The following is a 123,354-nucleotide window of genomic DNA, read 5'->3' on the forward strand; positions in this document are numbered from 1 at the left end:
TTTGCAAGCTTTTATCAGCAGTGGGCGTGCCAAGGCATTGCCAGTAACCACCTTGCTGGTTGCATGGTCTGGAGCCCAGAACAAAAGGTGCAGTTTGCAGCTGTGCTCCTGCCTTGCAAAGGGAGAAGATCAACGGAGAAGCAAGAGGGGAAATGACCAAAAAAAGAGAGGACAAGAAGCCACATAGGTGTTGTTTAGGATTTAAATGAAACTGATGAACACAGGCCACTTAGTGATCACTATGGGGCTGGCTTATTTCCTCATATGCACACAACCCTCAGCCTCCTCACAGGATGCCCAATTAGAGATGGTAATTCTCTTTCATTTCTTTAAGAAATCATTACTTCATTTTGATCAAGAGTAAGCCATCAAGGCACAGCTCTGAGCTGGTTAACTATAACCGTTTGATGCCATTTCTGAGATGGTTTTGATCACTGTCATTCCAAGCGGTTACTTTATTTGCAACTGTGAGTGATGCTAGGGCTGATCCAGCCTCTGAATGCCTCCTTGTCTCCAGCTGGTGCCACGAACCACACCTACACTCGGTGGGGGCTGCGGGCAGCAACTCTGAAGCAACAGCCGCTTGGACAAAAAGCAGTTCCGTCATGTTGCTGGCCAAACGGCCACCTGTCCTCCACGCATTTCCAGAGTGCGAGGGTATGCTGGGTGGCTTCCTGGGAGGAGAAATATTTGTGACTTTTCTGACCCAGGAAACCCCATAGTAAAATAATCCCGAAACACTTTTTGTGTGTGCGCTGCTGCTACCCAGGCCGGCCGCACGGCGTGGGGCCGGTGCGGGACTCGAACCGGCGGTACCAGAGTTGAGGGGGACTGGCGCCGGCAGCCGGGCTGGGGCGCTGGAGCGGCTGTGCGTGCTGGGACTCGGTGCCCAGCTTGGCCTTAGCTTTTAGGTTGCCGGGGGTCTCTGGCGGCTTGCGGGGAGGCGCATTTAATGGAAACGCGCGACAGGTTTGGGTGGCCCCGGCCCAGAGCCGCCCAAGCCCCGACCAGTGACACAGCTGCGGCGTTCCGGGCAGCGCAGTGGAGGGCGCTCTGGGTCAGCCCGGAGCCTCTACCTGCACCCTGTGTCAAGGCTGGGGAGCTGTGAGGGAAAAAATAAAAAGGAAGAAATGTTTTGAGCGTTTTCTATAAGGAGGACGAAGCCCGCTGTCCGGGTGGTGAGGGGGAGCCAAGGCCGCTGCCGGAGCGGGGCGCGCCGGGCCGGGCGGGCAGCAGGGAGCGCGAGCAGCCGCAGCCTGTCCCCCCACCCGGCCGGCCGGCTCCCCGCCGCCAGCCGGTGCCTGTGCGGAGGCTCCCTGCAGGGGGCGCTGTGGGCTCGGCCCGCCGCCGGTGGCCTCTCTTGGCTGGGGCGGGCGGTGGCTCGTCGGCAGGGGGCGGGCCGTATGGCGGCGCCGTTGCGCCTGGGCCGCGCTGCACGCCTGTTGCCGGCTGCCGCCACGGCCCGACTGCCAGTGCCGCGGCCGTCTCCGCGCCTCGCCTCGTTCTCTTTATCGTCCGCCATCTCTTCTAACGGCCTCTCTCCGCCGCCGCCCGCCATGCAGGCCTTCCAGTACCCCGAGGTGTACCGCGACGAGACCGCCGTGAGTACGGGGCTCCGCGGGGCAGCTGCCCGGCGTGTGGCGGCCGCCGGGCCCGGCCGCGGGGGCGGCCCCTCGGTGTGGCGGGAGGCCGCCTCCCGGCGGGTCGGTACTTTTTTGGCTTCAGGGCTTCCTTCGGCTTGGGCCGTTAAACGTCTGGCGCGCTGCCGGTAACGGGGTTCGCGTTTTTCGCGCCTGTGGCCCGTGGCGGCAGCTGTGGGTCAATGAGAGCAGGCTCGTCCCGTGTGTGCGGGGCTGGGGCGGGCCGGGACCCGGGGGGAGCTGCTCCCCGGCCGTGCCGCGCCGCCCCGGCAGTGCAAATCCCGGAGCTTTGGCACCGCTGCGGGTTCCAGGGAAAGCCAGGCCTCCGCCCGGGCTGGAACAGCGTGCAGAGGAGCAAGTAGTTATCTTTATGTGATGGCTGATTTGATAATGTGGTAATATTTGGTAATAATAAAAACAATTACCAATATGATGGTGAATTTAGTTAAAATGGGATCAGTTTTCTCCTTCTGCAAAGGACTGTGCTTCAGGCGCCAGCCCAGGAATTACTTGTGTAACTAATATCACTTTTGAACCAAAATGTTTGCCGACGTGAGCCAACACTGGGAAAAAAATAAGTACCTTCATAGTTGACTGAAGGCCTGACCTATGCAACTTCTAAGGGCAGGTATCTAGTTTTATTTTCTATACAGGAGAAAGGAAGCAGATAAATTCAACCATGTAGGTTAGTCTTTTGTGTTTGTCTATTTTGAAAATTATTATATATGTACTTGACTCCTGTGTTTGTGAGCAGCAGTAGTAAGGATGGCTACACCAGACACAGTTGCGTAAACAGCAGCTAAGTTCTGGGTGCATCCAGTTTTGTGGTTTCACTTGAGCACCTGGATATTGGGGAAGTTTTGGCTTTGTTTTTATTAGGGGTTTGGGTTTGTTGTGTTGGGTTTTGATTATTTTTTTTTTTATTACTTCACTAATCTATCTTGTGGAAGGAACTTCCGTTCCTGTTCTGCATTTCTGTGGTGCTCTTGTTTTTTTGTGAGGACAACACTGCTGCTTGGTCCATCACCAAAGGGAATGGTAATATTAGCAACTGACCCGGGAGCAAGGTGTTGCTTTTTTTTTTCCTTTGCTTCTTAGCGTTGTATGTTTTTGTGAATTCCAGATACCCTTCATCTTGATGACTATAATTCCTTGGTGAATCGAGTTTGCTTGTGTGCATGTCTTTTGTTACAGTATTGTGTTTTATAAATTCAGGTGTTGGATTACCATGGATGTAAAATCAGTGACCCATACTGCTGGCTTGAAGATCCCGATAGCGAACAGACAAAGGTAATCTTTCTTTGTACAAGAATTATCTGTTTTGGCATGGTTGTCTTTTATAGACTAGGTACATGAGTAATTTTTTTTTTGGAGGACCTGCCAGTACTTTTTGAAAACTCGCATAGTGAGTGTAGGTGTACTTCATGTGTTATCTTATGGCACCAACAGCAATGCTGTTATTTTGTACCTTTGAGTTAATGAGGGAAAGGCTCGAGCACTTAATATAACATAGATCACGCAATTTGGAAAACTAAGGCCTTCTTTATCTTGCACCCATTTTTCTTAGACAATTGAAATGCTCAAGGTGATGGTGTCACACTGAAGCGAAACACTCCGATTTTAGAGCACTTTATCCACTGTCCTAAGTACATCTAAAATTGCCATAATAAAGCAGTTAAGAAAGGATAGAAAGAAAATTCCTTTGGCTTGCTTGATTCACAGAGTGACAAAGTCGGTGAATATATAATTTAATTTTTTTAAAAAAAACCCCAACAAAACAAAACCAAAAGCATTTTCCTCCTGAAGTTAGGCTTTGTTAGTGGCTTTTATTACAGATTGCAGATGTTGAAGTGTTTACAGCCTGCGGTCTGGTATAGCTAGACTGTGCTGCTAGAACTTGTCTTTCACTCAGACGGAATCCTGAAAAATGATGGCTGTGAGCCAGTTCCTCTGATATCCGTGGCAGAGGGAGTTGCAGGGGCGATGGCCAGAAAACGGTAGATGGCAGTGTGGACGGGGGTGCCTTTGTAATGGCTCGTAACTTTGTGATAACGGTAGTTCCAGACCTAAAACGCTGGCATTTGTCTATTATGCATGATTATATCAGAAAGATGACAGATGGCAGGATCTCCATTTGAAAATATCCTGCAAGGTGGCTTTCCACTAGTGGGATTCCTTTTAGGATTTCTTACATATGTGCTTAATTAATACATCTAGATGAGCTAGAGGCTGGTTGAATAGAACTTACTGTAACTGTCAAGAGCAAGATAAAATGTGTACAGTTAGGATCCTATTCTCTACTTGCAAACCTATCAGCATATATAAAGACTTATCCCGAGTGAACCTTTTTAATGCATATCAGTTTTTGGTGGAAAAGCTCTACCATGGATATTAACATTGAGAATTAGATATTTAGTAAGTTGGGAATATTTTTCAATTTTTTATTATGGCATTCTTAAGAAACAGTATGCATAGGATAATTTTGTGCCAAATTCAGAGGCATATATGTGTGGGGAAGTATGCTTGTCTCTGTCTTTTATAGAGGCCTTTACAGTTACCTATTGAAGTGGGTTTTTTTGGGATCCTATGGAAGGGCTGGGTCTACCTGTTTCCTAGAAGAGGTCAGAAAAAAATAATCTTGGAAGTGCTAAATTCCTTTAATCTGCTTGATCGCTCACTTCTTTGTGCTCTGCAGCAGGGGTTGCTGACAGCCACTCTTTCTTGCTAGCTTTTCTTAATAGTTTTGTCTCCAAGTTCTTGAGATAGTTTGCTGGGCTCCTGCAGAATAGCCATTCTGCACCTACCAGATCAAAGAGTAACCAGACACTGGTCTAGAGGCAATTGAACGACTGCGGGCTTCAGAGAGAATCTGGAGCATGCTTTGTAGACTTTTCAACCCACTGACCTTGAGATGGGTGTCCCTCCCATTCTTCCTCCAAGTCCCTCACTCTCTTTATGCACTCCTTAATATCCCAAACCTCCATTTATTTTTGGGAAAAGTAAAAATATCCTGTGTACACCTCTAACAATAGGCTACCTTTAATTTTCTACATATTAAGTACAGAACTAGAAGAATTCTTTGGGCATCCACGCTCATCTGTACTGGAAGAGCCCCTGTTCAGTTCCTGTTTACAACATGCATGCTTGATTTGAGAACTTAACATTGAAAGTTGTGGTTTATGCCAAGAGCGAAGGCTGAATGTCACTCATTTAATGTTAGGATTTTTTTCTCACATGCAAACAGTCAAACTTATTTGGTGTGTGCTGTCAAATAAATACACAGATATGTTGGAATTCTGCTTTTCTAGACGTAGCAGAAATAGTCATGTCAGGCACTGGTGTGGTCACAGAAAATACATGGGTAGGCCTCACTTTGTTTCTGTGTTGATGTGAGTCAGCAAAACATCAGGTTTACTATTTCTTGAAGTATGGAGAAAGAAGTACAGGCAAGTGAGATTGGTTTTAACTCTTTTTCATGGTAGTTTCACTTGATGTCTACTGCAGGGTTAACAGAACTGAGACTGAAAGAAATTACCTGCAACAGCTATGAATATAAAGAATCATACTAATTTTCACTGTGGCTGGCTAGTCCAGATGATCTTGTGGGCACTGATAGTTAGCAGCTTACAAACAAGTGGACGTAGAAGGGTGGTGGGTTGTTTTTTTTTTTTTGCAATTGGCTTAATCAGGTATTACTGTATATGATTCACTGTAGTTTGCACGTTTCCATTAAGTCAGGTGGTTCTGTGGTTTCTGTCTGCCCCCCCTCCTCCTCTTGCACTGACCTGAATACTTCTGTCCCTCCCTTGCCATGGGTATAGCCATCACAAGGTGATGTTCTGGGGGGAAGCCTTTCGTGGATTAGTTTTCTATTGACACACATGCTTAATCTAGGTCACCCCAAGGCCATGTGATATTTGGATCTAAGATGGTTCAAGAATGGGATCTTTCCTTTTCTAGCAGCCTACAACCTACATTTAATTAGGTGAAAGTCAAATAAGTCTAGAAATTTTTCAGCCAGGTCACCAAGATGATCTTATTCCATGTGTAGTATATATATCTGCTGTAAAAAGGAGGTTACTGAGATCTGCAGGTGGCTGAGCGGGACTGTTTCTTCTCAGATGTGCAGTCATAGAGCTGATTGAGGATGTGGCTTGATGACAGGCTTAATCTCTTGTGGAAAAGCTGTTGTTCAAGAATTATGCACTGTTCATTATCTGTGTGCTTTACTATATTACTTTTTTCCCCCCTGTGTGTGCTTGGTTGGAGTAGTCATGACAGCTGTAAGCAAAGAAAATGCCCTTCTCCAGATACGTAAATAAAAACTGAGTCCCTGGTCAAACGGGGAAGTTCCTACCTCACTTTCAGGAGAGTGAGTGCAGAATGTGGGTTCATGCTCTGCAACTAGTTGGCCATTAACCTTTAAGACAGGCTGAGGAAGCGTTGCTGGCATAGTTGAAATGTTGTGCTACGCTCATAAAACACCTGGTGATGACAAAAGCCACAAAGGTGTGCCAACCCATGCTTTTACTGTTGTTTTGGGTTTGGCTTCGTTGGGCTTTTCAACTTCTTGGTTTGTTTTTACACTTTGTGGACAAGTTTTGGGGTCTTTTTTTTAGACTACGACAAAGTCTTTTGCTGCTATGTAAGTCTTATACAATACCTTAACTCACTGATTGCATAGCCAGTAATGTGTAGCTTGTTTCAGACGTGAGCGATGGACAGGGGATGAAAGAGCAGGGATCATGTAACATACAGGAGTCTGGTCATTCTGAACAGGTCTGTGCTTGGATTAAGACTAGAATTGAAACTCTCAAAACTGCAGTGAAATGGATTTGTAGTTATAAACGATTAGTGTTTCATTCCCATGTTTTGATAAATTTCCAATTGCACTTTGAATTTTTCTATGCTAAATACTAAAGTAAATGCTAAGAGGCAAGCTAGCAGAAGTCTGCTTAGTTTTACTTTGTGATACTTAAAAAAATTTACATGCCCTCTTGTAGGAGTTGCACTGAATTACCTTTTACTGAGAAGATGTATATGAAGATTTTGGGGGTAACTATTAAACCAACTGTAAATACTTTACAGATTAATGCTAAAGATGGGAATGTTAAAAAAATTTATATCCTAAGATTTCTCCTTGGAAAGCATACTGCAAGTGGAGATCATTGTCTTAAGAGAATAGCTTAGTGACGTAGAAAGCTGAGAGTTTGTAACAAAGCATGATTAAAAGATTTTGCGGCATGTGTTTTTTAAATGAAAGTTAGTTACACTTTTTTTTTTTTCCTAAATAACAATTGGCCTGCTGAAGTAACAGCCACACTTTAGCCTCAAGTAGAAACATCCCTGCTCTTAGTACAACACTTAAGAAATTCGTTTGCTTTTCAAATCACTTTATTTTCTGAGATACCCATAAGCACTTGGACCATTACTTTGTCCTCTTTCTGCTAGAAAATTCTGACCTGGTTCAAGGCTTATGATAGATTGTTAGATGCAGATATCTACAGGTAAAATAAGAATCTTTCTCTATAGGTTCATGAAGATGTAGAGTTACTCTTAGCCCTGTAGCCTGGGTGACACCTGTTTAGTTCAGCATGGTGGATGGATTGTTTACTGTGAGAGTTTCTGCTGAGATCTGTTTCTGTACTTTACCGAGAGCAATATTTTAATTATGTATTGCTTTTTGAATGTGGGTGCAACCTTGCACTTGAAAGTGTAAGAATAGAGTTTCCAAACTGGACTGGATTCTCCTTTGTGGAACTCTCTAAAAAACCTGGAATTCTTACCTTCTTTTTCAGATAGCAGTGGCATTCCCTTTTACAAATAGTCTTGGAATCTTTGGTGCATACTAAGGGGAAATGGGAAGAATATGTTAAGTTCCTGTAAAAGCAGATTTGCTAGTGATTAGGTTGTGAATGCAACAGTTAGTATGTAAGCATGCTCCTGTGCAGCAAATACTTGTAAAGAAAAGTGCGTGTCCCCTCTTGGAATACCAGTAATGAAAACAGATGTGGTGAGATGTGACTGTGCAGTTAAAAGTGAGTAATTTTACCATTACAATACCACTGCAGCAATGTTACCATTTTGGTCACGTTATTGGTAGATCAAACAAAGATGTATATCAGTTTCTGTCCACTAAATGCAACTAAAAAGTGCTTTTTTCTATCCAGTACAATGGATGGTTTTATACTTGTTTTTATGAGGCATCTTTTCTCTGAAAATGTCACAGCACTTTGAGTAGTTAGTTTGTGTAGCATGTGCTGTCTAGACTGTTGTGTGTGTAGTCTTTGAAGTTCATGTATTTCCATTTAGAGAAAACAAATTTAGATACACATAATTCTTGAGTAGATTTGATTAAGTTCTTTCATCATCTGAAGGCAGAGGAGATGGGGACCGTTATAGCAGTAAGATGTGGAGGCTGCATGCCATTTTGACATACCATTGGGATGTGCTGTGCTGCCATGCTGGTTGTAAAAGCTATCTGTGACAGTATGATCCTCAAAGGAAGAACAGACGCAAAAATTGGCCTTCCCTTGGCAATGCATTCACCTCTTTCCATTTTCTCAGGAGATAATTTCCTGATTCGATCCTTGCTGATACATAAAGCCTAATTTTGAGTAAAGGTCCAGAAGTCATCATTGTCAGCCTTCTCTATCTGTTCCTTTTCAGTGCTGTAGTGCTTGCTTTCTTGTGTCAACTTTGAGTGGTGAGTTGTGTGTAACTAGCCCATGTGTTCTTAAACTAATGTTTCAGCACTTACCCAAGTGCTCTTAGGGCACCACGAATTCTGCACTCACATTTTTAAAGCTTATCGGTTTCTGTATGCTTTGTTAGGCATGAACAAATACCTCTCAAGTGGAGATTGACCATAATTAATGCACTTCCTCCTTTACCTTTGGGTCTGACAAGTCTCTGAAAACACAGCTTGGCATGTAATGCACCTCTTGGCTATGCACTGCTATGGCAAATGGGAGGGAGAGTGTGTCTGCTTCTGCTCACTTCTTGCCGTGTGAAATGTCTGTAAAATGCTACTGAAATAATTTTATGTTCTATTCTTTCCTCTTTTTCACCTTAAGAATTAATAAATGAGTAAGCATTGATAGTAATTGGTAAATGTGCATCAGGTGCTACTTTCTATAGCAGCTGGATTTCCTGAAGAACTGTGAAACTCAAGTTGTGGAATAGGGATTGTAGTCCTGCTGTTCCTGCTGGTCATGCCTTGCAGTGAAGTCTAGCTCAGATGTTATCATTCGTTGATCTGCTTGCTGTGTGGCAGATTCAGGACAGGTAGAAACAACAGCCTTTTTTCAGAGCAGCTGGGAAGGTGACCTGTTTAAGCAAGAGACAGGTGAACAGGGTTTCAGGCTGGAGGTGAAAGGCTGGGGTCTGAGAGTGGGAGATGGAGCCATCATCGCATGTCTACCTGCGAGTTACAGCCGCTTGCACTCTGTCCTGTCCTCCCTACTGCATGTTAAGAGACAGAAGAGCCCACATGTGTGCTTCTTAGCAGCTGTGGTTCACCTTAAGATGCTTAGGTATTAATTTTACGTTAATGTACTGTGCTGTAAATAAGGGATGGTGCAATGCCAACAGAACACTAGTTTTTTCCATGCATACCATGGGAGTGGCAGCCTCTAACAAACAGCTGGAATGGTAATGGTTTTGGCCACTGTCATTAAGTGTGTGTGACTGGGAGGTGGGGTGTTTTAAAGAAACCAGGCTCCTCAAAGTTCTCAGAGATTAGGTATTCTTGCCTTTTGTAACTTAAGAACTGATCTGTGGATAGTACTTGGTCTTGCCAAGAAATACTGGCTGGGACTGATCTTATGTGTTATGTCAGTAGGATGAACAGATTATACACATGATGTTCATCTTCCAGCCCTTCACAGCCCCTGAAATTATAGTCCTGTCTGGGCAAAAGGGACTCTGTTCTTTATCCATTTCCTAATTTATTTATCATAAAGTATTGGAGTATCATGTATTTGTGATGAAGTGAGGGAAGATGGTATTTCCTAGGTATATACTGTAAGTTAGCTTTTTTGTGCCATTTAGGCAAATGTGAAGAGAGTTTTTGAAAGCATGAGGTTTGGGTTGGTTTGTTTTTTGAAGAGGAATGGCAGGAATCTGTCTTGTCTGTGGCTGAAGGACTGGTTACTCCAGTACATGCCCCAGAGATTTTATTCAAGATAAAAGATCAGTCTTACCACAGTATTGTGGCATAATGTGAATAAGTATGTAAGGCTCTTCAGGTGTGACGCTTCACCACCTGTATGGGGGGGAAGGATGTCTGTGATGCATTGCTTCAGAAGATAGTGTTTCCTGTAGGAATTATGCATTTCTGCTTGAGTTCATGTCTTTTTTTGCGGGATTGTTTTCTTTCAGGCATTTGTGGAGGCTCAGAACAAGCTTACAGTACCCTTTCTCGAGCAGTGTCCCGTCAGAGGACTGTTCAAAGAACGAATGACTGAACTCTACGATTATCCTAAGTACAGCTGCCACTTCAAGAAAGGAAAAAGGTATGTGGGGAGTGTCTTTGCAGTTGGTGACGAATGTAAGGCAAGTCAAAAGCAACTACTAGATAGGAAAAAAAATTATAAATTGTATTTGTATTTATTCCTTTATAGTTGGGAAGTAGGAGGAGTAAGCCAATGTTAATATATATGGTTGCAGGATGCAGAGGACAAGATGCTTGGCTGTCTGCAGTTCGCAGTCATTATCTTCTTGTTCTTTTGTCTTTTCATAGGAGGAATTGTGAGTTTATCAAAACTGTGACAACTTTGTTGGATAACTATTGTAAAAGTAAAACTTTGAGGAGTTCCTTTCAGGGTTGTCACTGTCAATATAGTTAAAGGCACCTCATCCTTAAAACATCATGTCGTATGCATGTTGTTCTAAATATTTACTAAAATACTGCTCTTACATTGGTCGTGTTTTGGGCAGCTGGTGTGACTTTTACTTGGTCATAGCCAGTGAAAAGCAGTGGGAGTTCCCTGTGAAAAATGACTATCCCTGGTATCTGGGGGGGATAGGGGAAAAATCATGTGGAGGACTTAAGGCAACTGATGCAAAAAGATGCGTTTTTTTAAGAAATAATGAAATCCTGCTATATTCCAATACTTAGCCTACTTGTATCCCTGTTTTAATTCTGTTGCTGGGTAAAGAGATGGTGCTTCTGTGGCTTACCCAAGGTCTAGAGACTGCAGCTGCTACTCAGTTAGGTGACCTCTTTCAGAAACACTAGCAATCCCCTAGCAAAAGGGACTAAAGGGATGAAACTGCTGGTTGACTTAGTAACATCTAAGGATTGTTTCTGCAGTTGAAGAAAAGATAGTGCAATAAACCAGCCATTCTTAATCATGGGAAATGCAAATATCTTTTTTAGTGTTTTCAATTTTTTGATCCTTGTTGAGTGGACAGCCAGCTATGCCAGGTATGTTTTCACTGTCATCCATAGGAAAGAGCAGATGTCTCATTGCCTTAAGATTTATGCACAGCTATTGAGGGACATCTGCTGCTCTTTAGTTATCTGTCCTATGCTGTGAGAAGGGTGTGGATACTTCTTACTAAGGGAGCGGAAAGTCTGTACTATGTGGGGTCTTGTAAAATTGTATTGTGGGGAGTGAACCCAAGCTGATGTTGACTTAAATTGCACTGATGTGGCACAGCATATCGGTATATGGAGGTGAGAGGTTTAAGCTCAGAAGCAGTGGAGCTGTGCTGGGCTGTGCTGCATCTGGGGAAGTAAGCTTTGTTAGGTGAGTCAGGCAAAGCTTATTGGCTTTATGTGATGCTCATGCAGATGTAACTATGCTGAATCTGATTCCAGAGCAGGCCTGGTCACTGACTGCTCAGAATTCTGTGATCCATTCTCCCTGTGCAGTGCAAACATGCTTGGGTGTGGTTATCTTCAATGCTGATAAGGCTTGATGTTGCAGAAGTGCTCATGGCAGTGATTAATATAGTCTCCAATAGAATTTGATGTAGCTGACTGTCCTCTAGGAAGAATACTTACCCCAGGAGCTTCATGTGCTTTGACTTATGACACTTTAATTTTAATAGGTATCTTTGTAGTTTTTCTAAGTGTTACCCTATTTCTTGGCATGTGCTGAACTTAAATCACAGTGGTTTAAAAATCATACCAAAACTCCATGTATTACAGTGTTTGAAGAGATCAAGAGGCCACTACCAAGTTAAGTAACAGTTAGTAAGGGGCAGGGGGAGAAACTAGTCTACTTGAAGAACTATCAAAACTTCTCATAAGACTTAGAAATTCTTAAATTTAATTACTCCAGTTTTCTGCTGAAGAATAGCTGCTGAAGGACAGTGTCTGAAGAGCTGTTCTGTAGAATCTGCGGAAGAGTGCCCAGGGAGGTGCTGTGTCTTGTCACATTGTTTGACCTTTGCTTCTCAGCTTATTGCCCAGCATTGCAGAAGTGAAATTGGCTAGAAAATGCATGGTCAAATGGAAAATTACTTACTTTTTCTTCTATTTCTTTGATTTTGTCACTCACTGAACATTATTGTTAGTATTTGAACATATTACTAGTTCAGATTGTTAGCCAGGCCTTTTTGAGTATAGTTACCCCTTTTGAATTTACCAGGTTCCTGTGTTTTTATCCAAGTACTGGACAGTCTTAGGGAGTATGTGAACTTAAGTTTAGGTTTGAACATTATTCCATAAATTCCCCTGTTCCCCCAGGTGAAACTGCTATTTGATGTGTTAAGTCATGGATTTGTGTAGTAAAACTCAGAAGTCCTATGAAGGAAGAAACATATAGTACCTATGAATTAACATAGAATAGTTACCAATTTCTTTGAGCTCTGTAGTGTCTTATGTTGTCAAGAGTACCCTCGCTAAAGAGAATTCTGTAATTCTCTGTTCCTATAATTTTTTCAATATCCCTCGCTAAAGAGAATTCTGTAATTCTCTGTTCCTATAATTTTTTCAAAACACACATAGTTTTAAAGACATGGGGAAATACAGGTGAAACAATTTCAGTTCTGTTTCATTTACACATCTGCATGCCACCTGATACAGATTGAAAGCAGCTATATGAGTGACAAAGCTTAAAACATAGCGGGTGGGAACCTGTGCTAATACTTGGATCAGAAGGATGCTAAGGCTGCCAGAGCTGTTTAACATAGACAGTTACGTAGAGTTTATAGTATACTTGGTGTTGCTTGAAATGTGCTGTGGCAAATGCAGCTTTTGTTTTTAAAAGATGTTTTGGATGCATCGAGCAGTCTCTTCTATATAATCTATATCACATTGGGATGAAACTTCTCTTATTTTTAGAGGCCTAGAAATTGGTGTCTGGGCTTTCTCTGTACTGAAGGGAAAGGTACTTACGGAGGATGGTTAAATCCCTGATGGACACAGAGGAAGCCATGATTTCTTCTCTACTGTGAAACTTGTGTTTCCCTTATATTTATCTGTCTTTTATTCATTTCATGATGATGTCGTACAAGTTTTTTGTGCATGCCTAACGGAAAATCTGAGTTGTTCTTGCTTATTTTTCCCTCTTGTTTTCTTTTAGGTATTTTCACTTCTACAATACAGGACTGCAGAACCAGCGAGTTTTATATGTACAAGACTCCTTGGATGCAGATGCCAAAGTTTTTCTTGATCCAAATAAGCTTTCTGATGATGGCACTGTGGCTTTACGAGGTTAGTGAGACAACAGTTTCTGCTGAATAAGTGTGGGTCTTCAGCAGAAGTTGGAGATGGTTTCCAGCTTATCACCTATGAAAGTATGGTTAGAGTGGCTTGTTTTAATCAAAGTAGTCACAATAGGCATACATGATTCTGTATAGTGTTTCAGAAGAACACTTTTAAATCTACATGGTATTCACAATTAACTTGGTTCAGTTTCTCAGTGGCTTTTTTCATAACTCTGTGACAGGTTTCCACCGAAATATGAATAGATATTGAGGCTGTCCATAGCAAGGAAAAAAGTTTATGTATTTATCTTGACTAATTCTCTTTAAATTGTATTTTGCATCTTTAACGCAAGCCAGCAAGTTACAGTAAGAGACTGTGAAGGAATGTAGTGTTAACTTTTATGTGAATTGCAAAATTACTTGTCTTCACGAGGGCTTTAACGTGTTAGGTGTCTTTTTTTTTTTTTTTCTCACCCCCTATTGACTTACTGTAGAAGCAAGACTCTTGAACCCAGAAGTCCTTTAAGTCTGTTCAAGGCCAGTTAATAAAAACAGAGGACAGAATTAGTGGCTTCTTCTTTAAGTGTGACCTGGTTGAAAAGAATCAATATGGGTTTTTTTTAGTGTTGTCCTTCCTTAGATTGTGGATATAAGGAATTGGATTCATACAGTGTTTCTGTATTTCAAAAAAGCTTATATAGAAAGTCTCTTTCCAGATGCACTTAGAGAAACAACCAAGGAACAGGAGGGAAAACTCCTGGTGTTGATAAATAATTGATTAAAAGGCAGGGAAAGGAATAACTAACATTGGTTGTCAATGGGGAAAGCACCAGTAGAGTTCTGTCAGGGACTATGCCAGGACTTGCACTGTTCAGTGCATTCACATATATTAGGAGTGAGCAGTGAGGTTGCAGGGTTTGGTGACGATACAAAGTTGTTCCAGGTAAAGGCTGAAGAGTGACTGAAGAGCTGCAGGAAGATCTTAGTGATAGTGAGTGGACAATAAATCAACAGGTAAAAGTCTTTGTGTAGATAAATTAAATGATGCACAGGCGACAAACAATCCTAACCTCATTTGCAGAGGAATGGGTGGAATGGACTCTGAACTGACCATGACCGCTTGGTAACAATTCCTGTAATTGATAGTTCCATGAAAATGTCGACCTGGTTCTCAGTAGCAATCAAACAAGCACATCAAATATCGGAAATGATAAAGAAGGAAATAGAGGGCAAAAGAGAAAACACCATCATATTAGGAACCCGGGAGTTTATACAGTAGCATTGAATACTCAGTATAGTTCCAGTCCCCTCTGCTCAAAAGCGGTTCTGAAATACAGTTCAGAGGAGGGCAGTAGGAACAGTCAAGGATATGGAGCAGAGCTCAGAAACAATTGAGTGTGCCTGGATCAGTCAGCTTGGAAAAGGGACAATTTAGCAGGCACATAATACAGGTCTACAGAATCATTTGTGGCATGCAGTTGCAAGGAGAGTGAGCAGGGCTTGGTTAGTCATGATTTTTTTTTCTATTACAAGCATGACGAATTATCAAATGAACGCAGTAGGAGTTGAGCCTAAAGCAAACAAAAGATGGTGATGGTTCATGCCACAGGATGTAGATTTGTAGAACCCCTTACCAATGGATGTTGGTGGTGCAAAAAACTTCCTGTGGGTTTAAAGACAAGGTTAAGGAGGAGGGAGAAGCATTGAGGATTATTAACCAACTACCTCATGGAAGAAGTCTCCCAAGCTAAAAATGGTCAGAGGTTGTAAGAGTATTTGAGGGAAATATTACATGTGTTTGCATTGTTCTTACTCTTGTGGGCATCTCTTGTTACTCCTGAGAACAGCTAGGCGGAATCTTGTTCTGAATCGGAATGGCCACTCTTAAGTGGGAGAATGTGTTAGGTTGGCACAGTGATGCCTCTCAAACCTACAGTTTCTATGAAATGCAACTTTTCTGTAGGGTTTTTTTTCAGTAGTTACTTTTAGATTTGTACAGCCTATGCTAATTCAATCTCTTCACTTGAGTTGATTTGCAAGAGTGATTTTGATCCTTGTCAACTATGATGGAAGCTCTTTGAAGTTTTTTCAGAATCATGTCTTCCTCACAGTTTGGATAGTGACACATGTATCAGAGGTCTTAGCTGAGAGTACTGGTGATTAATTCATTTGCATGCTAGCAGCAGATTTTTCCAGTGACTTTAGTTTTCATGGCTTTACAGGGTCTAGTTTTCCATCACTCAAATATTGAAGTAATATTTGCTTTATTTCAGGATGCATTGCTTGTGTCTCAATTTCTGTTGACTTCTTTGGTGCTGTTTCTCTCCTAAAGTCTCATTTTAAGTACTCTACCTGTGTGCATTTTCAGCCTCCACCTCCTCCTCCCAACCTCAGGGAAGCAGAGATAATTCAGATGTTGGGCACAAGCGATGTTACGGAACATACTTACTGAGTATGCATGCCTAAACTCAGATCTGTGAACTACTTGAGAAGTCCACAGAGAATGGAGAATTGCTGTGAATCCCAAATGATAGCAGATGTAGTTGTTTGCACTCTCTTTTAGAAAATAAACTCTCTTTTCTTAGTGTTCAGGGAGCACAGTTGTTTTAACTACTTGCTCAATTTTGCCTCCCTTTCATAGGGATTTGGCTGGTGTGTAGCAAATAATTTTGCCACACAACATTATTAACAAACGCTTTTTTGAAAATATGAATTCCTCATGCTAGTTCTTAATTTGTCTTGTTCGGTTCCAATTTCCTAGGTTATGCATTCAGTGAAGATGGTGAATACTTCGCGTATGGCCTGAGTTCTAGTGGCTCTGATTGGGTTACTATCAAGTTTATGAAAGTAGAAGGTCCTGAGGATCTTCCAGATACACTGGAGAGAGTTAAATTCAGTTGCATGGCATGGACCCATGATGGGAAAGGCATGTTCTACAACTGCTATCCGAAACAAGATGGGAAAAGTGATGGTAAGTATGGCTGTACTAATTGCGTGCTATGTGGAAGCAAAACTACCTTTTCAGCAAATTGGTGCAACAAATAATTAGCTGTGCTAGTTTATACTGAAATAACTAGCTATGCTAGTTTATACAATTAGATGTTGGATTATATCTTGTATGAACCAAGCCTATACTAGATTAGTGTGAGTATCCTGTTGTCTTCCTCTTAAAAGTTTGCTGCTCCTTTACTTTTTCTCTGTGATGATTTACTTAGCTTTCGTACAGGGTGTTATTCACTGGAATCTGATGTCTGGTGACAGCTCGCTTAGATCTTCTCCCCTTATGTGTGTGTGTGGGCATAGGTGAATTGGCTTGGGAGGTTGACCTGATGAATAGCAATCTAGGGCATAAGGTTTTTGTTATTCAACCAGATTAATTCATCTGTGGTTTACAGTGCAGCAACACAAAATGTTTATGCTAGCAAAACTCAAGGAACAACACACAAAATGGAATAAATTGATGAGGAGAGTCAGTAGGGAGGAAATTTTGCAGCTCTTACAATAAAGCAGTGCTACTGAAAAGTTTCTTCTGGAGCGGCGCTCTTCATTAAACCTTGGAGAGTGCCTGAATTTTGCCTCTGTATTTGCTTTTACAGCCTGTCATTGTGCTGATTTGCAAGTTGGATACCCACCTTGTGTATTTTAAACATGTTTGTAGTTCAGCAGCTGAAGTGTGGGACAATGTTGCAAGAACAAAATTAGAAAAGAGTAAATCAAGAAGCACCTCATACAGTGCTTTAAAACATTTTTTTTTATTTTTAGCAAGTTGAAGTATGAAGGTTTCTAGGAATGTTAATCAGGAATAAATCTGTCCTTAGTTGGCCAGGGTGGAGTGGCAGCACAAACATCATTAGAGGGTAGCAGGGATTGTTGTTTTTCTTTGCTTATTTAGTGTTTCTAGAAAGCAAAGCTTGAAATGATAAATCTTCACATTTGGAGAATGTATTATCAGCAATGAAAGGAAGGGGGTAACTGTTTGAACAGGTTTGCAGTGTGGTTTGAAGTTTTTTTGTTTTGGAGGAGGGGTGTGTGTTTGGAGCGGAATGGTTGTAGACTCAAACCATTACTAGTTCTCTGCTGAATTACTCTTTATATGCAAAGGGATACAGAAATTTCCAAGAGTTTTATTTGGTGGTTGTTGGATTTCTTTGAGAACTAATTGTTTTAAATGTCTGCATTTCACTAGGCACCGAGACCTCTACTAATCTGCACCAAAAACTGCATTATCATGTATTAGGAACTAACCAGTCAGAAGATATCCTATGTGCTGAATTTCCTGATGAACCAAAATGGATGGGTGGAGCTGAGGTATGGTAAACACCTTGAAGCTTGTCATCATTATGTTCAGTTTTTCGGATTCTAACAGCTGATAGTAGGTATAAAGTAGAAAACACTTTGTTAAAACATTTTTATTAGTGTTGCAGAGTTGACCGTTGAACTAGTAAGAATCACTGATTAAGAACTGCTGAAAATAAGACTTTATAGTTTGCTTTAAATCAGTCCTCAGGCTTGTAATGACACAATTGCATACCCTTCTTCTTCGCTGAGGACGTTCTGCCTGATACATATGCCAGGACAGAGAAGGATCATTTGAGGGACAATGTGTCATTGTTCTTGTTTCTTCTTAGTCAATGTTGAGCCCCAGCCTTTACTTCCAGTGCAAAAAGCTTATTCCTATGATCAGCATTTCTGGATACTTCCTGCCATGTATTTATTGTATTTCTATGTATTTTTGTGATGTCTTTCCTGAAAATGAAATATGTCCATTCTACTTACTTGAAGAAGGGTGACATACAGGTTAGAATCTGTTAATACTGTGCGCACAGTTGGAGAGTTTTAAGTTTCCCTAGAAGTTTTATCGGCACAAATATGGTGTAGACTGTGTTACTGGAGATGGAACAAGTGACTGCTAGAATTGATTTATTTGGCTTGCTTTGTTGAACTGCTACTCTATTGTGCAAAGTCCCAGTGAACCAAAGTGATAGGTAACCATGCTCTGTTCTTTACATGAATGGTTCAAAAGACCCTGAGTTTTGTAATTGGTGTGTGGTTTATTCTTCACATTAGATTTAACAGTGCTTGATTGAGTGCACTGTTTTAAGTGCTGTTGGAATGTAATGGTGGTCATTCTGTTTATCAGGGAACTGATGTTTTTCCAGTGGATAGAAACCTGTTGTAATTCGTAGTCTCCTAGCCACTATGTTTAGTCAGTACATTTTGTTTCTATGCAGGGTGTCTTTTGGTCTGACACTTTGGATAAATATGAAACATTTTTTAATCTGATTTGGGGTATTCTGTTCATAGAACTACTTTTCCCTGAGTCATTCCATGCTTTTCCCTTTTCTCTCTCACTTCCAGCACATCAGCCCATGAAAATGTTGGGGGTTTCTTCTCTGAGGGCTGCCAGAAAAGAAAGGTTCTTTCAAAGAATTTGAACAGTAGGATCAAAAATGAGACAGTGAGTGAGAATGTGAAGGGCTCCCCAGCAAAGTGACCACACTGAGCTTTCTCTATACAAATCAGACCAACTGTAGGTTCTGTGAGTAAACAGAACTTCTACATAATCTCATCTACTCATGAAACATAACTTTTAACAACTGACCTGAATTTCAGTGTAAACTTGCAAATGGGCTTTGGATTTTTTTTTTTCCTGTCCAAAAACTCAACAGTTCTGTTGAGTTTAACTGGCAATAAAATGGAATTTGGGAATTGTTATCTTTATTTTTACCTAGTTCTGTAAATAAATGGGCTTTCTGTTGGTGACAGATGTCTTGTAGTGATGTATCCACTGATTCACATGAGTGATGCATATTATTATTATTGCTTTGCAGTTTCACGAGCTCATGTACACATGTTGTGAAGGCAAATTCCTTTTCCGTGGGGGAGAGCTGTTGCAGTCTGATTTGTTAGACTATACAGCTTTTTAAGGTAGTGAGAGTTTGCAGTCTTGGATGGTATTAAATCCTGTGGAAATGCAGTCTTCTGTGTTAGGTGTAGAGGTACGCTTGTGTTATAGGTAGCAAAACCTTCTTTGAGATGATAGCACACTAATAGAGCTTTATTTAACCTGAAGAAGCAGGGTTGGAGCATTTAAAGATCAGAAGTGCAGAACCAAGTATGAAGAGGACCATGGAAGAGAATTCATAATACAGTGCTTGCAGTGAGTTAACAAAGAGTTTGCTGGGCCAGGGTGCACAGAAACAGCCATCCTGCATCTCCTCGCTCTTCAGTTGTGAAAGAAAAGCTTGAGACAGCCTTAACTGCAAAAGAAGTATCTTTTTTCTGATACTAAATGCCTTGGATAATTTTTGTGATTAATGAGGATATATAGCCCTTATATTAAATGATGAAAAGATTTTTGGGGTGGGAAGAAGAGACTGATAGTAGTTAACTCTAGCTGTAGAATGGGAAAGTAATAGAATGTTAGCATTGCTGTCATTTCTAAAGTCACTGGAATTGAAACAGCCCCATAAGCATTGGGAAGGTGGGGAGGCTTGTGAGTAGGAAACACCTCACTACTCTTCTGTTCTTGTTGAATAAGTTTACATGGCTGCCCATAACTCTTTTCTTGAACTGTAGGAGGCGTAAACTTCCAGAGATGTTGGTATTTAAGAAGAAATGCTATTCTAAGAAGGAGTGGTAAAGCAGAGATCAACCTCGGTACATAATCGCGAGCTTATCTAAGTGAAAGTACTTTGAAACAGGTTGTGCTGTGAGCTCTAGCTGTAAAATGTGGTGCTGTCATCCTGATACTAATGAAAAATGATTTTTAATGGTTAGGAAAAAACATGTTCTGCAATTAAAAAAAAGCCAAAACAATGCAATTGCAGAATGTGGTTTCATCCTTGTGCCGTAGGCAGAAATCTCATTTTCAGGCCATTCAAACAAGTTTTCTGGTCAATTTCCTTGAAGTATGTGTTTGAGAAAGTGTAAGGCCCCAAAGGAATGGGGGGAAAAATGAAATATCATTAGTAAAAAATCAAATTATATGGCTTATTGGCACTGTCCTGAATATTTTTACTTGGGGCTAATATGCTGCCACAGCTATTTTAAAATACAGCTTTGCACAGCTCAACATTTTATGGAAGTCCACTTCCATGCATTCCTGTCAGATTAATAAACGAATGCTTTTATCTTCCAGGGCCTTGTTGGGCCAAATAGGTAGAGATATTTGGGTTCTCTTACGTTTTACATAAGCTCTAGGGAAGACAGTTGAATTATGGTGTGGGTGGTCTAGTCTCAACTACCAAACCTTTCTCTATAGTGGGACCAGAGCTTGAACTTCCATACTTGGATTTAGAGCAGAATTTGCAGGTCTCACAACTGTTGGGTTGAGGGAGAAAAATGCCTTGCTTGCAAGGCAAAAGGAGATCCTTCAGAGACTGCAAAACTAATAAAGTTGCTATAATATGTCAAAAAAACAAGCAATCATAGGTGTGCTGTAGGGAGTTGGTGTGGTGTGTATTTTCAATGGAGAGAAGAAACTACGTCACTGATTAGGACAGAAGAGGGTTGTGTAAAATTTTGTCAGCTTAATACATTTACAAGACAACATGCAAGAAAACAGCTTCAGGTTTTTTTCCTTATTACACATTCAACACCAGCCTCAAGTATGCTTGATTTAAACAAAATCTGTGGTGCTGAAAATGGTGTTGGCATAAAAATGTAGATACATTTCCAACTCTTCAATTGAATGAATTGCTTGTGAGGGAGAAAAATCTGTTTATTTTTAGGTAGATATATAAGTTTTGAAAAAGAGGCTATCAAATCTTTTCATTAGTCTAGACAAAACATACATATTTCTGGTACAGATTTTAGGGTGGTGGGGGAGTTCGGAAGAGCAGGGATGGAGTTTTTTTGAATAACATCCCAGTAGAGGGCAGTCTGGTATGAAGATTTTTAAAACCTTGGCAGTGTTGTAGCTACTCTGAGAAAAGAGTTTTCCACGCTTCTCTCTTTAAGTGGCATGTTCTTGCTGCTTCTCCATACTGACAGAGCATATCTTTCTTTCGCAGCCAGACTGATATTCTAAAAGTTAATAAGTTATGTAAGAGCTGTTCACAGTTGGTAGTCTTAAAAGTCCCTATGGTACTGTCAGGAATGCAAAGAGGAGAGGACGGAGAGGGTAAGGGGAGCCCTCCCATCCCAATTCTGCCAGCAGTAAAACAAGTACAATTTTTCATGTTACTGTTTTACAAATACTGTGCACAGTCCCTGAATTGACAATTTTATTAATTTTTTTTATGTTTAGAGCTGTCAGTTAACATCAGTGGTTTTCAGCCAGTGAGATGGCCTTGCGAATGAAATTCAGAGCACAGAGTAAGCTGTGCCAGATGTGTGCTGTCTATGGTGTGTTTTCACTTCAGGAACATGGAAGTGGAGCATCCACAGGGGAAGAGTGAGCAGCATGAACGGGAAGGGCTCAAAACATTGTCAGTTTGCTCAAGTGAGACACACTGGAGGATAAAAAAAGGGCTGCGGGAATTTTTCTAAAGCCTTACACTATCTTTGTGAAGGCTGAATCTGGAGTAGAAGCCTACTGTGAATGTCTTCCTACAGCTCTGGCGGTAGTCTGGAGAATTTTACTATTAAGAGACAGGCAGGCAAACTTCCTGGCTGCACATGGGGCTATGGTAGATGGTAATCTCTTACATAGCCAGGTTCCTGATGCTTTGGTACTTTGCAATTAAAAGCAAGCTGAAAGCCACAGGCAAAATAGTGTGTGATGTCTGTCACCTCAGAAGGCTACTGATTTTACTCTGTGCTAGATTTAAGAAAGAGAATGCATATAAATATGTGTGTACATGTTGCTGTGTTCCTCTTGTGATCAAGGCTGTCTCATGTCCTGTTGCAGTTGAAAGAGTCATAAGCACAATAATCTAGGGTCCAAGTCCCAGTTCTCTGGCTTTGGTAGTTCTCCTTCAACTCCAAGCTTTAGCAGAGGCTCAGAAGGATATGGTCAGAATAGAAATGAGCTTTATACCAGCACATTGTATCTGAAATCCAAGTATAAAAAGCCACCTGGAAAAAGGAAGTTGAGTTAATGCTCAGAGCAATTTTTCTGACTTCAGGAATGGATGGATCAGCATGTTATTTACATATAACCAGTTCTGCTTAGAGTCTGTCAGGCCTGCTCCTCAAAAAGTAGTAAGTGGTTTCGGTTAGACCTGATCCTGAAATTATGCATTCATGTGATCACCAATCATTAGGGCTTCTGAATCTAGTTGATTAAACCAGTATGATGCATAGAAAACAAAAGCAAGCATTTGTGGCCTTAAAGTACCAGCTTCAGGGCCCTTGGACTGTGCAGACAGTCCCAAGAGGTCGCTTAGCGAAAGGGAGTTCTTGCTCCAATCCTCATCTTCTCAAAAGACTGCTAGAACATAAAATGTGATAGGAGCTATATGCAAGCTTCAGTGACTTTCTGGCACCGCTGCAAAGACAATGTCAGAACATAGCTTTATGTTCCGTTTATTACAAAAAAATCCCACCCCCCTAAAAAAAATGGTGCTTCTTGATCATTTTATTTAATGAAAAAACTGTTTACTCTTCTAGGAAAGGAAATAGCTTTGCTTTTTCTAATAGTTAATAAAAGTTGAATTTGAAAGGCTGGGAGTTTGCAGTGGGTTGTCTTTGTTGTGCAAGCAGAACTGTGTGACATGGGAGCATGTGCACACCTGTGATGTTAGAACACTTGAGGCTTTTCGCATGGCATAATTGCTGTCATCTTTACTAATTAAATCTTTCAGTAAATTCTACACGAATTTTTACTTTTTCCTCTGTAGAAGCCATGTGCATTGTGGTTTTTATGTTCAGTATTGTACTTGTCTGATAGGAAGCTTTAAAATACTGATTAATGCAAGGCAGGTAATGTCTGCATCAATCTGAAATTCCTTGCGTGTAGATTCTTCTTAGTCAAGTCATGTTCAAGTTCAGTAGTGCTAATGCCAAAGTCTTCGTACGGCATGTACCTAAAGTCTAGGAAGTAACTGCTGTCATCAGTCTGTTTTATTGTGGGCACTGGGTACATTCCTAAATGAATATTAAAAAAAATATTAAAAAATTACTCAGTCACTCTGAGTGGTTTTAAACTGTTACATATGTAGCATATACTGAAAAAAGAAGTAGCACTGTTCAAGTGTAGCTTATTGATGCTGTGAGTTTTTAATTCCTGGTTATTGATGCTATACATTTCATGGTTGCATCTTTATTGCCACCCATCTTGCCTTCTCAGGATAGTTTCATGTTCCCATGACTAGGTATACAGTGTCCAGTTAGTGATTTGACCATTTGGCTTTGAGTCTGTCTGTGATTTTTGTGAGCTTTGTTTTTAATTTTTTTTTGTATGTGATTAATTTACTCTGTTTGATTGTTCCATATGCAAAGGGCACTAGTACATGAGAATCAGTACTTTGACCTGCATGTGCAGTTATTTTACAGGTTGTAAGTTATAATGGTGTTAACATCTGCAGTTGAAGGAGAAGTCAGTTTCTTTTCCTCAACACAGGTATATTAATAGCTGAATTTTACTTGTTTAATTTTTTGATATCTTGGTATGCAGAAACAAATTATACAACGATCAGGTTTTTTCTACCTTTATAATAAAAAGGGTAAAGGTAGTAAAACTTCTAATTCGCTAGCTTAAAAAGGAGTGATGTGTGTATATATAGTTGCCTTAATGTAATGTGCACTCAAAGGGTTCCTATTTGTGAATTAAAAATAGAGAGCTCTTCCTTATCCTGAATTTTGCAGTGGCGACTACCCAGGTAGTATTCAAAGAACTAGCATTAATGTTCGCTGGGATTACTGTCATGCACTTTACTTGGAAGCAAAGCACTTTAATGTCTCTCCTATTGAAGTTTTAGTTGAGGAGTAATACATAAAGTCAGGAAGTCTGAAAACCTGACAACCTTCTGCTATTCATTCTCTTTTTTTTGTTGTTGTTGTTTAATTATGTATGAATTTTTGGTCTGAAATGTGCTGCTAGTAGACAAAAATATTTAATTTCACTTTTGCTGTGGATTCTACTAGATGGTTATTGCTGTTATAAATGCAGAACTCATAACCCTTTGGTGCTCCTTATATGGCTTGTATCATGAATTAACTATATTTTGTAATGAAAGAAAAAAATCTTAAGTATTTAGAAAACTCCTGTTACTTATTAGGCTTTAGATAGTTTTTCTTTTGCTATTCATTGATTTATTGAATTTACATGTAAACCACTTCATCTCTTAATGTTTTTCTAAGCAGTGGTTACTTTTCATCAAAATGGAGAGAACATGTAACATTGAAAGAAAATTGCTAGTAAAAGCCAAAAAATACTCCACTATAAACCAAGACTTCTCTATAAAGATTTTACCTTGAAGAGTTTGATCCTTGAAAGACTAAACAGACTAGTACTTGGGAGCACAGCTATTGTAATAATATTTCTGTATGTTTGTATGGTGTGAAGATGGTCACAGCAAGTATTTCAGAAATAACAGATCAAACAGATTCAAAATTGCCAAGTGACTGCACGGCAGCAGTGAAACTGCAAACTGTATACCAGCATCAGCTCTTGGAAATAATGCTTCCTTTACTAGTGCTGAGTTAGGGATTAGTCCTGTGCTATGCCAATAAAGTCATTGTTATGCTAAAGGTTTCTAAAAGCTCCAGCTGAAAGGCTACAGGATTTCTTCTGTCCTATTTTGACAGGACCAAAACTTCATTTTAAGATGTTCAGTTGCTTTATAACCTCCCTATCTTTTACTTGTGGGTTTGTTTGAAATGGTAGAAGTTATTTTAATGAGAGAAATGTGCACTCACTAGAATATTACAGATCTCTCAGAAATTCTTGAGATGCGTTTCCTTTTCAGCTTGGATGTGGAAAACCAGGATAATTTACTTATGATCCAGGCTGTCAGTTCTGAATTACAGCTGTCTCCCTTATGCTGAACCATTCTAAAATTTGAGTGAAACGCTGGTATGAAATTTCAGTTCATAAGTTTGTGGGCCAAAAGCAAGGACTGTAGTTCAGCTCGTGAAGAAGATGTAGCAGCATAAGAATAACCCAGATGATAGTTGGGAAATCCTGTTTCCTTTTGCCATTCTGAAACCCAGACTGTTGTCTGTTTACAGTATAGAAGAGTCAGTGGTGTTCAGGCCGTGATCACACATTCGTCACTACTGCCATCTGAGCTGCCTTAAGCAATCTCTGTTCCTATTATATATGTTTCCAGCTGCCTGGTGCAGTGTGTTAGCTCAGCCATTTGTGCAACTGCACAGTGAACTGACTGAGATACTAAGCTGGCAGAGGGACAACTTCATTCTTTTTCTTTTTTATTGGGTTTTTCTTTCTTTTTTTCTTCTTCCCTTCTTGGACTCTTCATTGTGGGTTTTTTTCCTGGATTCTTCCCCCCCCCCCCCCCTTTTTTTTTTTTAAAAAAAACACATTATTTTTTTCAGCTGGATAAGCTCCCCAGTCTGGTTTACCTCGCAAATGGTAAATGCTTGTACTGACATGACTAGGGGAATGAACTTCCATGGATACAAGCAACCATAGTAGTAGGAAGAGGTAGAGATTGAGACCACATAAGCAGGTACTGCTGCCAATATTTTCTCATCAAACTGCAACTTTGCAATGTGAATGTCTAAATCTGCACTATAATACTAAACATTTTAGCATGCTGCAGTCAGCAGTTTCTTGTCCTGTTTCTGTCAAGTTCCTTTGGGTTGTAGAACTCATGGACGCAAGAACAACTTTAGTGATAACTAGAGACAGACCTAATTGGCATCCTACCAACAATAAAATATGCTTTGGTAGTTCTTACTTCAAATTAAACATAAACTGCTATCAACTCTTCACTAGTTTAGCTGGGAATATGGAGGACTCACGAGATGTACTCAGATTTGCTGTGATCAGAGGTTCTGAATTGCCTTTGCAACAACTTCATCAGAAATTTGTGAATAAGTTCTTTCTTGGGTAAAGCAAGCAGTCTTCTGTTAACTGTTAACTCACAGCACCAAAAAACAAGTTTATGTGGGTTCTGACTATGACTGAAATAATTTTGTGTATCATACTCTTGAGTTTAACTGAAATTTATATTTGTATATATCACTTTCAATAATTTAACACGTTTGAGGAATTGGCAAGGTAAGGAAGGAAACTTGGTGCTTCTACAAGTATGAGCACTTGTTTAAGCAGCATATTGTAGTTACTAGTTTAATTAAAACTGACACCTGCAGTTAGTGTTTGTCTAAAAATACTGAAGATGCTTCTTTCAAAAAAGATCACCTCATCTTCGTTTCCATTTCTGAATATACTCCCATCTTGGAAAGAGGTGGCAAAATGTCTCAATTTTGCAGGCTGCCCTGTTAAAGCTATTTAGCTGTTTCATATATTTTTTTATTAATTTTTTTTGTCCAGTAGGAATATTAGGTGTTCTGTTTGCCTTGTGAACTTTCAGCTGTATGGACTTTTTCTAGTAATATAATTAGTTGTATTTTTGTACAGGCATTTTTTCAACAACTTGGAAACACTCATTTGGGTTTGTGGATTATTTTTTTGTTGTTGTTGAGGGGTCTTTGGTTGTTGGGGTTTTTTTGTTAGTGTTCACATACTGAGATTTTGCTCTGTATTCTACAAAATTCCCTTCTTGTGTCTTCAGGACTGTGGCTCTGAGTAGCAGCACAGTTAGGATGCAATTCTTCTGAAATTTATTTTGCATAACTAATTCTACAGATATTTTGCACAATTAATGTTACAAATATTAACCAAAGTAAATCTAAGTAGTAAATAGAACATACAAATTTTTTTTTGAAGACATGTTTAGAGCTAAATGAAAAGTTTCCAGAACTCAAGATTCGTATTTTGCGACTAGGGGTTTAAATTCTAGGAAACAGCCTTCTGTATCAGGTGTTAATAAAACATCAAAATCTGGTTATTTTGGAATATGCTGAAAACACCTCAGTCAAGAGAGGAAAACTTCAAGTTAATGACTTCTTGTTACTTCCTGCCTTTCTTTGATAGACTTGCACTTTCAAAAGCTTTGCCAGGAAACAGTGTATTTGCAAAGCCTGAGTAGAAAGAAGGATTCATTGATGACTTTATGAACCAGCAGATGCCATTTTGGAAATTTTAGTGTGTGTATTTATAAATGTGCAAAAGCAAACCATGAAGCTTGATCAGAAAACGTATAATGTGCTTGTAGCTTTTAATGTTAATTTAACAGTAGCATTAGATTTTTGTGTGTGTAAACCTAATGAAAATGGCAAAAATGAAAACTCCATAAGCATCATTTAGTTTGCCACAATAAGCAAAAGTACCCTTAAAATGACTGGCTTGGTTGGTTTCTAAGAAATTTCATACTGCTTAGTCTCAGAAAACACACCTTATTAGTTCCATCACTTGAGAACTTGAGGGAAAATCTGTTGTGAATTAAGTGACCGTCATTCAGATGGACTAAACTTGCCAGCCTTTTTCCACCTCTGAGATGGACTTCTGGCAGATGCCTTAAGGTAGCCAGAAATCCAGAGCTAACCTCTACAACTTGGGTAGCTTTTTCCATTTTGTGTTGTACTGTGAATAACAGTATTAAGTAGGTGAATATTCAGCTTTTGCTTTTAAAAAATAGGTTGACAGAGCAGCTGTGCAGAGCAAGCATGTGTGCCATATATCAAGTGCTGACATGGTGGTTTTTGCTTTCCTGATATTGTGAGCAACTAAATCTTGGTTTTCCCATTCAAACAACAGGTATTGCTCTGATTAAACTCTACTGCTCTCTACATAGTACTGTGATGGCATGTATTAGAGATGCGCATGTGTCAGCAAAATGATCCTACAGGGCTTAATTCACCAAGAGCGTGAATCTAGAGTCATTTGATAAACCTGGATTTCAGCATGTCTAGGATACTCACTGGCTCGAACACTGACCGTATTGGAGTTGTTAGAGAGAGGAAGCATGGCGGGGAGACCTCCTCATGTAGAGGAGGCAACAGTCTGTTTATGTAGACCTGTCAGATGTACTGAGGGCCCATTTTATGAAGCTGGTGACAAACTCTTCTGTAGTTTCAGTTTAGCTGACAGGTTACACAGTAATAAAAGAGTGCTTACATAGGGATCAAGCCCTGGCTGAGATAAATGCCTTTTCCATTTAGGTATTAGCAGTTTCAGCAGCACAGTTTTTTCTCTGATGAGCAAGGACAGTCCTAGTACATCTCTGCATCTCTTAAAATACGTGGATTGATATGTATATCCCAAATTACTGATTTTCAATGAGATACACGTCACTGTCTTTCTCATGTCACTGCTAGGCTCCATTTATTTCCACAGGATTTGGGGGAGGGGAGGTAAACTTCCTTTTGCATGGAATTGACACCTTGATAAAGAAGTTTGGAAAGTTAGGATTTTTGATGTCTTCACAAGCAACTCAAGGATTTTTTGGACAGAAGCCACTGGTCGCTCTGTTGTGTCTTTACCAAGATGGATGACTTAGCAAATGCTCTTGCACAATTTAACATTGGGTTTGAATGCTGACATTATAGTCAGTGACTAGAGAGAAACTGGACACCTACATCACCAGATGTGACTGCCTCACAGCTTTCTGAGAAACTTCTATTGAGGTGCAAAAAGTTGTGTTTTAATTGATGTAGGAGAGTTCACAGAATCACAGAATGGTCATGGTTGGAAAGGGCCTCTTGAGAGCATCTTGTCCAACCCCCTGCTAAAGCAGGTTCACCTAGAGCAGGTTACACAGAGTCGCATCCAGGTGGGTTTTGAATGTTTCCAGAGAAGGAGACTCCACAGCCTCTCTGGGCAGCCAGTTACAGGGCTGTCACCCTCAAAGCAAAGACGTTTTTCCTCATATTCAGAAGGAATTTTTTGTGTTGCAGTTTGTGCCTGTTGCGCCTTGTCCTGTCCCTGGGCACCACTGAAAAGAACCTGGCCTCGTCCTCTTGACACTCGCCCTTCAGATATTTGTAGACATGGATAAGATCCCCTCTCAGTCTTCTCCAGGCTAAACCACCCTAGCTCTCACAGCCTTTCCTCATCAGGGAGATGTTCCAGTCCCCTCACCATCTTCGTACTCCACTGCTTGACCCTCTCCAGTGGTTCCCTGACTCTCTTGAACTGGGGAGCCCAGAGCTGGACACAGCACTGCAGATGCGGCCTCACCAGGGCACAGCAGAGGGGAAGAATCACCTCCCTCAACCTGCTGGCTATGCTTCTCCTATGTACCCTAGGATGATCCCACTGGCCTTCTCGGCCACCAGGACACAGTGCTGGCTCACGGGCAGCTTGCTGTCCACCAGAACTCCCAGGTCCTTCTCCACAGAGCTGCCTTCCAGCAGGTCAGCCCCAGCCTGTACTGGTGCGTGGGGTTATTCCTCCCCAGGTGCAGGACCCTACACTTGCCTTGGCTGAACTTCATTGGGTTCCTCTCTGTCCAACTCTCCAACCTGTCCAGGTCTGGCTGGATGGCAGTGCTGCCTTCTGAGGAGTGGCTGACACCCAGTTCTGTATCACCAGTGAGCTTGCTGAGGGCACACTCTGTCCCTTCATCCAGGTCATTGCTGAGTAAGTTGAACAGAACTAGTCCCAGTACTGACCCTGGGGCACACCGCTGGCTACAGGCCTCCAGCCAGGCTGTGCTGCTGATCAGAACCCTCTGAGCTCTGCCATTCAGCCAGTTCTCAGCCCGCCTCACTGTCCACCCATCTAACCCACGCTTCCTAAACTTGCATATGAGGATATTACATGAGACAGTCTCAAAAGCCTTACCGAAGTCAAAGTGGACAACAGCCACCACATTCCATCACAGAAGGCTATTAGGTTGGTCAGGCATGACTTTCCCATGCTGAATCCATGTTGTCTGTTCCTGATGACCTTCTTTTCCTCCACATCCTTAGAGATGACCAGGGGTGGAGGTGAGGTGACTGGCCTGTAGTTTCCTGGGTCCTCTTTCTTGTCCTTTTTGAAGCCTGGAGTGACATTGGCTTTCCTCCAGTCCTCAGGCACCTTTCCTGTTCTCCATGACTTTCCAAAGATGATGGAGAGTGGCTTAGCAGTAACATCTGCCAGCTCCCCTGGCACTTGGGGCTGCATCCCATCAGGGTCCATGGATTTGCGGGTGTCAGGTTTGCCTAAATGATCTCTAACATGACCCTCCTCAACCAAGGGAAAGTCTTCTTTCTCTGGGCTTTCTCTGTTGCCTCAGGGATTCCTGAAGGGTACCCTTAGCAGTAAAGACTGAAGGAAAAGGAGGCTCAGGGGACGTTACTGCTCTCTACAACTTCCTGAAAGGAGGTTTTAGATAGGTGTCAGTCTCCCAGGTTACAAGCAACAGGACAAGAGGAAATGGCCTCAAGTTGCACGAGGGGAGGTTTAAATTGGACATTTGGAAAAATTTCTTTACTGGAAGGGTGATGAGGCACTGTAACAAGCTAACCAGGGAGGGAGTGGAATCACCATCCCTGGAAGTGTTCAAACAAATGTGTAGATATGCTGCTTAGAGGCATGGTTTAGTGGTGGACTTGGCAGTCTTGTGTTAACAGTTGGACTTGATGATCTGAAAGGTCTTTTCCAACCTAAATGATTCTATGATTCTATGAAAGAAGTCACTCAGTAACTCTGCCTTCTCTATAGAGCAGAGATTCCCTGCAGCCCATGGTGAAGACCATGGTGGAAGCGGGTTTTGCCCCTGCAGCACATGGATGTCCACAGTGGAGCAGATAGCCACCCTGACTCATTAGACACATTTTCAGCTGGAATGCATTTAATAATCATAATTTTTTTTTTAATTCACAGTGGAATAAACATATAATCCTGTTTGATTTTCATCTTTGATTTTTCTGTAACTTGTTGCAGGTATCGGACGATGGTCGATATGTCCTGCTGTCTATCAGAGAAGGCTGTGATCCAGTGAACAGACTGTGGTACTGTGATCTACAGACAGAGTCTCAGGGTATATCAGGTATGCGCTTTCTTGCTTTGGAAGTTTTGCTTCGTTTTAAGACAACGTAAGACTTGAAATACTCTATGTTTACATATATATATTTAAATATGCATATTGCTTAACCTGGTTTCTTCTAATGCAGAAATTACAAGAAAATATACACTGCTTCTGCTAGCGTTCCATTTTCTGTTATGTATCAGTAGATGGAAAACTCCATTCTTAGTTCTGTAGTTTGTTTAAAAGGTCACAAGGAAAAATTGAGATAATCTAAGGAACCTTGCCAGTGTGTGTTCCATTTCTTTCTACACCACTAGTACTTTTCCATGTTTAAGTTGTTTGGTTTTGTTTTTTTACTTTTTAAAAGTTCATGTGTCTCCCTTCAAGTACTGCTCTTCCTTTTTTGAAGACAGGACCTGGTGTATACGTAACATTATGGTTTCTCCTTACAGTACTAGGAAACAAACAAAAATCCTGTAATATTTTAGTAATATAAATTTGTTCTGTAGCATCACTATTATTACAGTAGAAGTATCTGCTTCTACTTCAAACACACATCCATGAGGTGCTCCTTTCTTGCCTTCTAGTCAGATTAGACTTTGGCTTTTGTGTATTTATCATCTTAGCCTCAGTGGTATGGGCTGAAATGATGGTACTTTTCTCCATATGGCTATTGTTAATGATGGGTGTAGTTGTTTTACTGATCGGTGGGTTTGTATTTCCAGAATATTGGATTATTGAAATTTTTTTGTCAATATGCATAGAACACAATTTAGCTCTTCTTGATTCTTTGTGGCTTCTGTCTTCAAAAACTTCAGAAACAGAATAAATACTTGTTGTGGTTTAACCCCAACCAGTAACTAAGTGCCACTTGCTTGTTCCCCCCTCACCCAGTGGGGTGGGGAGGAGAATCGGAAATGAATGTAGAACTTGAGGGTTGAAGTAAGAGTAGTTTAACAATTGAGGTAAAATAAAAACCAAAGAACAATAATAATAACAACAATAACGGTTATAGTAAGAGGGAGAAGGGGAGAGGAATGAAATCCAAAGGGAAGGGAGGAAAGAAAACTAGTGACACACAATACAACTGCTCACCACCTGCTGATCGATGCCCAGCCAGTCCCTGAGCAATGATTTGCAGGCCCTGGCCAAGACAGACAGACACACAAGTTATATACCACGCATGAAACCCCATCATGGTATGGAATACCTCTTTGGCTAGTTCAGGTCAGCTGGCCTGGCTGCCTGTGAAACCAAAAAGTCCCTGAGCACTCTGTTCCCTCACCAAGAAGAAAATTAACTTTATCCCAGCTGAAACCAAGACAATACTGCAAGAGGTCCTTGTTAAATATTTGATCCCAAGAAGATTGTTCTCATGCCCATAAACATTTGAGGTTTATGAGCATGGTTAGAACTGATAGTGTCTCTGCAATACAGGGAGTATAGCTCTCTTTTCTCCCTGTCTTTATTATGCTGTGTGGTTGTGTGGTCTTCCCTTAGTTCATCAACAAGTCTTAATACAATATTTTAAATTTTGGTTAGTGATGATAGGTAACAGTTTTATACTCCTTTCTGGAGGATTGTTAATTATTTTTTTTGTGTGGACATGTCACTATCTCTTTTTATAAAGGATATTTCTTAATTACTTCTAAACTTGTCTTAGACAAGTAAGTAGTTGTTTAATGTCCTCTTGAACGTAGGAAATGGAAAGCCTGATCAAAATTATTACAAATGCTTTCCATGCAACAGTATTACAAACGTAAAACTGTGTAGATAAAACAGTTCAGTACAGTGAAACATTTTCATGCATGATAAGTTGCATTGTCGTTCAAGTTGACGCTTTCCAGCTAGAGATAGAATATATAAAAAGCATAGCTCTCCTCCCATAATTCACCCTCCCATTTATAGATACACGGGACAACCTTGAAGAGAATACTAGCATCAAGCCTTGAAAGATCATGGATGAGATAATGAAGCTTCTATTTTGTACTACCTGGTATAAGGTAAACCTAAAGTTTAACCTTTTCCGGGCTTGGAAATGCTTCTTTAGAAAAGTTTTTTTTCTCTGAAGGAGTCTTTGACATGCCTTCTTATTTGTTTGTTGTTGGGTGGGAGTTGTTCTATCCCTCCAAATTCTCCCTTTTTGCCTATAAAAGGAAAGATTTAGCTGTAACCATTTGCTTGCACAAATTTTCTATTTTTATAAACTTAGGAACTCTCCATATCTGTCTCACTAAGTTGTCAATTGCATTTTCAATACAAAGGTTGATCTTTACCTGTGTCTTTCTACCTCTATGTTGGTAAGCACAGGCCTAACAGTATAAACATCTAGGGTGTTTCCTAGAGTTGATACTCCATACAAATGCAAACACCCTGAACCACTGGTCCTTCAGCCTTTGGTGGCCAGAGGCAGTAAATTGAGCAAGCAGTAATTTATGTAAGCTTAATTCATGGCTTTATCAATCTAGGCCACAAGAGATGTAATTTCAGTTCAACTTGTAATTTGCTGGGACAGCAGGCGTAGAAGAGGTTTCTTGTGAAATTCAGAGGAATGAATACCTAATTTCATTATTTAAGCTGCTTTGTCTAAAATCAAATAAATTAAATAAAAATTTTAAAAAATAAAATTTGTCTAAAAGTAAATAAGCAGCTCTAGAATAGCAGAGTTTAATGGCAAGTCTATTTTGTGACTTAAGACTTGCATTCAACTGCCAATTTATACAGACTGTTCAGTAATATCTCGAAGTATGTTCAGATGGGTTAAGATTAAGTGATGCTTAGAGAATTATGGATAACAGAAGCACATTCTTAGCTAAACTATGAGATACATGTTACGCTGTCTATAGAATGCAGCATTCAGTACAAGGGTCTATGCAAGTATCAAACCATACCATATGGTACAAAGTGTTAAGAGAGTCAAGTATCTTGGGAAGGTATCTGTGCTTTTAAAACATATTCTTCTATCTTTTAGAACGGATTATTTATGAATAGACCTCATACCTTTGATGACATCTAAGATACGTCTTGCCATTTTCCTCCTTCAGAATTATTGAATGTTTAATCTGAGTCTTTTTGCTTGACCTGTTTACAATGATCTGTTTGTTCAAAATATCCATTCTGGTGTTCATAATACCTCATCTTAGTTTTGAAAAAATATAAAAGGAAAGAAAAATAGGATAGCTAGTGTTTTTCCAGTGTCCCAGATGGTACCTGATATAGATAAATAATTAGATTTTCAGGCACTTCTTTTTTCTTCCCTGCTCTTTTAATCCAGGTTGTCCAAGAATACACCAGTTCTTAAATTTTTTTCTTTTTATGCTTTAGATCTTTCAGATCTTAAACTTCTTTAGACTTATTCAGTGGGCATGAAATACAAAAGGCAATGAAACCTTTTTGAATGGTAGCAGGCAGTTATATTTTAACATGGCATCCATTACTTATACCACGTATTTGTGAGGAAGTAAAAGCAACTGCTAAGCAAAAAAATACCTAATATTTATGAAGTTTGTGACAAAGCCCTAAATACAGAATGACATGTTTCAACAGCTTCTCTGTAGCATATATTGTTTATAAAATGTTTATATGTGTATATTACAATTCAATCATGTAATCGTGAACTCCTCTTTTTTTAAAATACTTTCTGTCCCAAGGAAAACATACCATTGCATAGTTTGAAATGCTACATGTAAAACCGAATTAAGGAATTTTCTGTTACTTAAAATTGCACAAAAATGCGAAGAACTGATTCTCATCTGTGACTTACTACTACAAAACCCTATTTCAAAATGTCATGTTAACTAACTTAGGGGCACCTTTCTTGATTTTTGATTGCTAGAGTGATTGCTAGTAGTACATTCTTTTCTGTTGACAGGAGGAAATAAAATTTCTTAGTTGTTTAAACAATTTTCATTAAAAAGAACATGTTCTCATAGTCAACATGTGACCACTGAGGAGTGAGTTTCTTTTCCTCCTGGTGTATTGAGACCATGTGGAGTTAACTGTAGTTCTGTTACTGTTTCTTAGAGACAATGGTTGCATTGATAAAGGCTGCCTGTTTGGCCCCCTTGCTGTGAGGAAGTTGTGAAGTTCGGTGTTGCAACCTCAGTGCTGACTGCCAAAGTGCCAGGTGGTTGTCTGTAGGAAAACTGCAGGGATGTCTGTGAGATGCAGTTCTTTATGGTTATAGATCAATAGTTTATTCCCAAGATAGAGAAACATGTATTTTTACTGAGACATAAATATCTGTATTTCACGATTTAAGAAAAGTAGTGTGGGATAATTTCAGTTTTTCAAAAATTAGTGCAATTACTTGTTTATGTTTGTGTATGTTTCGGTGGTTCAAAAGCAAACAAAATGAATTCTGAAAACTGAAAGCATATGCTGTTATTAACACTTCCTGCTTCTGAAAAAGCAGAAGGAATTTCTTGGAGATAGGAGGTGTGAAAATGTCTTGTCTTTCATGTTAAAAACTGTAATAGGCAAAAACTAGAAGAGGAGAAAGTCCCCTGTATCTGTAGATTAGATGTAAATTTGTACAGGAGGGGGTAAAAATAGCAGGGTACACTGAAAGACTGTGTGTATCCATATTCCCTAAACAACTTTATCTTCTTTTATACCTGTGGCAAAGTTTGCATTAGAAAATTCTGCGTAATATCTGTTTCAGTAGGAGGGATGTCTGGACAAGATACAAAATATAACCAAAAAGTTACACCAGACCTAATAACCAAACTGTTGCATCAAACCTAGGTCCAAGTGTGTCCTGATTTGCTATATTGAGAAATTGGTGGTTTATTTCATGCTTAAGATGCATTAGATCTTTTAATTATTGAATCCTATTGCAGTGATGATAGTAACTTCTGTGTTAGTTTCCTTCAGAATAATGTTATTGAAACCACAAATGGCTAACTTCATGCCTTTTATTAATGTGAGATATGTTTCACAGCTTTAAAGTTGATTTTTTTTTAGTGTCACACTTCAGCATTTAACTGTTACTGTACTGATGATAGTCTTAATTTCTACACAGAGTTAATGTGGCAGTAATAGTTGTTTGTTTGTTTTTTTTTAACTTTTCTTGTCTTGGGACTCAGTCCTCAAGGTTAAAACTTGCTTTAAAGGTACTAAATAAATACTCCAGACAGTTCACAATCCAGGGTCTGCTGAAACCTTGTGTCAATAGGCATGTGACAAATTGAAGAATGTGGCTTCTTGAAAACAATCCAGCCTTACCCAAAAAGAAGCACTGAGTTGCTCTTTTCAAAGCTGTGCAAAACAACGTGTCATCAACACCATTCCCTGAAGGAAAGAGATTTTTCTTCCTTCTTCTAAATCTGAATTATTATTTATTCTGTAGAGCAGATGAGTATCTTAAATTGATCTTGTCCAGGTTGAGTTTGATTAGTTAAGAGATGTCTTCATTGCATAGTGTGTGCAGTGTTATAATTTATTAACAGTTTTTTGTTTCCTACTTTATCTAATACTCTGGTTCATTAAAACAGTGAAAAAACAGTAATTACAGTCCCTTCCAAAGTTAGACCCAAATGATCTGGTTTTTCAGTATTTAGTGTTTTGAAAGTTCATAATTATCATTTGGTCTTGTCCAGTCCCAAAATGTCTTCATTCTTGTTTTATAGAAAGTTAAAATACAGGCTGAAAACCACCACGTGTTAGGGAACAGTGAGAGAACAGAAGAAAGTATATTTTGCCTCACCAAAGAGAAGTGTGATACATTTTCATGGCATGCCTCTTAATCAGTAGTGATCTCCAAATCTAACAAATATCTGGTGCAGGGCAGTTGGGTTCTAGTTATCCTAATAACACTTCTAAATGCAATTAAAAAACAGATTATATCTCAATATAAGTCTTCCAGACAAGCTGCGTAATTAATTACTGCTGTCCTCACAGGTTAATAAATGAACTGAAAGCAGCAAAAAGGCAGCTTCCATCTCACATCAGTGTGTAATCTGTACCTTTGATATTGTATTTCCTGAAAAGGAGTTTGAAATACTTGGCACCTCTCTGTGAAGGTCCTAGTCAAGATACCCTCTACTCCCTTTTTGCTGTTGCTGAAACAGAGACCTGACACAGTATTCACAACCAAAAGTGAGGGAAGGAGCAGTGTAGCCATAGGTTTGTATTTGTGGTGTTCTCAGTACCATCATCCTGCTGGAAGTCCTGAGCCCTTCAGATCTTCTGGCTGATGGAAGCATGTGTTGAGGCTTCCCACAGCTTCATCACAGGGGTGGGGTACGCTGCCCATGTAACTCAGCAGCAGGCTGGCCACAGTCTGTGCTTCGACACTGAAGCCAAGAGGTACGTGCCAGCTCACCTCTGTGTGTCAAAGCTCTCTCCCTCCAACATACTGTAACTATGTTCAGGTTGCCTGTTGGGAATGATACTGTCCCCCAGACTGGGACCACATACTGTCTGCTAATTAGCCAGACTAAAAATATGATGGGGGATGTGCTAGCAAGTTGATAGCACAGATGTCATGAACAGTGCTTCAGAGCTCTGCCCCACCTCTCTTTAATAAATAAATAAATACATAAATGCATAAACAGGTTGATTTCATACAGCAGCCTGGTTTGTGTTAATTTCTTCTACAGCCAGGGATGTGAATTACCTGGTATCGGGTATAGGCTTCTTATGACGTGTTTCCAGCTGAACTATTCAAGAGCTGAAGAGATGGTGATGTTGGGTGATGGACAGAAGTGAGGAAAGGAAGCAGTACAGTTGCAATTCACCTGAATGAAAGTTATGTTCTTTTAAGAAGCAGTAGTCACAAAACAGGAATGGTAGAAATATTAGTATGATGGTAATGGCTGATAATTTCTATGAAAAAGTTGTGTTAAGGAAAGAGGTAAACATAAAAGATGGTCTTCCTTTCTCCTTCTTTCTCTATGTGCATGTCTGCTATCTTTCACCAAGCACAAATTTGTGAGGTACAGAATTGTTTAGTTTGGAATGGACCTCTTGTGATTATCTAGTCCACCATCCCCTTTGCTCAAGCAGGGTCAGCTACAATGGGTTGCCTAAGACTGTGTCTGGTTGGGGTTTGAATATCTCTGCAGATATTTATAACCGCTCTGAGCAACCTGGTGCCAGTATTTGACCAAACCACATTAAAAAGTGTTTTCTTGTGTTCCGATTGAATTTCCTTGTTTTTTGTGCCCATTGCCTCTTGTCCTGTCAGTGTGCACTACAGAGAAGAGTCTGGCTCCCCCTTCTCTATTCCCTTCTAATAGTTATTTATACACATTGCTAAGATCCCCCTGAGCCGCCTTGTGTTCAGACTGAAAAGTTGGACCTTCTTCAGCCTCTTCTCATATATGCTGTAGTCCCTTAATCATGTTTGTGGTCCTGTGCTGGCCTTGCTCCAGTGAGTCCAAACCTTTCGTGTACTGGGGAGACTGGAACTGGATACAGCACTCAAGATATGACCTCATATGTGCTGAGTAGAGAGGAGGAATCACCTCCCTTGACCTGTTGATAACTTTCTTTTTAATACAGCAAAAGGTGCTGTTGGCCTTTGACACAAGGGCATATGGTCAGCTTGTTGTCCAGCAGGACTCCAAGATCCTTGGAGCTGCTTTTCAGCCACTCATCACCCAGCGTGTACTTGTGCCTGGGGTTATTCTTCCCTAGATGCAAGACTTCGTTTTTCTTCCTTTTGAACTGCATGAGATTCCTTTCAGCCCAATTCACCACCTGGCCTGATCACTCTGAATGCCACCACAACAGTCTAGTTTATCAGCTGCTCTCCCCAGTTTTGTATCATCAGTAAACCTGGTGAGGGCTCACACTTTCCCAGCATCCAGGTCGTTAATGAATATCTTCAAGAGTTTTGGCCCCAGTATCGACCCCTGGAGTACACCACTAGTAACTTGTCTCCAACCAAACTTCAGCCAAGGCTGCCTGCAGCTTCCACAAGCACAACCAGTTCTTCTTTGTAAGTATCGAGTCAAGCAGAGCACCTTTCATTGGCTTCTTGATCACCTTGGGAAGTTATTGTCAAGGCATTAAAAATTCTTCTAAGTTGCTTGAGCCCTGCTGAATTGTCCTTCCAGCAGATAGCACAGTGGTTAAAATTTCCACCATAAGGAGCAGGGCCTGTGAACATGAGGTTTCTTCTAGTTGTCTGAAGAATGCATCCTTTACTACTTCTTGCTGATCAGGAAGTCTGTAGCATATTCCCACTACAGTAGTACCGATATTGGTCTGCCGGCCAGTCTTGATGCATAAGCTCTTGACTGGCTCCTGACCTGTCCCAAGGCAGAGCTCCATAATTCCAGCTGCCCTTTCACATAAAGGGCAACTCTCCTTCTTGCCTTCCAAGCCTGTCTTCCTAAAAAGCCTTTGAGCTATCCCACCATGTCGCTGTGATCCTAACGAGGTCATAGCCTGGAAACTACACACAGGCTTCTAACTCCTGCTGTTTGTTCCTGGTGTTGTGTGCATCCGTGTAGAGGCAGTCCGGGCAGGCACCCAAGCATGCTGATTCCGCAGTACAGGTTTGAGAGCTTTCTCCATTAGGCTGTTCTGCAGGCAGTTCCTTCTTTACATGCCTATGCTTGGAGAGATTCCACTTCAGCTCTGTTCTGTCAGTTGCCGTATCCCTTCTGTTCCTATCACCCAGACTCCTAGTTTGCCTGTCACATCCACAGCTTCCTCCTTTGATGAAGAATCTCTTTCTCTGCTGTTGTTTCTAGTTTAAAGCTCTGCTTACTAGGTTGGTCAGCCTGCAAGCATCCTTTTGTCCTGCGTAGTCAGGCGGATGACGTTACAGCAGGAGTACAGGATGAGATAATCTAGAACAGCTGCTGAATGGTTGGATTCTTTAATGGATGTGAACAGGCGGATGTCATCTGTTCCTTATTTTCAGCCCGTTTTCTATGGAAATAATTAATCCCACTTTGCTTTTTGAACCATTGGCAGCCCCCAAATTCAATCAGTTGTGAAAGGAAAGTCCTAATGGTGCAACCCTCACAAGAATGCTGGAAGGCTAGGGAGAAGGGAGAACCTGTTAAGTAAGGGATGTGGCATAAATCTGATCTTGTTATACATTGAAGGTTCAGTCAGGTGAGCAACATTATGGATGCTTGAGGTGTGGGGAAGGCTTCAGAAGAATTTTTTGCCTTATTAGGACAATTTCAGTCAAGGTTCTTTCTACTGCAGATTATCAGAGACATGAATGTCAATGGAAATTTGTCCTTCAGCTGTGCCATTCATAACAGCTCTCTCCTGTGTGAATTCCATGTGAAGATGACACTCTGCTTATGCTGAATCTTAATATAAATTGAGTTAAAATGTCAGCTGACTATGCAAATCTGTACACCAGGTTCCATTGGTTCCAGTGTTCGAAGACTTAGTGTCTTTTCATTGCATACCAGATTCTGTTTATGCTTTGTAGTCTTTTAACAGGACGTTTAAGAGGCACCCTTCCTCTGCACTTGTTTACTCGGATTGTTGTGGTGTTCAGCAGGGCTTTGTCATTGCAGAGGATTGTGGTGACCTGATTTGGCATGGTTTCAGAACTGGTACATGGATTAGAAGGAGCAGTAATAAGCACAGTTATGTTTCCAGAGAGCTCCTTAAAGAACCGGTTTTCTATTCTGAATTTTTTCAGAGGTGACAACTGTAAGTCATAGATCAATTCGTAGTGTGTTAGACAAGTGTGTTCTCAGACTTGAAATAAAGTCTTAACTGCTGTAACTGGGAAAATACACTAAGATATCTTAGGAAAGGAATATTATCTATGTGGTGATGGGTGATTTAAAGGATTGCAGAGTGGACAAATAGGGTAGATCTGTTTGGTTTAAAATTAGCATGACTTTTCTTGAATGCACTATTAACTGAGGTGTAGGTTGGGTATGTAAGTTGCTCTAAGCTACGTGTTCATGAAGCTCATCACACAGCTAGTTGTGTCATTGACTGCTGTGAGATCCAAAGCATGAATGAGACGTGTAACGAATTTTCTGTACTGCAGGAATTTGGTCTCTGCCAAATTCTGTGCTGGAGATAAAGTCAGAATCATTTCCAGATCCTAGATGTGTTAGAGGTGATGATGGACTCAATTTACCTGTTTGGACCATTGGCTGCTGAGGCTCCTTATGGTCCTGTAGTGAGTGTGCAGAAAGACTGTGTGTGAAATGAGAGTCCTCAGGATGATTCAGTTCATGTGGAATACAGGTAGACCTCTTGGACAGGTCTGGGCCTCTGTGCTGACTGCAAAGGGTGCCCATGGCTGTTAGCTCACATGTTGCTAATATTAAAGGGAGGGAAAAAAAAGGGAAAGACCACACAACTGAAAGCCACTTTCAAAGATTAAAACAGGAACATTCCTCCCATGGCATTTAAAAAAAGTACTGAGCTGAGGTGAGAGAGAAAGAAAATGATCTGATTAAGACATAGGTGTTAATATTTAAGTGAGTATTAGTTATTTCAGAAATTGTGTTGACTGGCAAAGAGGAAATAAGGGAAATTTGAAAAATGAAAGAAAATGTTAGGATAGTATATATTATAGGTAGCTTAGAATCTAGCAGATAACATATCTGATATAGAAGATTCTTGTATCTTTTAAGGGCAAAGTGCTTTGACAGTGAAACTTCAATTTAGTGACCTTGAAGAGGTGAAATAGCATTAGATTAGAAATAGGAGAGGCTCTCATTATTTTAGTCAAAATGGGTTTACATCCTAGAGACGCTTGCTGAGGGAAGACACTTGCAAATAGTATTGAATTTGCAGCTGAAGGCTGAGATGACAACCACTGTATTTTTATTTATTTATTTTTAACACCATGTTAAGGTGATATTGATGAAACTAGTTACTGGATTGTCAAAGTTGATTGACCAAAGAAGACTTCTGTCAAATATGCCAGAGATAGGACTGTGGTTTTGTAATGAGGAGGGAAAAAATAACAAGAGCTGGTAATTAAGGGAAAGGACCTAATACATGGAATGCATCTCAAAGTTCAAGGGGCACTGCTGTTTTTCTGGTATTATAAATGATCTTGTAGTAATTCTGAACTGAGGTTGTCTCCCCCCGCCTCTAGTCCTTACACCCCACACCCCCCCTTCAGTAATAGACCCTGACACCACTGTTCCTTATGACACTTCCAGTGCTTGGACCTGTCCTTTATAATATCACAGAGGCCGGTTACAGGAGTATCTTTTATCCTGTTAAATTTCTTTAAGTTACATCAGAATTTAAATACTGTTTGAGCATAGGGTCAAAATAAGTGGATGTGCATATACTTAAGGACTAAAGCCACACTACCACTGTAGAAACTCCTACGCTCAATATACTATGTCCTACTATACCAGCAAGGATGAATAGGCAGATGTGACTTCTCATATCTAGATGGGGCAAAACAAAATGTAGGGCTTCCCTTAACTACGAAGGGATCAGGATAATAAACTGTCCCTATCCCACACGTTTTATAGGCATGTTACATGCTAGCTCTTCTTGTATTGAGGAGTAGTGTTCTGGTTTCTAGGTTGAGACTCTTGTATTAAGTGAAAGACATTTGTGTTTCCATGAAATTATTCGGTTTATATCCCTTCAATGATGTGCTGTACAGCTTATTTAGAAATAGTAGTTGCTTTTATAATTCTTTTTGTTTTAAGGAGGCCTTAAGAAAAAAAGTAATCAGAAAATTCCATGCAATCACAATACTACACTGGATGTGCTTATAGTTAAAGAGGTGGCAGATTTCATATGAGCACGTACAACTGTCTTCTCTGTCATGTGGAGCTTATTATATAGGTTTTCATTATTATATTCATCGTTGGGTGTTTGATTTAACTGAACTGGTCTAATTCAGCACACAGATATATAGGAGGGCGTTGCAATCTTGTGGAATATTTCAAGTCTGGTATCAACTGATTTCCCATAGCTCTAATAGTTTAGAAAATTATATTGCAGTTTCTCATTGCAGAAGAACAAATATGCTCTACTTAGGGTTGGCTAGCTCATTTGTGGGATTTGTTTCTAACAGTGTATATTAGAAACGTGGTACAATTCTTCTGAATTTTTTTCTTTTTACCTGTATGTTAGAGACCTGCTTGCTCAGAGTAAAGTTTTATTTCATTGGCCTGAAAGACCAAAACAAAACAAAATAATCTTATTCCCTCAAACAACACAGTATCCATTAGAATTATTTTGCTTAAATTTACAGGATAGAGTGGAGAAGCAGGGTGGAGATGGGGATCCATCTTGGGAAATGATGGAAAATGAAACAGTATGTTTCATGTGTGGAAATGAAAAACACTTATCAAATATCTGCCTGACAGAACTCAGAAGATGACTGTGAATTCAGGGATGAGTCAGCTGCTGTGGGAATTACTAAGCAACGTGATAGAGCCCATAACAGACTTACAGGAGTTCAGATATTTCTTTCCTCAGGAGATTAATGGAATATGTCGTCTTCCCTTTTTACTGTTATGTGCATATAGCATGTTTTTATAGCAGTAAAAAAGATTTCTTTTTTATTTTTAAATTAAATTCAACAGTTTCTGGCTGTTTTGAAGAGGTTTTAATGCTGCAGGATAAGCAATTATGATCTGGACATGATAATTGTAAACATTTCAATATTTATCTTTCAGATTCTTTGCTATCCCACGAAACTGGCAGTTCTGAGCTACGTTTCAATTCTATAAAATTCAGACAGGGACCACAATAGGCAGTGTTGAGGTGAGAGGAACAAAGTTGAAACTACATGGGATGTAGGTACTCCGTGTTCAATAGGTAGCTGCCTCTCTGTGGTATCATGAAGTGTGTAAGGAGGTGGTGTTTTTCCCGTAATGGTATAGCATGGAGAACACATACTGTGTCTGCTTTCTGCATACTGTGGATGTTGTCTCTTGGGATGAGACTCTGTATTCACTCCATACTTTGCCTTCAGCTGAGCTTCTTAGCTTAGATATTATATATATTTTAATCAAATCAGAGTCTAAAAATGACATTTTAAGTACTTGGGGAAAACATGTTCCTTCTGGAAATCTGCTGGGACCTCTGTCACTTTTGTGCATTTCAGTACAGTATTCTAGGTGTCCGCTGATCCAAAGTAAATGGCTTTGGTGTAGAGGGAACCTCTGGCATAACTTTCTCACAAATTCTCTTTTTATGAAACATGGTTTGCCCAGTATTTGCTACTTCATTATTGCTTTAGTAGTCTTGAGTTAATGCATTCCATTAACTTCTTGCATCACATGAGTTGTGGCTTCTCTTTGCATGTACTCCCTTTAAATAATAAGTGAAACCATAATAAAATCATTAAAGACTCTGTAGAAGCATGACATTTTTATTAGTTCTGCTGTACTGAGGGCAGTTGTGTCTTGTGCATTCATTGATTTTTTGATATGTTTCAGTGGCTATGGACCAGTGGAAGTTAACTCGCTCTGTGCTGGGCAGGAAATTATCTTTACTCTGAGTGGAGGTCACATCTAATAAATGAGATTAGGCTATTGGTTTAAGAAACTTAAAAATTTGCTTATTTCTACATTTGAAACAGCCTCAGGTTGCACCAGGGGAGGTTTAGATTAGGTATTAGGAAAAATTTATTTGCCAAAAGGGTGGTCAAGCATTGGAACAGGCTGCCCAGGGAAGTGGTTGAGTCACTGTCCCTGGAGGTATTTAAAAGACGTAGATGTGGCGCTTAGGGACACTGTTTAGTGGTGGACTTGGCAGTGCCAGGTTAATGGTTGGACTGGATGATCTTAAAGGTCTTTTCCAACCTAAATAAATCTATGATTCTATAGCCATTTCCCCTTTACTATATGCAATTACTCATGACATTTTGTCAACGGCTATAGGTTAATTGAATTTGCACTGCAGTCTTCTGTAATAATCCTTGTCAGTTTGGTTTCCCTGGAATATAATCTACACAGCACTTTCCACAACACAGTTGCTTTCCATGAACGTTACAGGAAGCATCTGAGCATTTTTTCTGCTTCCCAGATTAGCTAAAATGTTCTTCATGCTTCCCGTCCCCCTCTTCACGATCTTTCTGCTGTATACAGACTGAGTCATTTTCCTCTTCAAATATTCAGGTTGTTTGCTAGGTTTTTAAGTGGGCCATTGTGAGCTATTTGTGCCAAGACTGCTCCTTTTTAGAATAGAAAATCACTGTGTTAAGTAACTTATGACAAATACATAGCTATTTTTTATGAGAATTTTAAATTAGTCTGAAAAGATAAGAGATTTGGGTGATATTGTTTCCCCTACTCCCCTGCATGTGTCTTGTGAACCCCACCAGGTTAACTTGGTTTGCAGCTTAGTTTTTACCACAAAACTCAGTTAGAAATAACCAAGTTAACCAGTTGGAATTTTATGTTTACAACTAACCTAACGAAATACACTTTTTAAATAAGTGCCTTTATTATCTCATATCAAAATGTTTTGCAAATACTCAGTTCCTCGATGAGATACCTGTGGTCATAATTCACAGTATTGTGGCAAGACAGTAATGGGAGAAAACACCACTGGGAGAAGACAGCTGAGCTGTTCTTTAAGGTTTTGGGGGAGCTCCATTGCTGTACTCTGCTTCAAGTAGCTGTGGATATGGATGGGGGCTTTTCCCTTCACGCGTGCCTCTTTGGTTGCTTATGGGGTGGGTTTTAGAAAGATCAGGGAAAATTAAAATTATAGGATTTCACCACTCTTTGTCAGCCACTGAACCAACTCATGCAGTTTGATTTTTGATTTGCAGAATTTCAGTAGCAGAGGTGCAACAGTTGTATATTATGTCAGGAAGGGCAGCACTGTGTGTTCACATCCAAAACATTATCCCTCATTCAAGACTTCAGATTTCCCTACTTATCTTGGCAAACTGCAAGTAGGATTTTCAAGTCTTGACTCTTAAACATTCGAAAGTGATCTAATGCGAAGTATTTCTTTAGAAAAACACTCAGTATCCCAGTAGCTGAGCATTGTAAGGCTCAATTTTTAGTAGCTATTTTATCAAGCTTGTCTTCCAGAATACAGACAGCTCACAAGTTTGCTTGTATGTCAAGCCAGTCAAACAAGAAAAGTTCTCTCATTAATTGCTTCAACTGTTGTTTCTGGTATACCTGAAAATCCCTCATACTAGCTAAACAGCTGGATACACAGTAATCAAGCGATTATATATTAGCAAACTTTGTTGTGCACCTTACAAAATAAACCCACAAAAAACTCCCAAACCAAACAAAAAAACAGCAGTGCTTTTTCTGTGGCATGTCTCTTACTGTTTCTGTGCCTAGTAATAATTTTTATTTTCCCTTTCTTGAGAAATTGTTTCTTTTTGATTAGATTGTCAGCCTTGACTATTTATTCTTTCGATTGTGTGGTTTGGTGCAGTGAAGAGGGCATTTAGCACAAACCTGTTGGTGTGCAACAAGAAATAAATGAAAGCTCTTTAATCAGTCTTGGCTATGAACTTAAACCAACATGACATGACCAATCGGTCTTGCTGAAATTGTTCTTAATTTTGACATTTTTCTTTATTTTGTATTATGGTAGCGCTAGGAAGCCTGATGAAAAAATCAGGATCCTCTTGTAAACACCATAGAGCTGATTTATGAGCCACTGACTCAGTGCTCCGAGCAGAGCCCCACATGCCTCTTCCTAGGAGAGCTGAAGCGTGAGAACAGAGGGTGAAAAGCAGGGATATAAGGTAGCATGGGGAACAGGAGAGGTAGCTCTTGTTATAACCTCCAGAGAGATACAAAACTGTGAAAGGCTGCTGTGACATCTGGAATGCAAAAAGTTGAGAGAGACCGCTAGTTGGAAAGCACAGCCTGGATTGTTGGATTGGAAGGGATTGCACTGGCTAGAAGCTAAACACAGATTTGTGTAGACTGGAAGTACAAGGAGTTTGGGGAGAGAGGACAGTGGTACGGGCTTTCATGCTTGGGTACTGGGCTGCTTGGAGACGGACAGTTTGTGTCTAGCGTGAACAGTGGGATGTGGTGGGAGGGCACATACATGAGAAGAGGAGGTAGTGTAAAATATTTGAGAACCACTGTAAAGGTGCAACAAAAATTGAGCAAACCCTGAAGTTCACTGCTTGCTGGTTGCTTAGTCATTGCCAGCTGGAACTGCTTTGTACTAGACTGGCAGAGACAGGTTATGAGAATGAATTGAAGAACAGGGTTACCAGCCAAAAGAATTTTTATCTTGTTCCTTTGTTTAGATGGTCGTTCTTTTTTTCTCCATGCTGAAGAAAGCATGTATGTGGCTTGAGGGCATGTAGAAAAACAAAGGTTATGTTTGTACACTTCCTGTTGAAAACAGGATTATCTGGCCTTTTGTATTTTAGTTTAGTCTTGCAATTTATAAGGCGCTCTTAAAAAAAAAAAAGGGGGGGGGGAATGAACAGTCCTATATACAGTAACATCAAAGGGGCGAGTCAGTATATGCGTAAACTGAAAAAGTGGATCAAAACCTTTGTAATGAAAATGAACAAGAGAAAAATGATAGTGAGGAGACAGACATCAGCTAGAAGGTGGGATGTGATTGGAAGAGTACTCTTTTTTTTGAAAGACTTTTCTGTGATTGAAATAACTTTTTTAAAAAAAAGCCTTTAAAAAAATCAATATTGAAACAAGGCCATTATGTCCTTCCCTAACAAACAGGGAGAAAAATACCAGTTGAGTCTTGGAAAATAGGAAGCCTCAACAACAGAGACTTTACTTAAAGAAAACAGCTTCTTGTCTCTTAAATGGCAATTCCAAAGAGTTTTGCTTTCCATGTAGTTTTTTTTTAAGTGGAGGCAAATCATTAGCAATGAAATTAAATAGCTTGCTATTAATTTGATCAAGGAGATCTTCATGCTACTACTGTGTTGACTGGACATTAACATTTATAAATAGTATTGACGATGAAGTTATTTTTTAAAGATTTGTGTATATTATTTTTTATATATATAATGTTTAAAACTTTGTGTATATTAAAGAAAGTGTGCCATGAGAGAGAGGAACCTTTGGTTCCTGTTTTTCTTTTGCTGTGTTATGCTGCACGAGGACATAAGATATCTCTCAAAACAAAGTATTCTCCCTGCCTTTTGAGGGATCATCCAGATGGAAGTAAAATAGAAGCCTTGAAACGGATTGAGAAATCTCTGCTCATAAAAGTGCTTGATTTCTTTTTTCTGGGCTAATCTTTGATTTATCTTGACATGTCTGAACTTTTAACTTGAATAAATATTGCCTCCTTCCATTTATTTATTTTTTTTAATTGCATATGCATTAACTTTCCATAATTGTTGAGTAGCTGTCATCCATCATCTGCAGGGTGAGTGGTACTGAGAGAACCCTCTCAGTACAAACACAACAACATTGCGTTCCTTTCAGGGATATGTTAATATCTCCTCTCCAGTATTCCCTCCCTCAGAGGTTTGTAAGTGAAGTCAGGTCTCAGAAGGAGTAAACTTTATAGAATGGGGTAGCTGACTCATAAATTCAAGTTATTTCTGAAGAAAAGTCTTCAGCAGTTGGAAGGTGCAAGTCAAGTGAAGATGTGCGGTTAATGCAGCTGCTGACAGGGGAAGTAGGAAGCAAGATTAACATCAGTGCAGTGGCTTGAGGTTTGCAGGTGAAGTAAAACTGTTGCAGTCAGAGAAACTCTTAACTGGTAGAAATCTCCTAAACACTGACGTTCTTGGGTATGTTTGTGCTTTCAGGATAGAGCTGCTGAGACGGACTGGAGGGCTGGACACAATGCATCTGTGTACAGCCATGATCTGCTCTGCTCTCATTTCACATAGGAAGGTGCTATACACCACTATGTGAAAGCTGTGTACTGTAGCTATCCTAAAGCAAACTCAGATTATTCTGACATATTCTGAAAGATGACAGCAGCCTAATGCTGGATTCTCTGTTATATATAAATATCCAGCAGTCACCACTGTGAGAGATACAGGATGCTCTCTGATATGATGAAAAATATGCTGTGGATATGTTCAGTAAGCACTTGTAGTGAATTATGGCCTTGTGACATGCAGTAGTTGAATGTTGCCTGTTACAGTGTATAGGGTAAATCCAAGAAAGGAAAGGAGAAAATATAAATGGGAGAATACTAAAAGGAGATGTAACTACTAGACAAAATTTAAATTGCATAGTGAGATTTGCATTGTGTTTTTTTCCCCTTGTGATGAAAGGCATTGTGTATCCTGTGATTAAGGTTTGCAGAGATGGAATAGATGTTGCCAGGTACCTCCAGCAAGTGAAACAAATTTTCCATTAAGTGATCCCCAGTCCAAGGGCAAAAGATAATTCGCTGCTCTAGCAAAGGTGTTCAAAACTTGAGTGTATATATCTATTTATGTATAATGTAGGTACACACAGGTATTACACATTTTAAGCCAGTTTAAATATACTACAGGCTATGTAGATAAGTTAACACCAGAAAATGGAATCTATAATGGATGCATGTGGTTCTTTAAGAAAATAAAATTTGGAGAGTAAAAGCTTTCTGTTCAGTGAGAAACATAAAAAGCAGAAATTATGAGGGAATGAGTGGTTTTAATCCATTTTCCTGAGAATGGGGGGGAAAAAAGTAGTACTCCACTAGCAGAGTCCTAAACTGTAGTGTTTAACTATTGATTGTGCGAGTAGGGTCCTTTGGTCTGCTATCTCAGTGGAGGCAGAGGATGGAGTTCCATACAGCAGCAAAGGTGCAAGAGTTATTGATGTGTTAGGAACCATAGAAGCTCCTGAGAATGGTCACGTAGGAATTAGAGCTTCTCCCACACACACAAAAGGTGGCAGGATCAATAGCCCAACTGAAGTGCGGCTACACCAATGCACACAGCATGGGCAACAAACAGGAGGAGCTGGAAACCATTAAGCAGCTGGAAAACGGACATAGTTGCCATCATGAAAACATGGTCGGATGACTCGCACAACTGGAGCGCTGCAGTGGATGGCTATGAACTCTTCAGAAGGGATAGGCAAAGGAGAGGGGCTGGGATAGCCCTGTATGTTAGGAAGTGTTTTGATTGTCTAGAGGTTAATGATGGTGATGATAGGGTTGAGTGTTTATGGGTAAGAATCAGGGGAAAGGCCAATGAGGCAGATATCATGGTAGGAGTCTGTTACAGACCACCCAACCAGGATGAAGAAGCTGACAAAACATTCTATAAGCAGCTGGGAGAAGTCTCACAATTGGTAGCCCACGTTCTCTCAGAGGACTTGAACTTACCAGGTGTCTGCTGGAAATACAGTACAGCGAAAACAGTCTAGAAAGTTCCTGGCGTGTGTGGAAGTTAACTTTTTGACACAGCTAGTGAGTGAGCCAACTAGGAAAGGGGCCCCCTGGACCTTTTTGCAAACAGAGAAGGACTTGTGGGTGATGAGATGGTTGGAGGCCATCTGAGGCATAGCAATTATGAAATGATAGTTTTCAGGATTTGGAGGAATAAGGAAGGGGGTCAGCAGAACTGACACCTTGAACTTCTGGAGGGCAGACATTAGCCTGTTTAGGAGCCTGCTTGACTGGGTCCCTTGGGAGCAGTCCTGAAGTGCAGAGGAGTCCAGGAAGTCTTGGTTCACTTCCTGAACCAAGTGAATTGCCATTTCCAGAAAAACTGTCTTACAAAAAAACCCCCAACTGACAAGTTGGAACAGAATATAAATTTATGGAGACGTAACATTTAGATCTTCACCTCACAATTTGGACTGCTAGAACACATGAAAAAAACCATATGAGAGCATTTACCTTGTGATTTTTTTTTTTTTACATCAGATAACCCCCTTATCATTAGTTGATCACTAAGCCCTGTCTCTCCAGCCAGCATGGTTGAGAGGTAATTTGCAAGAAAATGGATCGTTTGGCCTTTCCATGCAACATGAAATATGGAAGGAAGTATTGAGAACATTTTGTGAACTGATGAACAGTGACTCTCGGCCACTCTATACTTTCTGTTTGAAAGGGGGTTGGTAACAGGCTTTCTGTGATCATTCTTGCTGTTATAATTAGTTTGTTGAAATTAGCTTTTCCTTCCGTAGTTGTCATCATTCACCTACAAACCTGCTTCATCACACAGTGCTCTCAGCAGTCCAGTGAATGTTTTGGTATGTTCAGAAGCCAGTACAAGATTGAGGGGCTTAATCTGTGATGCTTACTGATTATAATTCCTCTTTTGATCTTCTATGGATCCAAAAATTGTGTTTAAAAATTCTGTCTGTACTCTCTGTGTTGCTTTTGTCCTAAATATTGCAGAAGAAGGGCTAGCTTTGTAGGATTATGATCTTTTGTTGTGTGGCATAGCCATCGAATAAAGGTTATAAATCCTCTACCTGCAGGTCCTATTGTAGTGCAATTATTTTGTGATAAATGGCTAATATAAAATATATAGGCAAAAGCATCTATAGCTCTTCAGGAATGTGTTTTGCTGGAAGGACTGGAAGAGTAAGAGATTAGGATATAGCAGCAGTATACAGTAAACTGTCAAGATATTCAGCCTCATGCTTTTCCCATGTATAGTAAATCTGTCTCATTGTATGCTTATGTGGATTAAACTGAAGTCTTCATGGGCTCTGGTGTTAAGGATAAGGGAGACTAGACTACAGATGCCACTTGTCAGTGGCTCTCCTCAAAGACAGATATTCTCAGAGGGCTGCTGGTTAAACCTGCAAATCTTTGTCGTGACCGAGTTCTTCACCTCTCTCCTCCCCTCCTTTCTTCTAAAGAATGAATTGAGTGCCCATCCTTGACCTGTTTTTGGAGGACATTAAAAAGTCGTAATGTACAGATGTACTGTTCTGTTTGTTACTGAGAGGCTGTTTGTTCTGGGTTTTAGACTGGAGCAAGAATCCATCACCTGCCTCTAGAATCATGGTAACAAACAATTTATGGGCCTTGGTGCCCTTTTTGCTGGAGTGCTTCAGAGGTGAGGAGGAGCTGGCTTGTGTGAACTGTTTGGGGCCAACACACCATTCTTTGTTTCTGAGACTGTAGTCCCTCCCGTGTTTTGACAACTGTATAGATACATACATGCCACATGACATCATGAACACATTCATTTTTGGTCAGGTATGTAACTAGCAAGTGAGTATCCATCCAGTTGTATGACAAGATGTGTGCATATACCTCAGGCCGTCTGGTAGGAATGGATGTGCTGATCATGTGAATTTTCAGTCATATGACGGAGAACTGACTGTGGTCTAGGACCCATCTAGGACCATCATCCTGGGTCTAACAGAAGGTCTGGGCATCACAGCTCCCAGTCACTCATTGTTTTATATACTTTATCCAGCTCTTGTGTATTCGTCATTATGTAAGGCATATGGTATTTTCACAGGTCATTTTATATGAAAACTATGGTTTAGGCCTTTTGTCATTACTTCTGGTCTATTCTGAGCCTCTGTTTCCTGCATCTTGTATAGCTTCTGGGAAGACTGTCAGTCATCCACCCCTGCAGAGCCCTTTCCAGATGTCTGTTGTCTTAGTCAAACCATGTAGTTCATCTCTGTATTTCCTTAGCTGTATGCACTTAAGACGTCTGCTTTTGTGACTATGGCTGTATATTTGTTGATACCTTCACTGACTTTCTCAGGTCCCTCGGGAACTGGTACATGTGACTTAGTGCTGCAAGAAGTTACTTGGGAATGTTTGTATTGTCCCATCTAGATTGTGTGTAGATATTTTTATTATTCTTCCAGAAGTTAGAGTGTGGGTCCTCCATGGTCAAACATGCTTTCCCATACCTGCACTGCATGCTGAACTGCTTTTTTTGCAGTTTTTTCTCTTCTGATGCTTAGATAACCACGCTCAGCCCAGCTCATTCTGCTGCTATAAGTGTGCTCTGTTACACATGTATAGAGAATACACTGTAAGTGGGTGCTGGTTGAGTCCCTCAGTACCTAGTTTGCCATGCTTTTGAATTTTTAGCCAGTTACTGCAGAATCATCCATCCTAAATTCAGGCCAGGTGAAGGCTGCACGCATAGTACTCAGTAGTCACACATATAAACAGAAGACAAATAGGAAGGAACAGAGGAGTTATGCATCGTCTGTTGGCACAGAATTTGAATTGGAAATGCATGTCAGACATGGACAGACTTGCAGGTGTATTCCTGATGTTTCCAGGAAGACAGAATCTTTGACGAGGTATGCTTTAGATTTAAAAGCGTGCACATTCAAGCAAACTGTTCTCCTGGTGCAATGTGCTGTCTTAAATAAGAATCTGCTGTGTTCATACCCCTGGATGTTTTGGGTACTGGGGGAGCAGTTTGATGAGAGTAGAGCCAGACTAAGCACTTGCTGCCCTGGAAAGGAGAGATGTCCCATCTATTTCCTCACGCTCCCATATTACATGAGACTGTTCTCCTGTTGAGTCAGTCAGCATCTTCACTCATCTGACCCTGTGGTTAGGTGATTGTACTTAGTAAGAAGCTGTGAAATAAGAGTTTTCTTCTAGGTTAGCTAATTTGATCAGCTTTTCTAGTCACTTGGGCAAATGCCAAACCAAGCATGATGGTGGAGACACAGTGATAGAGGAGGGAAAAATGAGAGTGCAAGTTTGCTGCAGTCAAGCTTATCTCATGGCTCATTGCTAATGATAATAAATAATCATGATAATGATAATAAATGCTGTTACTCCTCTTCAGCCTCGGCCACTGCCTTGCACGTACTGGCTGCCTTGCATGTAGCGACACTCCTCTGCCCAAGCCGTGAGCTGCTTCACACAGTGGAAGAGAAAAGTTTATTTTGCAGCACAGTTGGTTTTTTTAAGTCATTTAACATGTTGAACAAGCACGCTACTCAGGCAAATAAGCAAAACAGAAGCACCAGTCTAATGTGATGAAGGGCAAACTCCTCTTTGGCAGTGATTAAGTGTTGGCTCCGCTCAGCAGCAAGGCCAGAGTGCCTGACAGGACTCAGTGCCACGCTAGTAAGCTGCATGGGCCTGCCTCTCCCTTGTGCTGCCACTGGTGTGACCGGCAGATAAATGGTTCCCACACCCCTCAATGAGTTTTCAGCCGTATTGGTGCTCAGTGAACTGGCCGTGTTGGTCACCAGGTTGTTATTCCTAGCCCAAAGGAGACACCTAAGCAGGGAGATCTAAACCAGTGCTAGACCAGCCCTTTCAGTCATGAGCCGCAAGCGGACCACCTGCAACCAGCTGTAAAGCTGCATCCTGTAGTTCAGGTGTCTGTCTCATCGCAAAGAGTGTCTTCCTGTCACAGGAAAACTAGAGCACATACTTTGTACAGTAGCAAATGTATCTGATGTAACAGTCTCTTGCAGCTGCCTGTAATTACCTCATTACTGCCTCCTAACTTAGACTAGGTATTGGCATATTTAACTACTTCAGTGAGACAGTGGTTTAGAGGTGATTCATCTACAATGTTTTTCTTCTAAGGACTATGTAACATCCACTTTAACATGATGAATGCTCTTGATTTTGTAATAAGAACTTAGTGTATCCCTGTAGAATATAAACCCTCTTGCTTTTTGACTAGCTGTTCATTTGGGACTAGATGAATGAGTTGCAAGGAAGCAAAGTAAATCCCTAATGTCACATAATTGTCCTTTTTCTTCATGGAATCCAACTTCTGTTGCAATCTTGGGGACTACAGTTATCGTGCACATATACCATTAAAAAAGTGGGGGTTTTCAACAGTCTGGAGATTTCTTTTTATGAAGCCTTGTTCTTGTTTAGTAGGATGGTTTCATTCTGTCAGATACTAAAATGCAAATGTTCCAATATTGTTATGGTGTTATACTGCAGTTAAGTTTTTATTTACTAAAATGCTTGTGCATGTGATTTGGGATCTTAAAACAGTTTCACTGGTATGTATCAGAGTTCACTGAAGGCTGATTTTCTTTGTTTTACTGGACATTAAAGCAGGTTTTCTCTACAGAACTCTGAGCAACTCGAGGGACTTAGCAGGATTTTTCTTCAACATGAAACCTCTTGAGAAGGGCAAAACTTTGGACCTCAGCGAAAAGATTTAACATGCATTTGGTTCACTCAGAGGCAGGATACTAAGTTGACTGGATTGTCTGGGAAGCTTACTGCAGCAGTATGACAAGTAGAATGTAATTGGCTAATCTATCACTTTGCATGAAGAGACAGAGAAGTTTTCCTTAAACCGAAACAGCAATTAAGAGATAGAGCTTTATGAATGTACTAAGCCTGGCTACACTCTCTTATTACATTTAATGGGTTTAAAATTACTTTAGCCATCTCACTGCTTCCTCAATTATTCTTTTCTTTTTTAAAACTTACAGTAATTACAGCTCAGCTATGATCTACTTCCACTATTCTGCTCAGTTTTTAATATTATAAAACAGCTGATATGCTGTTTTATTGATGCAAACACTCTATTTGTAGTTTCATGAACAGATTTATGCACAGTTTATTTGTTTATACTTAAAAGCAAAGACCTAGCCTTTAGTTTTAAGAAAGAGGCAGAGAGTGCACCAAATGTTATTTTAAGAAACAGAATTTTTAATTTCACATATAAATAAGGATTCTGATTCTTTAGCATAGCTAATGTATGATGCTTATAATAGTAAGTTTGGTTGATAGGTTGGACTGTAGATATAACAATCATATTACATATCTGATCTGGCCTTGCTACTTTTTCTTTCTACTAAGCCTATTGCAAAGCAGTAGAATGTGAATAAAATGTAGTGGAGTCTTTCAGTCCCACCTCCAAGTTAAGTCAATACTAAGACTGTGGTACAGAGTGAGTAAGCTAAGGCGATTCATGTTTGAGAGAAGTGTGCTTCTATTAGTGAGTGTGATATTCCAGAAGGTTGGTAGGAAAAATGCAGTTTCATTCTTTGCAAACCCAGAAATTAACATTTTAGCTAACTTTGTGTAGTTGTCCTTTGGTGGTGACAAGCTTCTGCAGAAAACACTTCAGAATGTTTTTTCTGAATTGGCAGGGAAATTCCTGGTATTGAAGTTTATTGTACTCATGCAAATAGCATGAGAAGCTTGGGGCTTAATAAGGAGGATGAAAAACTTTCCACTTTAAGAAAAAGTAACTTTTTTGCAGAAAGAAAAAAATAATTTATAATTAAATAGTAGTTTTAAAAAAGCTATTGAAAATAAAATTGAGCTTGAAAGCTTAATGCAGAGTCTTTTGACGCAGCTGCCACTCCTCGTTCCAAGAAGTCTGTAGAAGTGGGGACTTATGAACTCTCTTGGCAAGAACCTGATGTGCTTGGTGGTGTTAGCTCCATGACAGCCAGTGTGGTAGAAGCCCCTCTGTAGCACATATCTGAGCTGTCCATCAGGGCTTTAGGAAAGCTGATGAAACACTAGCCATAATTTTTTCAGTATTCTATGTGTATTTTGCTAGAAATTCCTCAAAACCAGTATGTTAACATGTCCATGAACTAGCATTTTCCCACTGCAGCCCACTAATATGGAGAATTCTTTGCAAGTTCTCAGTACGTATTAGGCCCTTTGCATAGTTGTACCTCTTCTGGTCACTGCCGTGGTTCAAAGAGGAGCCTACAGCAATTGTCAGGCAGACCTTGCCCTCAGGTATTGAAAGGTTTTGTTTCAGGAGGTTAAGAAATTCATTATATGTTTGATCTTGCAGGAATTCTTCAGTGGGTGAAGCTGATAGATAACTTTGAGGCTGAGTATGAGTATGTCACCAATGAAGGAACAGTGTTCACTTTCAAGACAAATCGCCACTCTCCAAATTACCGGTTAATCAACATTGACTTCAGTGACCCTGAGGAATCCAAATGGAAAGTTCTCGTCCCTGAACATGAAAGAGATGTTCTAGGTAAGAGTTCATGTCAAGTACAAGACTTTCTGTTCAGCTTTTTTCAAATTAATTCAGTAATTAGTCTATTGAATTATCTTGTACAGACCTTCTTTCTTTTTTCCTGTGTTTAAACTTTGTTTAGGATTTGCGATTAGAAGACATGGTGATGAATAGGTCCAGGATGTGTTTCTTTCTCTAACATCTTGTGTGACCATAGTGAAGTTGCTTCATCTGTCCTTGTTTTAATTGTGTTTGTAGGAAATGGGGGCAAGTATTTTCCAGTTTCCCATCAGTGTAGTAAACATTTACTAAACTGTTGGGGATTACAGCAAGAAGGACTTTGTAAGCAGAGAGAAGGGAAAGATCAAACCTGGGAGTAGTGCAGCACACTATGAAGTGACCAAACTTGGTCAGAATTTGAGACAGGATTTACTGTTGTTCCTGGGATAAGGGGAGTAGACAACACTTGAAAAAAAGCCTCAGGAAAGCTGAAGCACATGGAATTCTCTAAGTATAAAAGTGAGTTCAAAACATAAATCTTAGGTTTTGATATAATTGAAATAAATGTGTACATTTTTTTTATCCCATAATTTTGGGGACATTTCTATGAAAACTTAGAATCAGTTTCAGATAATACAGAAAAACCTCCGAGCTGTTTTTTGGCAGATACTTTGTGTACGTTTATGTAGTTTGTTCTGCATACAGTACAAGATACAATTATGATTTATCTGACTAGCTCAATTATAGCTATTCAAAAAGACTCTGCTTTTTTTTTTTTATTAATCCATCTTTATACAAATTCATTCATGTTTGCTACTTTTCTGGTGCAGAGCTGCTTTGTAGAATGAGTAGAATTCTGTGTGTGTGATTTGGTATGTGTATATACAGTAACTTCTGTCTTCTTGCTGAGACAGATCTATTTGACTACTGTTTCAAATTCCTCTTAAGATCTTGCTTTATAGGACACTTTAAAAAAATATTTCTGTCTGAATTTCACAATGTGTTCTGTGTGATTTCTGCCACAGCCTAGACAAGGTATGTGTGTGACATAAATGGTGACTGGGCACATCCAAAATTGTAGTGATGTTCCAAACGACTGGGGTCTAGAATATTGCAAGAATTTTGGTAATCACAAAAGTAGCAGATTAGAGCTTGGTGAGACATGAATCTTGAAATTGTGCTCTTTGAATCATTTTCATTTTAAATGTACCTTTGAAGTCCTAAGCAGAAAATAAATAATAGGTGTAAGTGAAAAATTGCTTCCAATCTTAATTTCTGATTGTGTGTGTATTTGCTGACAGTCTGTGAAGGCATGCTTAAGTTATAAGGAACAGCAATTTATAAAGTGGAACCAAGTCGAAGAATTGACTTGGAGATGGGGAGTGTCCAAATAGAATGGGACAGAAATGTGATTGAAATTAAATGTGGTTACTGTGTGTGGATTTACCTGAGAAGTGGTCTAGGCACCCAAAGGAGCTTTGACCAATGGCTATATAGACACTGGGTATATATTCCTTCCCGGTAAGATAAAGGCCACATCTGCTCTTCACTACACTGGTATTTAGCTCAGCTCCGTTTTGGTTACATTGTAAAGGTAAAGTCATACTGAGTTCATGTTTGTGCACATGCAAAAAAAAATTTAATGCATGCAACACTTCTTGAATGGATTATACAGGATAGCCTTGACTATACAAACATAATAAGAACTGCATTTGGAAAACTGAAAGTTCAGATAAATGGGTTTGCTGAGGGCACTGACCTTCAGACTGTAAACATTAAAAGGCATTCAGCTCTTAACTTGAAGGCAAGCATAATCTGTCATGTAAAACCTTCAAAGTGACTTTCAGATGCCTGTTGTGTGTCATTAAGCTTCTGCTGTATTTGAATGTGAAGCCAGAGTAGGCAATCATATGTCCACTTCTCTCTAGCTTTTTGGAGTGGTACATGAAGGAATTGGATTAAATTAACAAATGAAAGTGTCTCCATAAGAAGATGAGTTATAAGTAGATCTTAGGCTACAGTAAATTCAGTTTGAATTGTTCAGTTGCTTCTTTGTGGCAGACACTTGCAAATTAGCGTTGTATCCTGACCGCCACGATAAGGAAGTTTTATCATGTTCAGGAGGTTGTAGCGCTGAGTAAATAAAAAATCCTCCTTCACTTGATGAAGTCAGCAAGCAAGCCAGTCTCTATGTCATGTTGTTTTAATCATTCCAACATTTGGTTTAGAAAGACATAATTATAGCAGAAGCCAGTTAATAATTCATTGTCTTGAAAACCTTGCAGTCAAGTGAATTTGATTTTGTGTGATCTGGAGATTACAATGTAATGAAATGCCTTCTGCGAAAGCCAGGACAGCAGTGATTCAGAGGGTAAATTAGTATTGCTACTGGTCCAATTTTTACATATGTGTGGGAGTGACTCTCTATCAAGATGTAACTAGATGTATTATAATTTCTTTATAAATATTACAGTTAGTGGTGCTTTATGTCACAAATAAGTTTTACTGGGATGGACAGATAGATACTTGGCTTGAAAGGCTCCTCCTCTGGTGTGATCTGCCTGGTAGCCATAGCTGCCTTCAATTCTATGTGTTGACTTAGATTCAGTGTCATAGAAGCTCCACCTTGTACATCTAGAAATAGATTTGTTTATGAATAATGAGTTAAAGATTAAGAATTATGAAGCTCTGCCAATGTCCATCAATGGCAAAAAGAGAAATTCCCCAAAGTATAATAATGCAGTCTTAGGGAAGGTGTTACAGGTAATATAATCTAACCAAGAAATAAACACACGTGCCTACAAGGTGGCATGAATGTCATTTGGTTTCTTCAACGTATTCTTCAAGATAGACTTTATTAGCTTTGACCTTTTTGTTTTCAGAACTGCTTATAAATGAGCTAATTTGGGAAATACAGGAAAAAAACCAAACATACTCCTGCAGTGAGGTTGCACACACACTTCATTTTACAACTCTGAGCAGGGATTTCACAGAGGGTTGAGGTAAATTAAGATCTCTGTGAGCTGAGGGGAAGAAATAAATGATTGCTATTTTGAAATTAAATTTAAGGGGGGCCTTGGAACATATTGAAATGTGATGAGACTAGTTTCCTCCCCTTCGGAGTTTGTTTATAAAATATTACTTTTAATTTTCCAGGAGTCTAAAATAGAACCGTAGGAGAGATTCACATCTATTGTTGAACTAGTGCTTTAAATGACCATGTAGCTGCAAGTAGGTGTGCTGGATTAGAAGGCAGCTATGAAACCATAAATGCAGACTAATCATTGCAGATACTGCAACCCTAGTTCTAAGGCATAGGATAAACCTGCTGTCTTTAGGAGATTAAATAATTAATTTTGAGAACTGTGACACACCACACACACACCCCCCTGCCAAAACTGCCCAATACTGGTAGAGCAGGGCAACTTCAGAGTAGCAGTTGTATCGAGCCCTGTACTTGTGACAATGAAAAGAAAAATGGAATAATCTCCTGAATAAGGAAGGCTGAGAAATAAGACATATTCCTGCATCTGTCGTAGATGGGGTGAGTGATCTTTAACAGTTCCTCGAATCTCAGTTGACCACTTAACAAGCAAGGACAAAGCTAGCAACGCTCCTGTACCTCATACACATCTCCATACCTAAACTCAGTGCGTGTAAAACTCTTCCCTTCCCTCTGCTAGAATGTGCACTCCAAATGAAAAATAGTATTTTTCTTCATACCTTTAAACCTGTTAGCTAATTCATAAATGCTTAAGAGTTTGGGGAGGGGAGTTACTGCAACTGAAATGTATCTTTTGACACTGTAGTGAAACCAGGAGGGGAAATCTGGATGAGCACCATGAAATTGTTGATCCTGAATGACAAGGATGTGCATGGGTGTGAGTAATCACAGAATCATAGAACAGTTTGGGTTGGAAAGGACCTTAAAGATCATCTAGTTCCTACTCCCTGCCATGGGCTGGGACACCTTGCACTAGACCAGTTTGCTCACATTCATGTCCTCATGTTCACCTTGGCTGTCAAGAAGCTGGTGGGTTCCATTAGTCTGTGCTAATTTTTCAAGTACCCATAGCTTTACACACTTGGGAGTTTTGCTCATGAAACAGGCACATGAAGGATTATGTGGCTGCTTTGCGGAGCAGTTGTGTGACCTTCTGAGTATATCCCAGAGGAAGCACCCTGCAGAGATTGCTAGTGCAGAAATGTGGTAGAGAGGAGGAAATTGGCTGCAATGCAAATGACCAGGTTGATAAGCCTCTGCTGTGAAATGTGAGGGAAAATACCCAAGAAACCAGCCAGCTGGGATGTGGCTTAGCTCCAGTGTTTCCCAGCAACAAAAGGCACCCCCTAAGATCTGGCCAAGCCAGATACAGTCCCTCAGTCACTGGGGACATGGGAAGAGGATGTGGTCCAGATGCATGTCCCTGACTGAAAGTTGTATTCTGCTCCACTGGTAGGGCTTGTGTGGCTCTGTTTAACTCTGTTTACCATGGAAAACCAGCATCAGCCACAGATGACTAAAACCCGTAGGTTACTTAAGGAAGTGTTACTCCTGATGTTTGCTGCTTCAGAAGAGCTTCTTCCCACCCCGCCCCATCTCTTGTTTGTCTGTCTCATACTGCAAGGATGTGCGGTATAAAATCCTTGTCTTGTTGAAATTGGTTGGAGCTTTGCCATTAACTTAAATATGGCAGGCTGTCACTGAGGATGGCATCTCAGAGGGAAGACATATGCTTTATGTTGTGAGGGCTCATCAACATTTACTCAAATGTTTCAGAATGATTCACGTTTTATTCTATAAATTGCTCATGCTTTGCTTACAAATCTACCCATAAGTAGCCTTAAGTGGTGATTATAGGTCATTTTAAGCGAGATTGGCATGGATACCTGTTAATCTGCAGAGATACTGAAGTTTACAGTTACTGTCTGTGATGACCAAAGAAACCAAAGACCTTCCAGGTCTACTTCCCAGCTACAGCTTTGACAGTCCGTTGAAGTATGTTCACTATTTGTTGGGTGGACAGACAAGCACATTGCACAGCAAGTAACTCATCGGTTTCTGCTGAAGATTTGTGTCTACCTAGCTCTTCTAGCTTGCCATTTTCTTCAGTGTATTTTCATCAGTGTATTTCAGCTTGCATCTGTCAAAGCATGTTTGTATAGTTGAACACTTAACATGCCGTTGGTACTGCTACAGAAATGAAAGATCAGAACTGTCTTAAGTAATTAAGGTTAGTGGCACAGACGTTTGGTGTGAGGATTCAACCTTTGTTTTCATGAAACTGTTTCAAAAGTTCATAGTGTTGCAGGTGCTGTGTTAGTGGCATGCCTTTGCTACTAATGAAAGCTGCCAAAATAAAAGGTTTCTTGGAAGTAGCAATATATGAATTCCTAAAAGGTTGAACTAGAACTTCTAGAGATGGTTGAGCACATTGTCTAGGCCTTCTTAAGAAATAATTCCTCTAGGCCAAATTTAGCTATTGGGGAATTGTGTATAACCTATTGTAATCATCAAGGTGGTCACTATCATCTTCAGAGAGAAGTGCACAGTACCAAGGATAATTCTTCACACCTGCTTTCAGTACCTACAAGAGCCTCAACGTGTCCATCTCTCTCTGATGCCTGACCCACAAGGCTCACATTGGAAAAGGCAGCCTCTACATGTTTATTGTTTAGTAAAATAAATTCTTTGCCTGATGGGTATTGTAAGTAGGTGGATTCTAAGTATGCTGGAGAACAATTGATAAATTTAGGTGTAGCTGTAAGAATTATTGCTCTGTTAATTAGTATTAGCTGCAATAAACTGACCTTATACATTGAAAAGGTCCTGGATGGTTAGCTTTTTTAAAAAACACTTGTGTGAGTGAAAACTGCTCAGCAAGCAATTCACAGTATCCCAGAAAAGGGTATCCAAAATAACTGGGTGAACTACATTCTAAAGGTGCTTATTTCTGCCCATTATCTGTAAAGGGAGCCTACAGCAATGGTGTCAGGCTTAGCTTTTAGACATGTGAGGTTTGCAAGCACACAATCTTAAAACCTTGCAGGAAGTACAGTCACATGCAGGATACATTCTGCAAACCATGAGAGAAACCAAGGAGACTGACAGCTAATGCAACAGACTCAACAGGATCTGCAGTTCTCAGTGCCAAGCATGGGAATAACAGACTCAGCTTGTAGCTTGCAGTCAAAAAATAGCTCTTGTTAATAATTCAGCATTGTTTTAGCTTGCAGTGTAGGTAAGTGTTGGTTCTTAGTGTCTTTTTTTCTTCTGCTCTTTTCAAGTCTGCTTCAATGTTTTGCTCTGTTCTGATTTTTGCATTTTTTGTAGCTTCCATTACTGTTAAGTTTTGGAGGCAGTTAACAATGCACCAAACCCAGTTATAATACAGGTGTTATACATAGAAGCTGTGTTCCTAAATCCCACGGAATGTTTTAAAAACATTTTGTGTTGTCTTCTTATCTTTTATCTTCACCTTGTTGAAGTGTTGACACTTTAAGTGTCAGGAAATTTCAAGAGTAAAACTGGACATTTTAGTTACAGATGTTATTTGACAATATCAGTGACATTCCTGGAATCTCATACTGATTGCAGAGCAGTTCATTCTGCAGGTAAAAATGGTGTGTGACTGCAGGGATGCTATTTTTTAAACTCATTCTGTGTTAATAAAGCAGTTATACATGTGAATGTTGGCAGATTTGTGCAGCGGCAATGTAATAAATATTTAAAATTACTGCACATTCTCCTTGTTCATACAGCCAAAATAATTCTGTATTTCAAAATATGTAATAGGGTATAACAATTAAACTTAGAAAGTTTATTCTGTTCTGCAGCCTCACTTAGGAAATGTAAATCACGTCAGAGCTAAAATTGCACATCAATTACAAATGTATAAATAGTGTTATGTTGTGCTGTATCTTATTATTTCAGATCGTGGATTCATGGTTGAAATTTCAATTACTGTTGTACCCTGGGGCTTTGGTTAGAAAATTCCCAGATTTAAAAAGCTAAGATTCTCATGAGCTAGAAGTTCATGAGGGAGTTAGTATGGGGGTAAAAAATACCAATGGTGATCTATGGGAAGAAGGGAGTAGTAAAGCTTTATTTTGGTGTTTAGGTTACAATAATTCATATGGCTAGAAAGTCAGACTAGTGTTAAATTTCACTGGTCCTTCATCAGCAATCGAGAAGGAAAGTAGACTCTGAGCTATTGGGAATTAAAGATCTTCGAGCTTTAGGGGCTCACAGCAGGCCTGAACCATATATGGAAGCAGGAGCTGTTAAAGAAGCTAGTTGTTACAGGATAATGAATTTTGACCTTCAATTCAGAAAGAGCTTGTTAATCTTAATGGAAGGGGCACAACTTTGAATTTTTGTTCAGGAACCTCAGTGTGCAAAGATACATTTATAAGACTGTCTTCAGTACACCTCTGTGAATTCAAATGGTTTGGTTTTATAGGACTTTGGGGAAACTGGAAAGAACTATTAAAATCTGGATAACATAAAATAGTGTAAAACTGAAATTCAGTCAATTCTGCCTTGCTTCTGTTTTGTGTTTGATGGCTCTTCCTCCGATGTTGGTATCTTAAACTCCCCATCTCACTGTGCTACTTCAACATTACAGCATGCCTCAGCCTTCAGCCCCTACCTGATTTTCCCTGCTTCTTTGATTCCATCTTTTCAGTTTTTTGCTTCCAGCAGATAAGAGAAGGCATTGTCCGATGTTGGTACCCTGCCCATGATTTAGGTTTCTAGTCAGGCTTGTCAGGGAGAGGTTGCACATGCATAGTTGGAAGAGAATCACCACTTCACCTAGTCTTACAAACAAGAAAAATGTCCCTCATTCCCTCCTTGCAGATACTGTTTCTTGACTTTTAACTGTGTTGTGTTTGTATTTTGTCTTATTTGTATTTGATTTTTTAATTAATAAGACGTTGAAATACTTTGTTGCAAAGTAGGGTAACTAGTTCCTTAAACGACAGAGTTACTATTTTTTTCCTGTCTGCATGACTAAATAAATGCATTTCTCACTGAAGATCTAAAGCCAGTGGCACACTGGAGACAGGCGAGAACATATTACATGATATATTTTGGATGAACTGGAGCCCTGAAGAGTTTCTACACTTCACAGGATATAGAGATGGGGATTGAAGTGAGATGGTCAGTAGAACTGCAGGGATTTTCGTAGAAATTGCCAGCCTAGACTTTTTTTTTTTTAAAAAATCAGTTTGGATTTTCCAAAGGGCAGTTAAAAAAATAAGCATTCAATGAAAAAGTTCACATAATTTTTTGTATTTATTCTGAGGACCAAACTCATAATGTGACAGGTTCTGTGAAGCAAAAGCCGTCATTCCTGCACAGCCAAGGTGGGCAGCTCTGCAGGGGTCCAGGACTGCCATGAGGGGCATAAAGGAAACGCCTCTGCCGAGCGCTTTGTTCCGGGGCCCTTTTGCCAGACTGAGTTCACTCTGCTGCATTCTGTTCTACTACCTTAGGGTCTCAAGAATGCTTTTCAACAACATTAGCTTGTTGAATAAACATGCTTTTTTAAAAAATGGCTGTTGAAGATCACCTCAGAATAGCCCTTTTCTCCTACCTGTTAGAGCTTGTTTACAAGAGTAGCCTGAATAAGAACGATGAAGCAATAAAAACAAGATTAATAGTAACCTCTAGGTTCTAGACCTGGGGTCCTCAAACTACAGTCCGTGTGCTGGATAGAGCCCCCCAGGGTCCTCAATCCGGCCCCTGGTATTTACAGACCCCCCGACCCCCCCCCGACCCCCGCCGGGGGTTGGGGGGCGAAACCAAGCAGCCGCAGATGACTGCCTGCCACTGCATCCCTGCTCCGGCCCCCTGGTTAAAAAGTTTTGAGGACCCCTGCTCTAGACTTTAATGTTCAGTACAGGATCACAGGTGGTTTTATTCTTACTAGTTTAGCTTGAGTCTAAATCCTGATTATTATTTTGTTTTTCATGCATTTCCACAAGTATTGCTGGCAAAGATCAATGGTTTGCTTGGGTTTTGCATTGAAGTATGTCATATTCAAGAGCAGTATTGATCTATGAACACCGCAAACGTATAAGCATCTTGGTTAAGCATCTTTATTGCCGTGTCTGTATAAACTAGCTTCAAGCAGGCATGGTTAGTGCATTTCCAAAAAATGTCAGCCTTTACTTTTGGGTTCACTTTTTTGTTTCAGAAGGCAAGTGACTTCTAAAGATTTAAGAGTTAAATTCAATGCATGTCAGAAATTTTGGTGCATGTATTTAGGTATGCTAAAGAATTTTAGAATCAAATTATGTCTGATTTTTTTTCTTTCTTACAATTTTTAACTCTATTTTCTGTGGCTTTGTTTTTCTTTTCCACACTCTGCAGAATGGGTTGCTTGTGTGAGGTCCAACTTCCTGGTTTTGTGCTATCTGCATGACGTGAAGAATATCCTGCAACTTCATGACCTAGCTACTGGTGCACATCTCAAGACTTTCCCCCTCGAGGTTGGCAGTATTGTGGGATATAGTGGCCAAAAGAAGGACACCGAAATATTTTATCAGTTTACTTCCTTTTTATCTCCAGGTAAGTTTGGATTTTTTTTCTTCCTTCATTATTATTCCTTATGCTAAGAGCAGTGTCTATACTGTTTTCTGTTGTTTAGTAGTTATATAAAACTGCTTCCCCTCCTGTAGTAAGCACCAGTCAAATGCACCAAATGCACCAGTCCTGGATCCATGAAGCTTAAATAATATGGCTACTAATATTAGAGAGACCTGCATTGAGAAATTGCTCAAGACTGGCTTGTGCTTGACATGAAACTGTAGTATTCTCACAGTTCTTGCTTCATACAGCAAGGTACAAGTTTACAAATTCTGTTGAAGACAATTGTTAATGTATTGTGACTTTCATCACAATTTTGATGAACATTAATAAAAGTCACAAAAATTCTCTCTCTGACAGCTTTGTGATTCATTTATGCATAGCCTCATTAGAGCATCCTTACTGTCTGTTCTTGCAACACTTGATGTTTGTTGGATTGCTGTACAAATCGTTTGTACAATCCTGCAAAGCCAGAGCCTGTCCAAAGCGTTATGTAATACGTGTGGCACACCAGGAAGGGAGTTTCTTTGCAATTGTCAAGCTAGTATATAAAATAAAATGTATTTTCTATTCTCTTCCCCTGCCCTTCCCCCCTGCCGTTCTCCCTGCCCCAAGCAATCAATAGCTAATGCAGGACAGAATTCAAATATGGAGAGGGGAGATATGCTCCAGACTCTTTGTCTTCTTCCAGGGTTTTGAGTGAACATGAATCAGATGATCAAAAATGTTCTTAAAGCATGTGACGTACATTTTTGCTGTTTCAGTTAGAGCACAGCCACATTGCAAAATGGCTATATAATAGTTTTGATAGGTTTGCTCGTTTTCCTAGAAAGGATTGTGTCAAATTTTCAAAATTATCTTTCAAGCTTAGCAGATCAGTGTGGTGAATTGCCTATTGTTATCTTACTGTTTACATAACCAGAAATAAGATATGTTTCCAGTTCCTCTTTTAAATAAACTTTCAAACAGCATTCACATCATTGCAGCCATTGCATCTGGAGAGGAGTTTGAGGACACTCTTCATCCTAGCTTAATGGTTCAGCTAGTTCATTTGCTCACATCCCACCTTGTAGGCCAGTAGATGCACCATTCATCCCAGCTGAGCCAACAGAGTCTCTGCAGCTGCTAAACATATGGAGGGGAAGAGCCCAGAGATGTATTTTAGCTCGTGGGTTGCCAGCCAGCCAGCAATGGCTGCTCTCACTGCCTGCTGGTTGCTTAGGCAGGGTTTTTTGTCTCCTTTTAATTCATGTGCTCAGCATCTACAGAGGATTCCCCATGGCATAGCTCTGTTAACTGGGGCAGAGCAACCTGGAATCTAGAAGAAAGAAGAAGGGAAGACATGGAGGTAGACTGTATGGGAATAAGGAAAGGGTGAGGAAAGCAGTCCAGAGAGGTAATGTTTAGGAACATGTGTGCATATTTTTTAATTTCCATGCCACCTCCATTTGCCCTATTAGTGGAATAACCAGACAAAAGATACAGGGCTGGTCCTTGATTAACATAGTTCTTCCTACTTAACTATCCAAAATCAATATAATTTGCACTTGCATTAAGTTGCACTATCTTTTTGTAATGAGAAACAAATTAACATAGTGGTGTTTAACACCTAACAAAAGTATTGGTAAACTTACATATGAAATAGTGAATAAAGCAGCTTAAACCAAGACATCATAAAAATATTTTTTGCTATTCCCTGAAAATATGGTTATCCCTACTGTCCAGTCCAGTAAGCACTTACTTGAGCACTCTAGTGTGTTGCATTTATTTAGCACCCAGCAAAAAAGTGCAGGCTCTGACATTACTATGTTTTTGGATATTAACTGCCATGCAGCTAAAAATATAACAAAACAGGAGATGCCGTACCAGGGGTTGAATTGCATATTACTGTAATACGAGGTTGATTGACTCCTGAAATGCAGCCTGTGACTGTGCTTATACTTCATCATGTGGCTTCCTAATATGCAGCTATTCTGCCTGCTCTCTGTGTAATGTTTGCTAATACATTATCTAGCTTGGGCAGCTGTATATATGTCAAATGACTGCTCTGCCTATTACTGCCTGGTGTGCTTTCCTTTGTGCTTTCGCATCACTTTCTGGATCCTAATCTTTAAGGGAAATGGTGCTTTAATGCTTGTTTGTACCTGTCACCCTGCATTAGGCTTGCTAGTCACTTTGTGACAAATGAAGAAAAAAAAAATATCCCAGCAGATTAGAGTAGTTCTACTTTTATTCCCCTATTAATGCACCATTATGGAAAGAGGCTTTATCAGTTATTAGAAGTGTTGATGTTCATCTGTGTTCCTTTGCCAAGCTGTATCTTTTTGATTTTCTACAGTCTATAAAAGTGATTTAATGAGGCAATTCCCTTCTATGAGATATGGTTCCTCATTATCTCATGTCTCAATATAAGTTTTTATGTCTATAACCTCTGCAATAATTACTTCTGGCCTCCTGGAAGTGTCTAAAATATACTTCAGTCAAGTCCTGTCCACCTTGATTAGTTTTATTACGTTGAGGATCCCTGTAGAGGGCTTGTTGCCTTACCTTTTAGCGTTCTTTTCCCTAATATACATTTAAAATCTTATAGAGACCAGCTTGTAAAGCAGAAAATCAAAGAGTAATTAACCCGGAGGTTAGTTTTATGTATCATATGTATCTGTAGTGTATTCATGAATGTTAGGATTTACTAACTAGTGTGCAAACATGAGAGTCATGCTGTATGACAGGTGCTCAAATGTTATTAGGATTGAATGACAGGAAATATGATTTATAGTCTAAAGGCAAACTTCTTCTTGGCTAATTACACATCTGTGTAGTGTCCAGGTTGCTGCAGTCTCTGGTATTCTGCCTCTGCTCCAACCTTAGAGTTTTATAATGCTTATAGACAAACTTTTCTCATGTGCACAGTCCTTTGGAAATCATAGGTGCAACTCAAGCAGTTGAATTTGCCTTGAAACCTGCAGGATCAGGACGTAAAATAAATTATGAGTCCAAATTCTGTTCAGTTTACATAGGTAACCTCTGCTACTCTGCCATAATTTCAAGTGGTTGCTCAGCTCTTTCCCTTATTTGGGGGTCTGTTTGAATTGTAATTTCAAAGTATTTTATCATAAAGAGAAAAGTGTTGACCTGAGTAAAATGCTTGATATATTAATTTTCAGACTGGTAGCTCTAGAAGAGATGTTTTTAAAATGACTTTATACTACTTTCTTCCAACATTATAATTCTCAGTAAGTGCTGTGTAACTTTATGAAAACAATTCTTTTTTTCCATTTTATTTCACCCACTTTGGATACTTGGCTGTGTATGGGCAGTGAGAATTATTCTTTTTGTACAGAAAGCCTTTACACCCTACCTAGATGAAGTGCATCTATGTATGTGTTGAATTATATATTAACTGTAAGAATGTGTCTGGAGCTACTGTTTTTCACCCTGCTGAGTTACCTTTGCCATTCATTACTCCATGACAGTGGCAAAACTGGTATCCTTTTAATGATGGACATACACAAAGCTCACAATCTTGCATTCTGTTTTAGGTATTATATATCACTGTGATCTGACCAAAGAGGAACTGGAGCCAAGAGTTTTCCGGGAGGTGACTGTGAAAGGATTTGATCCTTCAGTTTACCAGACAGTTCAGGTAATAAACGTGAATCCTGTTGTCTTGCTGTCATCACTTATGCAAGAGTTTAACAAAATTCCACTTGGCTAAGGGTGAGAGTGCTTTGATTAACTCCTGGGTTGCAGGTCTGTGTGTGCTCTGAAGGAATTCCACCAAGTCTTGTTAGAGATTGGAAGATGCCACTGCAAGTAACGAGGCCAGACTCAATATTCAGTTGTGTTACGTTATGAGGCAATATTAATTTTTTCCAATGTTACAGTGTCCTTTGATACTTGTTTTTAACATCAAGCTGCTGCTTTTCCATGTTTATGTATTTCTACCACCAGGACAAGTTGGCATGGTTTCCGTAGGAAAGTGTGTGATAGGGCAAGGCTTAAGAGGCAGTGGAGAAATAGAGGAAACTTGGAATAACCACTTATCTTCCCAGGACTTCCACAGTATTCCGGGGCCCGCTGTGGGAAGTGGCAACAATAGATAAAACACTTCTGTCCCCACCACTCTTTTATAAAAATACTGAAGAATCTGCCGCAAGTTCATACTGTGGATCTTTATTAAGACCTCAAGAGGAAACTGGGAGGAAAGAAGTAAATGTGTTGATTCATTTGTAGCTGGCATCAAATGTGAAAGCTGTAGAACTGTGAAAGGTCTTAACCATGTTTATTTGGAAGGAAAGCAGGAAAATATCTAGTGATGTGAACAGAAAAATTATGTTCGTTCATGCTGTATAAGAATATTCCTTCTGTCCACCTTTCCAAGAAGTACCATATTAGATTGCGTTGATCAATGCAGTTACACATGGAGCAACTTACTTCGATTTTTGTAAGAGCAGGATTAGGTCCTTTGCTTGCAGTGCTGGAACAACTAGAACGAGGAGCACATGATAAAAGCAATTTAAAATACATGCATATGTATAATTAACATTTCTAATGTAAAACCCCATGAAGCAATTGTTGTACAGGTCTAACAGCTTTTAGTATTGGATGTTTAAACCATTTGGGGCAGGGAACCTTCCATTCTATTTGTACACTACCCAGTACCATAGGATCTAGGTCCATGGGATATTGCTTCAGTACTTAATAAACAGTAGGTTAGCACTGCGTGGATACTCTTAGCAGCTTCCCAAGGTTCTTAATGATTCATTCGGACTCCATGAATAAAGAATTGAAAGACAAACATATTTATCTTGTGTAGCATGGTTTCATGAAAAACAGGTGTGGTCAGATATTCCTGCTGCCTCTTGGGAGGGCAAGATTGCACAGATGGTTTATAAAGCCATCAAAGGCTCAAATTTCCTAAGAGGCTTTATGCCTTGATAAAACAAATGCCCCTGAGTTTAAAAGTTTGCACAAGTGCAGTGCATGACATTACAGACATGGATGATCTACAGACTGGTTCAATGAGACATAAACATGGAAAGAAATGAGTGAGGTCTCTCCTAGCAAGGTTTAATCCACTCAGTAAATTCCTCAGGAATCTGGAGAATAAAATCTTTGCTGATAAAGTATTTGGAGTCAACAAAGACTGGCAGATAACAAAGAAAGGATAGGAGGTTACTGGTTTATAATGATGTGAACTGCTTGTTAAATGGTCCCATTACGGCAATCTGCATTGCAGTATAGCCAAGTGAAGGTAAGACATGTGGGAACCAGGGAGGAATTTATCCCACTTCAAAATCTGAAATCAGGTGGGTTGTGTCAGCTGGTCTCCCAGAACTCCCTTTGCAGTCCCTGGAAGGCTATACACTGCATCTGCAGTAACAAGCAGTGTGGCTTAATAATCATAGGAGTGTAATGGCTTGTGCTGAGGATCCAGTGTCTGTTCTGAGAGCTTTACTTTGAACTAGCTGTAGTGCTGTCCTGTCCTGTAGACTGAATTTCTATTATTGAAGTACTTTTGATGTGCTCCTGCAGTGTATCTGCTACACGAGTTTCATCCAGAAGGAATCCAGTCTGCAAGCATTGAGACCTCTGCTGTGGGAAGTGAAGGTGGTGAGGACACTTGCTTTAGAACTAAAATGCTATTGTAGGTGCACCAAAGGCTTAGACAGGTATTTCAGTTTAGTAGCATGGAGACTCCTTTGGAGGTGCCTGTTTCTTACACTTAAGTGAAGCCGTGTCAGAATTATCATAAAATTATAGAATGATTTGAGTAGGGACAATAAAGGTCATCTAGTTCCAACCTTCCTGCCACGAGCAAGGACACCTGCCACTAGACCAGGTTGCTCAAAGCCCCATCCAGCCTGGCCTTGAATAGTGCCACGGATGGGGCATCCACAGCTTCTCTAGGCAACCTGTTCTGTCCCTCACCACCCTCACAGTAAAGAATTTCTTCCTAATACCTAATCTAAATCTATCCTCTTTCAGTTTAAAGCCATTCCTCCTTGTCCTTTCACTACATGCCCTTGTAAAAAGTCCCTCTCCAGCTTTCTTCTAGGTCCCCTTTAGGTACTGAAAGGCTGCTATAAGGTCTCTCGGGAGCCGTCTCTTCTCCAGGCTGAACAAGCCCAACTTTCTCAGGCTGTCTTCTCAGGAGAGGTGCTCCAGCCCTCTGATCATCTTTGTGGCCTGCCTCTGGACTTGTTCCAACAAGTCCATGTCCTTTTTAAGTTGGGGACTCCAGAGCTGAACATGGTACTCCAGGTGGGATCTCATGAGAGTGGAGTAGAGGGGAAGAATAACCTCCCTTGACCTGCTGGTCACGCTTCTTTTGATGCAGCCCAGGATTTAGGCTGCAAGTGTACATTACCAGGCCATGTAGAGCTTCCCAACCACCAGCACCCCCAGTCCTTCTCATCAGGGATGTTCTCAGTCCATTCTCTGTCCGGTCTGTATTAGATACTGGGGGTTGCTCCGACCCATGTGCAGGACCTTGCACTTGGCCTTCATGAGTTTCACTTGGGCCCACCTCTCAAGTCTGTCAAGGTCCCTCTGGATGGCATCCCTTCCCTCCAGTGTGTTGGCTGCACTGCACAGCTTGGTGTCATTGGCAAACTTGCTGAGGGTGTACTCAATCCCACTGTCCATGTTGCCAGCAAAGATGTTGAACAGCCCCGGTCTCAGTACTGACCCCTGAGGTACTCCATTCATCACCAGTCTCCACTTGGACGTTGAGCCATTGATCACAACTCTTTGAGTGTGACCATCCAGCCAATTCCTTATCCACTGAGTTGTCCACCTGTCAAATCCATGTCTCCAGTTTAGAGACAAGGATGCTGTGTGGGACGCTGTCAAAAGCTTTGCACAATTAGCTAAGTTTAAGGCTTATAAAGTTGAAGAGAAATTACTCCCATTGACTTAATAACAAGTATTGTGACTAAAAAGATTATGCAAAATATACACTTTTAAGTTGTATGTGATCTTTCCGCTAAACACAGCTTTTGTAAGCCCCTGATAAAATACTGTGCCCTGGTCAGGACTTTAAGAAAGATACAGAACTTCTAGATAGAATTTGTAAAAATTTGCTGAAATCATAGAATCATTTCAGTTGGAAAAGACCTTTAAGATTATCGAGTCCAACCATAAACCCAGCACTGCCAAGTCCACCGCTAAACTATGTTCCTAAGCACCACATCTACGCGCCTTTTAAATACCTTCAGGGATGGTGACTCACCCAAAATAATTGGGGATCTAGAAAAACAGTCATTATATTGTGATGCTTAGTGTATTTAACACCTGCAATTTATAAAAGAAATACAGAAGGGTGGAGGCATTATTTTATATGTAGGATATTGCATCTGTAGAGTAAGAAGAAGAGTGGAATAGAGGATTTTTCATACTGTAGACAAAGGTATAACAAGATCTGATGCCTAAAGTGGAACTTAAATAAGCTTAGCCTGGAAAAAGGTGAAATGACCTAGGAGATAAAAGTTAAGCAACACTATAACAGTAACAGCATGGCTTGGAGTCTTTGAAAGGAGATTAGGTATTTTTCTTTATCTCTTTATTTTTACTTTTGCCTCCAGCACATACACAGGGCATATTCTGTAAAAGCATAAAGACAGTAGTGTGTGTGCATGAGGTGGTTGTAAACAGTCCCATCTGTTTGTCTCTGCATCTCCAGAGAGAAGTAAGAGTGTTGTAGATGACAGTTTGCTAGAAACATTCACACGGAGGATACATTTTTACTGCTTCACTCAAATTCATTAAGGGACTTCCACAAAGTAACTTCAGAGCATAGTGAGCTGAAAAAGAGAAAGAAAACAGCATTCTCTTTAGGAAACAGCTTGGTACAATTATAATACTGCCATCAACCTCAGACGCATAATAATGGAACGCAAATACCCATGTAATTAAAAAGGGTTTAGAAGGGGTTGCCATAAATTAGAAGTAATGTATTTTTCTAGTAAATCAAATTTTATTAAATGAATGTCTGGAAAAACAAAATCTAATTTTACATTTAAATCAATTACATGCTAAATTAAGGTAAAATAGGATAGTAATACAAATAATTTTGAGGAGGAAGCATGCTGTTGCTATGCCTTTGGAATCCTTCACTTCGTACATCACTGGCAGAGCTTCACCACTAGGCTGTAACGGGGTGGAAGTCAGTATTCCTGTTTCTGGTTTTCTCCTTACTCCGGCTCAGTACCAGCTCTAGGGAAATGCAACCTGTGTAGTTGCACTGGGATCAGTGCTTGTAAAGAGCACTCTTTGCTCACCACTCATCATCCAGTTTTGCCTTTTCTCAACAAATGATCTCGGCATGGCAGCATCTTGAAAATTAGTTTCCCATATCATTCAGATCGATGGAGAAATCTCAGCTGAGCTGTGAAAGAGGCTTTTTGTCAGGGCCAGAGCTGGGACTGCCTGGTCGCCTTTGTAGTAACTCAGCCTGCCAGTGCTACACACTCCTGCCAGACTTTAGTCCTCGTTTTCATCTGTGGGGTCCCACTTGGACCCTTGATGATGCTTCTGCTTGGAGGAGGAAAAGGGAGATGGGAGCTTATCAAAGCAGTTTATAAATGGCTGTCAACTAGATTAAAGTCTTGCATAGCCACTGCAAAACTCGGCAGCATTGCAGGGCATTGTGAAAGAAATTCAAAATTAAGAATGCAAGAAATATACTGAGAATAGGCAAAGATTGCTGATTACAGGAGAATAAAAAACACTAAGGGATTTATTTCATCATTTTAATTTCCATCAGAATTACTAAGCAGTAAAGAAAAATATTGCCGGCCCTGTCCTGATCTGTGTCCTTAATGAAAGGCAGGTCTCCTGCCAAGGTTTTTCCTTTATTCTCATATACCTGAAGAAATACCTATTTAGACTAGCAATTTTCCTAGCTTTGTCTGCACAGCATATATGAAACTTTAATGTGTTGTTGTTCTTTAGCAGTCTTTGAACATAACTGAGTTAAGAAGATTTGAACGGGAAGTGTAAGGTGCCATGTATCTGAAACCTGAATAAATGGCAATTGGAAAATGCCACAGCACCTATGTTTGGCTCTTTTGGATCCACTTTACAGGACTTTGTAGATGCTGTGCAGTGCAAGTGTGAACCAGTGATAAAGTTTACTACACTAAGTAAATTTATGGTAGAGCAGCTGCTTTGTAGTACCTGAGGTTAAGTTCTTACCCTTCAGCAGCCCAAAGCAAGAACAAATTAGCCAATTTACCGAAGGGAGAGCTGTCTCAATGTACCTGACATTTACACCAGGGTAAGAGCATGTCTGTAGGTTGTTGGCTCAGTGTGACACCCTGCAAGTACGTAGTCTAACATCCTGTGCATTAACTTGTGCGAATGCCCTTACCTTGAAAGACCGTGACCTTCATGAAGAAGTCAGACTGTTTAAAATGCTTGCCACACATCAAAAATTTATCCTGGCTACTTTTGTTAAATGATATATTAAGTTGTGTTAATAATTTTTCCTCTGCCAAACGCTTCTTGAAATTTGTCTTTGCTTCCCTGCTCACTTCCATCCATCACAATGACAGACTTTTTTCAGGAAATAGCCTGGTGTGGGTTTTACAGGAGGAAAAAACGCTTTTGCAGGAACTTACAAATGGCACTTGCTGTAAGCTGTTTATTGCATCAATAGCTCCACTGTTGCTTTAAATAAAAAGCCTTTATTTTATCTTTACAAAGTTGCCAACTAAGTTCTTACATGCCTCTCCATATTAACACCTAACAGTGACACCTAATCATGGATAAACAGTCTTCTGGCCTGGCTCACAACTCACCTACTTTTTAGCCTGATACGCAGCCTTGTAAGTGTTGAAGTTACAACATTAAAAATATTGTTGGACTCCTTTTGCCATTCTTCAAATATCTTCTGGTAGTGTCCTTGAAATAGTTTGAGATGAACCAAAACAGATGTTGCTATTGACAGATGCACTTTGGATTAGCTCTTGCAGAAGGGTAAAATTCATAACACAACTTAGTTTCACAACTTAGTTTGATTTAAAAGCAGATGTTTTTTAGATACTGCTGCACAGATAAAAGAACAAGAAGTCTTAAAAAGGATATTTCTTTTCTTGCGGCTGGAATTAATTTCCTCTTTTGCAGAGATTTGGTTTTATAGGTGAAGTGATTTTCATGAGAGGTTTATCAGGGTTTTTGTTCAGTCTTTCACCCCATCTTTAAGCCCTTACAGGACTGATTTCAAGTTATTAGTCATTGATAGGGAAAATTTGTCTACAGTCATTCTAATTCCTAGTGGAACTTTACACTGTGCAGTTTGGCACAGTGGTTAATCTCTGTTTCAGGAAAATACACTGAGAGAAGATGAGTCAGGCTTGAGGTTGATTGGCAATGGTGTGGGAGAAACTTGTGCACAGCACCTGCCCACACTATTCCTGGATCTCGCCGTTGCTGGTTGTGTCATTCCATGAGCATTAGATCCCCTCGTTAAAATAAAAAAAATAACAGAGGGCAGCAGAGGAAAGCAGTGTCCTGTGAAAGCTGTAGTAAGCGAGACCTGCTTAGCAATGCAAGAGCTGATAATCATCATTGATTTTTCAGTGTAGTTATAGAAATGGTCTTAATGTTGTTTCTTTCCCTTTTCTATGTACATATGAATAGATTATCTGAGTTTAGAGAGATTCAGTAGCTTTGAATCTATCTCTGTTGAGAAAAAGCACTCGGAGAAGAAAGGCATGTACTTTTTACATTGATTCTGAGCAGAGACAAAGAGCTCTCAACTTTTCTTCAAGGAAGTTTTTTTGGCATCATTTTCTTCCTTCTCTTGAGAATCCAGCACAGCCAAAGGGGGATTGATTTTTGAGGAGCTGGACTTTCTTGCTTCTAATAGTATTTGGGGTTTGAATCCTGCCTCCGTCTCACAGGATGGAAGGGTAGAATTAATACATGGAGGAAACAAGCTGCTTGTTGTTTGTTTCTATTTTATTCCTTTTATTTCCTTGTGGTTCCATATTGTGGTAAGGAAGAAGAAATGTTGGGGGGAGGAGGAAATGTGAACAAATGCACCAGTTTTAGTGCTTGCCATAGCATGGCAGACACCTGCCCTTGCAGGGGGAAAATAAGCTTTGGGCTGCCTCCATTAGAGCTCCTGAAGTTTTCAGCTGTGATCTCTGCCAGTGTTTTGGCAATGGCTGTGATTTTGGCACCAAGACAAGAGTCTTGTTCTGGAGGACATATCACAAAAACAAAATCATAGTGACAATCGTGGCAGCATTGGCTGTTTGCCTATGTGAATTTAGCATCATACACCCTTGGCATGTGGTTGTTACAAAACACCACTTTAATCTGCCATTACCTCTTCTAATTGCAGGTCGATGAAGAAACACTAACTGAAAATGTAGTTCTCTAGTTTTAAGGCCACGTATTTCTTGAAAACCAAGAGACTGCGTATTAAATGTGTTACATGTTTGCAGCCACAGTACACTCCATTTTAAGGCTAGAAATTGTCAGTATGAAGGACTTTATTTCTAAAAAAATATCAAGTAAAGAATTTCCTGTAATGGCCTTAACATGTTCTTGAACTTTGAAATTCTTATGCCTGAGCAGAGGAGTAGCAGTTGGCTCTACACCCATTATATTTAAGCAGTCCCACCCATGCACTTCAGGTAATTCACATGAGTAATTCTCACAGATCATGATATTCCTTAAGTGTCTGGAGTGAGAACCAGATCTCTCTATTCCAAGTAAGAGGATAAAATGATAGAACCTTGCATAGATTTTTTTTTACCGATACAGTTAAAATCCTGTTTTAAGGTTAAAATGGCTGGAGTTGCTTTATCCCCATCTTACATACCACATGGTATTGCTGCACAGTTTAGGGTGTTGGGAGCCTTTGTTCAGCAGAATATAAAACAATGGAAATGTGGTTTGGTATGGAGGAGTACAGAACTCCTCTTAGGAAGAATTAGCACAATACCAGACCACACAGCGTGAAGGATAATACTAAAATACCAGTCTCTGTGTTCATTTGGATTGTCATACAGGCTTTGTGATTCACTAGTTCCAAGCTTTTAGTGTTAGATTGTTTGGTTTTCTGCTAAGTGTGCAGGGAATTGAAGACATTCTTAAAATGTTGCAGTCTATAGAACCTTCATGCTCGACATTATTAAAATGTTCATTTGTTTTAAGCCTACAAGAGAAGTGATTGCTTAATAGCATAAAACTCATTGTGAAATATTATTCTTATGCCTTACCCAGTAGAACTTCTGTTTGAATTCACAGGGGTTTGTTTTCTGCTTTTCTAGTGAATGGACATGTTAGTTGGCATACTTGGTCCTAAGCTACATTTCATGCTTCATTTCTTTCTCAGAATTCCTTAAAACTCAAGGTGAAATAACATGGATTAAAACAGTTATAACCATTGAATATAGTGTAGAGAATCCCTTTTTACACACAGGAGTTTTAAACGAGAGCTTAAGCAATTGTAATGGAGCTTAAAGGATTGCTTTACAGGCTCCCGTGTATTAAATGATTGCATTGTTAATTGTGAATAAAAAATAGTTTTGATTTTTACAACAAATGGCAAAATACATTTTGCCATCAGGAAGAAGATTTTAAAAATCCTTCACTCAGACACCTTAAATGAACATGTGTATTTAAGCCTTCAGGAATCTTAATAGGTAGGTTGTTTGCTGATATAGATAGATTAAAATGTGAATGTTGTTGCAGTGAAAATGCTTGTTTCTTGTCCTATTTCTAAACAAATCACTGAAGATTTCTTCCATTCTCTTTTTTTCTCCAACTTTCATATTCACTCTTTTGATTGATCTCACCTCCAGTAATTAACCATGAACATATTATTATTTTAATTAGCTCCCTTACAAGATAAATAAGAATTCTATGTAATGATTCTCAGTGGGAATCTTCTTTCAACTTTTCTCCTCCCTTTTGTATAAACACATGAATGTTATTTCTCAAAGGTAGTGAATATTAGTAGCTTTGTTCTACAGGAACAGAAGCATTCAGAATTAAATTTGTCCATGGTTGCACATTGATGAGTTGTTGCACTGGGGGTATATTTTGATGGTTTGCTATTCTAATGGTAGTGCTTTGCTACTTCTCTTTTGCTGTTCCTCAGAGCTGAGTCTTCAGATGTGGTTTGAAAACTTAGTCAAGCCAGTTATTAAAGTCTTACACAAATAGCAGTTCACAGAACTTGAGTATCAATGAAAAGCTCCCACTCTTGGTATCTCTAATAGCATTAAATGCAGACAAAACAGTCTTTTGATCAGTATAGTGTTTGTGTGTCTTGTATAGTGCAGACTGAATGGCCAATTCCATCAGTGGTACAGGATCAAAAACACAGGATGCTTCCATGAAAAAACTGATCTGAAGCTCCTTTATGGCTTTTTAATTCTTGCTTAGACCAATCAGCCAAAAAAATGGAAAATTTCAGCATACTAAGGACTGCACGTCTAGTCCTCTACTGAAAGAAAGAAGCAGTAGCTGCCACTTTTCTCTGTCCCTTTTTTGAGGCTAAATGTCAAATTTTGGTGTGCCAGCATTGTTCAGAACAAGAGCACTCCTCTGCAAGTGTGGGAATTTTTCTATCCATCTGCCCACCCATTACTTTGCCTCATGGAGCCTACCCAGAAGAGTGTTAAATTAGATGATGCTGCATTGAGGACAGATCACTCTGGGACTACAACCACTGGTTTTATTCATGCAGCTGGCAAAAGATCATTATGTGATTGCAGTTTCAGGCATCACTGATGTGGGACAGCATTCGAGCCATTGATCTGGCAGGGAAGCACACTGAGTTCCTTTACCAGGCCACCAAAATAACCAGACTTCCCTGGTTGTCTTTTTGAGTACTGTGCTAGCAGTATAATGTGCTAGCATGTAGGTCTGTTGAATAGTTATTAGGTTTCCAAAGAAGGTGGTTTACATTTAGTAAGAGTTTTATATGCAGGTATGTATCTGTTTCTGCCACAGGATGGTTTTTAAATTCAAGCAAAATTGCAGAACAATAGTAATTATAATTGCTTACTTGTTATTGAAGCCCATACTACGCGAGAATAAAGTATTGTGCACCCAGTTGACAGGTGTTTGTTTACACATCTGTAATGTATATATGGGCAAGTTTTAAAAGATTTTGGATTTGACGTTAATATTTAAATATTTCAACCATTTTCTGAAATTTAATACAGATTTTCAGTGCAAATGGTAGTTTTTTGAATGCATCTCTTGTCTCACCAGCTGTTCATGTAGATTATGATCTTGAAGGTCTTTTCCAACCTAAATGATGCTATGGTTTTAGTATGTATGTGTAAACTCCCTGGTGGCCTTCACAAACAATGATAGTTTTGTGAAAGGTAAAAGGTAGCCAGAAGGGAGGCACTTGTTCTCTTTCAGAGTCTTTGTCTTCTCCACTTCTGCTTTTGAAACCTCTCTTCTTGAAATCATATAAAATGTGGATAAAAACAATCTCATAAACTCACCTAATCCATTGCAGTCCAAGAGGTAGGGTACTGGCTTTTTCTGCAAGAAGAGAGGAACCAGCTGCTACTGCCCAGCAGGTGGTTGCAGCTGTGAACAGAAAAACCTGTAGCAGAGCTGCTGTAATAACCCAGGGACAGAAAAACCAGGAAAGGGAATAAACGACAGGACCTGAATGGGGTTGGAGGTGGTGCCAACTTGTGCACCTACCCATGTCCCAGAGCTGGCCATGCACCATTTCTGGCTTGTGCTTAAAAGCCTTCAGTCTCCCTAGGCAATCTGTCCCAGCATCTCACTGTATTTACAGTTAAAAAGCTTTTGCAGGGAGCAGGGTGTCTGCCACAAGGTCTCACCTAAATTCCCTTGCTGCGGTTGAAATGCATTGCTTTGTGTCCTTCTCATACATGCAGGACAGGTAATTCTTTTCTACTTACAGCGAACTTTGGCATGTTTAGAGACTCTCACTATGCGTGCCTGCAATTTTTTTTTCCTTTAGACTAAGAATAAACCAAGCAAAAACCTTCCCTCTGTTCAGTTTTTCTAGCAGGTTGTGTTTTCTGGGCCTCCTATCACTCTTCTTTCTCTCCCTGGAATCTCTTTAGATTCTCAGCATATGGTGTGCAGTGGTTTAAACTGAATACAGCACTCTAGCTGAGGCTTTGCAAATGTTGAATACAGCAGAAAGGGTTGCTGTTGAGGATGAGTGATTTAGGGTCACTGAAAGGATCACCATCAAAGGTATCAGCAAAAGTAGTTTTAATGTGAATTTGTGGAAGTGTGACTTAACAAAGTTCAATGGCAAGGGACAAGGTTCACTCTGCGACTTACTACATGGATGAAACAAGAAGGAAGATCGAGCTGGAATGATCTACACAGAGACTGGAGGTACAAAAGGGTAAGGGAGATCCTCACAACACTCAGAGAGTGCTTGCTTCCTAAACTCCTGATGGAGCTGAACTGCGGCTTGGTCCAACCTTAGTCTCAGACCTGAACAACAGTTTATATCTAAAGGAATTAACTACATGGATTCCATAAGTATTAATTTAGCATGCTATCAGTCACTTACCAAGGATCTGTTGCAAATAAGGAGTTTCTCCATCTTGGGTAAGGAAGGATCTCTTGGTCTCAGGTAAGGAATCTCAAGCCTTGAGAGGCGTCCCGATCAAGGGGAGAGCCACTGGTGTGTGGTCCAGTCGCAATTTAGAGAAAGTTCAAATTGGACTCATCCAAAGATCTGTTGTTGTGAAAAAGTTGTCTCTGCTTCAAGGAGCAACCTCAAGGGGCATCGCAGTCTCCATTTATACCATCACCACCATGCTGCCTGCCTAGCAGGGGAAGCTCAATGAAGGCTCACTTAGGCTGTCATATTTACGGGATAAAGTGGTTGGCTTGTAGTCAGATTGCATACAATGGGAAGGTATGCATGAGAATCCTCGTACCCACAACTTTCTTTGTTCCTTGATAAATGAGTCTTGGAAAAAACACCCGCTATTCATGTGTAAGTCACATGAACGGTGTCCAAACCCATATGTATTGATGCTTAGTGGGTCACTCTGCTGCTTTGTGGGTTTCTTGGAGTTTTTGGCCCAGCTACAGCTCAAGCCTTTACCTCCTTTGGAGTTTGTACCACACTACTGCTAGTTTGGTTAAGGAGGTCGAGTGCATCCATCACAGTTACTTCATGTGTCTTGCAGATGAGACTTTGGCCTGCGTGTCCCAGTATAGGGTTTGCCTTTTCCCCTGACAACTCATTGTTTGTTCAAGTTCAATTTGGCATGTACTATAACTCCAAGATACTTCTCTGAATTATTTTTTTGGTCAGTTGTTCCCCATCCTGTATGTGATTGCACTTGTCAGAGTATAGTATGTTGCATTTCTGGCCTTACTGGATTGAATTTTACGTTTTTCAGGTAGTTTTGCCTTCTGTTTGTTACTCCTTCCAAAAGGCACTCCCTTGTCCCCTCTTTTCTGCAGTGTCTCAGTGTTTCCTGTTAGCAATTAAGCTTCCCCACAGCTCCATATTCCATTTAAATACTTTACAGTGGATGCATCTCTCATTCTGAATGGTGTCCCTGTAGACTACCAGGGAACTGGGGTGTTTTTAGAATAGAAATGGCTCTGGCAGGGCTGGGAGGTTTATGTTTCAGAGCTGCAGGCCTCCAAGCACTCACAAGTTGGTAACTAGTTTATGCAGTCATTTATTAGGCTTGGCACACAACTGATACAAAGAGGTTTAAGGTAGTACAGCAGTCTGCAGAGAACAATATAGAAGGTTGTTGCTCCTTTGTTTACTTGCATTGTCACAGCACTTTGGAGTCTTAGTCATGGATCACATTCGCCAATGTGCTGGTGCTTAAAAGCAGAACAGAGAAATAAATTGTGTTTGGAATAACTGCATTAACTACATACAGGACACACAAAAAAATTAGAATTGGTAATATTTAAAACTAATGAAAAATTTAGAAAACTTCTGAGATAGATACCACTGCAGCTCAGTAAAATTATACTTGCTGTCTTCACCCAGGGCCATTTGTTTGGTGGATTAAGATTTTTGTTGTTGTTGTTTTTGTTAATTAGCATTCATCACCCTGGTGGAAAAGAGATTGATAGAGATGAGAGTGGAAAACAGCAATTTCAAAAGTTGGTGAGATCTTACATAGTCTTGATTCAGACTTGGCGTAACTAAGTTGTTCATAACCCAGGAACATGTGCAAAGTAAATGAGGGTGTGTGGCCACTGGTTGGAGCAGACTGCAATTTAAAGGAAAAAAAGGCAAGCAAATGGTAGCATATCTTGTAAACTAAAGCTACGACTCTTGCTTTCACTGTGAATATGATTCCTTTAGAAAAGAATACATATTAACCAAGATGATCATGTAATAGTTACGAGCAGTTCAGTTTCTACTGAGAAAATAATGTTTACTAAATAGAAATGAGTGGGTTTTGGACAACCTCTCTTATCAGTGTTCTATGGCACAATCACACCTCTTAATAATATGTTGGTGTTGCTGGACACTTTCAACCGCATAGTCTCCATTTATACAAACAGAAAAAATTTGCACTACTAACAGGTAAGGCAGATCTAAAGAAGCTTCGTTAGTCAATAGCTTTTTATCTAGATAGATTTGGTGGATTGTTTTTTTGAAGTTGTCATTCACTGGTGAAGAGATTGGACAAGTTAAACACAAAGTACTTCAATAACTACCTAGAGATGCAGTTGTGAACTTGTCTAAGTGGAACACGTATGAGTGGGATTGATCAGGAGACTTCTTTCTTGTGCCCTCAGTATAAGGTCAGAAGTAGTAAAAATTTTAAAATACAGTATCTTGGGGCATTCTGAAAGAATGTTTTTCCAAGGAAAAGGAAGGTAGCAGTTCACTTTTCTACCAGAAAGGTTCAATCACTAATTATGCAAGGTTTTTTTCTGTGGGCTTTTGTCTGTTTGTTATCCACTACAAATTCATCAGTGTGCAATTTTATTAAGGGTAATCTAGTTTGCATCTTCATTTAGCAGTTGATTTGATTTTATCAAGACTGCCCAGAGGTACTGATAGAATATCATGTTTCCTTAGATCAATTATTTCTGCTCTGTCCTTGAGTCATCTCCCAGGAAATTTATGGGACAAGGGAAGCCTCTTAGAAATACCGTTGTTATTCATAGTAACTAGTTTTTCAACTGTGTAGATAAATGCAATAAAGAAATAGATTATTTTCTTAGTTCTGGCATGCTATTCTCACAGACAGGGAAAAATTGATACATAAATTCCCCCTGATGACTCCCTGAACTGCTTGCTTTTCAGCCAGTTTGTCAATTATTTTTGAAAGTAATAGTGCACAGCAATCACTGCTAATGGCTAAAATATAGACAAGATGCAGAAAAGCTTCAAAGCATAATGGTAGAATGCCTAAAATCAGGGGATCTTTTATCAACAGGAACATCCTTGACTTTTTCCCTCTACTTAGTGGTGTTCTTTGAACTGTTACCGCTCACTGAAGTTGACTTGACATCATTAGACAATTGATCTGTTGATTTATTAGTAGTTGATTCATAGTCGTTGAATTCCTTATGACTGATACAAGTTTTTTTTAATTTTGCTGTCTTGTTCACATTTTGCCCAAGAAAGGAAAGATTGCTGCAAGCTGTCCTTAGTCTTATGCTTTTTAAAAAAAAGGTGTTCCTCTTTTGTTACTCATTTTTCTCCTTGTTCCAACAGTATTACAGGGATACATCAGCATGCTTCTTGGTGTTCCTGTTATGAAGTACCTTAAAGTCTTAGTTATGATGTCTGTCTGGAATTACGCCATCAATTGAAATTTTTGCTGGGTTGCTTCATACGAGTTTTGGTTTAATTTTTTCCTGAAGTATTGTTACAACAGTGTCATGAAAACTCATTCTCATAATTCTCTTCTACTTCTTGCTGCTTGCTGGGTGATTTTTCTTCATTACGCAATGAGTACTGTAAATCTGAAAACAATAGATGAGCCTGAAGTACTGTTTCCACAGAAAGGAGATGGTCAGCAAGACACAACTGTTGGAATCAATAGCATCTGATCCTTAGAATTATTTTCTTCTAAGCTAGCAACCCATATACTTTCTAGGACTTTATCCTTGACCATTCTTGGGGGATTTTTTTTTTCCTTCTGCTGCCATTTTGGTTTTTTAATAATGTAGGGGGAAGATAGGTAACTTTAAATTCAAGCTTAAATCTCAGAAATTAAATTACTTGTAGCTATAATTTGAGTGAAAAACCGCACATGGAAGTGCTTCTAAGTGACCTGTTTATTTCAGTAAGTTCCTCAAAATAAATATTCACAGGACAAGTGATCTGGGACTTTCTGAAATTTGCATTGTCCATTGTAGATTGTCTCTGTTAATATTCAACCCAAAAAGTAAGAATTAAGAGTATTGACTTTTTTTCCAAAATTGTACTAACCACATGCAGAATTTTTGTAGGTGTTTAGTGATTTATAGCACCTCTTGTTCTGGGTAGCAAACTTGACATCTGTAAACATGGTATGATTCTCAAAGGAAGAGAGAGCAGAGTTGCTCTGAAATTAAATTATCCAGCTATTGAAAGTCATAAACAAAATTTCTTGGCAATATAAGTGGAATATATGGATCCTCTTGGGGCTTTGACACAAGCTGAGCTCTTGACATCACCAGTGTCAAGACTGAATTTGTTCTGTGCAAAAATTTTTGGATGCAGGTTTACAGGTCAAGTTTGAGCACCCTGAACTATGTAGATGCCTTTGCATTAGGGAGAACAACCAGCAGTGGTTGTGTCATCTTTTTGAAACTCGTGAAAGCTCAACAGCAGGGCTGTGTTGCGATAACCAAGCAAGTTTTGAGCAAGATGGAGACAGAAACAGAAAAGCTGAATTAGCCAGTTACTGTTTTGAGTGAATATCTCTCTTCCTCAGCATGTTGAATTAGATGCATGCACCTACCTCAGCATAAAACCAAAAATAAGAATAGTTATTGTTGAGTAGCTTGCATAAGTTCTCCCCCTTGCTTACCATGTGGTAAGTTACCTCTACATTTTTATTCTTACGCTGTTTCTCATTACAGCTTGAACTGATTTCTAGCATGTAAAGATGAGTAGTGTTTACTTTCTAGTGCCTATATGCTATTACAGTGAATAGTCTCCTATCAGAGCAGTTTTCTCAATGAAGTATAAAGTTGATTTAATGAAAGAAATTGCAGTAGCCAGCAGCTGTTACAAATGTTTTTATTTATAACAGTATGCTACTTCCATTGAGACAGGCCGTTGCTTACCTCATGCTATACTACTGCTTCGTAATAATATGTTTCTTGAATGCATGAGCACAGAGGTGATTCAGGAAAGAGACTGTAACTTACAAAGCCCCCTGGGACATTTTTCTGTTTAACACGCCTACAGTGTACATTTAACTCAAAAGGTAAATGTTATCTATCTGATATGTCTGTCTACGCTGTACACAAAGTTCTCTTTAAGGCAAATTGATGAAAGAAAATGAATAATTGTATGTGGCAGATGCTAATTATTCTGCTGCAGGAAGCTCTGAGATCCCACTGAAAGGGACAGAGGATAAACATTGAGAGAAAAGGCAAGAAGTCTTTCAGGTTGCAGCAGTGGAGTGGAGGGAGTTCTCGTTGGATCCCATTTACCACTAAGGCTTTATGTAAAGGGGATGCTGCCCTTTAACTAATCTACAAAAGTGTGATTTAAAAGCAATTCCTGCCATGCCAGTCTTGCAGCATTTCTGAACTTTCAACTGTGTTTTTCTCTTGCCTTTTCCTCTCTCCTCCCACCACCCTGTGAGACACCTCCCTGCAGTCATTTGCAGCTCGGCAGCTGCATTTAGTAAGGAGGCATTTGTTCTAAAAGACCATCTCCTGGCACTTTGCCTCTGTCAGCATGAGGCTGCTTTTTGTCCCGGTGGGTGGGTGGTGAAACAATTTCTTCTAAAAGGTTTCTTGATTATTTTCATAGCGCTTTTGAATGTCTGTAGTGGGTATTCTTCTTTCTGAGTTTTACCTGCATGAATTTTTACTGTACTGAGTTACTTTGGCCCCTGTCCAGTTCTGTATTAAGCAAGCTTTGCAACCCAGACAGAATTGCTCTGAAGCTAATTTAAGAGGCTTAAAGAAGATTGATGAGGATTCCCCTTTGAAGAAACGAAACCTCAGATCCCATGGATTTGCTGTGTAGTGGTAATAGTTCTCTATTACTTCTGACTTCTGGTTCCTTTTGTATAGAGGAATACTAAAACTGGTGGTTAGTAAGAGCTGCTCTTACAGGTGGCCAATTGGCCGGCTGCCAGAACTGTCCACGGGGCCACTGGTGGTCTTGTACTTGGGTCCATGCCACTGCTGCAATAAATCAGATGTTTTGCTTGTGATGTGCTATATAGCCTTTAGTCCGAGACTAATATCAGGTTTTCTGTAAGGCCAGAGGCGATGAGGGGATTGAATGAGCTGTGGTGAGGCGGTGCAGAAGGCAGCGCATGATTCTCTTTGCATAGATGAGATTTCTGCCCTGGCATCTCGAGGATTTCCCCCTGCCTGCCAGTGCTGAAGTGTTCAGACTTGCTGGTGTGAAGGCAGGGTCTTTGTGGCTTGCCTTCCTGAAGCACCCAGTGGCAGCTGTTAGGGCTTGTCAGTGGGAGGTGTTGCTGTGTAGCATTGTTCAGCCTCGGGCACCGTTAGCTCTGAACCTAAATACAGGTCTGAACACCCTGATGCCACAGCTTGGGTAGGAAAACCTTCTCCAGGGACTACTCCCTTAAGTTTACTCTTCCAGTCATCTTTCAAAGATAGTTGTGTGGGATTTTTAAAATAGTGAGCCTTTAGCAAAGCGTTCACAATGTTTGGGGAAACATGAGCGACATTATGTAATTTACTATGAATTCCTTATGCTTTTCTATGTAAAAAAAAGTCATCATATGTAAATATGATGAGAAATCTTCATCACACGCTTAATGAAGGAAATAATACTGTATGTGAAACTGGACACTTGAAATGCAGTTTCAGAAAATAAAAGACTTGAAGTAGTGATTCCCTTTGATAGGCTGGCCAACACAGTGGTGCCTGCTTCACTGGTGCCTGTGGGTGCTGGGACCGAGCGGGGTGCTGTGGTTCTCTAGCGCTGCCTGGAACCTTGTAGGGGCAGCTAGTGGAATCACAGCAGCCACGGGTGAGGGCAGACTCTCTTATCCAGAAACAGAAAACAATTGCTAAATCTTATAGGACTGCTACATCCTGTATTTGTTTCAAATGAAAAGGCATGATGTCAGTAAAATGCTACAGAAGACACTGGAACAAAACTCATTTTAAAAGCATTCTCATGATGTTATTAAACCTAAATTATTGAACAAGCATTTTTAATAAGGAGTATTCCAGTATCATGTATATGCCTTTTTAGTTGCTCTTTGTAAAATTCTTTGGCGTTTTGTACAATGGATGTCAATCTAATGACAAGTGTCACTCTTACCTGGTTTTGATCAAGCACACAAAGACATGGAAAGAATTGATATCTCTGGTATGTAGTACCTAATCTTGGAAGAGAGGTTGAGAGAGACATTTTTAGAATCACTGGTGGCTTTCTAAGAATAATTAGCCTACGGTGACTCAGAGAGTGTTTTCAAGTCCCAGAAGTCAAAGTTTCTTTTCATATGTAAAATTGAGGTATTATCTGCAGAAATAATTATTTCTGAAAAGCCAAACTAATCACTTTTTAATTGGATTTTATTTCTTTGCCAGTAATGAGCGAGTCTGAAAAATTATAAAAGGTTTCTAGACATTCAGATATTGTTCACAGTTTTAAAATATTTGCATTAGACCCATTTGCATAAGTTTATTTTTTATTTGGGTTTTACAGTGATATTTCAAAACTTGTGTTGAATCTTGCCATTGTAAGGTTAATTTTAAATATGTACAAGTTTGGGGTTCTTTTTTTTGCTTAGAAGGATTTTGGGGTTTGTAAAACTGAGATGATGTCAGGTGTACATGCACTTTTTTCTCCCAACACAATTTTAATTACATACATCTTTTAATCTCTCCATTATATAAACAGAGAAAACATGTCTGAAAGAAGTGAAATGGAATAATTACAAATTGCTGAGTGTTTTCAGTTTTTAGAATGGAAGTTTCTATTAAATTTCAGTAGGTTTAGGTATTTTTAATTATGTGTCACAGTGTGAGTATTCAGGCAGATTAGTTTTGTTTCTTTATTTGTTGTGATGATTGTATCACTTGCTTTAATATTAAGAGATACTGATTTCATATTTACTCACAAGACAAGTCACAGTGGATGACTGCCAAAATTAGTTTTGGTTCTGTGTGTCTGGCTATATTATCTCTATAGACAAATGACAGAAAAACTTTGTCTTCAACCTCTCTCTTTCAAATCCTCTTAGTTTTTCAAAAGCTACAATACGTAGTTTTGCCTCCTGGTGACTTGAGATGGAGAGGACGCTTCTTGTCACTGCAGAGGCAGAAGTAGGTAAACTTGGAAGTCTTTCTGAATTTAGGTCTGTGTCTACAGCGCTGGCTGATCGCTCCCCTCTTCCCTAAGTGAAGATGCACCTAACATAATACTGCACATGTAAAGCAAATAATGATTAGGAGGACAAAGATGTCCCCAGGAGTGAATGTATAGAACTTTTTTTATACTACTTAACGCCTAAGTATTTACAAACCCTATCACACAGCCATTAACTGTATTTACTTGTAAAACTTACTCTATAAAATGTGTTGGAAGTAAACTTCCATTGTCTTTTTTATGTGAAAATGAAGTGTAAATTGCTTTCAAATGACAAATTTATATAAAAAAACAAACAACAAAACAAACAAAAAAACCCCCCAACAACAGCTCAGAAAACCACAAAACACCACTCTGTAAATGTATATGTATGCACTAAAGAAGAATGACTCAGATTGGGTTTTGTGTGGCTTGTATAGCTTAATTTTCGTGTAGTTCATAGTAATGAGTAATTGTGTGAACAGTGTTGCTTTCTTCCTGGGTCATAAGAAAAAGCAGAGGGGCTACAAATTTATGCCACAGGTTCCAGCATCTGAATTGAAAGTGATTCTGGCACTGAGACCCTGCTGCCATGTGACAGATAGGGACATTAGTGTGAGACAAGTGAGCTACAACTATTTCAGTGCTCCTGTACTGGTCCAGTGGTATGCTCCTAGAATAGCACGAGGGGTTGCCTGCAGCAGGAGTGCCCTGTCAACCACACAGCACTGCTGGTGCATTCCTGGAGGTTGAAAATCTTTATTTTTAGCATGTCCCTCCTTGAATGGTGAGTTTCAGCATTCATAATATGTCTGAAGCATTATTGTTCCAAAATCACTTTGCTAATTTGTCCTCCTCTTATATGCGCTAATGGCTGTAGTGACATGTGTATCTGAAAATACATGAGCAATGAGTAATATAATGTGACCAGTACAAGTGGATCACTTCTATCTGTGATAAAGCAGAAAGCAGTAGTACCCTTTTATGAGCGTTCACTGCTGTAAAAGCCGACAGCTTCTAAAATTAGGCATGAAATACCATCTTGAGAAATCCTTTTTTTTTAGGGCTTGCCCTTTCCAGTTTACCTTAATCTTTGAGATAGAGGCACTGTCCCTTTATTGGTGACATGAATAAACCATTTGACTTGCTTCAGAGATAACACCTAATTTAAAGGTGAGATTGAATCAGTTGTTGAAAATAGTCTATTTGGAGAAGCTTAAATGGCTTCACATATCTTGGTGTCTCACTGAATTGATTTCCACCCCACTCCCATTTGTTCCTCTCAGAGGGAGAGGTAATCATTATTTTAACAAAGATAAGAGCGAAAACTCTTAAATTGCAAATGTCACCTTGACGTGCATCTTTTTTGTTGAGTTTTCATTTAATGGTATGTTACTGATGATGATAAAAGCCCTACTGAAGTCAGTTTTCAGAGGTTTAAAAAAATACCCCCTTTGTTAAAGAAGCAGTAAAATTAGTGGCATCCTTTAATCATTGGGAAAGGACTGGCCAACAGCAGTAAGTTGCTGGAAACACAAGAGGGCCAGGTGCTCACTTCGTGTGAATTGCCAGCAACAACTGGAGTTGATGTATGGCATTTTAGAGGGGAGTCTCTCTGGAGCTCCTCATTGCCAGCCTCAGCAGGTTTTCTGTCCATCAGATATTTTATTTGTTTATAGTGTTTAGCTAAACACTTAAAATGAAAATCCTTTGTATTCTACTGTTGTGAGTTCTGATGAGCACTTGTCAGTAAAGGTACAGTTGCGGCAGTAGTTGGAAACTGATTTCATCTGTGTAAAAATGCCTTCAGGCTTTTGTTCTGGATTTTTCCATCTGCTGCAAACTGTGAAATGCTGAATTTTATCTAGAAAATGTCTAGAGGTTTTGGTGAAGCCTTCAGAGGTAGATGTGGTTTCAGTTGAAATGGCTTACATTTCCTTAGCAATGATTAAACTGAAATTAAATGTGATTATTTTGTTTTCAACGTGCTATGTGGATTTACATGTTTTGCATTACAGGCAATGCTCAGAATAAACGTGTTGCACAGGTTCAAATTACTGTTGATGTTCATGTGTTATAAAAATAGATCCTGTTGATCGTGTGCTTTATAAAGTATGTTAGGTCTGTTTCCCTTAAAAGCACAGAGGTTGTAAACATGCAACAAAATTATAAGAATGTCATTCTTAATGTACTGCTGCTTTGTTCTAATTAGACTAGAAGCTGCAAATAATGATGCTAAAACCAAAGCAATGAAAAGTAGTCAACCAGAACTTTAGGACAAGTAGTAAACTACGTTCAAAACCATGTGTTTTGCTTGACTGGCGAAGTCAGACATGCTCAATCCTAAATTAGAGTTCGCAGGCAGATACATGCATAAGAACAAAAAGATATGGGAACTGTGTTAAGCAATTGCAGTCTATGTTTGTGTACGTGGAATTTAGCTTTTACATTCACACAGTGCTGTGGCAGTAATAGAAAGAGATATGAAAGTATGTGCTGCATGGATACTCGGAGTTTTGGGAGCTGATTTCCTGAGAGGCAGCAGGCAGTTCAGTTTTCTTGCTGGATGGATTTGGGGGCTCTGCAGGGTTAGTGCTCCTGCTGGATGGATTTGGGGGTTCTGCAGGGTTAGTGCTTCTGCTTCTAGCTGCTAGGTAATGCCGAAAAACCCACCAAGTGCCACAAAAGTTTCTGTTATGACTTACGTTACCACCCTGATGAGATGAAGAGGTCACTGAGACAACCTGGAAAGACTGCCCAATGCTTGGTCCACTTTTGCTGGATACAGACTTGCTTTTGGTGAATTCATGCTGCATATGCAGGTGTTGAGCAGTCAGCTTTTTGCTGTTTTCACAAGTCTTAGTAAGAAACAGTGTCTTCAGCTCTTCAGAGTTTAGTCTTTTGGCTTGAATCTGGTATGTGGAGCGACTCCATTGAGTAATGTTGTTAATGCCAATGTATTAATACTAAAACCAAAATACTGTGAGTTTTAAAATATCTTTGGCCTATTGCTTGTGATTGTGTTTTTGCAAGCAAGGACTGCTGCACCAACTGATGTAAAGGAGTTCTCTGTGATTTCAGCAGTAAAGACCAGATCTTCAGAGTTTTCTCTGTTACCCAAACCAATGCAGTGTTTAGTGGGGTCACACTAAATTACCACCCTGCCATGAGTTTGTTTCTTCCCTGTCCACTGTTCTCTAGTGTCTGAAATTCTGAATTTTTAAAAAAGGATAAATTTTTAGAAATTATCATTTTAGATGATTGGAAATCTGGTTTTAGTTTTGTTTGTTCTCCTTGCCAGCTCAGTCTTTGCTGCTTTCACGTATGATGGACCATGCAGGTCTTGTGTTTTCACAATGCTAGTCTTCCCATGCAGAGAATTGTATTGTTTTTGTAGAATTTTCTCAAACCCCCTTGTATGTAGAATTGATGGATAAGATATGTAAAAATGATACTGTCATACCCTCTGTATTGTCTCATTTTGATACATTTTCCAGAGCTATTAAACAACCAAGCGGGTAATGGCCATTGCTGAACCTGACCTAGGCAACTGGTGCAGATTGCTCGGAAAGTTTTACCTGTTGACCACCATGGAAGTGATCACCTCTGATTTTTGTTAACAGCAGTTGTGCAAAGTTACGACAATAACAGCATTTCATATTTCTTTTTCTCTTGTCTTAGGTTTTCTACCCTAGCAAAGATGGTACTAAGATCCCAATGTTTATTATTCACAAGAAAGGAATTAAACTGGATGGTTCTCACCCTGCCTTCTTGTATGGATATGGAGGCTTCAACATATCAATTACACCAAGTTACAGGTATGTGGGGTAATTTATACCTTTTTTTGAAGTGTCTGGTATTAACAACTGTCACAGGCTGAGGCCGGGGTAGACTATGGATCTGACAGAGTAATGCATTTCAGGGCCCTGAGAAGCAAGATGAGGGCCTTAAGGACTGCACACCAGTGTCCAGACATCATTTGTCTGATTCTGAATTCAAGGGTTTTGCCCAGTGTCACAGAGCAGAGAAGTGCTGTGCTCTTCTGAGGTTTACAGCAGGCAACCTGCCCTATACCTTAACCTATTCCTGCTCTGTCACTGAGCTCAACAGAAAAGCATATAGATGTACGTTAAGCAAGTCATTGAGCCTTTTACTGAACTAGTAACATACGAAGTTTTCTTTTTTCCAAGTTACACAGTTACCTATGTCTAAATATTATAGAAAAATCACATATTTGTTTAAATGAATGTAAGTAATTTAAATTTGGCTGTATTTTCATATTATACTTTTGAGATTACATCAGAAGCAAAATCCTACTGTGTTCCCATTTTATCAGGAAAGAGGATATTCTGTCTTGAGATGCATAAGATACGGGCTCTGCATATGCAAAGCAACTAATTGTAAAGCAAAAATGCTGTGTGCAAAATAGGTTTTGTAGCCCTCAAAAGCCATAAGCTTTATTGAGTAGATGATCGCTTTAAAGCAAAAGCTTATTTGTTCAGCAAGGGAGTTTGAATAGACTTACCAAGAGGCAGTGACTGTCTGTAATACTTAAGAAATGCTTCTAGGCAGTCAGGGGAAAACCAAAGTGCAGAGGACTGGATGGAGGGCAGTTTTTCAGATAGCAGAACTGCAGCTCACCAACACAAAAAAAAATCTATTATGAAACAGTCCTATTAAGTTTAGGTGCTATCAGTCTTGCTTTAGAATCGGCACATTTCAAGCAATCCTTTGTAGTGCGTGCTTTTCCAGGTCACTGTGATTGTATTCCTCAATAGCATTTACAGTTTCTTGTCCTTTCTAGTGAATACCTTGTCTAACAGTGGACTTCCTTTCTTGTGTTCTGTGATTATTTGAAAGCTTTTTATCTGCCTTGTAAAGCTATGTTTTTAATTTTCTGTGGTTTTAGAGAGACACAATTATATAACCAGAATCATTTTAAAATTCCTTTTTAGATTAGGTTCAAGCACTGATTTATTACAGTTTATTGTAGATGCTGAAAACTGTGATAGAACTTAACATGTTTCTTTTTTAAAGTAAATATTATGTATCTTGATTTAAGGTAAAATTTCACGTACTGCAGAGCTGACACAAGCTGGCTGCTGGCAGAAGGAGAAGGTATTTCACAGTGCCTCCTTCCACCTCCCATCCATTGGCCCTGGTGCTTACTGGATCCTTTGCTAAGCTGATCTGCTTCGCAAGAATGGCAGAAAACTGTCCCATCAAAACTGAGTGGGTGGTTTTCTGCCATTTTGGCAAGTTAAAATTAACTCTCATGGAAGTCTAGCAAAGAGCAGCAAGAGGGTGCAGCTCAGAAGAGAGACTCAGAAGAGAGGAAGATGGGAGATGGGAACAGTGACGTATGTCTTCCTGAACCCTATGAAACCTTTATTTATTATACAGTTCATAAAATAAGAATATGAATCTGTAACAATCCCTTAAAACTAAATGTACAGAGAACTATCAGTCACTTTCAGATCAAAATACATTATCCCACTGACAATGTAAATAAAACGCAATTGACCACATCTCCCTTATCATTCTCTCCTTGTAATATCAACATGTCCCTTCTCAGCCTTTCTCTCTCTAAAGGAAAAATAAGAGAATCCAAAGCCTTTAAATACATCATTATGGTTAATAACCTGAGAATTGAGTACTCTGTGAGGAATTGTGTTCCAAAAGTAGGCAGGCAAGATCAGAGAAAGAAAATCGTTCCAGAGAACTTATGCCAGGAAGGCAGGATGTCCAGTTCCCCCTTTACCTGGCAGATTCAAGTAATGTTTGACCACATCCCTGTTAGTACATACTGCAGTATTCCCCAAGGAGTTCCCAGGTCCACGTGCTGTTCCAGCCAGTTCCAGTCTTTTTTTTTTGGTTTTTTTTGGGGTTTTTTTGGTTTTTTTGTAGATGACCCACAGGCACAAGTGCTAGAAGGCAGCCACAGGATGGTCAAGGCTGAGGCATCATTCACCTGATCCTGAGCTGAGGCTTAGCTATGGAAGTGCAACTAAGTAGTAGCCTTTAAAAAAGTCAATCAAACAAACAAGTTCCTGAATAAATATTCCTGATATTGTATTTGAACTTGAGGCTCTTGTAACTTTTCACAAAGCACTCATCTTCTCAAACAGTGGTTTGTTTCTGTCCTGTATTTCTTCAAGCCAGTACAATGTTTTTTACTGGTATTTAACACCAATTAACATGAGCCAGCACTCTGACTTGGGGAGCGTATTTCTGCTTAATTCAGAAACTGGTATTGCTTTTCATTTTTTCTCCAACACAAAAAAATGAAAATAAAACCTTCTTCACTGAAAGCAATAGAAACAAACCAACAGGTTAGACGATTCTGAAATAATGATGAGAATGATAGTCCAGAGTCATTAAGTCAGTTACAGTAGCAGTTTATTTTTTAATCCAAGCATGCATCTTTTATATGCTCCTCTGGACTGAAGAGCTACATTTGGTAGCATTTCGAGTATGGTGCCTGCTAGAGCAGTCGTTAATTGTACAGCCTGCATAGTGAGTACAAGTGAAAGCTGATGGAACTGACACCAGTGGCTTGGCAGAGCTGCTGGGGAAATGCCATCACAAACCTGCTACTAATGCCTCAGATTCAGCTAATTACCCTGCAGGAACCAACCTGTTTCCCTTCACTGTTCTGTATGTGCCCGTGTGGGTACAGGAGAAGCAATTCCTAATGCATCTTGGAATACAGCTGATTGCGAAGCGGACTGTGAAATTGCGTTTCGGTGCTACAGGGCCAGGTTGTACCAAGCCTTCAAGTAAAGAGGTGGTGCAGGGAGAGACTGTAAGCCCAGAGAAAGGGCAGGCAACATAGCAGCTGCTGGCAGGGTGCAAAATTACTCTTTTCAGTTAAGATTACTATTTGCTACCACTCCCTCCTGCTGCATAAAAGCCAAGAAAGGAACCAAGTGCAGTGACTCAGGATTTTTTCCCCATAACCAGTGCACTATCCCACATTTCTCTGTCAACTGTAATACCTGACAGCGGATCAGTAATTCTGGGAATGCATTCTTGCTCCCTGAAGCACAGCTCCTTATGTTTTTTCTATACTGTAAAAAACAGTACCTGTTTTCTTATTTTTTGTTATGCTCCTTAAGAGTGACAGGGTCTAGAAGGAGCTCTCCGGGGAAGAAACAATCTTCTGCTTCCTCCACTGGCTGCTTCCTGACCCTGTTGCCCTTTCCTTTACTCTTTTTATTTATGCTGCTCCCAGGAGAGAAGGAAAAACAGGGGTAATGAGCAAAAGGCTATAGAGACTGTTGGAAAGAGCTGAGAGCCAGACTTCCCTCTGCAGAATGAGGCATTTCATAGGCATTCACGGCGACTGGGCAATTTGCTGTGACTCAGACACCAAGCTGACTTGGAATCAAATCTGGAAGCAAGAACCCACCTGGAAGAACACAGGAGGCAGTAGCAGTGTTGTGTATGACACTTGAGTTTTGTTCTGCCTCATCACTTGGAATTTTCACTTTTTTAAAAGTCCTGATTAGATACTTAAAAAAACTGGTTCCTTGAAATTATAAGTCACTTTGAGAAATCTTGTTGCAAGATGTAGGCAAACCTACCTCAAACTATTCGTCAAGTTAAGGTCCTGTCTCACTTTACTACTGACCATACCAGGGTAGGTATTAATTAATAGTCATTGGCAGTGACATTACTAGATGTATATGTTGGAGTATATGGGGTAATCACAGAATGGTCAGGGCTGGAAGGGACCTCTGGAGAGCATCTGGTCCAGCCCCCTGCTAAAGCAGGTTCTCCCAGAGCAGGTTGCACAGGATCACATCCAGGCCGGTTTTGAATGTCTCCAGAGCAGGAGACTCCACAGCTTCTCTGGGCAGCCGGTTATAGGGTTCTGTCACTCTCAAAGCAAAGATGTTTTTCCTCATATTCAAATGGATCTTCCTGTGCTGCAGTTTGTGCCTGTTGCCCCTTGTCCTGTCACTGGGCACCACGGAAAAGAGCCTGGCCCCGTCCTTTTTGACGCTCGCCTTTAAGAAATTTGTAGACACTGATAAGATCCTCTCCCAGTCTTCTCTGCTCCAGGTTAAACAGCCCCAGCTCTCGCAGCCTTTCCTCATCAAGGAAATGTTCCTGTCTGCTCATCACCTTCGTAGCTCTCCAATGGACCCTCTCCAGTAGTTCCCTGACTCTCTTGAACTGGGGAGCCCAGAGCTGGACACAGCACTGCAGATGCAGCCTCACCAGGGCAGAGCCAGAGGGGCAGGATCACCTCCCTCAACCTGCTGACCATGCTTCTCCTAATGCCCCCCAGGATCCCATTGGCCTTCTCGGCCACCAGGACACAGTGCTGGCTCACGGGCAGCTTGCTGTCCACCAGAACTCCCAGGTCCTTCTCTACAGAGCTGCCTTCCAGCAGGTCAGCCCCAGCCTGTACTGGTGTGTGGGGTTATTCCTCCCCAGGTGCAGGACCCTACACATGCCTTGGTTGAACTTCATTGGGTTCCTCTCTGCCCAGCTCTCCAGCCTGTCCAGGTCTGGCTGGATGGCAGTGCTGCCTTCTGGGGTGTCAGCCACTTCTAGTTCTGTATCACCAGTGAGCTTGCTGAGGGCACACTCTGTCCCTTCATCCAGGTCACTGATGAGTCAGTTGAGCAGGACTGGACCCAGTACTGACCCTGGGGCACACCGCTGGCTACAGGCCTCCAGCCAGGCTGTGCTGCTGATCAGAACCCTCTCTGAGCTCTGCCATTCAGTCATCAATCCACCTCACTGTCCACTCCTCTAACCCACACTTATGGATGGAAAACACTAATGTTTTCAGAAGTGCCTAAATCCCAGTATTATTGTTGAGAGTGAGCACAGATGCACTAAACCTTACTTCTAATTTGGTCAATATAATGATTGTTATCAGACTCTGGATTTTATCCATTTAGTCTGTATGACAAAAATTATTTGCTTGTGGAAATGGGGGACTAGCTTCCTGTAATGAGTACTGCATATCCTCTGAGATCCTAAGTCACTTAGACCCCTCCAAAAATTATCATCAAGGTACCATCTCTGCTCGAGGAGTCCATGGACAGGACAGGATTGCACTCAGTACTTTGGCTTGTGTTGATCCCACGTTCTTTGCTCGTTAAATATGCTGATCCTTCAGATGGGCACAGTTCCTTTGAGCAGATGAAAGAGGATGGACTCTGCTCTGGAATTTTTTATTTTTTTAAATACTCTGAGCCAATATATTTGGGTAGCAAGCTCTTACCTTACTTGCAATTGTTATATTTGCTACCTTTGATTACTAGATCAAATAAGTTTGGACCAGAAAGTTTCTATTGATTTTGTTGGGGACAGAGACAGTGAAAAGTGCAGAATATTCTGGGAGGCTTTGTGGCTCTAACATACCAAAAATGAAGAAGCCATAATCTCGTAAGGCAACCTACTGTCAGGCTACTCCACATTAGCTGTGTAGCAGCCTGTTGAAATTAGGCATCCTGGAGTTTGACAGAATAATGCTCTTTGACCTTTGCACAGTGTGCTTATAGAATATCCACCTTGCATCTGATGAACATGTTGCTGCAATCTAAGGAAAATACAATTCACAGTGATGGACTTCAGAATTGATTTTACAGAGGCAGAGGTAATTCATGCCTCCTGAACCATCTGATGGCCACAGATAACCAGCCTAGGTGGAAAGTTTTTCCTTTGATGGATTATGAAAATACAGGAATCTCTTATCAGTTATCCTTCTGCTTTTCTTTTTGTTTCCCTAATCCTTGGTATATACTCTCAAGAAAAGTGCTAGTACATAGATAATTGCTTTGGGAGGTATGAAGAATTTACTTGTTTTGATACGACGTCCATGTGAGACACACTGTAGGGCTACTGTCTTTCAAGACATTTCTGATAAGCAGTAGAGGGACTTAAAGGTGAAAAGGCCCAATCCTTGCTCTTGTGGTTGGATAGGATTAAGTTCTGCAGGCATTGGTTTCTTGCATGAGCAAAGATTTCAAGTAAATAAGAAATTTAAACCTGCGGGAGGGGAAAAAAAAGTCTTGTTGAGATTAAATTTTAATGTTTTACTGGTCTCTGCCATACATGTGATTTGCCGTCTGCAGCATCTACTATGTTAAGCTACTGCATCAACAGATCAGAGATCCGTTTCTCTTAATTGTTAAATATGATTCAAATTACTTCTGTTCCTTTTAAAAATATAAGCAATAGCTTTGATGCTTCTGCAGTTTGGCATTTTAAAAAAAATTACAGTACTTTAGCTTTCACCCAGGTTCTAGAGATACTAGGGAAAGCAGAACTATTAATTTTGGTTTTTACTATTTGTTTTTTATTTGGCAATGCAGGTGGAAAAATAAGAAGGGGATTGACCAGAACTTGACTGCAGGCCCTGCCTGGCAAAAAACAATGGTAGAAGCAGAAGTTTTCTTTGCAAACACAGTTTTATAAAGGTCCAAAAATAAGTACATTAAGCAGAAGTTGAAAATACCTGTTCATAAACAACGATCAAGCACTGATCTTAAGTCTTAATTTTTTGCTTTCTTCATTTGGGCTAAGCCTTCCTTTCCTATCTGAAAAAGGGGAGGACCAATGGAAGAGGAACAGTTCAGAAAGCTATGGGAGTCCAGTGGTACTGCATAGCTTGAAGTCCCTACACCAAAGGCTTTGAATATAATAAAAAATAATGGTGACATATCTTGGGGGGTCTTCTGTTAGGCAGAACCACTGGCCACTCTCCTCTGAAGTGCAGAACTAAAGGAGGAAGAAGAATGGACCAGCACTAGTTCCTTCCTCTGCCAAGCCTGCAGAGGTTTTCATTTCCATGGATAATCATTGAAAAAAGCCTGGCTACTCAGGTTGGCTGTCAAGGGGGGCTTCATTCACAATTTTATCATTGATTTTGGGAGAGATCTTTCCCTCAAACGTATTTTTGTAAAAGTGGTAGGGATACAAAAACTGGAAACGAAAAATAATCCTCTGTTTGCTTTTTCAGTGTGTCAAGACTTATTTTTGTGCGACACCTAGGAGGTGTTCTAGCAGTGGCAAACATAAGGGGCGGTGGTGAATATGGAGAGACCTGGCACAAAGGTAAATCAGTCCAAGTAGAGGAACAAAACTGCAAGTTTAGCAATGAAAATTACATTTTATTTTCACTCCCTCTTCCCTACTCACTTCTTCTTTTGCATTTTACTTATTCTGTAGAAAAGTAATTTTTTTCTTACTCATATATTGGATCTGTACATTGTCCAGTGTTTTCTGATGGTTTTCATTAGATTGTTTCACGTTTTGCAACCTATAAAAATAGTTTTGCACAAACACAGTATTTTCCAAGAGAATTATTATGGGCTTTTAAAGCAAGGTCAAGTTCCCGAGACTTCAGATTTGAAAATGCAGCTATTAATCTCGAACTGATCTTCCAAAAAATGTTTGTCTGTATTGCAGGAGACCTTGCTTGCTTTTACATACCTTTTTCAGTATTGACAGGTGCACATGGCCCCACAATTCTAGATCCCCAAGACAACAGCACTATGTAGACACTCTTGGTGTCACACAAAAACCCTCAAAACATTTGCAGAACCTTAGAGAAGGTGTGTACTTTTGTGTTCAGAATGTAACTTTTCCAGATTGTTTTTGCACAATTTATGAATAAACCCTTTTTTATTTTTAGTGAATGCGATTGGAAAAATTTCTTCACCAAAAGGGTTGTCAAGCATTGGAACAGGCTGTTCAAGGGAGGTGGTTGAGTCACCATCCCTGGAGGCAGATGTGGTGCTTAGGGACATGGTTTAGTGGTGGACTTGACAGTACTATGTTAATGGTTGGACTTGATGATCTTAAAGGTCTGTTCCAGCCTAAATGGTTCTGTGATTCTGTGATTGAAGTTCATATGAAAACAATCTGCTCCACAAGTGCTGTTTGTTGATGGCATAACATCATCTGGTCCACACTCTCTTAGGGGGTCCAGCTTCTTGTATGCTGGCATTTGACCGGTTTTTTTAAGCTGAGTTTTGTGCTGCAGGGAAACCAAGTCATTCACTACAAAACCCTGTCAGTCTCTTTTCCCCTTTTCTTAATACCTTTGATATGTTTCTCTCAATGTTTTTCCTATCCAATATTTGTCTTAATCCTTTGATTGTCTTTGTCCACTTGCCTTATTGTTGACAATTTTCTGCATCCCTTCACCAGAGGAAAAAGCTGGAAAAAGTCCTACTTATCTCTGTAACATACCCATCGTTATTTAATGGTGACATCATATTCATATCCCAAGAATATGGTGGATAAGTTGCTGGAGATGGTGTCAGCAAGGCAAATGCACCAAAACAGTGGTGTTTGTGGTGCAGCAGTTTGCCATGGGAGTAATCCATAATAACTTACTACAAACAAAACGGTATTCCCAGATCGTTACATTTTGGTTTTACTGTTTAATCTGCAGTAACTTTTTGTCTGGGTCATTTCCTCACAATTGAGTTAAATTTATAATAGTTTTATAAATAGAATATATGCTTGCAGAGACAGGCTGTTATTGCTACAGATGAAGTATACTTACGTTAAGTTTAATTTGCTTATTGGTTTGTAGTAGTTTTTAATAAAATTTGTCTTAATATAATAATGCTTCTGTGGTCCACCTATTTCCTGCTTAATTTTGACCCAGGTCTTTTGTTGCAGTATAATAATAATATATGTATCTGTTCTTTGTTAATTCCAGAAGCAATTACAGAAGTCTGTTTACTTAGTTTTCATGGTATAGATAGGATTTTGACCTTACCTCAGACCAGAATGTTAAGCAAAGAGTAAGATTTATTTCTCCTTTATTACCCCACATTTGAAAGCTTTTTCATTGTCCCAGTATGTCTCTCTTCAATGGTCTTGTTAATATGAGAATGGTGTGTATTTGTTAAAAAATAAAAAAATAAAAAATGTACTGGTCCCAGTTCTACAAGATCTGTATGACTAAATGTCAGAATTATCTTACCAAACTATTGCAACATAGAAATTAATCATCCAGTGTAAACTGGGTGTCTAGGATCACTGGATGGACAATGAAGATAAAGAGACACCTCCAGGTTATAGCTCATCTCACTTACTTTAGGGTAGAATTAATTGTCCTGGGGGTTCCTGGACAATAGTGGAAACGGCAATTCACTTACAATAAACACCCAGCTTTTAAACAAAGTAGAAGGAACTGCAGTTCCACTTCCGCATGCACTGAGCCCCTTACCTGGCTGGGCCACAGACTTCGCTACAGGAATATGAGGATTTTCTTCCTACTTCCTATTTCTTACTAGCATTTAATTGCCTGAGAAAGAGCATACCAGGTCTAAAGGTAGAATAACCTTCAAGGAGAAGCCAGTTTTAGTCTCTTGCCAAACAAGCATCTAAAATGGGATGATTATGAGATTTGGTCAGCTGTAAATTCCCTAGGCTGAGAATCTTCTGCTCAAATAGTTGAGAGATTGTAGGGAAAACTATTCTTTTCCTTCCCTATCCCACCCTGCAAATTTTTTGTTTTGAGAACTGGAAGTCTTACCAACGATGTCATCTGAACCTACATTTTCAGTCATGATTTAGTCCTCATATATCTGATCACATTTGGAATTTTGTTCAGCAGGATGGCAGAATATTAAGCATTTCCATACTGATAGTTAATTAATAAAATTTCAAACCATGATGCAACTCTGAAGTCCCTTGTTGTCTGTAGGTATATATCATCTGATTTGAAAACGAATAATAGAAAAAAAAAGTAAATTACCAGCCACATATTCTGTGTCCAGGAAATTAGAAGTACTTATTTTATAAGCTGAAGCTTTATTGCCTTAAGAAACTGTCACTGAGTTTAATGCTGATAAAGTCCCATTAGATCAAACCTCAAGTGGATTGTATGTGGTCATTTTGTATGTATTTTGCAATGCAAAGCTTTTAGCTTTAATTTTACTGGTTAGAAACATTACCTGGCACTCACTCCACGGTATAGGTATGTATTATTCAGAGTTTCTGAAAGCATTAGTTATTGACAGAACCATCTTACACCATCTCTGTGTTGAAAGAATCTTTCATTTTTGCTGTCTTTCTGGCTGCATCAATTATTAAAATGTTCATGAAACTGGAATTGTTCCCAGGTATTTTTGCAGACATGTTTTTCTGAAGAGATGGTATCAAATGGATTTTATGACATCAATTGATTTTTTTTTTTTTATTTGTGTGCTAGGTGGTATCTTGGCCAACAAACAAAACTGCTTTGATGACTTTCAGTGTGCTGCCAAATACCTCATCAAGGAAGGCTACACATCTCCAAAGAAGCTGACTATTAATGGAGGCTCAAATGGGGGCCTCTTAGTTGGTAAGAACTGCTCATATATTTCCTGGGTTTGGTTCTGAGTTTATCAAACTAACCAGACAAAAATTTCTGAGACTCTTTTCAAAAGCTGCCAGCATGTCAATGCATTAATATATACCAGATGTTAAAATATACACAATGCTATTTTGTATGCTGTTTGCATAGGACATTGGGATTCTGCAGGCTCTAGCAAAAGCTGACTGTTAAAAGCCATAATTACAATTACTGTCTTATGTGGTAGAGCTAACCCTGTAGTAGAAACACACAGTAAGAATGCTTTAAAAAAATATTGGGTTTTTTATTTTTCTTTAGGGCTAACCATTACAAAATAATTACTGAAGAAACAGAAATTATCAGGAAACTTGATGTGGTCTAAAGTGTAAGCTAGAATCCCATGTCGTGCAGTCCTTCATCAGACTTTCTCGTTCACTCTTTCTGTAGTCATGCATTGTTGTTCTTGGAGAGCAAATGAAAACTTGACAGTTCTGAGTTTAAAGCCTCTGTTCAGGGACGTGTAATTTTCAGGGACTCTACTTTCACTGTTAAGTTAAATATTTAGTTAAAACATGACCACAAATAACATCATCAATGTCTTCGGTGAGAAACATAAAATACAAGTACAGCTACTTGAAAAAGTCATGAGCTTTTGAGAGACTGTGTAAATGTAGCCCTTTGTTACAAATGCATCTTGTTCACACATATGTACGATTCACTGTTGTGTGTGTTCATAAATTCAAGGAAATTAACAGCCTCCTCTTAAACAGGAAAATTTGTCACAAAATTGTCTCATAGTCTAAGCAGTATTTAAAAAGCTCCAAAATTTATTTCTGATTGAATCCATGTATCTGAAAGCAGTAGAAGAAAAAGTGATTTTGTTTAATTTTGAAAGGAGAAGCAAACAGAAATGAATAATACTGGGGTTTGTTTGTATTTTTTTTAAACAGCATGAAAGGCATGCGACAGTATGATCCAATTGAGCTAGTCATGTGAGAAGAAAAAATAAGTATTTCAAGTTCATAAATCACTGATTTATAGAAAATGAGCAGATTTATTAGGCCCACCACTCTTTGCTTGTTCTTCTTTTTATACTCCTCCCTATTTGTCTGCTGCTGAATACTGGCTCTATTGGTTTTATTTTATTTTCCAGTGAACTAGCAGCCAGCATAGGAAAAAGGATTTGAGGTTATACAGATCTTGGCTATTCATACATTCTTAGTTTTAAAGAGAAATAACAAATACATGTAAGGTTATATGCTTCTCTGTTACAGGTGACAGGAGTTATTTGTGCATTGTAAATAAGAGCATCAATAGAAATGGATGAATATGGTAAAGGATTAAAGGGTTTGCACACTGTTGGGAGTGCAAGCATTGCACAAGTAAATTTTATGTGAGCATAAATACGTATTTGGAAATGCAGTTAAACTTTCAACATGTTATATAGCTTCTGAAAATACTATTTTATGGTTACATGGACTTCAGTTTCAGTCAGGATGAGATTCATCCTACCCAACATAATAACCTGTGTTTATGGATGAATAAGTCAGCCGCGCTCTTTGTTTAGGTAAGGGAAAGAAAATGACATCTGCAGACTGTACATCACTCCAGTAGGAGGCAAGTTTTGGGAATATAGACCTCCCTGCTCTGGAAAATCTGTTGTTAGAAAGCTTCCTTTGCACTTGCAGATGAATTACAATCCAGCTGGATTTCCATACTCTTGGTGAGCCAGATAGGGATTTTTCTTGACTGGGTAGAATTAGGTGAATTTAGGAAATTCTTGTAAGTGCCTTTGCATCAAAGCAGAACTAAATTTTGCAACAGTTGTTCATGCGACACTAGAGAGCATAACTTACACTTTAGGTGCAAGGAGGACCCACTGCCAGATTTTCTCACTTCTCATTTATTGAAGAAAAAACTGACAACACAGAGTATTGTCACACTTGCAAAATACTGTTTCCTTTTAGTCAGACTAACAGGAGGTGTCTCTGAGGAGTGCAGAGCCCTGAGCTCTTGCCTCATTCAACTGCAACACAAGACTTCCTTGTCCTGCAGTGTGATCCCCAAGCTGAGCAGAGCAGCACAGCTGTGAGCTGAAAACCTCCTTCATGAAACGCAGTGTTTGACCTCTCGTGTTTGCTTACCCCAACAGTTCTGAGGTTTTGAAATCTTGCTTCTGTACTGAATTTTAAAGCTCAACTATGTGCAGAGGCGTAAAATTAATGAATAAATTGTTGTTCCAGGTTAGTTTATTAATGCGTATAATTAAGTATTATGGCTAATTAAAGGGGTGCAGTGGGAATGGGTAAGTGTCTCCATAAGTCATTTCTTACTGAAATAACTATTTAGGGAACTAGGAGCAGCAATTTTTCATAAAACCCTGAGCAGCACACAGTGTTTCAAGAGACACTCTGCAATAGAGTACTAAAATTAAATGTTATGATAGCTGGTTTAGCTTTTTTTCCTACCGGAATATAATTTATGTTCATAAAAGCAAATAACACGAAGGGGAGGGTTCTGATTGAAAGCTTTAGTTAAAAGATAATGAGCTTTGACATGGCAGCTATTGAAGGCACTACATATACCTTATGAAAGTGGCTTAGAAAGGACCCAGGAAGGGTTAGCGTAGTCACCTATCAGAGATGACTAGAAGTAAAATCGCATCCTTCAGAATATAGAAATGGCATTCAAATGGAGAAAAGAGGGTGGAGCATAATTTCTTGATGGGGACTGACCAACCACAGGATACTGGTGACAAATTGCTTCCAGTATAAAGATTAGCAATGCAAGTTTTCTATGTACATCAGAAGCAGGAAGCTGGCCAGAGGGTCTGTGGGACTTAGAGGTTAGTGAGGTGTAAAAGGAGCACTGAAGAAAGGTAATGGCAGAGCAGAACAATATAAATGGTCTATTTGTATTGATGTTCCCTCCTGAGGAGCGTGGGGAGTTCTCTCTTCATGGGGAATACTCTGAGGACCTGACTCAAGCTGAAGCATCAGCAGAAAAGGTTTTGGGAATAAATCGATCAAATAAAAAGTAGTGTGTTGCCAGGACCAGATGGTGTACATGCAAGATCCTAAGTGGACTCCAGTATGAAACTGCAGGCTACTAAGCCTGAATAGCTGAGGAACAGAAGGGGGCAAATGTAATGCCAATTTTTGAATGGTTCATGGTGATCCACAAATTGCAGATGAGTACATCTGATTTCTCTAGTAGGCAAAATAATAGCTTACATACAAGGAAAAATTTTGCAGGCTGAAGTTAGATCTTGAAAATCTATTAGAGCTATTTGAAGGAGTCAGGCAGCGTACGGTGCTTGTAACAGTGGTCTGGGTAAGGAGTTATTCTTGGATTTTCAAAAGCTTTTGACAAAGTCTCTTGCATAAGGCCATGCGAAAAAGTTTTTGCTGAACTGGAAGCAAGTTTATGTCATAGCAATGTCCTGGTTAGCAGGAGGCGGAGAATGGGAATAAACGATCCATTTTCACAGTGGACAAAAATAAGGAGATACAAGAATTTGGGAAAGAGTTTACCTATGTGTGAATGCATAGTGATTAGCTCTGAATTCAGAAAGGTATTATAGGATCCATTGTAATAGTTATGTAAAAATCTCCGTGCTCATATTTCTTAAAATTAAAAAAAAAAAGCAGGGGAATTAGTAAAATCAGCAGGTAATAGTTTTAAATCAAGCAACAGAAATTGTAATTGAAGAACTTCTTGCTACAGGATATGATGAACACTAGGTGAATACATATTAAGAAAGGAAGTAGATGTTCTTACAGAGGATATGTGTTTTGATGGCTCTTTTTAACAAGATGGTTGGAGATAACTCCAGCTCGGGGAAAACCTAAACAGCTAGTTCAAAAGCTGATAATGTACAGGAAGTACCTCCTAGTATTTGCTTAACACCTTTTCCCAGAGCACCTGCCAGTTGCCACTCTTAGAAACTGAACACTAAGCTAGATGGGCCTGCTGCAGTTATTTTTAAAATATATGAGGCAAGCATTATTCTTAAAGAAATTATCCCTTCCAGTGGTAGGAAGATGGCAATCATAAAAGAAGAAAATACAATAGTAATTTGCTTTATGAAGATGAGGTTATTCCTCTGATTTTGTAGTAATCTGCTTTTATCAAAACTCTTTTCATAGGGATTTGCATAGTAATTATGGAAGAGAACTTTCATTAATAAATGGAGTGCTTTTGCTCCTTAGTGCTCTCTTCCTGGTTGATACTAATTCTAAAAGTCTAGACAGTGAATGGTTTAGAAATGTCAATTCAGTAGTACTAAAGCTCACATATTTTATAAGTGCATTTCTCCGTGAAACCCAGTTTGCTAGTTTGGAAGGCAGTTTTCAAAGAACAGCATGTTTGGTGTGTGAGGAACAGGGAAATAGCTCTTAAGCTCTTTTGAACATACCATCTTTGGGAATTACAATTTTTCCGTTTGTGTATTTGCTTTCAGTTTTACTTAAAAGTCTATTTGGCTTTCTTTTCACTGGCAATCTTCTTCCAATGCAGCTGGGTTTATATCCAGTGTTTTATACTGAAGGTTTTTGGCTCCAAGTATTATATGGTGATCTATGTTTCTTCTCACATTGGTTTAACTGAACAGTTTAACGTTATTTTTTTTTCTTTTTTTTTTTTTTTTCCAAAGAAACTTTGTGTTTATAAAAGACAGCTTTTTGGAAGTTGGTCTTTTGTGAACTAGCATTCGACCTTTCACTGCTGAGCTTAATTGTTTAAGATATGAATACTAATAGAGCTGTTTTCCTGTCAAAGCTGCCTGTGCTAATCAGCGCCCCGACCTATTTGGGTGTGCTATTGCCCAAGTGGGAGTGATGGACATGCTCAAGTTCCACAAGTACACCATTGGCCATGCTTGGACCACTGACTACGGTTGCTCCGACTGTAAAGAGCAGTTTGAATGGCTATGCAAGTAAGTGCCTTTAAATACTTCTGTGGTTGTTAAAATGTGTAGTCTGCTCAACAGTTTCAGGTTGTTATGGTCAATTATCTAGTCTAAGAATTATGCCATCCTTTCCCACACTGGATTTGGGGAGTTGAGCATTTCCTTACAACTCAGTTTTGTGTGAAAGACTATCTTCAAAGCCCTGTTGAGACAAATAGTCGTATTTTCAAAGACCTTGTTCTACTAGCAGCTTTAATAACTCATAAGGTTTTCTTCCTGAATAATGACTCCTTTAAGCTGTCACAACAGAATGTTCTGAAGTGAACCTCTACATAAATTGTGTATTTATGATGAGGGAGAGGCAGTCACCTTTGTGAATTATGTTATACAACGTGGATGGGATTTATTTGTAGGAATTGAATGGTAGTAGACCATAACAGGATATTAATTTATTTATTAACTCCTTTCTGAGAGGTCTGGAAAGATTATTTTGAAAAAAGAGAGAGAGAGACAAGAGAGACAGCTGTGTATGAACAGAAATGCTCTGCACACTGGATATAGCTAATAATGAGTGTGTTTGAATAAGTGCCATCATTTAAAAATACTTTTCTGGAACTTTGTCTTCTGTTACTGCATTTGTATTCCTTTAATAATGAAGATTGACATTCCAGGAGAATGCTTCAGACACACTTAATTTGGCTGGTCTGAAATTTAATAGAGTGTTTAGATATTAAAAAGTACCTGTGCTACAAGTACACTGAGCTCCAACTTGATCTAAAGCATTTATTTTTAAAAAAAATTATCATCAGTGTCAGGTCCCAGTACTAGATGATCAGTTGGGCCCATTGTAATTAGATTGTTTCAGAACCTCCAGCTGTCCTTCAGTGGCAAACATGTTATTGTAAATATAGTGCACAAAACAATTAAATTTCATAATTCATATTTTATCAGTAGATAACAGATAAAAGATTAACTGTTATAAAAATGATCCAAATAATCTTAATGACTTTGGACACTGAAACTCGCCTGCACATCTGTGAATTCAGATATTCTGAAGAGGTAAAGTAGAAGCAAAGTTTTAAATTCATACCATGATTAGGAGAAATGCATTCATAGGAAGGAGTCACTCCATACCTATTTACACACATATTTACTCACATAATTTTAGAAACATCTTATATGGCAATACCTAAAATATTTCTTTGCTTCTTTTTCAGCAGCTGGCAATTGCTTATCAGATATAGGAAGATATATATGTAATGTTGCTTAGATGCTGCCGTTACAGATATCCCAAAAATACATACGGCAAATAGAGTGGCATGCAGTGACTATCATTTAACTTCTTCCCAAAAATGTAATCATCTGCAAATTCACTTACATTGTTCCTTAGATTAAAATGAGGAAGCCAGGAATCTGTGAGGTTAGACATTTAAATATTGTCACATGTTCTTAAAAATAATTTGGACTTAACTTGCTGGGTACTCCTCTGAGCAGGAAATTCATTCAAAAATAAAGGAAAATTTCCTTCTGTATTTCCTGTCAGGAAATAGGGGAAAAAATAATGTCCTACTCTTGATTCAAAGAATGTAACATTCTTCCTAGGTGTAGTTTTGTCTAAACAAAGTATGAAATGTTTAGATGGAATTCTTTCTGATTTACTATTATGTTTAATTTCTGATGCTAGAGAGTACTTTGTGTTGAGGTACGTAGATACACCTTTTATGTTATGTTACAGTAGCTAAGATGTAAATGTTCCTGCAAAGAAAACAAATTTTGAAAGTTAGATTATTCATTGCTCAAAAAATAGGAATCAAGGTCATCTATTGAAAGTGGGAAAGCTTACACTTCTCCTTTCAGTTTCCTGCATGGTGTTCCTTCGGAGTACGTGTGTGTTCAAAGGCAGCCTGAATATTGGAGGGAGCAAATTTAATAACTCTGCAGCCCTTGTGGCTTACCATCAGAGACTGTTTCCAAATTTGCACGGGAAGAAGCCATCCACCTGCAGACCTGGACTACATATGTATGCTGGGAAAAAGTCTGGATGTCCCTGTTTCCCAGCAGGATGGATCCTGCTATGGACCTGATAGCTTTTGCTGCAGCTTCCCTGTTGCCTATTCCTGTTATTTTTGGCATTTCTGTGAGATGTATGCATATGCCTCTCTGAAATTAAAGGAATTTACTCGCTTCATATTTGAGAGCCAGAGATCTGTGGCCACTACCACGAATCAGTTGCCAGTAGTGCAATTCTGATTTAGGCAACTGAGAACTGTAGTATTCTGAGTGCTATTAAATGCCACTGTGACCATTTCAGTAGGAGAGGACCTTCTTGCCAGGCATTAAGGAAAAAATATGTAAACATTTGTGTGCTCTTCTCAGGTACTCTCCACTTCACAATGTCAAACTACCAGAAGAAGATGGCATCCAGTATCCCTCTACGCTGCTTCTCACAGCAGACCACGATGATCGTGTGGTCCCTCTACATTCACTGAAGTTTATCGCTACTCTGCAGTATGTTGTGGGCCGAAGCCGTAAACAAACCAATCCACTCCTCATCCATGTTGACACCAAGGCTGGGCATGGAGCAGGAAAGCCAACTGCTAAAGTTATAGAAGAAGTGTCAGATATGTTTGCTTTTATAGCACGATGCCTAAATCTTGATTGGATTGAATAGGCAAAATGCTTATTGTTGTCTCCTTTAGAAAACAAGGGCTTTGACACCATTTAAGACCAACCAGACTACTACTTGGTGTAGTACTTACATTTAAAAACTGCAGTTTAATATTTTATTGATCCAGCCTGCTATGGAGTTTTGATCTTCTGTGCTTCCTCTTTTTGGCATTTCTTTGAATTTCTTTTCTAATGCGTTCCAAAGGGCATTTTAAAAAGCATGTTCCAATAAATAGCTGAGCTACTGTTGGTGCTGATGTGAACGTTTAGATTCCAGAGTTAGTGCTAGTTGAGCTTATTTCCTGTAAACAATTTTAATGTATTTTGCACCTATAAACATATCCAGATCATCTGTAATTAAATGTAAGTACTGTCCACATACAAGAACTCTGAGCATACTTTATTTACACAGGAACTCATTTAAGAATGTAAATTGCAGGTGTTCAGTGCTAACCATGAAATACTGAAGAAACAGTAATCTGGGTAATTAAGTCAAATATTATTTAAAAGCTTGTATTACATACTGTTCATAGGTGTGTTACAGTCTATAATAATGATGTTGCTAAATTGTTTTTTCTTTCCAAAGAGACTTCAAAATGTCAGCAGTTTTCTGTCATTTATTTCTACATGAAAGAGAAAATGGAAGAACTCTTAGATTCTCACTGTAATCTCAGTCAAGCTATGAAGATACTCTTCAACAACCTGCCTGCTGTTAGCTCTTCAATATTTCTGAAGAGTAGACCAGACATTGACTTAAAAAAAAGAAGGAAAAAAGAAAAACAACAAAAAGACCCAATCCAAAACCACAGCTTTGTCTAGATTGTTCAAGTTCAGTTTTTCCTGATGCCTTTGACAGCATGTTCTCTAACAAGCCAAAGTCTAAACATAAGTATAACCTAGTTCTGGTTGCAGAACAAGAGCTCCTAGTCAGACTCCCTAATGACTTGACACAGGCACAGTATTTTAACTGCCATTTCATATCTTTCCCATCTAGGTTACAAAGTAGATGTGAGTATTTGCCTACTAGCTGTCTGAACTCTGATGCACTGCAGCAATTACAGTTTGATTTTGCAGAGCAAAGAAGTATTTTATCAATTATTATTAATCTTTGTTGCCCCTTCAGAAAACCCTGCTGCTCTCAGATTTGGATAAGCTGATAGATTCTTCCAGAATCATGCTTGTCATTATATTCATGCTTATACCCTAAAGCCTGTATTTTAACTCTGGGCTCAAGAGTTTCATTTCTAAGTAGCGTCTCAGCATAGGAAAAGGAGGGAGTGGTATTTAAAAGAAGAGTAGGCTGCTGTAAACAGCAGCAAAATTAAAAATAAATTTGTACTAGATTCACTCCTGTGTCTCTCTCATGCTCTGGGGTTTCTGCTTATTCCCTCAGCAATCCAGGAAAGATCATCCCTCCCAGGCCCTTACTGTGTGCAATTTGATTTTAGGAGTTGAAAAAGAAAAGAGAGGGGGAAGGTTTTTGCTTTCCTATGAAATACCACACCTAAAACCTGTATGTGATCTGGGATTTATTTGTGGTCCATGGGCATTACAGTTTTACCAGGTACTTTATGGACTGATGCATTCTAATCACAGCATCGAATTAAACAATCAAAATGGGGAGTTGAGGGAGGGTTGGGGTTTTTTCCCTCCAGGCTATGAAAACAGGGTTCAGGTTCAGCATCCCCATTTTCCTAGAGGAATATGAACTGCCTTCTGTGATCATTTGGGAATTTTCAACAGGGTCCCTGCATGGCAGAAACAAAGTACATAAAACCGTGCCACCTCCACTTGCAACACCTCACAGCTGCGGCATCTGGGCTTTTCTTGAATGTTACAGTTCCCATCATGAGGGCAGAGCTTTACCTCTGAGATGAGAGCTTTGTAGGATAAGGTGTGTGGAAAATAATGGTCGTCAGGTGTTCATGAAATATTGCTGCACTGTGTTGGTGCATTGAATTGCAAAGGCTTGGGCACAGACACCTCAATCATCTCTCCAGGTCTTTGTTCCTAAAAATGCTTAGCCGCCTTCCCCAGCTGCTCAAACACAAAACTTCTGGCACAGGTTAAAAATCATTCCTTTTCCTCCTGAAGCTGGGTTACCTGAATGGCTCAATACTGAGGCAGGTGACCCGTAATGTGGGGAGTTTGGAAACAAACATTTCTCTTTGAGTGGCAATCAACAGTATTCAAGGGGGAGCTGGCTTGCTGGAGACGCTGCTTACAAAATAAGAAGTGTTAAAGGGTATCCTTTGTAGAATGCTGGTATCTTTATTGGGAAAGCATTTTCTGTATGTAACGGAGTCTTAATGTTGACTTTTTAATTGATCTTAATCAGGTATGCCAAGTCTATGATTCAGGTGCCAAAAAAGTGATGTTGCAAAGCAGTCCTACTAGCTGAATTGCTTCTTTCGGTGCAGAAGGGGACATGCTCCAACTGGAATCTGTAATTAACTCTGCACAAGTAACGCTTTTGTATTGTAATGGGCTGCCCAGAGAGGCTATGGAGTCTCCTTCTCTGGACGCATTCGGAACCCACCTGGATGCAATTCTGTGCAACATCCTCTAGGTAAAGGTAAACCCACTTTAGCAGAGGGTCAGACTAGATGCTCTCCAGAGGTCCCTTCCAACCCTGACCAGGGTGATTAAATAGACCTGGAGCCAAACCATTTCTGCTGTATAAAACGTAATGAAATCTCTGTTAGTTTGGTTTCAAGGTTAACTTCTTTTCTCTGCAGTGGAAAAGCTATTTTATGAAGAGGCTCTGTATCCTTTTATTTCCAGTACATGAAGCAAAATTCACTAGCTGGGCAAGGTAACCTCCTCACAACTATCTGCTTTTTCAAAATCATGTTTCTTAGAAAAATAGATACCAATGTTTTGTGCCAAGATCAAAACCAGAAAAATCTTTATCATAAAGTCCTGTAAGAGGCTTATGTTGCATGAAACAAAATCTGTTTTTAAGTGGAAATAAATGAACTTTTTACATATTGCTGCTTCTGATACTCTTCACACATAATGTAAAGATACCGTAGTTGCCTTTGCTCCCATGAAAACACATTTGCATCAGAATGTATTTATGTGAAAAAGGTGAGAAGTATTTTTAAAAGCGGAAGAGTCTTCATGCTCTGCAGAAAGATATTTGAATTCCTTTGCATTGGAGTTAATTTACATTTTGGTAGCTAAAAAAAAAAAAAAAAAGATAATGACTTCACAAAGGTGCTGCACCCTCCCCAGCAATATAACCACCAAGACCTAAGGGTGAAGGGAGGGCAGCTGGTATGTAAGCGTAAAGGACGCTCAAGACAGAGTTGGGAGACACCTGTTCCTGGCACCTAGGACTTCTCCTGTTTGGCCAGGATTTTCTTGACTTCACTGTACTTTGCCATCTGTCTGTAGGAAGGTGGAAACATGAGCATCAGTACTTTTGGATTTGATATGGCAGCAACAGTTCTCAAATATCTAAGTTGTCAGGTCATTTGTTTATTTTTAGCCTGAGGTAGCCCCTCAGGATTGCCTGCTTATAGAGTCAGGATCTGCTTATAGACTCTTCCTGACAGCCTCTCCTGTGAAAGGGGTTTTCCAAGCCAAATAGGATTTAGGGGACGAGGCTGAGGGAGGGACTTGGGAGCCAAACTAATGAGCAACAACCCAATTTTCTGCCAAGCTCTTCTACTTTGAAAATCTTTAGTGGACAGCTTTTGTGCAATTGCCTCTTTGTGCAGACCTCTTGGGGTTCGAATAGTCCATGCTGTTTGAACAGCCAGGTTTGGCAACTTCATTTCTCCAAATGTTCTTTTAATTACTTCTGCCTTACTATATTGTATGCCAGGAAAAGAAAAAGCATTCCTCTGGCTTTATTTTCCCCTTGCCCTTGCAGGAGGGGGAGGTGGGCTAGCCTTCCAATTCTCATGTCTCTGAGGATAACCAAGGTGTGTCCTCAAGATAACACTATTCCTGAATAGCAATTTCTGAATAAGCTCATGTCTTCAGTTTATTTATGGCAGAGGTGACCGAGTCCCTCAGTGGAAGTTACTGGCATCGGCAGAAATAAACTGAAATTCTGGACTAGGAGGACTGTGATTTGGCCATTTCTTCTAATTTTCCATAAGAAGATTAACTGAAAATTCAACATTTAAAACCAAAGTTGAGCAACAACATGTCAGTGAAAATCTCTGTTCTGCAGACGTCACTCTGCTTTGCTAGCAGGAGTAACAGAGGCAAGGAACAAACTTGGTGCTCATGCCCTAACACATAGCAGGGCAAGGTAAATGTCAGAAGTCTGAATGGCAAGAGTCAGTTTGTGGTGACTTTCACTAAATGTTTCCAGCTTCCGCAGCAGATGCTGCATGAGAGCTGGAGTCACTGGATGGATGGTGTCTCTGCAAATGCGACATTTCTAGCCTGCCACATGCTGCTCAGACTACAGTTTGTACATCAGGCTTTCTGTGTGCAAAAAGGAAGGAGGCATTATTCTTGAACCCCTTAAAGGTGGGGGGTGGGCATACTGTTTTGAATAACATGCATATTAAGTAGGTATCTGATAGTGCTAACTGAAGCATTAAATTCGATATTTGTCTGTAACCTGTAACAGGGCAATATTAGGCCCAAAATATTACCTATCATTTTCATCTTGGCATCACTGTCAAAATACTGGGGAAATAAGCGGAAGAAAAGCAATAGAAAGGGCATAATTTTTTAGTATTCATATTGACTTGACCCTTTCAGTTCTTCAGGAGACTGGATGAGCATTCACTGTGTGAGTTCCAAAATAAGCGTTCCCCCAGACATGGAGTAGGGTGGAATTTCCTGCTTTTAGGAAACAAGGTTGTAGTACAAATGTAAGATTGCACACATGTAGTACGAATGTAAGAAGCTACAGACCAGCTGTAGGTTGAGCTGCATGAAATGCTTAATTCAGCAGGGGCACCTGAACTCATAGGTGGTGATTCCATGTAGTTCTTAGCATCATTTTCATGCTGCTTTTCTTTCCCTGTGAAGAGTTGCACTTAACCTCTGACATCTCCTCAGTAGAAGAACAGATGAGCATTGAGATATATTGCATTTCAGTGATGCCATCAAGTATCTTCTCCTGTGGAACTTTGAAAGTGTCAGAAGACAAGAGCAACAGTGAAAAAAATAATGTTTGCTTTGCCACCTAGCAGTCATTGAACAACCATGAGCATGCTGAGTAACAGAGGAATTTATTCATTAGTTATAAACCAGTTAAGGCAATTTTTTAGAAGTTTGGATGAGAATGCTTAGCTGGTGGAAAAACTGCTTTCTGTGCTGCTTTCTGCTTTTAGGCCATTTCTGGTGTGCAACAACAGCATGTCATTTTGACAGCAAGTGACAAAGTGCTGTAATGTGGACTGTTGTTTCCTTCCTGGGAAAGACTGAGTCAAGGGCTTGGGCATTTCACTATTCAGAACCCTTTGGAGTGGTAACAGGAGGAGATGAACAATACTTAGTGTCTTCTGGCTGTTTCAAATGAAACTCATTTCTCAACAGAATATGTTTTCTGGTAGTATTATATTTCAAAGGAAGCTCTGCTGTAGTAGAACAAGCTTTGTAGTAGAACAAGCGTTATGTGCAGGTATCTATTTCAGTAGCTGGGCCAAGCTGTTAAATACTTCCTACTTCATATATTTAGTGTTAATAATTAACATTCGGCTGCTGAAATTGCTGTTTCACTTAGTTTAAAGCTTCTCAGTATGAAAAATGTGTTTTCATCATGAATGGCATGAAGCTGTAGACCTCAGTCCATTCACAGGGACCCCAAGCTTCAGCTCTTGTATGGTTTACCTTTAATTTTGTGTTTCACTAGGTAGACACAGGTACTAGGAAAACTGCATTACAGTAAAAAAATGAAATAAACATTCATGATCACTGCCTGGAAATCACAGAGCTTGGGAAAACTCTAGCTGTATTTTGAAATTAAAGGGATTACTTTTCCTGATTAGAGGGAGGTGCTCGGACCGCCTTGAACTTTGAGGAAGTGCAGATCCAAATCTCATCTTTGCAAGAGCACCCATCACTCAAAATGCCTAAAAGCCAAAGTCCTTGAAATTCCCCCTTATTTGCAATGTGGTTATCCTCCCGCAAAGCTTTGGCTGCCAAGGACAAACTGGAAAACATCCTCCTCTCACAGATGACAGTCACTCGCACAACAACCCAGTCATTAAACAGTTTGCTGCCGTGGGCCTGCTGCCCGTTCTTCCTGCATGGTGGAGCCTTCCAGGGCCTGTGCGCTTGCCAGAGGAAGTCAATTGAGAGGGAGGGGTATCAAAGTTAGAAAATCGCTTCCAACTAATGAATTAGAAAGCTTATTGAGACCATTTCTTTAGCAGTTTTGGACAGCTTTTTGATTTTTGTTGCTTGTGTCCTTTGGTGAGAATCAGGCAGCCTGTTCTGCCAGCTGGGGACAGCAGCTCTGGGTCAGAGAAAGAACCACCGTGATGGTGGACATCACCTGGAGAGGTGTTCTGGAAAACATGCTTTCTGTTCATTGGCATTTAACACCAACATGCACGGTTCACTGCTTTACTGTTCTAATTAGGTGCGAGGGAATATCCATCCAAGCAGTAACTGCAGAGGGGTGTGGTGGCCTCTTCATTCCATCAGAAGTGGCTTTAGGGGGCAAGGCACGCACTGTGGTGGGACCTGTCAGAAACACGGGGAGCAGTCACCACCCAAGTATAGACGTGCCATGTCCCTCAGTTGATGGCAGGATAAGGACTGTGTATCTTTGCCTTTGGATGCACAGGCCTACGGAGCTCCTGGCTGTGGAGCCAAAGGAAGAGCTGTTCCCCCCGGCTGTTGGAGGCTGGTTCTGAGACGTGTTGGCTGTAGGTTCGTCCCAAGGTCCTACGCCAGCTGTCAGGCGTAGCTGTAGTCACTGAAATATGAAAGTATTTGGCTGTTATTTTGGGAGCCGAGGATGATGCACCAGTGTCTTGAGGAAGGATGTGATAGATTGAATCATTTAACGACTCAGCCACTTCACGCTGCTCTGCAGGCCTCGGTGCAGATAGGCTTTACGGGGTTGCCCACAGGCCAGAGTGCCACCTCCACTGGTTGCTGAGGGCAGCAGAGCTGAAATGGAGAGCAGATTTTGGTCAGGAGAGTTGGCCTTCTCTAGCCAGCTGGAAAGGCAGCTCTAGCTGAGCCTCCCTTTTAGCCACCACCAAATGGCTGGCAGGGATCTAAACCCCTGCAATGGGGGAATCCTCCAAGATGGGGGCCAGTGCCCAGATGCCGCTTCATCTTGGGCTCCCCTGAGGGTTTAGCAGCTCCCTGCCCTACCTGTCAGCTGCAACGTGTGCCAGGTGATGTGGTCACCAAGGCCAAGTCTCTGGGCAGCCCAGTTCCCCTGCGTGGCAGCTAGCAGTGGCCTCAGCTGTTAGCTGAGGGATCTGGGAGCGAGGAATACACCAGCATAGACCATGGCCTCGCCATCGGGTACAGTCCCACAGGGCTGGACCATGGTGGGCCGATTTGGGGGCTGGTAATGGGGCCCATCTACAGCCCCCGATATGGCAAGCAAGGTACCAGGTGCAGGGTCCAGCCATAGGCTCCAGACAGGAGCAAAAGGAGGTAGGGACAGGGACAGGGCTGGAGAGAAGGTGCAGTGCCCACCCAAGGGGTCCACACAGGAGACAGGCTACCCACAGTGCAGATACAGTAACGGGCTAGCCAGCACCTGAGATTTCCCACTCACTGGATAAACAGAGGCCCCTCTTTTCCAGGAGCAGACATCAGACTCTCTCCCAGGGAGAGAACAGGGTGTTCAGGCGTCCCCGTGGGTGATGGTGTTGGTGTCCTGGGTGCTGCAGGACTTCACACCCCCAGGTGCTTCGCATGCCCAGTTTGTACCTCCTGTGACTTTAATGCTTAACCTGACGACTACTCTGAATCCCATTTTGAGGTCTAGGTTTACTTTCTCCCACTCTTGCAGAGGTCTAGCAGACACTTCATTGAATTTTGACATCTCTTTTGGAAAGCCTAGCTCCTAAATTAGGTATTGATACACCTAACTTCACCGGCACTTAAATTGCACACCAAAGTTAGCCTGAGGCATCTCCACGTGGTCTGGGGGCTTTTGGTACAGCCTCTCTCTGGGCTCGGTTCACACAATTCAGGTAACTCAGTACCTCACTTGGGGACAGGTACTAGCAGTTTGCTGTGGTTTAGTGTTTTTCGGGGTGGGATTCAACAGGTATTGTCAGGGCATGTTTAGCAATCTGCCAGGACAGAGCTCCCTCTGGTCAGCTTTCCCCTCTGTCCCTTCTCAAATCTAGCAGCAGCCTCATGGCTGGGACCCTCCCCTGGCAGAGGAGTTTGGGCTTCAGTGCCCCTGTAGCCCTCCCTGGCTGGGCACCACAAGCTGCCATAAATGCAGGAGCCACGCCCCAGGCGGTGCACAACAGCAGCGTACCCTCCGTAGGGATGTCCTGGGCTCTGGCGCCAGCATCCAAAACTGTTTCACTGTTTTATCCCATAATGTAAATATAAAATACCAATATGGGCTGAGGCAAATTCCAGGGTCCTGCCGTTTCCTGGTGAATATGAATCTACAGAGTTGGGGTCACTTTTTTTTTTTTTTTTTTTTTTAAATCCTGTGTCCTGAAATCCTTCACTTGTCTCAGACCAGAGGCAGCTGCTTCTTTTAAGTAATGGGGAAGAGGCGAGGATTTGCTCAGTCTGCATGCACACACCTAGGCGAGTGCTCAGCCAGGCAGCTAAAGGTTGTGCCTTGCAGCTCCTGACTTGGGCCTGTCTTTAGCCAATATGGCCCACTGTGAAAAGTTTTGTACCTCTTTAAATAAATAAATCCCTCTTCCTCAAGATAGCTTCCAGCATTGCAGACATCTGGTCAGACTCAAACAGCTGGTGATAAATCATTCTGGAAAGAAGTTATTTATTTTCCTTTTCTCCTTTGTTCCCAAATATGATCTTCTTCCAGCTAATGCCAGCCCCGAGGCAGAAGTCTGGCATTAATAATTTTTGCCTGGCTGCTGTGGTAAAATTCAGAGTGTCTTGCAGGGCTGGGGGCACACAACCCTGTACAAGCGCAAAGCATGTCCCCCCTGCAGCAGGCAAACCCAGTGACACCATGCCAGCAAATCTCTGAACAGGTGAAAACACTGTGCGCGGTGGAAATGCTGGGAGGCTTATGCCTGCCTCCACAATGCAGAGCCCGAGGACTCCTTGGAGGAGGGCTGTTGGTGCTGTGGCCCCCTTTGCCAAGGCTGGAAGGACAGCTGGTGCTGCATGTGTATTTAATACCTCTGTCGTTATCCAGATGGCTCACAGAAAAGCTGTGCTGTCTGTATGCATGCCAGAGCAATACCAACGCTTGATGTGGGTCTTGGCTGTGGAGAAAAATGGGCTTACCTGGGAACTTGGGAAATATATTTGGAGCACGGTCTCTAAGACCACCTTCCCTGCCTCGGCAGAGAGCCTGAATGCTGTCAAATTACAGGGTGAGCTTCCTCTTCCTTTAAGCATAAACATCTCCTGCACTCAAAGCTATTATTTTTTTCAAGTTTATTAGCCTACTCATCTCATTTGTGGGTTTTATCCACTATTCAGGATGACAACAGATGTCTAGGGAAGGTAATCACTCATGTTCAAACCCTAAAAGGCTGTGCAAGCCTTTTGGGAAAGCATGTCATCCTTATTTCCAGCAGAAATTTTGTTGAAAATGCCAGTTTAGCCTAGAAGCCAGCTTCCGTGCATCTTCCTCTTTACACCCAAAACATGGAGCTGATCTCCTCAGCTTGCCAACTTGAGACCTGCACACCAGGCAGCCAGACACGAGATAACTGAAGGGAGGTGCAGCAAGCCAGGAGACCCCTTGAACCAGCCATGGCAGCCAAAGCAAGGGAATTGGGAAATCCCAGCCTCTCCAGGACTTCCCGAAAACCTACCATCGGTGCGTTTGTTTGAGCTGTCCTGCTGTGCTGATCAGCGTGAAGCCAGCAGGGGAAAAGGCATGCTGCAGCCTGACCCCGCCACTGACTAACCAAAGGCTGTCATTCAGTGCAACGGAGAAGTGCAGCGCAGGTCAGAGCCTGGGCGCAGTGGAGACCCCCAGCTACCAAGGGAGCTTTCTGGCCCACATGAGAGGCATTTCTGGAGGGGAGCAATGAACTGATAGGGTTTTCTGAATTGCAGTTTCAGATTTAAACACCTAGCGCCTGTCTGACATAGATCTTCCTATTGACCCTGAGCCCGTATCTTACAGCAGCTGCTTCATCCATCCCATTCTCTCTACACTGTACTACATGTTACAGGAATATCTTATTTGCTTTACCTGCTCTGAGCTCCACAAGGTGCTCTCATCTTTCCTAATCACGCTATGCCAGTCATTTTTCATTCTTTGACCTTTTTCATTGTTTTAACCTTGTCTACTCCTTGAATTACGTAGAGCTTCAGCACACAGGAATCACTGCAAAGCTTATGGCAAAAGCAAACAAATTGCAGGTCCATACATGCACACATGCAGAGGGAGACCTTCCATTGGGGTTTTGCATAATTTCCTCTCTACTTTGTTCCAGATCACTTATTAGAAATTCAGAAAACCCTCAAGCCAGTTTCCAAAGACTAGCTGTTCTCCTTGGGTGACATATGGTTCCCACATACATGGCCCTCCAAAGGACTATGCTTCACTCAAATCTTATTTCTGGGATGCAACAGGAACTTGAGACAGTGTGCTTATTTTCCACAGATGACTGAATCTCACCCATTGGGAATGTTTGGTACCAGCGTTACAATTCCCATTGGGCCCTCTGGTTTTAATCCATGCTTTCACTGTGCTTTCACCATCTGCTGCTAACTCCAGCTGTCAGCTTTTAAAGAAACACTTTTCAAATGTTAGTTGTGGCTCTCACAAACCTTTTCTCCAGGTGCTTTTGTGAGAAATGGATGTCCCTGATTAAAGAACAGTGCTACCCGACGCCCGAGACATACTGCTGCTCTGAACTGCCCCCTGGTCTGTTTAATTAGCTCCTCTAGCTGGAACTAGCTGTGGTTCAGCTTCTGTTGTTTTTTCCTTTCCTTCATTATTTCAGCAGGGCAAGCTGCCCCTACAGGCTGCTGCCACCTCTTGTGCATCTCCTTCATCTTGTTCCTTGAAGTTGCCAACAAAAGCACTTTGTGTAAGTTTAGCTTTACACACTGGCAGTGGGCAGCTCGCAGAGCTTTCAGCCCTGATGGTGGTTTCACCTCTACAGCAGCCACTTGTCCCAGTAATTGTCTCAGAGGCACGGGCCCACTGAGATGGCATGGTGTCCTCCCACGAGCTCTGTGCCCTTTTCATTACTGCATCTTTTGCAGAGACACAAACAGTATGTCTGGCACTACATTTCCCTGTTCTCATTTCAGGTAAACACAGCCAGCAGCATCTAAATCAAACAAAACCCAACAGAATGG

General features: G+C 40.1%; 1 protein-coding gene across 1 annotated transcript; it reads left to right on the plus strand.

Annotated features, from left to right (window-relative positions):
• Nucleotides 1-1,385: 1,385 nt before the first annotated feature.
• Nucleotides 1,386-114,908, plus strand: PREP (prolyl endopeptidase). The gene is made up of 15 exons (XM_055713766.1): nucleotides 1,386-1,601; nucleotides 2,856-2,930; nucleotides 10,023-10,156; nucleotides 13,178-13,308; nucleotides 16,063-16,272; nucleotides 17,488-17,609; nucleotides 31,147-31,252; nucleotides 56,772-56,963; nucleotides 66,325-66,522; nucleotides 70,080-70,183; nucleotides 93,704-93,840; nucleotides 101,007-101,101; nucleotides 104,220-104,351; nucleotides 109,122-109,278; nucleotides 111,628-114,908. Exons 1-15 carry the CDS (start codon nucleotides 1,404-1,406, stop codon nucleotides 111,920-111,922), a joined length of 2,286 nt encoding a protein of 761 aa, XP_055569741.1. The 5' UTR covers nucleotides 1,386-1,403; the 3' UTR covers nucleotides 111,923-114,908.
• The last annotated feature ends 8,446 nt before the right edge of the window (nucleotides 114,909-123,354 follow it).

This window comes from Falco cherrug, chromosome 6 (genome assembly GCF_023634085.1).
Source record: "Falco cherrug isolate bFalChe1 chromosome 6, bFalChe1.pri, whole genome shotgun sequence".
Taxonomy (NCBI): domain Eukaryota; kingdom Metazoa; phylum Chordata; class Aves; order Falconiformes; family Falconidae; genus Falco; species Falco cherrug.

Coding starts and splice junctions, on each gene's coding strand:
- PREP (XM_055713766.1), top strand. CDS start 1,404: ATGGCGGCGCCGTTGCGCCTGGGCCGCGCTGCACGCCTGTTGCCGGCT. Junction 1,602..2,855: donor TGTACCGCGACGAGACCGCC/GTGAGTACGGGG, acceptor TTATAAATTCAG/GTGTTGGATTACCATGGATG. Junction 66,523..70,079: donor TACTTCCTTTTTATCTCCAG/GTAAGTTTGGAT, acceptor ATTCTGTTTTAG/GTATTATATATCACTGTGAT.